This window comes from Mytilus trossulus, chromosome 1 (genome assembly GCF_036588685.1).
Source record: "Mytilus trossulus isolate FHL-02 chromosome 1, PNRI_Mtr1.1.1.hap1, whole genome shotgun sequence".
NCBI classification, from domain to species: domain Eukaryota; kingdom Metazoa; phylum Mollusca; class Bivalvia; order Mytilida; family Mytilidae; genus Mytilus; species Mytilus trossulus.
In genome coordinates this window covers 33,940,560-34,054,043 of record NC_086373.1, presented here as the reverse complement: position 1 = coordinate 34,054,043, position 113,484 = coordinate 33,940,560, and the positions used below count along the sequence as shown (strand labels likewise).

At 31.3% G+C, this 113,484-nt stretch overlaps 1 protein-coding gene and 1 long non-coding RNA gene across 2 annotated transcripts; one reads left to right on the top strand and one right to left on the bottom strand.

The window, feature by feature from the left end:
• Positions 1 to 328: 328 nt before the first annotated feature.
• Positions 329 to 16,715, bottom strand: LOC134707594 (uncharacterized). The gene is made up of 3 exons (XR_010105733.1): positions 16,583 to 16,715; positions 1,275 to 1,393; positions 329 to 930 (listed from the first exon to the last, which is right to left on the bottom strand). It is a non-coding gene; the product is annotated as an uncharacterized LOC134707594 (long non-coding RNA).
• Positions 16,716 to 24,602: 7,887 nt separating this feature from the next.
• On the top strand, positions 24,603 to 79,231 carry LOC134713679 (allatostatin-A receptor-like). Its single transcript, XM_063575002.1, has 6 exons — positions 24,603 to 25,012; positions 64,496 to 64,619; positions 69,284 to 69,504; positions 75,220 to 75,343; positions 76,925 to 77,050; positions 78,584 to 79,231. The coding sequence occupies exons 1-6, from the start codon at positions 24,603 to 24,605 to the stop codon at positions 78,860 to 78,862; spliced, it is 1,284 nt and encodes a 427-aa protein (XP_063431072.1). The 3' UTR covers positions 78,863 to 79,231.
• The last annotated feature ends 34,253 nt before the right edge of the window (positions 79,232 to 113,484 follow it).

Here is a 113,484-nt window from a genome sequence, read left to right as displayed (position 1 = left end):
GGGATTAATATCATTACAATTTATTCTATAAAAAAACATGAGTGTTTGAGTTTTTATATAGGAGTCCAAAGTAAATCTACCTAATTCTGATCTAGCACCTATGTTAGTGGCTGTCTTTTTCAGTCCTAATACTGCTTTACAAAATTTAGAATGAACCTTCTCAAAGGGATGTTTTTCTGTTAATCAAGAGTATCACAAAATGTATTATTTACTGCAGCTCTATTAGATGCTCTATAAGCTGACTGAAAATTATCCATAAATCAAATTTCAGAGTTGTATGTCAAAATAGGTCTTATAAGAGTATCAAATAATTTACATGACAAATTAGTGGGAACAAAATTAAAATTTGACATATATTTTCTCAATAAAAATAAAACTTTAATGCCTTTTTAAGACAGCTCTTCAGTAGTTTTCAAACGCCTGTACCAAGGTAGGAACCTTCTCATTGCTTGTCTCATGTCATGTTAATTGGTGTTTTTTATCGATTGATTGCTGTCGGATACGAATGCGTTTTTTTTTGGTATGGTATTCCTCTATATGGAGCTACATGAATGGTGAAAGCATAAACTTTCTACATGTCCCACAACATGGAAAGGACTATTTCAATGTTTTGTACTTAAATGTTTCATTTGAAACTAAATTTTCTATTTTGAGACTTTATCTGTAATGTTCATACAATAATTTTAATTTAAATTGTATATTATTATGAACGAGCTTCTGGTTTGGAAAATATACACTCATGGCAAGTTATTACAGGTTCTTTCGATCTCTTTAAAAATACACCACTGTATGTCTCTTACAGTTTTGTTTAAATGTTCTTCCCTGCACATAATTACTTATTTGTATGTTATATTCTTGTAGGATGTTGATTCAATGATAAAATCCTGTTAAATAAACCGTATTAGACTCTTGGAATTCTTCATTCTGTTGCTGAAATCTAAATATAAAATTCAGGGTACAATTTTCTTAAATAATCATCAAATACTACGGTAACCTTACCAATCAGGGTTATTATTACGGAATTTGTTCTGCACCAGATGCGCATTTCGACAAAACTTGTCTCTTCAGTGAAGCTCGTGGTCAAAATATTTAAAATCCAAATCGTATATAAAAGATGAAGAGCTATAATAAGTTAACCCTTAAAATTAGATCTATGAATATTTTTTAGTTATTGCTATAACATTGTTTTAATTATCCATAGTTCATGGATGGAGTATGATACATGCACATATATTATTTTTTAAATTCTGTATTTTACTGATAAATATACTCACTTTTATAGTCAACATCACACTTTTACACTAACAGCAGCAACTGCAGGTGAGACACAGAGTTCTGTGGATCCATTTAGAAAATGTTCAATCTATGTATCCCTATGAAGATTTCTTTTTCCCTAGTTTGGTAAAATAATTAAGCTCATTAGTATGCAGAGGAAAACAGTTTTTACAATTTTAGATAAGTAAACGGACAATGATAACGGATAAAAATTTATGAATATAGCAAAGTGGGCTAAAACAAATATGACAACCAATTCTTTTAAATGGATTTTTTTTAAAACTTTACTATAGGCTGATAAGACTTGAAAGAAATTATTTTGCACAACATGCCCAGAGCATGAGGAAAATTAACTCTCTGCAACTTAAAATGCAGGAAGTAAATTGTGTACAAATTAAAATAAACAGCTGCGCCATGAGCGCATGATACGCCTGTCGTCTTGTGTGATAGTTTAATGCAATAATCATAAATAGTTTAATGCAATAATCATAAATATTTTTTGAGAAAGTTTTAAACAATAACCATATATTGTTTTTGAGATACAGAGGGACATATGAACCCAAAAAAACTAAATATCACTAAAATAAAATTTTGAATCAAAACCAAAAAGTATACAGATCTTAAGATTAATGTTACAAAGAAGTATGTAAAGTTTTAAGCAATTATCATAAATTGATTTTGAGATACGGCGTGACATGCATGTAAAAATACCCTCCCCCTTTTTTACAAAATACTAAATAACTGAAAAATGAAATTTTAAATCATCACCAAAAAGTATACAGATCTTCAGATCAATACAACAGAGAAGTGTGTAAAGTTTTAAGCAATAATCATAAATTGATTTTGAGATACGGCGTGACATGTGAAAATACCCTCCCCCTTTTTTTACGAAATACTAAATAACTGAAAAACAAAATTTTAAATCATCACCAAAAAGTATACAGATCTTAAGATTAATATAACAAAAAAGTGTGTAAAGTTTTAAGCAATAACCATAAATCGTTTTTGAGATACGGCGCGACATGTAAAAATCCCCTCCCCCTTTTTTACAAAATACTCAATAACTCAAAAATGAAATTTTGAATCATCACCAAAAAGTATACAGATCTTAAAATTAATATAACTAAGAAGTGTGTAAAGTTTAAAGCAATAATCAAAAAATGATTTTGATATACAGTGCGACATGTGAAAAAACACACCCCTATTTTAGTTACAAAGTGCCGTAACTCAAAACGTTTTAATCTTATTTTGACCGAAAAGTATACAGATCATTTGACTATCACAAGAAACAACTACAATAAGTTTCGTGAAATTTGGATAAGTCGTTCTCAAGTTACGGCCCGACATGTTTACGCCGGACAAACGGACAGACGGACGGACACCGGACATTTGTATAACATAATACGTCCCGTCAAAATTTTGACGGTCGTATAAAAAAGTAATCAAAGCGCTGTATTAAAGCACTGTAGGCAGTTAACCAAAAACCAAGGCAAACATAATTATGAAAACTGTGGCAATATTAATATTGCTTCAATTTTTTTTTAAAGATTTAAAAGAACAAACATTAAACATTCATATATAATTGTACATGTATGTTCATTTAATGAATTAAATTAAATCATTAAGGCAAATAATTCATATTTTATCAAGGTTTTCAATAGCAACATATATATCAAGTATACTTTTTTCATGGTCATGAGTCTTGAGTCAGCAGTGGTACAAATTCGCAATGATTGCAGTTCTTCTAGTTGATCGTAATTGTTGGTATTAGTTGACTGTTAGTAGTTCAAGTTGATTTTAGTTCTTTAGTACGAGCTTGTAGAAGTATGAATGGACTTGCTTCCCTGGAAAGTAAACTGAGTTTGTGTTCTACATTCCAAAAGTTATGAGACACAAATCAGACAAATGTTTACTACTACAGGGGTCAATGGTGAGGTCTGACCGACCTGTCCATAGTAAATGTAAATGACTCCCACCTTCACCCCAAGTCCATTATGTCGAAGTTTGGAATAAAATTACAGGTGTTAGTTCTAACAAAGTGTTATGCATATGTGACGCCTATGATATTGACCTAGTATGTCATTCAATCTTTTTAAAATGACAAACAGGAATGAATAATATGGTTTAGGAGTTGATATCTGAATCTTTTACAGTTTCTCAAAACACACACAAGAGGGTGTGGGGTGACCCTATGGACTACCCCTATTTTTCATTTGATTTTTTATATTGTCCCATACATGAATATATATGGTTTAGGGGTCTGCATCTCGACCGTTATCAAGTTTTCAAACAGGAGGGGTAGGGGACCCAAGTGACTTCCCCTATATTTCATATGATTTGTTATATAGACCAATACTTGAATATATATGGTTGAGGGGTGGAGATCTCATCTGTTTCTAAGTTATCAAACAGGATTGGTAGGACTCTCCCTATATTTCATTTGATTAGTTCTATTGTCCCATACAAGTACATGAAAATATATGGTTTACTTTAAAGGTGGGGATCTCGACTGTTTCCAAGTTCTCAAACAACAGGAGGGATTGGGTGACTGCAGGGACTCCCCCTATTTTTCATTTGATCAGTTATATAGTCCCATATATGAATATATATATGGTTGAGAGGTGGGGATCTCATCAGTTTCAAAGTTATCAAACAGGAGGGGTAGAGTGCCCTAAAGGACTCCACATACATATCATATGATTTGCTTACATTCAGATATCATATAATCTAGTTGCACTCTATGTGTACAATAAGAAACTTACTGCTATTTTAACTGACCCATCAAAATTGAGAAAAAGATACCCATTGAAATTGCAGTAATATTTTTACACTTTAAAAGCATCTAACTTGCTTTACCAACATTCATTACTGTTAAAGAAAATTTATACTGTCACCAGGACCATATACATTGTTAGATATACTGTTCCCAGCTGTCACAAAGACTCACATTGTATTGGATTTTGACATTAATATTTGTCAAAAAGTAATTTTGAGTTTCAGTACAAAATATTTTCTGTTTCTTTCGTTCTTTTACATATATCTTTTGGTTTTCAATTCTAGTGTTTATATTTATTTACCATGCAAAGATGTATTTTGCCATCTGTTTGATTTTTTTAAAATTTCAAAGATCGCCAAAACCCGGAATTACCGATATCCGCTTCCGGAATCGAATCCGGTATTGTAGTTTTCGTCTCCGGTAGCACTCCACAGTAAAAAATTAGCCACAAAATGTTTATAAATCATCTCCTATTCCTGGATTTCTAATACATTAACCTAACTGTTTGTGTTGTACATGTACAGACGTATGTTATCAGTATATTTTATAGATTTGATGTTCAAAAGTTAAAAGAGTGAAAATTAATTCCTTTTATGTTTATCAATGGCAACATTCTGCATTTATTAACCATAAAATATTGCAAAAAGGGGGGTTAACATGTTAAATTTGGATCAAACTAGAATTTCAATGCCGTTGCGTGATACCTTTTTAGAAACTGTTTTCATAAATCTTCCTAATGATCAAATAAAAAATGGGTGACTTTCGCCTCATTTTTTCGTAAAATCCAATCACAAAAAGTTCGTGCAATAATCGCCGGACCAATGTATGGTAGGGCCCTGCAAATACGGACTGTCATACAGAAAACAGCCTATTATTACATAATATCGATGTTCATATAAACCCAATACAAAAATAAAAAAGAAGATGTGGTATGATTGCCAATAAGACAACTATCCACAAAAGACCAAAATGACACAAACATTAATAATTATAGGTCACAGTACGGCCTTCAACAATGAGCAAAGCCCATACCGCATATTGTCAGCTATAAAAGGCCCCGATAAGACAATGTAAATACAAAGGCTATTTTAATACTCAGCTATCCAAAAATGAATTTTATTGCACACTAGCTCTCATATTTGAAAAATTCACGGGCCAAAATGCGAAACTACACACCTAACTGTGGAGTGCTACATTTGTACCTCATATCAGCCATTTTGTTTTCAATGTTGTTTTTGTCAGATACGATTTTACTCGAATTTACACATTATTTGTCGGCGATTTTCTGTATAAAGCTAGCGGTTGAACAAAATGAACATCGCTGTCATGCATATTATAGTAATGCTAAAACAAGTTTTGAGATCGTTTATTAGGAGCCGACTTTGGTAAAAAGGTTTGCAAAGTTATTTTTTTATTTCCTCTCAAGTCGGGAATGTCGAGCATAGCTTAACCAAGTCGAATGTCCGCTAGTGGAAGGCCGCTAATTTGAACCCCTGCCTCCAAATTGAAAAGATACAAAAATTTCGTCTTATAATTTAAAATTGCCGCCAACAGCATGATCAGTCGAACTTATTAAGATTACTGACGTAATTGACTACGTATTGATGACAAACAATATTCCTACGACTTTTGCCATTGAAATCTAAACTACTTGTCGTTAGAGATTTCGGCGATTAAACATTTCATACATTTGTTCTTTGACAGCTTAGTCAAAATCTCAGGGGATAATAAACTACATAAAGATTCCTAATGTGCCCTACTTCCTATGTGCAACTTCAAAACTTTTTGATAAATCTACGATCATTTCAGTTTTTTCTGATCATATTTTTTGTAATCAAGAATTAAAAGTATAAAAAAAAACTGTCCAATTAGTTATAAATAACATAACATCCAGCTAGATAATAACAATGGCACATAATTCAGCATTTATTGGGTAGAACACAAATCTAGGGTGCTCGCATAAGGCAGCTTAACTGCCTAAAAATGAAGCTTTGCTGTAGTGAAATATAAACTTGCGTAGCAACAGATCAAAATAATTAGATCTATTCGTCAACTCCCCCCCCCCCCCCCAAAAAAAAAACCCATCAAATTATTGTCCCTTTAAAACAAAACAACCCTTAAACCCTAACCATGGCAACTATAAAAGAACCATTGTAGTAAAGTTACAGATTGCATAACAATATACCCGGAGACAATTATTAAGTGACACAGTTTTGATGGCGACATCCAGTGGCGGATCCAGTAATTTTTACAAGTGGGGGCCCGCTGACTGCTTAAGAGGGGCCTCACTCCAGTCAAGCTTCGGTGATTCTTTTTATAAGCAAGCAGGGTTTTTTTTCCAAAAAGGGGGACTGTACGCCCCCCCCCCCACCCTTAATCCGCCTCTGACATCATTTCGACAATTCGTAAGAGATTCACTTTTTATCGAGTTTCGAGTTGCCAGGTTGCGAGTTAAGAAAGTCGAGTTGCGAGTATTGAATTGTGAGTAACGAAAGTCGAGTTGCGAGTTACAAAAGTCGAGTTGCGAGTTACAAAAGTCTTGTTGCGAGTTTTGAAAGTTGAGTTGCGAGTTATAATAATAATAATAATAAAAACTCATTAGGATTAAACCAAATTTCAATAAGGCTCTCTACATACAATATCAACTACATGAATGAATAATTTACTAATATACAAATGTAAACAATAGATCTAAACAAACAAAGTATAATGACAACAACAAGGTGCTCCGCAGGGCACATCTTTATACGACCGCAGTGGTCCAACCCTGAACGGTTGGAGCAAATTTGGTCACAATATTCAAGCTTGATACTGTCTGAATTTGGATTGTGATCGAATTTTTGTCATATTAAGGTTTTTGTCACCAAAAAAATGTGGCCAGAGATCTAACAAATCTACTGTACAATACTGTGCAATTGAATTAAATTGAGAATGGAAATGGGGAATGTGTCAAAGAGACAACAACCCGACCAAATAAAAAAACAACAGCAGAAGGTCACCAACAGTTCTTCAATGTAGCGAGAAATTCCCGCACCCGGACGCGTCCTTCAGTTAGCCCCTAAACAAATATATACTAGTTCAGTGATAATGAACGCCATACTAATTTCCAAATTGTACACAAGAAACTAAAATTAAAATAATACAAGACTAACAAAGGCCAGAGGCTCCTGACTTGGGATAGGCGCAAAAATACGGCGGGGTTAAACATGTTCAATTGAAGGCTTCTTCTTGAAACTTTTCAAAATTCGAATTTCGAAAAGTTTGAAAAAAAGGAATCCCTTAAAAAATTTAACCCCCCTAATTTTTTTGTATTGAAACCCCCTTTTTAAGCAATAACCCTTCAACTCAATCCCATCATTTCCCTTGTAGCATGGAACCTTGTGTAAAAATTTCAGAGAGATTCATTCACCTAAACATTTTTTGTTTGGAAACTAGAAACATGCTTCTTTTTTGCCCTTTTTTGGCCCCACTAATTCCTACATATTTGGGCAATTATTCCAAAACTTAATCCTAGCCTCCCCTTTGTTATGTGGAACATTGTGGTACAATTTTAGAGAGGTCAGTACAATTACACACAATTTATTGTCTTCAAACTAGAAAAATGCTTGCTTTTGGTCCCTTTTTGGCCCTTTATTCCTAAATTTTTTACCCATAACCCCGTAAACGAATCCAAACCTTCTACTTGTGGTTTTAAACATTGTGGTACAATTTCAGAGCAAATGAAATACTTATACACAAGTTATTATCCTTAAACTAGAAAAATCCTTGTTTTGGGCTTCTTATTCCAAAACGGTTGGACAACCATCCCCAAAATCGATCCCAACCTTCCTTTTGTGGTATTGACCCTTCTGAAAAAAAATCATTAAGATCTATTTTTTTAAACAAGAGAAACTGTCCGGAAACCAATTGGGCTTCGGACGACGCAGACGACAACGACATCATACCATTATACGATCCAAAAAAATGCTTGAGGTCGTATAAAAAACACCTATAGTATAATACATTGTGGCTTAACTCATACATTTGACACTTAAAACAATATAATGACTTGTAAGAGTATTAGAAAGTAGATATACTTTTTTATTTTTTTTATTTCACTGGATAATGAATTCCACGCTTTTGGGCCACTAAAAGAACCAGATGCTCCGTAGGGCGCAGCTTTATAAGAAAACAAAAACTCCCAAAGTCAATCCCAACCTTCCTTTTGTCGTCATAAACCTTGCGTGAAAATTTCATAGATTTCTATTTTCTTATACTAAAGATATTGTGCAAACACTAAGAAAAATGCTTGTTTTGAGCCGTTTTTGGCCCCTAATTCCTAAACTGTTGGGACGAAAACTCTCAAAATCAATCCCAACCTTCTTTTTGTGGTCATTAACCTTATGTTAAAACTTAATAGAATTCAGTTTACTGAAAGTTCTTGTACGAAAACCAAGTTAAATGCTATTTTGGGCCCTTTTTTGTCCCTAATTCCTAAACTGTTGGGACCAGAACTCCCAAAATCAATCACAACCTTCCTTTTATGGTCATAAACCTTGTGTTTAAATTTCACAGGTTTCTTTTAACTTATACTTAAGTTAAAGTGCGAAAACACCTTGAATGTTTTCGGACGACGACGACGACAACGACGCCAACGTCATACCAATATACGACCGAGATCACAATTGTCTGTTCTTCTTTGCTTTGTTTTTCACGAATATAGTCCCTAGTGTTTATTCGTTTAAACTAATATGATATGTTACTTGTAATTTTTCTTTTCATTTAAAGTACCTAATAAAATACCAAAGAGCTTCCAAAACTTAAAATTACTGGAATTTATTACAGCTTTGTGTTTATTAACTTAATTCTCTGGTTGGTAAGCTCTTTTGCGACCTAATTTCGCCACGACCGCACCACGATTGAATTGAACATGTTCAAAGTTGGCCATGCTCTTCACGATCTTGAAGATCTCACCACAACCGTGGAACGACCTTACTGCGACCTACACGATCATCAAAATTTGCATTTTTTCCACGGTCGTAGTGCGATTGGCTTAGTGGGACTGGGGTATAAGAGAAAACTCAATTCGGAACATCCATAATCACATGGCTAAATCAAATAACAAAACGCATAAAAAAAAGGATAGACATGAATTGTCAATTTCCTAAGTTGGTCTCTGTATGATCTATAAAATATATAAGTTTCTCACTGAATGTATAGAAAGAGGGTAACCAAAGATTTTGCGACGATGCAAATATTAAACTTTACAATATAAATAAATGTCTTTAACCAACGAATTCAAATAGCAAAAGCTATGCAATTAACAAACATATACTTATATAAGCTTCATGTAAATTATTTAACAATGAAATACATTAATTATGAAATTTGAAGTTTTCCCAAGGGCGCTAGTAATTAATTAATAACACTGTCTACCACACAGCATTTCGGGGACACTCCCTCTGGTATCTTTCCTCCCTCTTTTATAGCTGACTATGCGGGTGCTTTTTCTAATTATTGGGGGCATTATGATGACCTATAGTTGCTAATGTTTGTGTCATATAGTCACAGAATCATCCTCATCGCTTCCCTCAATCTTAAACTTTATTCTATTACCAATAGTTTCAACACCTAGTCTGATCAAGTCTTGATCAATAAGGTGCTGAAAAGTGTCATATTCTATCCTATCATCTTTAAACTTTTTAATTTGAAAGATTTGCAGATTAAGTTCTGCAAGAGCACGTTGTACAGCAGACGACATGTTGACAGTATGAAAATAAACCCGAAATATACATGTTTTCGGTTATTTTCGGAAGTCTACCAACACCACATAATAAAAAAAAAAAGCACTGAAAGTAATTGATTAACCACCTATTATAATATGTTTTCAACCAAACATAAAACATTTTGACCACTGATCATAAAGTTGTTTGAACTGATCATAATATTTATTTTACTGAACATAATGATCAGTCTTCAGAACATAATATTTATTTCACTCAACATAATGATAACAGTACTGATAATAAAGTGCTGCGCTTTAGCGCATGATACGCCCGTTGCTCTTTTAACTTGTTTTGAAAGTGTTAGTTATTGTCCCAAAATTGGAAAATCCCCCCTTTTTAGCATAGTTTATATAACAAACCAAAACTATTTGTACTTGACAAATATTTCTCTAAATGAGTGAGAAAATTCAAATAAGGGATAACAGAAAAATTAATACATACATGTAGATAATAATTAATAATTATAGAACATACAGACTTATTTATGAGATTTAAGCCTTGGCTTGTCAAATACGAATAATCTGAGACTACTATAACATGTGTTATAGTAGTCTCAGGAATAATAGATCATTTTGAAGTAAAATGTCGCCATTTAAAAAAAAACAAATTAAAACATGAAATTATATTAGCTTAATCTTCTAAACTCGACTTAAATCTTGCACAATAAAAATATCAAAATCCCTAGTGAAATATTTCAAATATAACAAAATCACTGATTTTACAAAATCTTTAACAAAATGTCCAAAAAGTATCAAAATCAATTTTTTTCCATTTTTCCACTGTGACACAGCTATGGCGTTCCATATTCATTGTCTGTCCTATTATATTTATATATGGTATTTGAAATGGAAATTAGCACAAAACCAGTCATTTTAACAATTAAGATCCTATCAAGGAACCCTTTTAAGGTGACTATATCAGAGACAAAAACAACACAACACAAGACCCAACTATAAAAAAATCAGTTGAATGATCGGATCATCATTTAATACTATCAATGACGATTTCAGATCAGGTGCGGGATCCAAACCACAGAACACCCTGAAATTCCACAAAATAAAAAAAAATCGAAAAACTCAGGCAGACGCAACTTTTGAGTGTGTAATTTAGGTATAAAAAATTGATAACAATACAAAATAACTAACTGAATCAGATATTAAATTGTAACAGAAAAAGAAGAGAAACTCATTCCAGACATGTGTTGCAGCATTGGATTACAGTAGTTTTAATAAATATTTATATGACAGAAGTATCATGGAAAACATAAACTAATCATGAATGTGGCAGAAGAGATAGTACACGGTTTATGTTCTTCTCATATATATTGTTCAGGAAGGCTCAGAGTGATTGTACAGTAAACTTGCAAGCGATTTTACAGTCAATAAAAATATCCGACATGGAGAAAATGAATATATTTGGATTTCTTCTGGAACAATGACTTCAAAACTTTCAGACAGGTACGACTATATATTAGAAAAGGTACATGTGGAAATTCAGGTAGCAAACATTGATTTTTCGATGCTTTTTTTAGACATTTTTCGATGTTTTTTTATACATTTTTGATCGCTGTTGTGTGACAAATTGGATCGTTTCACATGGAGCTCCATCATTCTAAGGAAAACGTTTGGATGCACATAGCTTTCTTATTATTTTATTGGTTCTTTATAAGAATATTTTAGCTACCAAAACTTGAAGCAGAAACGTTACATAGCTATATATAGAAAGTTAGAAACATAAGAGTTCATCAAATTTTCATCAAGCAACTTGTTATTTTGCAAATGTCGGGGCCCCTTTTGACAGTCTCCCGAATGACCAAATTATTGGAAAACCGTACAGTTCCGTTTCCACACTATGGTACTGGTCTCTCCGAATAGAATCACGCTTTTACTACGCTCTCGCTATAATGATACAGCGACCTTTGCGATCTTACCACGACCTTAGTGCGAACTCACTAATACCTGATTCCACCACGATTGCTTTGAACATGTTCAAAGTTGTATACGCTCATCACGAACTTGAAAACCTCACCACGACCGTGATACGACCTTACTGTGATCTTCAAGATCGCACTACGATCGTCAACATTTGCATTTTTTCACAGATCGTGTTGCGATCGTTGCCTAGTGTGACCGCGGAATTAAACTTTATTAGTTCAATAGAGCCACATGAGCTTAACAAAAAAATATTCTACCCTTAGATCATATGTTTACCATTTCCTGGTAACAGGACTCAATTTGGGAAAAAAGAGGGAAAGTGCAGAGTTTATAAATTAACCAAATTATGTTTAATAAAAAGAAATAATATAGATATTCAGACATTTAAAACTTTTTTCAGTTAAAAAAAATAAATAAAAAAAGTGTTCAAAAGTAAACTTTCGTTAAAAAAATATGGATTATTTGATGAAAAAAACCCAACAAATTGCACACATTTAAAGAACATTTTATATATAAAACAGAATTTACAAATAATTTAACATAAAACAGATTATGTTTATCTGTTTATCTTTTAATACAAAAAAGTTATGTATTCCTGTCGACAGGAAAAATATGTCCACAAATCCGAATTTTGAGCGTCCGTCGTCGTTAACTTATAAACAAATTTTCTCCTCTGAAACTACTGGGCCAAATTTAACCAAACTTAGCCACAACCATCATTGGGGTATCTAGTTTAAAAATTGAGTCCGGTGACCCGCCAAACTAACCAAACTAACCAAGATGGCCTCCATGGCTAAAAAAAGAACATAGGGGTTAAATGTATGTTTTGGCTTATCACTCTGAAACCAAAGCATGATGAATCGGACAATGGGTTGTTGGGTTACTGTCCCTGAATTGGTAATTTTAAGGAAATTTTGTCAGTTTTCTGTTATTATCTTGAAAATTATTATAGATAGAGATCAACTGTAAACAGCCATTATGTTTACCAAAGTAAGATCTACAAAAAAATCAACATGACCGAAATGGTAAGTTGATCCCTTAAGGAGTCATTACACTTAATAGTCATTTTTTTTACCAATTTTTCGTAATTTGTTTACAAAAATCTTCTCCTCTGAAACTACTGGACCAAATTCAACCAAACTGAGCCAAAATCATTATTAAAGTATATTTTTATATATCTGCTCTAAAATTTTCATATGAATTGTACAACTGGTTGGTTGGTTGCTGTCCCCCAATTGGTAATTTTTAAAGAAATTTAGCCGTTTTTGGTTATTATCTTGAATGCTTTCATATATAGAGATAAAATGCAAATAGCATTAATGTTCAGCAAATTAAGATCTACATATAAGTCACCATGACCGAAATGGTCAATTGACCCCTTTAGGAGTTATTGCCCTTTATAGTCAACTTTCAATTAACAATTTTCATTAATTTGGTAAATTTGGGTAAGTTTTTACAAAATGTGTTCCTCTGTAACTACAGGGCCAAGTTCATTACAGATAGAGAAAATTGTAAGTAGCAAGAATGATGAGTAAAGTATGATCTACGAACAGATCACAATCACCAAAAAACAATTTTGTCATGAATCCATCGTTTTCCTTTTTTAATACACTCATAAACCAAGGTGCGCAACACAGGCTCTTAAGAGCCTCTAGTTATCCTTCATTGAACTTTTGATGTCGTCCCTTATGCCGTTAGTTTATTTCGTCTTAATTGTTTCACATTTTTAGCTCACCTGACCTGAAAGGTCAAGTGAGCTTTTCTCATCACTTGGCGTCCGTCGTCCGTCGTCCTGCGTCCGTCGTCCTGCGTCCGTCGTCTGTCGTCCGTCGTCCGTAAACTTTTACAAAAATCTTCTCCTCTGAAACTACTGGGCCAAATTTAACCAAACTTGGTCACAATCATCCTTGGGGTATCTAGTTTAAAAAATGTGTCCGGTGACCTGGTCATCCAACCAAGATGGCCGCATGGCTAAAAATAGAACAAAGGGGTAAAATACAGTTTTTGGCTTAGAACTCAAAAACCAAAACATTTAGAGCAATTTGACAAGTGATAAAATTGTTGTTCAGGTCAAGATCTATCTGCCCTGAAATTTTCAGATGAATCTGACAACTCGTTGTTGGGTTGCTGCCCCTGAATTGGTTATTTTAAGGAAATTTTGCAGTTTTTGGTTATTATCTTGAATACTATTATAGATAGAGATAAACTGTAAAAGCAATAATGTTCAGCAAAGAAAGACCTACAAATAAGTCAACATGACCAAAATTGTCAGTCAACCCCTTAAGGAGTTATTGCCCTTTATAGTCAATTTTTAACCACTTTTCGTCATTTTTTGTAACTTGTACAAAAATCTTCTCCTCTGAAACTACTGGGCCAAATTTAACCAAACTTGGTCACAATCATCCTTGGGGTATCTAGTTTAAAAAAATGTGTCCGATAACCCCGCCTTCCAAACAAAATGGCCGACATGGCTAAAATTAGAACATCGTGGTAAAATGCAGTTTTTGATTTATATCTTTGAAACTAAGACATTTAGGGTAAATCCTTCAAGATGTAAATGTCCATCAGAATAAGATCTATTCCCTCACAAATTTTCAGATGAATCTGACAACTTGTTGTTGGGTTGCTGCCCTAAAATTGGTAATTTTAAGGAAATTTTGCAGTTTTTGGTTATTATCTTGAATACTATTATAGATAGAGATAAACTGTAAACAGCAATAATGTTCAGCAAAATAAGATCTACAAATAAGTCAGCGTGATCAAAATTGTTAGAGGACCCCATAAGGAGGTATTGCCCTTTTTAGTCAATATTGAACAACTTTTCGTCATTTTTGTAACTTGTACAAAAATTTCTTTTCTAAAACTATGGGCCATTTTTAACCAAACTTGGCCACAATCATAACTAGGGTATCTATAAAAAAAAAGTGCCTTAAGACCCAACCTACCAACCAAGATGACTGACATCAGTAAATACAGTAACAGGTGAGCCACACAGGCTCTTGAGAGCCTCTAGTTTGTTATTATCTTGAATATTATTATAGATAGAGATAAACTGTAAAGGGAAACAATGTACAGCAAAGTAACACCTAAAAATAAGTCAACATGACCTAAATGGTCAATTGACCCCATAAGGAGTTATTGCCCTTTATAGTCAATTTTTAACAATTTTCATAAAATTTGTAAATTTTAACTAACATTTTCCACTGAAGCTCTTAGGCCAAGTTCAATATAGATAGAATGATTGTAAGCAGCAATAATGTTCAGTAAAGTAAGATATACAAACACATCACCATCACCAAAACACAATTTTGTCATGAATTCAAATGCGTCCTTTGTTTAATATTCACATAGACCAAGGTGAGCGACACAGGCTCTTTGGAGCCTCTAATTTTTGTCGTGGCCTTTTATATAAACTGATATACAGTATGGGTATTTGTCATTTTTTGTCAAAGGCCGCACGGTTGGTTATAATTAATAAAACTACTTCATTGATCTCCAGTTGATAGTTACCAAATTGGCAGTCATACCACATTTCCTTACTTGTTATGATATTGTATACATTTTTCGTGCATGACTTTAAATTTCGCGTCCTGTCTAAACTATATATGAAATATTAGTCGCTTGACGTTAAAAGAAAACAACTAACAATCAATAAATTTAAACTCGTGTAGAAAATCAATTAAATTTTGGGGTTAAAAGGGGGAGGTGGCAGGAGGTCTTTGAATATAAATATGGTGGCCTAGTAAGAGCTGGAATCAATAGGCATGCTTAGCGACAATTTTTTAGACTTAAAAAATAATTAAAAAAAAATCCGCAAAAAATCGTGCTGCCCCATTCCCATCCTTAGAATAACAAACGGTCGTACCCTTACTGTTATTGTCCGTGTGTTTTATTATTTATCCAGCTAGTTGTCCATATAGTGTCCTTCTAAGGAGGCAACTGTTTAATATTCTGGGGGGGGAGCCTTGATAATCACAAAATAAATGGTTTGTTCTGTGGTCGTTTCAAAATACATAACCTGACTTACAATGCATTGAAAATTTACTCTGCAGGTCTATTCGAAAGTATTAGATGGCAACAGATTCTTCATAAAATTCATTTTTTCCCAAAAAAGTCGGGAAACACTTCTGAAAAGTTCATTTAATAAAATTATTAATATTATTTAAAATATACTTGAGATGTCTGAAAAAGGATTTCATTTAACTTGAGCTTTATTGTGTCAGATACACATACCTCACTTTTATTACAGGGCAGTAACTACATTGAGGCAAATTTAATGCTTACGATATAATTTTATATATACTCAAAATTGGAATAAAAAGGAAATATCAATTTAGATATTTCTCATCAGACTCGTTATTTTTCCTTTAATCTTTTATTTATTTATTTATTTCAAAGTCTAATTTTCTATGAACCAATGTATTCGCTGATACTGTTTTTCTCTTTAGCCCTTTCTAGCCTATTTTGCTGCAATATACTAGATACATAATTTTCTAAAGTTGTTATTTTACATTTTTTATGCCTCAATTATGGGCATTATGTTTTCTGGCCTGTGCGTGCACTCCTCCATCTGTCTGTCCCACTTCAGGTAAACGTTTGTGGTCGAGGTAGTTTTTAATGAAGTTGAAGTCCAATCAACTTGAAACTTAGTAAACATGTTCCTTTTGTCTTTGTCTGAGTTGTCTTTTTTAGACGGTCCGAGTTGTCCCCAGACGGACATGTTGGAACCAACTAAAATGCCCCAAGTTTTAACACGTTATTTGATTTCGTGATCACCACCATACTAACCAAATGAAATGTGAACTACTTTGATATATTTCGTAACTTTTTACCTTAAAAAATCCTGGTCCTAAGTAGATTTGGAAGTTGTCGTCAGCAAAAGATAAAACACCGTTCATTGCGGGCTTCCGTTGTCGTTGATTTCTATATTTTATGCAATGTCAATTTCATCATGCAACACTTTCTCCGCAATCAGGGGTTCATTAAGGGATACAAACAGTTTGATATTCATGCTAATAATATATAACAGTTACGATTTAAAAATCAATTTTAATTTAGTTTATCTTTTTTTACAGTAAGAAAAAAAGAATATTAGAACAATGTCATAAAGATATAAACTTTTTAGTATTCTGAATAAAACTGGGGAAAGGAAGGGCGCAGTAAAATATTGCCCTATCCCAGTTTCGCAGTCTCATACATATTTTTTGTATAAGGCTAAGAAACTGGGGAAGGGCGAGGTTCTACCGAGCCCTTCCCCAGTTTTGCGCCAAGCACAAAAAAAGTTTATATTTTTCTGACATTGACCTAATATTGCTTTTATACTGCAACATAAATTAATAAATTGATAGCTATTCAAATCGTAACACAAAAGAAAGACTTATTTTTATCCCTTCATGGACCCCTGATTGTGGAGAAAGTGTGCCATGATGAAATTGACGTCGTACACAATAGAGCTTTGTTACAATATTTTATATAAAATAAATACAACTAGTTGCAGTATAAAAACGTTTTATATTTTTCTGACATTGACCTTATATTGTATGTGTAGAAGCCTTTTAGTACTTAAAGATGACAAAAAGTTTAAGTACTGAAAATGATTTAAATTTTCAGTACTGAAAAATGACTGAAATTTTCAGTACTGAAAAATGACTGAAATTTTCAGTACTGAAAAATGGCTGAAATTTTAAGTACTGAAAAATGGCTGAAATTTTTAGTACTGAAAAATGGCTGAAATTTTCAGTACTGAAAAATGACTGTAATTTTCAGTACTGTTATCAACTTTTTCCCAACATTACTGAAAATGATATAAAAATTAATGTACTGAATAGTGATGTTTCCTAAAAGTACTGTTTATATAGCGGCATTTAATGTACTGATTAGTAATGTTTCCTAAAAGTACTGTTTATATAGCGGCATTTAATGTACTGATTAGTAATGTTTCCTAAAAGTACTGTTTATATAGCGGCATTTAATGTACTGATTAGTAATGTTTCCTAAAAGTACTGTTTATATAGCGGCATTTAATGTACTGATTAGTAATGTTTCCTAGAAGTACTGTTTTTATAGCGGCATTTAATGTACATGTAAACGCTAGTCAAATTGTTGGTAGTGTACTGCTTCTTCTAGGCTATTTATAGATAAAATCTGAAACCCTCATAAATCACATGCATATTGCACTCTGGCTTGTTCTTATAAAGCGCTGTACTTAAACAAATTAGGTAAGCCAGAATAAAAAAAAATGAAAACCAGACGTCTAAATCATGTTTTTAGATCTACCTTCTTGTCAGGAACGACCAAAGCCGAATATTTGAAGGTGTTAATAACCAAGAAGTATGTATAAAATCTCATTTGCTGGAATTATATTATGAATGACAAACATTCAACTTAAAGAAAAAAATGCAAAAGTTGATATTGCTTTGTTTCATAAATAAGAATGCAGACGTAGATACAAGTCTTAGGAAGGGTATAGAAATACTTCTCGGTACTATAAAAAAAGTAAAATCACAAAAATACTGAACTCAGAGGAAAATCAATACGGAAAGTCCATAATCACATGGCAAAATCAAATAACAAAACGCATCAAAAACGAATAGACAAGAACTGTCATATTCCTGACTTGGTACAGGCATTTTCAAATGTAGAAAATGCCTGTACCAAATGAAATAAACACACACTCAATCAGAAATAGCTCATATGTTGTTTTACTTTTGTATTTTACATCTTATCTGCAATTTTTTTTCTGTGCAGCGAGTTTGCTTCGTAGTAAACATGTTATGCAATAATATGTTGCTGTCAATGAAATCATACATCAAATCAGTTTCTTCAGGGAGCAACTGTTAACACTTATTTACTGTATATACATAAATAACGTAGATACTGTTATCAAATATAAGGTTAAACGTCTCTTTTTTTCGACATGATAAACACACCCAGATCAATAAAGCCTAATCAATTTGATGAGAAAAGGTCATTAAAATAATTATTTAGGGAAATGTCGGTGTTGACATGGATATCAATTATGTGGTCATTTTTAGAAATTTCCTGTTTACAAAAATAAGGATTTTCTTATCCCAGGCGTGGATTACATTTGCAGTATTTGGCACTACTTTTTGGAATTTTGGATCCTCAATGCTCTTCACCTTTGTATTTATTTGGTTTATAATTATTTTGATATAAGCGTCACTGATGAGTCTTATGCAGACGAAACGCGCGTCTGGTGTACTAAATTATAATCCTGGTACCTTTGATAACTAAAAACAAAAGAAAATGTATGCGAACATAAAACTCTTATAGGGAATTTTATGAAAAAGGAATGATAATGAGTACTCAATTTTTTTAAAAAATCATGTTTTTTTTTATTGATGAAATCTAAAGGTTGTTATCCTTTGTTACTATCATTTATTTGGGTTTTGTTTAAGAATAAATCGGAAAACATCTTGATTTCTGAATTTCTCGTCAATCTTTACCATTTGTGTCAAATTCTATAAATATAAGAAGATGTGGTTTGAGTGCCAATGAGACAACTCTCAATCCAAGTCACAACTTATAAAGAAGAACCCATTAAAGGTCAAAGTACGGTGTTATGCCGTCTTTAAATGCTATGAGTGTTGTGTCCCTTTGCAATTACTTTGTCATACACATAATTTGATACGAGTTCAATTTCCGTGATATAACCTTTCAAAGGTCTAACGTTCGATGGTTGTTTGAGATATTACAATATGTTCTATACTGACATATTCGTTTAACCGACATTAAAAAATAACGAAAATTCTCTGTATTAACAAATGTCTATTGTTTTCAAGTATTCTCGCGGGAAACGTTTTGTATTTGTATATGTGACGCGATTTTTTCCATTTACAAATATATTTGTCAAACATATACCAGCGATAACCATTTTAGCGCCTCTAAATTCGATTTCTGAAGTTATCAATGATAAAAAAGCCAAATTATACTGTAGAACTCACATGTTTCAAAGTCATACTGAAAATGTATTAGCCGTTATGACTCTGAAGCGGTTTTCTATGTTTTTGACAATCAAATAGATTTGAAAGGGACGATAATATAAGCGTATTTCAATTAAACACCTCAAAATCTAACATGTCGCAATTTATTCATTCTTCGAAATATGATAATGCAGAAAGGTTATAATCGATGTAAAATGATGAATCAAGAACAGTGTCTTTTTTAGATACATTTAATAAATATATTAAACATAAACAATGAAAATCAATGAAGGAATTATAGCACAGTGTAAACTTTAAAACATATTCTAAAGATAAGAAGAAATGCATTTAGGTCAACTCTAGAAAAATCCAGACTGATAAAAAAAATGAGCACAAGTCACGTAAAAGTACTGACATAATTTCCTCGGCTTAGTACGGATATATGTTGGAGATGTTATGCAAATTAAGCTAAGCTTAGCCGTATAAACTTCGAAAATTAATCAAGATAACAATTATTTGGAACCATTTTCAGATAGCAGCAAATGATTAGTAAGTTAAAACCATGGCAACATGCATGCGGATCTTGTTTCTTCTTTGACTATAAAAAAGCAAATGCATGTGATGTGACGTCAAAATGTTTATGTTTATTTTAATAATACAATTTTATCAATTTTGTTTGACCTACATGTCAAGCTATTTGATGTGATGTCAACAAATCTAGTGAGTTTAACACACGAATAAAAAGACAAATTTTACGACCCGACATGACAGCCACGAGTCATTGGATTGTTGGAAGACACAATTTTCTAAAGCTGCAGATAATGAGTATTTTGTGAGCTTCATTTAAGTAGTGAGTATACTTCCCGAATTGTCAAAAGGTAGTAAGAACTTAGTTTAAAATATGTTCATTAAATAATTGATCAACACATCTATGTAAAGTACCATTTTTCCTGTTATTACCATTTGAATAAATCAACGTCAGCGCATTTATAACTTCTATGACTATTTTGCCGCCAATCTATTGTTCAAAATGAATGACTACAACGATTTTTCTCTCCACATTTGGATACTTGAAATGTATATAAAACTATAAGGGAACCAATTACACAATTGATTTACAGAAAGTTTATTTTAATGGCCTGAATGATCCATATAAACCAAAAGTTTTCTTTTTAATCCTGTGATATCGGTAGAAAAAATGAAAATATTCAATGTCAGTATTATTGCAAAAAGGCACAGTTGTTATTTGCTATCTGTCTATGATATTGAGAAACAGAGCATATTCTTTAAATATAATAATATAACAATAATTATTCATGCTATATTTTATTCTTTATATTTAAGAGAAAACTAACAGCGAAACAAACGACACAGATGGTTCCTATTGCACTGTTCAGTGCTAATCTGTTTAGTGCTAGGCTTGGTTTTGCTTGTATGCATTTTATATATGTTTGCTTCTTTAAGATGCATGTGCTTTGTTTCTGTTGTTTTTACATGTTGTATATCATGCTTCTATGAATTATGTTCTGTTCTTTTATATATATATTTACTTTGGATAAATCTGTTGTAGAGTTGTCACTGACTCAGACGTACTTATATAATTATTTTCTGTGACTGTATCTTGCATTAATTTGAAGGATCCTTTACTATGGATAATTGAGCTGATCTGTAACAATAACATCTCCATGCCTTATATACCATCTACTGTTGTACGCTGCTAGATTAAAACTGACGAGGAAAGGTTCCAAACGGCCAACGAAAGCTTTATTATTGTGAAGCCCAGGTGGTTGTGTGGTCTAGTGGGACGGCTGCAGTGCAGGCGATTTGGTGTTACGATATCTCAGTAGCATGGGTTCGAATCCCGCCGAGGGAAAAACAAAAATTTGCGAAAGCAAATTTACAGATCTTACATTGTTGTGTTGATGTTTAGACGAGTTGTATATATACATGTATATATATATATAAGTAAATTATAAAAGCTCTAAGGAGTTCATATTCTATGTAACTCTATTCAAATATAAAACACTCTACTAAAATCTAAAATTGTTACACGATTATGACTGCCGCACCCATATTTTGACTATTTATTTTTTATGTATGTTTAGTTTACGCATCATTGTTAATATAACGGAATTTGATTAGACTGCCAACAAAGTGAGAGGTTTAGCGCTATAAAACCAGGCTTAATCCCCCATTTTCTACATTTGAAAACCCCTGTACCAAGTCAGGAATATGACAGTGCTTGTCCATACGTTTTTGATGTTTTTTTGTCATTTGATTTTGCAATGTGATTAGGGACTTTCCGATTTGATTTTCCTCTGAGTTCGGTATTTTTGTGATTTTACTTTATACTTCCGTATGTACTATGAATATTAAACGATAAATAACTAGATTTCATTACATTATGATAATTTTTAACTAACTGTGCGAAAAAAATACGATGTAAATGTCATTAGTCACAAACAAACTTGATCGGATTTAAAAACGATTTAAACACGAATAACCTAGTTGCATTTCATTATCAAAGGTAACTAGTAATGGGGATATCAAATGTTCAAATACATTTGATTGAGATTTATACAACGATTCTGCCGCAAGGCTGTAAAAAAGTGATGCATTATTGACAGCAAGTAACATTGCGACCAAATGAAATGGATTAAAAAGTCATCGAGTATATAGTTTAAGTTCTACTTGATTACTATATTCCATATTCGTAAACGAATTCATTTATCTTTTAAATCAAGCGTTTGGGCTCATTTTTCTTATAGATAAAACTAATCATGAGTATCCTAAGAACGAAATATCTAATTCAAAAACAACCTCATAGTTAAAGAATAATTCTTAATACTGAAGTATTTTGTTACTCCTTCATTGCTTTATTGATAATTTTAAGCACGTTTCTATCTGTTTGATCAAGTTAATCATTATGATATTTTTTCATTTACAGTTTTGTCGAACCGTTTAGGAATTCAAGAGCGGTCTTTAAATTGCCTGTATATAGTGTATCACCTTTGCGAAAAGATCCGTGTAATCTAAATTAAGTATCAGCATTAGCGTTTTCATTATCTTTCCGTCGCATACCATCCATCTGCAATAAATGATTGAAGATCTAACGAAAGGGTAGATTCAAATATCATAAGTCGGAAAAACATACATCATAATCAATAAAAACAATTATTCAAAATCCAAATTATTTAAGCTCCGAAAAACTTTACCAAATAAAATTAAGATTGACCGCAATCACTCTTAAGGTTTCCAGTTAAAAATTAAATTCAGAAACTCTCATTCATCAACCGACGTGGCTACGATCATTAAAATTAAGCATACGGTTTAAATGAAAATACTTCTCTTATAGCTTGAAAATCATAACTTCATTCCACCATACCATAAAAACCATGCTAGAGGAACACTCTTATGACTGATGAGTATAATATAAACGCAGTTGTTCAGACTGTTTATGTGTGTAAAATGCAACTAAAAAAAGAGAAAATTGGTTATGAAAACTTATGATACACACCTCCATCAGAGACCAAACGACATTCACATTATTTACTATAGGTCGTCGGTCGGCCTCTTACTATGCTTAAAAGGTATAAAAACTAGGAAAACTGTCTGGTTTATGTACAAAATAAAAAATAAATATGATGTACCACTACAAACGACAGGTTCTTGACTTTGGGTGGGTGTAAGTGTACAGAATACAACACTCTACGTTAAAATGAAATTAAGGATGTCTGCTGGTCATGTTTTTGAATTCTTGTCATAATTTCGATTTTCTCAGGTTTTATCCATCCAAATGTATTAATTTTTTTTTTACACGACACCCCACTTTTGTCTTCATAAATCTGTTCAATAGATCATTTAAGATTTAGTATTCCGGCGGCATGAAATCCTAGTTATTTTTTCTTGGTTTAAAGGGTAAAAAACAATTCCAATGTTAACAAATAGTAAAGTCTGAAGAAAGCCCTTTTCCCGCCATTTTCTAAATGTCTCGTATTTTGAAAACTACACACGAGACTAATGATTTTATTACTTTATTTTGTTTAAATATCAAAGTTGTTTTCATTTTAAGCAACCACATGAAATCCTTGTTATTTTAAATTAGAGCAGCAGACATCCTTAAACAATAGTTTTTAATAGGGTCTGTATGTGATCTGATATAATCAATAAAAATGTCGTTTCCAAACTTTTTGTAACAATGAAATTTCCTATTTCTAAATTTTTAATTATTTGCCACAAACAGACTTTTTATTCATAATGTTTCAACATTCTAAAATGTCTGTTTTTTTGTTAGGTTATATATTAATCTCTGTAAACATGTGGTATGAATATTTTCACGTATATCGTAGAGGATCGTTAAACTAAAGTTTGAGGAAATTCTTTTACTATTTTGGAAAACCATATTTAAACGGACACGAACTTTTTAAAGCATTGTTAGTGTTATATGTGCCTTAATACAATCTAATCATGAAATTTATGTGTATCAAAAAAAGTAAACTGTAATTCATTCACCTGTCGTGTGTGAAAATGATATTGAAACAGTGAAATGATTTCTGTTAATTATATTTAATATGTTGTATTTGTTGCTGATTAACGTTAAACTCTTCTTTTGATATATGTCGATCTCAGTATAGAAAATTTATATTGGATATTTCTTAAAAATAACTTTGTTTGCCTGTGAAAATAACTTATACAGGGAATCAATAGGAATCCATCAGTTCTTACTTAGCTGTTCATTGGACAATTTCTGGAACACTGGAATAAGCATCTGTTTTAAGTTAAACATTTATTAAAGCAGATAGGAAATGGATCCATGAAGAAAGAAAGTATGTAACATTTTCAACTCAACTTTAAAATAAAAAAGTTTATTTCAATTGCTATAAGGACTTTACAATAGTTTTAATCAAAAATGGCAAATAATTCATTGATGGATTTTAAATATATCAACTTTTCATCTGACATGTTATTTGAATATGATGGAGACATAGAAAATTTGAGAAAGCCATGGGTACGTAATGCTCATTTTGTACCTACGGTAACTATATACAGTGTAGCTTTCCTTGTCGGATTAATAGGGAATGCATTGGTCATTTTTGCTGTATTTGGAGACAGAAAGTCTAGAAGTGTTACGAAAAACTTCATGGTTAGTTTAGCTGTCGCTGATATACTTTTTCTTTTGGTGTGTGTTCCTTATCAAACGGTGGGGTATACTATAAATAACTGGTCGTTAGGATCCGTTATATGTAAACTTGTTGGATTTGTGGAGATGTTAACAGCCATGGCGTCCATCCTCAATCTATCATCTGTAAGTGTTGAAAGGTAAGTTCGTTTCACTTTTTTTTACTCTAGATTGTATTAAATTTTACGTTTTGTTTAGTTTTAAAGTTCATATTGATATTAAAGTATGTTCGTGTAATCATATTTGATGCAACATGCATAAGATTTAATCAAAGATGATATACGCCCAAAGCTCAGTCATTCAGCACTAATAAATCTAAATGCTTTTACAGTCTGTTCAAATGACTTCAAGTCTATATGTTTGAATGAATGAATGAATATTTTATTGTTTGAATACTATATGCATACGAAATTGATATTAAAAATGCAGATTGTATACAACATATGGTTCAGCTTAAAGTAAATAACAAGTAATGCATGCACTCATTTAATTGTTCGGTCGGTTAACTTGAACACATATTTTTTTCAACTTTACGTGGTCATTTGTACGTGTTTGGTTTTATAAATATTTTGATATGAGCGTCACTGATGAGTCTTATGTTGACGAAACGCGCGTCTAGCGTACTAAATTATAATCCTGGTACCTTTGATAACTTTTGGAGGAGATTTCTGATAGATGAGCTTTTGTAATTATTTATTATTTTGGCTACTTTCTGCTGCCTAAGTATAGTCTCTGAGCATCATTGCTAAGCTTCTTAAGATATACACGCGGAAATGGTAATGGTATTCTCTTATGTTATATAAGGTAGCAGTCCAATGACATTCATTTATTTTATCATTATTGTAATTATAAAAAAAAGGAAACGATCGACCTTCACTACATATGACGTAATATTAATTTCAAGTGTAGGGATACTCCTTTCTGATATCAGACTCGATAATTTCTACAGAAGTATTGTGTTTGAAGTTTACTTTCAGATTCAAAATGTTTGTATTATTATTTTAAAATCGAAGATCTTTTAATGTAAGAATTGATACTGTTTTCAAAATTTATAAAAAATAAAATAGCTTCTGTTTCGGAATTCATACAACATATATATGAAGGTCAAATGGTATCATTAACATGTGTGTATATGCCTCATTAAAAAAGAAACAATCAAGCTACAGTCAAAAGGAATATAAATACTTCATGACCGATAACAATGCATGGACGAAATTGAAATTTGTATTGACACCTCTGCTTAAATGAATAATTCAGATATATAAGCGAGATTAATTGTGTGTGTCTGTAAAAATAAATAATTATATATAAAAATTAAGGATACTTTCGGCTTAAAAACAGAAATTGTAGAAACATTAATTTTCGTGGGATAAAAACGTAGTTGTTTTGTCTCTAAATAAGATTTCATTGGGATCTACTTTCGCGGTTTAAAAATAAAAATAAACTGAAATTATACGAAGGATAAATTTTCGTGAGGTTTTAATTTCGTGGATATATTATTCTTTTTACGAAATAAACGAAATTAAATCCTCCATGAAAATTTTTGATGTTACTTGAGACATTTATGAAGTTACGGTTGATCTATGAATACCATTAATATCATAACCGTGCAGGACTTGAACTTACTAAGGTTTTCCCATAGAGATACTGAGTGTAGGATAGTGTATGTAAATCACTCGAAGTTAATAGTCCAGAGTATCCTTATATTAAGTTTCTTCTTGGAAAAATGTTAACATTAACAGCTTTAGCATATGAGCCCCCGAGGGTTACAGTAGTATGGTATCTGTATACAACATCTTATATAATATACGTTTATCATTAAACAGAAAATAAAAATACAAATAAACGTTTACCATTAAACAGAAAATAAAAATACAAATAAACGTTTATCATTAAACAGAAAATAAAAATATACGTTTATCATTAAACAGAAAATAAAAATATACGTTTATCATTAAACAGAAAATAAAAATATACGTTTATCATTAAACAGAAAATAAAAATACAAAGCAAAGAACATCATTCTTTTCTTTTTTTCTGAAGAAGTTTGAAGATGTTATATAATTCATTGTGTCTATTCAAGTCTAGAGCCTACAATCTAGTAGTTGTCAATAGTTGATGTCTGTCATATTTGATTTTCAATTACTATTTTCTCATAAATCTTTGGTTTTTCTTGTTTGAATTGATTCCCTTTTTGTCATTTTGGAGCCATGTAAAACTGACTATACGTTATTGGCTTTTCTCATTGTTGTATAGTGACGTATAGTATTTTTCTTCCACGTCATTAGTCTCATTGGCATTCATACCACAACTCCTTCTTTTATATATTTTTTTTGGTTTTTACCAAATATAGGAGAATATAATACTGTATAAAAGCTCAAGGGAAACATGTGAAATTTTCAGATTTAGATTTATAATGCATATTTTATATATAAGATACAATTGCCAAAGAATTCTGCATTTACCAATGATTTTCAGCAAATGAATTTAATTCTTTTCCCTAGTTTAAAGATATCACAGAGTACGTAAAACGTAATCTGACTGGTTTCACCTTTTTGTTAAACTTTGAAGCAATATCAGATTAAATATCCATCAAATGACTATCAAGGCATATATCCACTCTAAACAACAATATATGTTAAATTAAAGGAATTTAAGTTAAGTTAAATTTAAGATGAGAATGAAATTGATCATCCTTTTAGAATTAATCCTTAAACATTTCTCTGTCGACAACAAAGGGAGTAATTGAGTAATGGAAGGGAAAGTCAGTTTTACATGGAATATTTTCATATCAAATTAATCCGTGCAGAACTTTAATAACTCTGTCTCAGAAGAATACATATGCATTAAATTAATATATATGATATATGATACATAGCATTATCGTCACGATCTTTGAGGTAGGATTTGGATATAATGATATGGTCTTTTGGACTACTCCTGTCTGCCTGCATGATCAATGCTGAATTGAAGTTCTAGTAGATAAACTAGATATATAAGTATGAATTATCGTGCTGATTCTGATTTTCTCCCATTCCATAGACAATTTACACTTGAAAAAAATAAGAGGAATATGGTCTTCCCGCACATTGTGACGTCGGTCATATTTTCACCTCAAACATTGTGACGTATTCATAGAATGCTAATAATAATTAGCAATATCATGTATCATAATTGATGTCACGGAGAACGATACTTATTTCATCTCAATAGACACTTGAAGTTTAAAGTGCAATTAGTTACAAATATATAGGGCCTTAGAATGGAAGGTTTCATGCTTTATGCAAAATGTGTAGATCACTTGCTTTCATTCGTAAGAATTAAGAAAAAAAACCTACCCAACTTCAAACAATTCAAACATCCATATTGTACCTGATAAAAGCTTGAACATGGTTACAATCTTTGTCAAATTAATACATACAATCAATCCGATTAAAATTAGGTGTTTTTTGCAGGTTGAAACATTTGTATAGGTATCTTATATTACTAAGTCTGGATAAAATTGACAATTCTTTCTTACATACTTTTAATGAAGATTGATAGTTATCAGAGGCACCAGGATTATAATTTAGTACACCAGACGCGCGTTTCGTCTACATAAGACTCATCAGTGACGCTCATATTAAAATATTTATAAAGCCAAACAAGTACAAAGTTGAAGAGCATTGATGATCCAAAATTCCAAAAAATTGGTCCAAATACGGCTAAGGTAATCTATGCCCGGGATAAGAACATCTTTAGTTCTTTGTAAAATTCAAAGTTTTGTAAACAGGAAATTTATAAAAATGACCACATTCTTGATATTCATGTCAACACCGAAGTGCTGACTACTAGGCTGGTGACACCCTCGGGGACGAAACGTCTACCAGCAGTGGCATTAAAACTTACTCTACGTGCTGATTATTCTTTTAAATCAGAACCAACAGTCTTAAGTATATATTAAAGGAACACTCATACACGTATCTTTATTAACATATGTTAGTGTTAACCTACACATTATCGTGAATGTAAGACTTGTTAAAGACTTGTAAGACTTGTTGGAAGAAAGATAAGAAGTTAGCAATATCCTTTAACTCTACTTTCCGCTATATAGATGACGTTCTTTCACTAAACAATTCAAAATTTGGTGACTATGTGGATCGCATCTATCCCATCGAATTGGAGATAAAGGATACTACAGATACAGTTAAGTCGGCTTCATATCTTGACTTACATCTAGAAATTGACAATGAGGGTCGGTTGAAGACAAAACATTACGACAAAAGAGATGATTTCAGCTTTCCAATTGTGAACTTTCCATTTCTAAGTAGCAACATTCCAGCAGCACCTGCATACGGGGTATATATCTCCCAATTGATACGATATTCCCGTGCTTGCATTTCCTATCATGATTTTCTTGATAGAGGGTTACTGCTCACAAGGAAGCTATTAAACCAAGAGTTCCAAATGGTGAAGTTGAAATCATCCCTTCGTAAATTTTACGGACGCCATCACGAGTTGGTTGACCGTTATGGAATAACCGTTTCACAAATGATATCGGATATGTTCCTTACGTCGTAACTACAATCCCCTTCCCTTTCATGAATTTGACCTACCGAATTAGACTATTTACCGGATTTGTAATCACATAAGCAACACGACGGGTGCCGCATGTGGAGCAGGATCTGCTTACCCTTCCGGAGCACCTGAGATCAACCCTAGTTTTTGGTGGGGTTCGTGTTGTTTATTCTTTAGTTTTCTATGTTGTGTCATGTGTACTATTGTTTTTCTGTTTGTCTTTTTCATTTTTAGCCATGGCGTTGTCAGTTTGTTTTAGATTTACGAGTTTGATTGTCCCTTTGGTGTCTTTCGTCCCTCTTTTGTTAAAGAACCAGACAAACCTGAAACAGTTTAAATATTTGCTTTGTAATTGATATTTGAAATGCAAAAAGGGATAACAATGCTTTTTTAAATCTCAAATAATAAGAATGAAATCCTACTTGAATTAAGATTCCCGTGAGCATTAAGTAAAATGCAATCCTTGAATTACTGCTTGGCGCTCACTTGATTTAAAAACGTTTCTGCTAACATGTGGATATTATGTTCAGTATCAATAAACAATTATGTACACGTCGATGAGACAGTAACTCAATAACAAAAGTTCATCAATAGGATAAAAGTCAGCGTTGGTTTGTTAATACAGTTAGAACTAATGTAACTACAACGAGGTCTCTTTTATATTTTTTTTTGCTTCTTGAATTACACAAAGTTCGTTACAAAGGATTGTCCTCGACTAAGTGCTTTAAGAAACATAAAACTTAAGACGGATCCCTTGACAGAAGATTCAAAAGCAAGAACCAGAGTGACAGTCTATCTAAAACCTATTTTATTTCAAGAAGTATTTTCAATTCTCACAATTGTTTTAAAGAAATTTAAGTAGTATTTGAGAAACTAAATCATTAAAATTGTTAAAGTGTGATAGGTCTTGTTATTCATTCGTCACTTTGATCATTGTGACTATATATAATTATGTGTAATATATGTTTACCGGTTACTTGTCTTCATCAACTAGTCTTAGCTAGTTCACGATAAGCTTCATGTAACACGATTCCGTTTATTGCACTTTGACGTCCTTTTAAGGATTTCAAAGTAACGTTTCTTTATTTCTTAATTAACTGTAATGGCAAAAACAACGGGACCTGTAATGAATTTACAATTATATGGACAGATAAATGCTGTATTATTGATATTTTTGTTTCTCTTGTAAACGCAACGAAGTATTGAATTCCTGTCTTTACCAAGCACTACATTCTTTTAATGATGCTATGATTATCCTGAATATCAAGAAGCATTGACTTTCAATTTGAAACGAATCTGATCTTTGCAAAGAAAAAAAGCAAGACATTATTTAGTTAGTTATCATAATTAATTTAACATTTTACTCTTCAATGCCTGTCGCTTGATGATACTTAAGAGCTAAATGCTTTATCTTAATTCTATTTACGACACTTTTCAACTTGTCCTATCAATCCCAAGTTCCTAATCAACATTTTCGTTAAATGTTGATTGATATTCAATATGTATCTGAGACGTTTACAAGCTGTTGATAGTCTATTTGAAATCTTAGACGCTTGCATTTAAGGAATTCGATAAGGAAAAACAAAAATGTCTTTAACCATTATTTAAGACTGTGTAATGGTATTGAAACAAAATCAAAAGAAACCCCATTCACATGTTTTAATATTGTAAATAAAAGAAGACACAAGACACGACGGGACAGTATACACTCATAGTTGTAATCAAAATGGACAACACCAAAAGCGAAATACAAAGAAAAAACAAGAAAATCCACAAAACTCTTCACAGGAAACTAAAGACTGAGCAAAACGAACACCACAAAAACTCTGTAGATGACAACACGTGGTTAAGGTTCATCATAAGGAATTGAAAAATATGGCCGTGTTTACGCCTCAAAAATTACTATGAGTACAGACAAACTGGTACATCCAGGAAAGTTTTAAGGCATGGCAGGAACTAGATATATAAAAGTTATATGAAGTCTACGTTTCAGAAAATTAAAAACTTACCTGCATTTTGATGTGCATTTTTTTCCAGTCTGCAGAAGATAGCAAAATAAACAAACACCCAAGTTTCATTTGATACGGTCCACTCAGTTACACAGTTTAAACCTGTTAAATCACCTATTGTCTACAGGTGTCTATTGTCCATCTATTGTCCATTTAAATCAATACTACTACAACATTGATTATATGAGGGGAGCTTCTCAATTGTTTTCACTAATTAGTTAATTTTTGCACCTTCTGCAGGAACGAAAAAAAATGGATAGCAAAATCTAGAAAAGTTTATAATTTTCTGAAACATAAAATGCATTTAAAATTTATTTATCTAGTTCCTGCCATCCCTCAAAACTGTTCCAGGTGTATAGGTTAGTCTGTGCTCAGAGTAAAATTTGGGGTGTAAATACGGCCATTTTAGCCAAAAGGTTATGATGAACCTTAACTATCATCGTCCGTAATGTTGCTCAGGCAAGTACAAATTCCGTGATACTGATACTTCTTATTCGACTACGTTACAATCGAGGAAAAAAGGAAGGACTTGAGATAAAAACCAATGGAACATATCAATGGTCATCTGTGACACTGAGTATAGTTTTTTATAAATTTTGTTTTCTGAAAATGTCCTGTACCAAGTATATAATAGCTGTTGTCAAATGTCCTTTAATATGTATGTTGATGTTTGTTTTTGTTGCATTTCAGTATTTTTGTTGTACCGTCGTTTCTTCTTATAGTTGATGTGTTAACCTCGGTTTTAGTTTGAAAACCGGACTTGTCTCGTCTAATCGATTAATGACTATTGATCAGAGGTATACAACTGTTGCTTTTATTGTCTACATATCGTCTAAAATCATTTTAAAGAACTGATTCCTATACCGAATATACTGCAAGACGATATTTCGACACCCTACATTTAAATAGTACTCAAACACAGTTGGAAGGCAAACGCCTGAATCTGACAGATAGAGGTCAATTTGTCGACAAAAAAAGAACCCGTATGTAAAATGTTTACGCCCACAAACAGCGCCACCTATAATTTTTTCTACGGCATCTTTGAGAACGATGTCCCAATTTGTAGCAAATTAAAACATTAAATTAACTAAAACATAGAAAAGTAAGTGTAAAACACAAATTGAAAGATATATTTGCAGATGACTGTTTATGCATGATACGCTGGCAATGTGCGCAATGTCCTTTAATCCAAGACTGAAAATTAGTTTGTTTCCTACGTCAAGATGGCGGATTTCAATGTTTACATTTTTTCACCTATTTATAATCTGACACAAATTCGTATCCAATCATTTATTAGCAATTTTATTATTGATCTTTAAATATCATCCAATTACATTTGCCGTTAGAAAGTGGCTACACGTTACCAGCCGTCGTTACAAAGTAGCCATGTGTTTTGTGGGGATACCTTGGGAATGTTGTGTTTTCAAAAGTTACGGTAAAAATCAATGTAATCTTCCTTATATTTCCATGCATACACAATTTATAACAGCAAATCCATTCTTAACAGACCCCATAAGGTAAACGGACATATTTATCTGTCTGATTGAGCAAAAATTCGTGTAAATAAGCCTGATGGGTCGTTTTGAATTCAAGCACAGCAGACAAACACGTGGTAGATTGTTTATGTTTGACAGTATGTTTACCTGAATTACACGTTGATGTTACTATACTTACCAATAACCTTTATCGTGTTATACTTTCAAGAGTTATATAATAAATCTTACCCAAAAAATACGTCTAGGTAGGCGCAGGGACTTCCTTTTCTTGGTCCTTAACTAATGAGAGTGTAATGTTACATTACAGCATTTTTTTGCATTTGATATATTTCATGTACATGTACATTTTATGTACACAAAGAATAATAAAGTAAACGAACGTACATGGGTTTAATGCCCACCCTAGGTATACGTTTTGACTCTCATAACAGGTTGGAACAAACAGAGCAGATAGCAATTGACAATAATGTAATGCTAAAATGCTGATTGATGGGGTCAAATCATCACCATCATTTTTTCTAGTATACATCAACTCCTCTAAGGATTAGTCATACTTTACTAAAAGTCCAGTGGCTAAGTCCTGTCTTTTTTGCCTCTGATATTTACTTATTTATATTTTAATTTCTAATATTCTCTTGTGCATGTACTGTAGTAAGGCAAAAGCTATTGTTACTCTTATTTTCCTCATTTGCCTTAAAACAATGGAATGTATTGATTGTTGATGTATGTAAAGTGACTTGTAATTTAACTGTCACTGCTAAAAGAGACTTGGACTCTGGTGATAAGTTTCCAGACTGTTATCTCATTGGCAACTATATCATAAATGTCAGTTTCCCCTTTATAAGTTTTAAAGAAAAGAATTTAATGATAATATAATAACAAGTTGTAAAAAATATGAAAAGTTTAGCACAAGTGCCAAATCTTATTGGCTTTTCATTCAAGAAAACCTAGAGGCATTGAAAAGTGTTGCAATTTAAAATAAATGGTTTGAACTCAGAAAATTATCAATATATAGAGAACAGATATTGTTTTAATTGGGCCTTTGGGAATATTTGCCTGTTAATTGAAGATATAATTGTTATATGCCTTTTCAAATACATGTGTGGCTCTGAACTGGCTGTGGTTTAAAATCTAAGAATGGAGTTGGTTATCTTCATATTTATCTGATTTATATTAGCATCATTGTAAATCATTATAATACATGTACATTACTTTGCTCTTCATATGCCCTATAACAGTGTTTAATTGGATTAAAATATCTTGTCTTAACCACATTTCTTTATTTTAGTATTGACAGGTTAACTTTTAAAAGCATTTAAAGTCAGTGAGTTGATGACAAGCCGAGTCAATGATTGTAAATCCAGATAATATCATGAGTTTTTTTTATAAAAATAAATAATGTGATTAAACTGGTTATCTCAATTAAAAGAACTGACATTCTGCTTTGATACTATGAGATTATTTCTGATATATCAGAATAATTAATTTCTATTTGTTGTCCTTTTTCAAAAAAAATCTAAACATCCTGTTTTTAAGTCAGTTTTGTTTTTGTCTGAGACTACTATAACATTGGAGGTGACCACAATCTCTATGTTATACATTGAAGTATAGTCTCAGGTTTTTGTAGTCCAATTGACTGCATTTTAGAGCAGGTAAATGTGAATTTGGATTAAATTTGCAGTTATTCAGTATATCTAATGACAACATACCACTATTTTATTTCATCAAAGCATTTTCAGATTTTATTTACTGGTCAGCTTAGGTTATTATCCAATCAATAATTTAATTGAAAGGACTTAACAGTTGGTTGCAGGACTTTTGAATTCAAATGTAAGAAAGAAGAAAAAATATAAAGCAAAACCTCAAATATTACATATAATAGGATTTATGATAACTGCAGGATAGCAGATTGCAATGCAGCTTTTGTTCAGTTATCTTTGTGTTGATTATTATGTTTTAAATCCCTTTCTGGTTCTTTGAATTTGATTTGAATGTTCAGATTTGTTTTCTCTTGATTAAGGCAAGCAACAGAACTTGTACAACTTATGTAGTTTCTTATCTCAGGGTGAATCCAGAAAATTTAAAACATAAGTGGTGGTATTCTCAACCATAATAACAAGGATAAAAAAGGTGGTTCCAACTATATGCATGATCCCATTCAAATGCATTAATCTTCCATAAAAAGATGAGGTTCCAATCACCAGACTCCCTGAGATCTGCAACTGTATCTTAAAGCAGCTATAATAAAACAAAAATTGTACATGTACTTCTGGCCACTGCAGATTGATTTTATTTTCAATATATGGTATTAAATGCTCACAATTTTGAAGACTTTTTCCTTTTTTCCATATTTTTGTTGAAATGTAATCTTCTGCTTCTGCATCTATTGTAACACAGGTTCTTCTGACAAATGACTGATAAACCCATCTTGTATCCTTCTATCTACCAAACGGGTGTTTGAGAATATATATATACAATAAGTTCAAGTATTTTGTCAAGAAAAAGTCAGTCTGTTATACAATGTAGGTAATTGTCTTCTTTGGAAGTGTTCAAAAACCTGTGAGAACTTGAAAAAAAATGTCATATTCAATCTTTCCATGGCTATTTTAATGTTACAACAGTAGAGGAACATAGAATATTGAAAGGTATTCAAGAACTGGTCGAAATAGATCTGCAATCATTAATTTTACTCAAATTTACTGTTGTGAACTTGCAATATCCTACGATGCGCGTACCGAGTTATCTCCCTTTGATCTCCGCTTCGCCACGAATAAACTGACACAATTGCGTATCCGGGGTTTTTGTGATCTGATATTGATATAGTTTGAGCAAAAAATGGTTTTACTTCATATTTTATACCCCCTCAACACGTTACCAAACCTATTTAAGGATTTATTACGGATTTTCCGTGGACCTACGCAAATTTTCAGAAAAAAAGTTTCACTTCACTCGTGAATTTATAACATTTTAACAATACTTTTTTATTATAATTATATAAAATAAGAAAGCTTATTCAATCTAGAATTGAACACCTTGGTTTTTATTAATGTACGAGTACAAATAAGACGATACGAGTCCAAAAACCACGAGGCATGCACGTATACAAAAAAATCGTAAACTCTGACCTTTTATCACGTGACCAATGTTTTGAACTTAGAAGCCATTAAATCGTTTGCCGTTCAACTGAACATACATTTATTCACAAAACTAAGTTAAGTCGTATGTTTCATCCCCTATTATATTTTATCGAACCCGGTATCCCTCAAGCTGTTTCATGTCCCAGGTATGGTTCGACCGACAATCATACATGTGATTTCGCATATGCTTTGCAATTTGTAAAGCGGCAATTGAATTTCGTAATTTATTTCTGTATAAATGAAAAACACGATAGAATAAGCTTGTGTATAGAAAGAAAACAAGAAATTAAATAAAGTGTATTAACCAAAAAAAAAACGAACTGCAAGGAAAAATCCAATCGGAAAGTCCATAATGGCAAAATAAAAAATAGCAACATCACCAAAGGATTGAAAAACAAAAGTGATATCCCTAACTGGTATAGGCATTTCTTATGTAGAGAGTGGTGGATAAAATATTGTTTTATAGTTTACATGTATGACAGTCGTATAACATTGTATTATATATAAATAAATGTATGACAACCATGTGTAAGAAAAACAAACAGACATTACAACTAAAAATTTCAAAAATAGGGGAACATCAGTCATGTTTACTTCCACCCTGCGTATCAACATAACGTTTTCCGTCATGAAAATAGACGTCTAATTGACATAGGATTTATAAGATATACAAGTGTTCCTTATTTTATTCAAAAAATATAGTAATTTGATTTCTTTCTAATTCTTTAATTTTGTTTTCTACTACATTATCCGTGTTAGATTTAAAAATTCCTGAATTGAAATATGGGAAGCTAGTTCACAGACTTATTCTTATTTTTCATAACGGGTAGACTGTTGTTAGTGCTTTATCTTTAGCGACCGCTAGCCTGTTATCTCTGAGTTTTTTTTCTATTGGAACACAGGCTTCCTGAAACATTAAAAAATGGACGTCAAAATTTTATCAAAGTCGCAACAAAAAGATCAAATGTCAGCGAATTTGGGACTTAGCAGGAAATAAATAACTTAAACCAATTTCACTCTAAATAAATTTGAAATTAACAAGATTTTGATTACTTAACACTATTTATGACTCAATATGTATTTGGAATTAGCATGAATATAATAGATTTATTTTGATTTCTTAACCCAATTTGACTCAATATGAGTGAAGGGCTATATAAGAAATATTTCCAAGACCCAACAATCCAACAACACTATAATAAAAATCGCATTTATGTCAACATAATATTTTTTACAATGCAAATGTTTTAATTTGTCAGTATCAAAATGTAAAGAGCTAATTGTTTCCTTATGTCTATCCACTAATAGAAATTAAATTGGATCTTTTCCCATCTTAATGAAAGTTAAATATATTGTGTAAATGGATTGGCATTTGTCATCTTAAAAAAGCGATGACGAATTTTAATTTGATGGGTTTTAGATTACAGTCATTTACTTAATTCCGTATAATAGATTTATTCTGGAACATTGCAATATTTCAGATTTTCATAGCGAACTTCTTTGCTTTAAAAACTCTATTGCAAATGATTTTATTATGGAAATTTTAAATACATACTATGCTGAACATGCCATTAAAGGTTTTTACATGTAACCATTTAAATGACATTAAAAATACTGGAATAGAATTAAAAGCATATAAAACCAAATTGGTATGGGATGGGTATGAGTGGGTTAAGTAATTACATTTTAACTTGATTTCCTGAATAAGTTATACCCTTTAGGATGATTATTTTGTGTGTATTATAGTACTTATTTCAAAGCTTCACTTTACATGCACTATTATTTTCGGGTTACTTATGCAAACATACTTGTGATGAGCTGGACCCCAGGGTTGACTGGCTAATAATAACAGTAGTAACTACTTACTCAGTAGACCACTCGGTCACCGATGCCCTTTCAATTTTGTTGAAAGAGTAGTTTATATTGTAATGCTGAAAAGTTTATCAGTTTACATTTTTTAATAACCGTTATAATTTTAAAGATACATTTTGTTATAAGAAAACAAAACTCGCTTAATTGTTTCAAGTCGTCATTTAAGAACAATACCTCCTTTCTTATTTGTGAAGAACCACACTGATTCTATCGAAAAATATACTGAAGGTGTTATAATCAAAATGCTGTAATTTTAGATCGACAATATATTTGTTGAGTTTGGAGGATTGATATTTCAACAGATAATCAGATTTCTAACGGGTACTAGTTGTGCATCCCTGATGGCCAACTTGGTTTTATATTCGTATGAAGCAGGATTTATTCCAAAACTTAAAAAGACAAACATAAAAAGCTCTTTGCGAAATTATTGAATATAACTTTCAGATATTTCTGATGTGCCTTCACTGAATAACTCATATTTCAGTCAGTAATTACATCCCATATATCGCTGGAACCTGAAATTAATAATACTACTGATATTAGAAGAACTGCTTTAATCTTTTCCCTAAAATTGATACAGATGAATGAATATTTTATTTATAAGTTTTTAGTTAAAATCAGCTATATGCACCGGAATCATTTTGATTATACACAGTGTTGATTATGAAGGTAAACCGCAAAAATACAAATATTTACAACAAAACAAATAAAATTCCAACTTAATATTCTTGTCATGGTAAGATACAAAATTGAATTTCTCCTTTACAAACTCAATCCTGATTTTGTATTCTATTTGTAGAAATTCATCTTTAATAAAACACCACAAAATATGAATTGTCAATGTTTCAAGCAAAGTTACATTTGTGTCCAGTTGAATAGTCATAGAAGGTGCACGTTGTACCAGTATATTCTGCGTTCATTTGTACTGAATTCCTGTCACGTAATGTTGTAATTTTAGCGGTATTTTAATATTGTCAGATAAGCAGGTGGTAAGGCTAGCCACAAAACCAGGTTCATCTTCCGCTATCTATTTATAACGTAATTTATATATATATATTGTCTAGTATATGCATTGCCAACTGTTTATTTAAGACTAATTATTATTTGGATATTTGTTTTAAGTAAGCCTCAAATCAAATATGATAATTTGATTTAAATCGGTGAACATAGTTTTAACAGCTAGTGCCCATTTAAGTTTATAATAAAAAAAAACTTGCTTTTAACCTTAGGGTCGAACTAAATATCCCCTTAACTTGACAGTTGCATGTTATAAATTTTACTATTGATGACCATAAACCAATTCAAGGTCATAAACGTTTATCTTGGGAATTTTAACAATCATTTATTTGTTATTTGTGGTTTCTATAGAATATTTTGGAAACTAACGTTAATTTTTTTTTAATTCAAAACAGAGATGATATCTGTGCAATTTTTTGAAAAATGCAAATTTAACATAAGCTTATAGGGGGGAATCAATGGTGGTTTAACACCTAATATTGGAATTAGTTATCAAAGGTACCAGGATTATAATTTAGTCTGCCATACGCGCGTTTCGTCTACATAAGACTCATCAGTAACGCTCATATCAAAATATTTATAAAGCCAAACAAGTACAAATTTGAAGAGCATTAAGGATCCAAAATTACAAAAAGATGTGCCAAATACGGCTAAGGTAATCTATACCTGGGATAAGAAAATCCTTAGTTTTTCGAAAAATTCAAAGTTTTGTAACAGGAAATTTATAAGAATGACCACATAATTGATATTCATGTCAACACCGAAGTGTTGACTACTGGGCTGGTAATACCCTCGGGGACGAAACGTCCACCAGCAGTTGAAGCTGCACAAAGATCTTTGACCTTGTGAGTACTCTCATTTGTTAGAATTCCTTGCTATTTGAGTGAAGTATTACTAGATTGAGATTGCAAAGGAGATTGTACACAGGTAGACAAGAGGTGTAAATTTGATTGGTAAACTTCCATGTTTTTATGTGAAACACAGATACATTTTGTACCTTTTTTTCGTAAGTGCAAATTTAACAAATTAGACCTTTTATAAATGACCAAATTGTATGTATTTCATCTCGTTGTTACGCTTATATATAAATGGTCTAAATCGCTCATTAGGACTCTGAGTGACACTATTCTCATTGACAATCATACCACATCTCCTTATTATATAGTGTTTATTTTAATTTGTTACTTGAATCTGAATTCTACGGGCTTGATTTTGATAGTCAAATCATAAAAATGATGCAATTTAAAAAAAACATATAAAATTTGTAAAAAAAAAATTGAATCTTAGTTTCCTTGTTCTAAATGAGACACATGTGACATTTAGTAAATTAGAGCTACAACACGCTCCTCGATCTTAATGAAGTTTAATTTGTTTCAGCAGAAGTGTTTGTAACAAGTTTTGTATTCTAAGTATATAGAACATTCTGACCGATTTATTTTTATCTAATATTCCTGAACCCAAACTTTAGTGATTCTCAGATGCATGGAAAATTGTTATTTAAAAGTCATGCTATATCGCGGGTTTCAAGTAATATATCATCATCAAAATTAAAAAGATCATTATTAAAACAACAGACTGCCTTGGGCACACTTTCTTTTCATTTAGTAGTTTTTGTCATTCATAAAGCTTATTATTTCCGAAGCGATATATTTACGTTCTCTCTAATACACACGACAATAATTTCTTCAAGGCTCGGGTGAGTAAAAGATCAAATGACAAATAAATGCCCTTTAGCCATTCAAGATATTTATTCGTTTTTTTTAATGAAATTTCACGAAAAAAAAAGCAAATAATTGTCTGGTCAGGATGATTACTTATAACCAATTAATAACTTCAGACGCAGGCAAGGGCAATGTCACAATTCACAATGTGCTAAACAATTACTTGGTAGTTTCTTATGCAAAAGCCGATGGACGTACAACACTTTCACACGAAACTATATTCACTAACACTTTGAAATTAAATTCTACTCACAAATTATTTCTCGAATACTCAGTTATAAATCCAAATTCTGCTCACTACACACTATGAACCATCAACAAGGAATTTTCCATCACAATATTTAACAAGATTTCCATTTATAAATGTTTAATAAAGTACGCATTTTAAAATATAAAGATACTATTTTAAATGTTATTTCTTTTGTTTTAAATATGTATTGTGCAATTAATTGGTATATCAGATAGGGGACTTAATAGAGCTTTCCATACAATATGGTTCTAACGATGTTATTGTTTAATAGTGTTATATGTAATTACAATAAATTTACTTATTCCTTATATTTACAGTGAAAGAAAGCATACTGTTGTAGAAATCAGAAAGCATATGTTTTGTTAGTATCAAAAGACTGACTTTATATTGCACTAACTTTCATTCACGATTTATCCTGGCAATTTAAAGCTATTGTTGATAGCTATATAGAACTCCAATTAATTTCCCATCGATCAGTATTCTAGACCACAATGACGATTTCCTAAAGCTTAAAACTGATCAATATTAACATTTACAGATTTATTGTAACTGCACATCAGTTTGATCTTAGAATAAAAACTCAACAAATTCGTAGACTAACATAAACCTAGCTAGGAGACTACCTTCTTAATTCTAGCGCTGAAAAGGGTAAGGGGTGATAGGATCTGGATTGATCATTTATCTCTATATGTTGCTACGCATGCTTTTTTTACTTTTTTCTCATTTTTGTCCTCAACTACAATGAACTATTCTGTTTTCATATCGAGTCAAGTGTTGTCATTATTTTCTAGTCTTATAAGACTACAAAAGGGTTTATTCTTTTTTAAATCGAAATCCTTCCCCGAGACCGAAAATCAAATGGTCGAGCTTTGCGTTTTTTGCACTACATGTATAATTCAATGAGAATACAGTAGTTATATGTGATTCCTAAACTTATACATATAAGTATTATTTAGAATATATAATAATAAGGAAAACTAAAATCACAAAATTACTAAACTCACAGGAAACTTCAAAACAGAAAGTCCCTTATCAAATAGCAAAATAAAACTCTCAAACGCATCAAACAAATGAAAATCAACTGTCCTATTCCTGACAAGATACAGGTATTTTCTTTTGTAGAAAATGGTGGATTAATCCTGTATTATAGCTAGCGGAACCTTTCAATTGTATAAAAGTCGCATAAAATTCCATTATATTGACAGAAGGCATATATATATACAAAGCAAAAGATCAAAACAAAAGACAATAATAAAAAAAAATACCATATTACATTAATACAGTGTATGTAAAAGTATTAAGCCACGTCAAATAGATATAACCAAAAATAACTTAAACGTAATACTTTAGAAAGACAAATAAAGGAAAACAATAAGACGTAATCAAGATGATAAACAACGTGAGCACCTATAATCTAAATTTTGAAATCATCTTTATTATTTGTGTTGTGCCTTAGGATTTTTTATCAACAAGGTCTTTTTAACTTCTGATTAATTTGTGTTTGTCTCAGCTTGAATGACCTTGACAGCAGTAAGAATGTTACAAAGAGAACATTAGTTTGCTTTTTTTATATTGTAAATAGCTATCAAAGGTACCAGGATTATAATTTAATTACGCCAGACGCGCGTTTCGTCTACATAAGACTTTTCAGTGACGCTCAGATCAAAACAGTTATGAACCAAACAAGGTAGGGTCATTGTATCAGGGAACAAGGTAATGTCATTGTTACAGGAACAAGATAAGGTCATTGTAACGTAATTATAACAGGAAACTACAAACATATTGTATTAATGTTAATAACAAAAGATGAAGCAAAACAAAAATAATGAATATCGATTAAACTCATGCGACAGTTAATTCCTGCTCAATCAAGACACCTGTCATATTGCGCATGCCAAATGAAGATCCGCTGATAAGTTGCGTTCGTTGATATCTCAATCTAAGCAACAGTTAAGTGATTTAGACTACATTAAGAATCGTTCGACTGTCTAACGATCATGCTCTGTTTTAAATCCGTCAGATTTTCAAAATTAGATAGTATACAATGGATGCATCAATGAAAATCCATGGCAATTATAAGATCAAAGGTAGGAAGAAAATCGTATTTGGTTTTCCTTTATTTGTTCTAGAAGATTTCGAAAAAAGATGAACACTCAAAGTCAAGAAGGACAGAAAAATATCAAAGATAAAACATTTTCAATATTAAAACACCCAACTAGATTCGAAACTTAAAGTAATCTATAACTTATTACTAAACTATAACCCAGAATGGTTTACTTCATAAACCATGAGTAAAACCGTTTTGCATTTTTGTATTTTTTTTAATTTATAATGACAGTAACTATGTTCAAATGTATTTACCGCCGTCGAAATCAATTTTGAAATTATCTGTTCATAACCAGGATTTGAACTTTTACCTTTACTTTTTTGTTGAAATGGATTTTATAGGAAAAAATTACGAAATTTTGATCTTGTTTTTTATTTTGTGACATCTTTTGATTAATTACCAAAAATGATGTTTAAAGAATTTACCATACGTTTGTTTCTTATGATATTCATCGTGTATGATAAGTAAAAGTGTCATTCGTAATTTCTAGGGATGGCAACGAGTACTCGAGTACTCGTGTACTCGCTAGGAAGGTCGAGTACTCGAGTACAATTTTAGTACTCGGATACTCGTTTGCCTTTTATAAATATTGCTTTAACCCGTGGCCTTAGTTTCCTTTGGAATATCCTTCCTAGTACTAATAAGAATAATATATATTCACAATGTAAAAAAATTTCTCCTTTTTGGTATAGTTTCGTCTTAGTTTTATCTATAATCGAAAAACGTGTTTTAGCAGTACCAGCCCGTTGATCGAGAGGAATTTTCGTTCATTTACAGAACTTTTTGTAACAAAATTTTGAAACATCTTTTATCTGTAGATGTCGGTACAAAAACAAATTCAAAGTGCCCTTTGGTGAACCTTATGCAATTAACTGATTAGAGACATTTGTAGCGATGTTTGTACACTTACATGAATTAATAACTCAAAAGCCGTAAACTTAGTTTTATCTATATAATTACAACTTGTCTTTGATCATTAATCAAGACTTCTTTTAAATGTGATCTGTATGAGATCTACATTTAGTGTAATACAGGTTTATTTGTAATTCTATTATTGTTTAATTTATAATTAAATATCGTTTCAAATAAGTAATTTTAAGTCCAATATTGTGTGGACAAATTATGAGACAAGTCTTAATATGAAAAATACTAACTCCACAGGAACAGCATGTACATATTGTCTAACAAGTCGGACAGTATGAACATATTTATGGTTTTGATGGCATGTTTCTGATTTTGTTCGTGAACACACACACAATTATTGCTCTTATGATAAGTGACTTTGTTAGAAACGGTTGTGCGTTTTTCATTGATTTATTTACACAAAAAAGAACTACTGATACATATAACTAAAAATTAAGTTATGTTGTAGTTATTCAGCTTTAGTTTTTGCAACAATATGTGGGTCTTTCGTGGAAATGTCTAGCGATGTCATCATATAATAATTCAGTTTTAGTAAGGTAAAATACAAAATCCCAACAAAAATCAAAACTTTTCGCTGCACTTTAAAGATCCATCAGAGTATTCGCGAGGATCATGACCGAGTACCCGAGTATTATAAATCAGATCTTTCGACATCCCTAGTAATTTCAGTATCTTAAAAGTCGGTAGAATATCGAAATCAAATATTTTATACATATAAAGACACATTTGACATTCCAATAAAATGTCAATATCTTGACATTTCTAAGCCTACCTTGTCAGTAATGTGTTGACAAGAAGCCTCTCGGTCTTGGATCTCGGCCAGTTACGATATTTTCGAGGTCAATATATCAATATGATAAATAAATAGTTTGAGTGCAGATAAACTCGTTGTCGACAACAAGATTACATTTTTGATCGCCATTCGCGGAGTTAAATTTTTTATCACAAAAATAGCAGGACATTTATCTCGTCCAGCTTAAATGCAGCTTTGATTTATTGTCTTCGAGGAAATGAATTTTGATCTATTGATATTAATTGAAGTGATAGTTGATATAGCATAATCAAAATATGAATGACATATTTATAGTATTTTTCCAAGACATTTACGTGACACAGCGATCGTATCTTTTCGACGTATATGTTTTTATTATTGAAGCGTCCTCAATTTGATAGATGTTGTTTGGTGAAACTATATAATTTCAAAACTTTGTCGAGATCATTAGTTACATGACTGAGTCGACTCTTTATTCTGATAGGTAAATTTTCTTTCCTCAACTGATATATGTATCTTTTCAAATTTACTATTAGTAACAGGGTTGAAACTTTATAGGTACATACGATGGCTCTAATATTCGTATGATTAAGCTTAAATATTGAAAATGTTGAAAATAGATTCGTACATTATACTGAAAACGTACCATGGATAAGGCAGCTATCTTTAATCATCAATTTCGACGACTCCATCTTATAAATGATATACAAATCAAGATAGATAAGTGTTGCTTGTTTTTATTTTTCAGCAAAACTTTGACTTTGACCTTGAATGATTTTTTTTTCTACTAAAGTATATTTTCTAAAGAAATAGCGTGAACATGTCTTCTTTGCACTTACGAAAGATAGCACGCTTTTAAGTGCTAGAATTGCAGTTTTCAATCTTACTACGGTGTTGATATTCTATGGGGTAGAACAACCCAAGAGATCCGAATAATTCAACATATATTAAACAGTCACTTGGAAAAATAGTAGTTAGATACTTATATCTCGATATCCAACCTACAGTTGGTATGAGCTGATATGCCCTTTTAGGTATACATACAAGGAAGGTGTAACAATTCTAATGAGATGATTAAAATTAATGGCACATGCAATTTAATTGCTAATATTCCTGTGAGTTTAGTAATTAACAGTTGAACAACCGAAGTGAAATGTATGTAGGGTTTTACGCAATTAAAGGCGAATAATATCAATGATAATGTCGTTCCCATAAGGATTCTCAAAACATTAGTTTTATATCCTATACTAATATTGTGAACTTTAGTTGTTTATATCCTTGTATATTTTTTTTATTGCGAACAGTTAATTTCCTCAATTGCAATCATAGCACATAACTATTTTATATCAAAGATCTACCGAAAACAGCTTTAACATTTTCTGAACTGTTTTACAAGACACAACAATGATGATCCACACGAAACAAGAATTAATACTTATTTAATAATTGGATGCAATTTGCCGTATCAGTAAAATATTGAGTCAGATATGTTTTCTGTTTAAACAAAGAAGTCAGTATGACACTGATATGTATAGTTTCCAAATATTACTATTACTTTGTACTTAATTGGTCTTTAAACTTATATGATTCACCATTGAGACTTGTTTAGAAAAAAATGCGCGTCTGGCATACAACATTATAGGCATGGTACCTTTGATGAATATATGAAACTCCGGTGTCGATGCCACTGCTGGTAGACTATGCCACTAGTCAACCTTTTTGTTTTGACATAGAAAGTTAATGTAAAGATCATTGTAATGAATTGACTGTTTGCGAAACGGACTAATCGGAATGATAAATATTGCTAAAAACTTTGTACTTCAGTTGGTCTTTTAATTTTTCAATTCAAGCGTCAATGATGCATCTTGTGTAGACGACACGCGCAACACAAACTTATACGCCTAGTGCCTTTAAATATCTATAAGACCGTTGTTAATACATAATCAACAATTTTTTGATGAGGAAGTTATTCCTTAATTTAGGACAAATGTCTCTTTAGTAAGACTCGAGGCAAACATATTTCTAGATTCAATTTAATTTCCAAAATTTAAAATAGAAAATCTCAAAAATCACAATTACCGCATTTTCGTGCTAGTATCAAAATATTGGCTAACCGATTTTGTTCTTTTCCCGAATGTGAAATGTTGACTGTATGTACACTCATTATCCTGGTAATGTATACATACTAGGTAAACGATCAACACACCTGGTAGCGATTTTTGTTTGTTTTTTTAATTACATATTTGTATCTTTGTAATAGCTTTGTTAGATTTGAAGTTCGGTGGTTAACCTCTGGTGACTTAAATTATTCATATCATAATATTGAATATATGACGCGATGGTTGTATTATCCTGCCAGTTTTGTAGTAACCATTGATGATTAATTTAGGAAAACATAACAACTTCCTAAATACACTATCTACTAGAATGGTTTTTTCTAAACACTTTCATGTAAAAGGTTAAACAATCTAGTAAGATCTGTGGTAATGGACGACACAAACGTGACAAAATTTCCCAGGAAAGCAAATCAGCCGTACATTATCAACATTGAAATACATTAGTTATAGAAAACCCTTAGGATATAAAACAAATAAATAAAGAGCATACGTAAAATGTAGATTTGATGCAGTTGCCAGAATTTGTAACTATATATAACTCGTCAATGCTGGAATGGTCTAATATGCCATTCACCTCATATACCATTATAGCATACGAGAGTACGTTTAATTTATTTTAAACGTAGTTTCATGCAGACAGAATATTGGCTTTTAACAAATTATCCTAAAAGAAATTATGATATCAAAATAGAAGCAAATTTTAGATTTATATTAAATTCTTACAGAATTAAAGGTAGATATTGTTTTTACAATCTAGGTATTTAAAGGTTATAGACAATACCTGACAAAATCTAATTGATAATTATAAAATCATCAGTTTTCATTTAAATTGAATGCCACATGCGATGCATTATCTGTCAATTATTGTGTCTTTGTCTGCAAAATGATATTGCAACAATTATAGTATCGTCACAGAGAAACAATATCACGGAAAGTTTTGAAATCTTACTTTATACTGGTAACTCAATTACAAGTTATTGTTTTCTTTGAAAGCTTATTTTCAACTCTTTCATTAATTGTTTATTTCATTTGTTACCTGTCAAAACCAAGTCGATACCTAAAATCTCATCAAACATTCCAGGCTTAAAATCTAGTAAGCTTGATGCGTGTTTCGTCTAAATAAAACTCATTAGTTGTGCAAAAATCAAAATATTAACAGGAAATACATTTCAGACGCATAACAGCATAAGTGGTATTATGTCTGGAATAACTGGTCAAATAATTTTCTCACCTTAGTCGATAGTAAATAGACCACTTCAAAAGACAGGACGGATCTTGAACTAGATCTACGATTATCTTAGCAATGTTCTCAAGAGTAGGTAAAACGCAACAAAATAAACGAAGGGTTTACCTAAATATCAATGATAAAAAGTAAATTCAGTATGTTTCAACAATTCATTTTATGATAATAACCATTGTTTAAGCGAGTCATTGCCATAAACCATATAGTTAAATATCATAATAATACTATTTGATAGCAAACATTGTGTTCCTTTACATCAAATTAGATTTCAGCTGTCTTTTTTTAAATACAGGAAAATTTATGAAGGTAACAAAAGCTTGAGTTAATTTTTATTTTGAACATGGGTTTTGTAATTAGTCAAATGTTGATGAGTTCTCAATGTTGAATATCAATAATATTGGATAATATAATTGTAATAGCTTGATTGCAATATATGTCTTAGATTAAAATGAATAAAGAGCATAAGGAATGAAACATAAAGTAATGTTTCAGAATTCGAACCATTTAAACAAACACGTGGTGAATTATGATTATTTGAAAGACTCACAATTATCGCATCAATTGTGTGTTTTATTAGTAATTTTCACCTTAAACAACAAATGTGTTTTCATTAGTATTTTTCACCTTTAACAACAAATAAATAAGGAAAAAAAATCATAGTGCAAACCAACTTTTAACACGACAGAACGATTATGTATAACATGGTAAGGTACACGTCGTTTCTAACGAAATTGTAAATAACAAAAGAACAATCAGTTACCTTTGTGATATCGAAAAGCAAAACAAAAATCACAATAAGTTACACAGAAAACTAAAAAACAAAACAAAACGAACAACACTGAAAACTGAAATGAACTAATGTGCTCCTTGCAGGACTGCACTAGTGACACTCTTAAATATTGGTCACTAATTTGACCGCAGAAATATGTTTCTCTTCACAATAATCGATGTTTTAATCGGTTTGTCAAAACAAGAAGTATACCAGAGGGAAAGGTAAATAGTTTTGTGTCAAGCTATCTGACCACTCTTCGTGTCATGTAATTGAATTTTCGTAATTTACTTTTGTGTATAAGAAGCTCAGGTTGTCTTACATGATGCTTATTATTTAGTAAACAAACAGGTTATTTATGTATACAAAGAGTGTCTTTTCCCCTAAATTTCAACCTTGCACATGAATAATCTTTTTCTACCACCGCTTTAAAGATTTTATAACTATCCATAACACTATATAGTCTCTCATCGGGTAAGAAGATACTATGCAATTTTTGAAAAAACCTAGATGATAGAAAGTGACTTTAAATCAAACAAAGGTGTGTATGGCATTATCAAATCATTTTATTATATGACATGGATATAAAATTCATTTTTTTCTAGTTGGTGACCAATAAAGTCATTAAACAACACAAATCGAGTTTAAAAATATCAATCTGAAATCGACAAAAAACGGTAAAACTAGTCGTCTAGCTGTTGGTTAGTATTTTAAAATATATATTTTCTCAAATGCTTCAACTTAATTTAACTAAAAGTTAAATTTTAGTAACGAAAAACACACATGTGATACAATAGTGTTTGTCCGTCAGATAACAATTATCTAACAAGTTTACCAGACAAAATCTTATTTTTTATTCTGGTGTAATAAAATTAGTGCCGTTAATGATATTGCATGATAACTTTGAGGCCAAAAACTCTCTCAAATAGTTAAAAAGAAATAAAACATTGGTTTTATCATTCTCATGTACGTATTGAATCGCAAATATGACTAATTGCAATAAAAAAGAATCACAACAAAAGGTATCACCTTCATTCCAATCATTAAACGAAGAAAAAATGCAAATTTTTTAACAATTTTTTTAAGAACTCAGAAATAACGATGTGTTGATTTGTAGTCTTATATATAATTACCATTCGATGCAAACACCAAAACAAAAAAATAAACAAAACCAACATAGAAAAACTAAAAACTGAGCGACCCCATTATTGTTGCTTTTTATTATGTATCGTCGATATAAACATCTTAAACAGATGAACCAGAAAGAACTCATTGTAATATCAACAACAATAGCAGATGAACATATATTGACAATACCGAATTAACGTCGTCGATATCATGGATAACGACAATTACACTAGATGCATTTAAAGTGAACACCTCACATTAATTAAGTTATTAAATGTTATGATATCGATATCGTATCAATATCGTCGGTGTAGAAAAACGGAAAGAAGGAACAGATAAAACTAAGATAGTTGAAATCGAATCACCTTCGTTGATATTGAAGATATGAACCATTTTTCAAAAGCCATAGGTAATTGTACGTCTTTTGTGACCCTGTAGCACCATTTGATACAGTGTAGATATAAGAAGTCAGTAAGAAATATAATTCGGTTTTGGATTCTTTGAAATTTGTTTTAAAATTTAGCTCCTAGTTTGGTTGATTTTTTTTTATCAATCCATATTTCACATTTGGATAAATTTGAAATATGTTTTTTTTCAATTAAATCACCGACAGGCAGTATATAAATGTGAAGGTTATTCATTATATTCGTTTCAAATTTCTTATTACCGGGCGCAAACAGACATGAAATGAAAAGTTGGAATCACATAAAGACAATTTTATTTTATAACTAATGACAGGCCTTAGGTGAAACAATAGTCGTTAGATCACATTAATAAAGATTCTTGACACAGTTGTTTTGAGAAGAAATCAATTAGGAAAAAACATTGTTTTTCGAATAAGACAAAACTCTTATATATTTATATTTATGACACTAAAAGAACAGCAACAAGATATCACGGAAAGTTATATGATCTCAGAAATAAATTTAAGCGATGACTGTTAAGACAATTTTAATGGCAGTTAACCAATCAGCTTCCGAGAGAGTTATTTATGATGATGAAAAATTCATAATTCATGGGATACTCGAATTGCTTATCAGTAAATAAAACTGCCATAAAGATGATACTTTAAAAAACAAATGTACACATTTCGTGCAAGAAAAAACCTCACCTCATAATTAAGATTTTGCTAAAGAAATATTAAACATTTCATTTTATTTCTTTAATCAACCCTGAAACACACTACGGTTGTAGCTTTGCTCATTGTTGAAGACTGTACGGTGACCTATAGTTGTGTCATTGGCAATATTACCACGTCTGCTGTTTATGATTATACATGATGTGACCTTAACAGTATTCAAAATATTACCATTCTCTCATAACAAAAATATCTTACTGACTGTCCCTTTGGTATCTTTCTCCCCTTTTTAATTAAAGACGATACGAACACATAGATCGCAATTGTCATAAGAACATGAACAATTCAAATTACAGCAAATACAAAAGATTTAGATCATATAACAAAATATCACACCTAAGATGCAACTACATCTATGTCTTTTCTATATTAAGAAACAGCAACATAATTAAAGATCTACGTCACGAGTCACTTGTTAAGGGACATTATTTTAACGAAAAGGATTAAAGTAATTGAAGTTCGTATAAACATAAGTCATTTGCATCAGAAATGTATTTACCATCGATGTTTATTTTTCTTAATGAAAAGATCAATTTCGCACTGTTAAAGATCCAATCAACACTTTCCCTATGTATGCATAATTTCCTATTGTTGAAATGTAAACAACCTAAGTTATGTCATTTGCATGATGGTACTGAAACAAATGATTTATCACTGTTCATGTTGTGTAAGGGCATTTGATTCTGCCACACACAGTTCAAGTAAAAATCATATCATAATACTGCTTAATTTCCCAGAATGAAATGATTTTATTAATAATTTTACAAGTTACTTGTTTTAAAAAAAACCATGCAAATTATCTGTTAGATTGAAATTTCGCTTGACCACTTAGGAAACGGAGGCAAAATTATTAAATAGTGGATTCTATTGAGAATTAAGATATGTTCATACAAGCGATTCTTTTTTGTCTTCATTCGACGTGTTATTTCGATAAATTTCATTGAGATGTACTTTTCTCCAACTATAAGCAAATTTTGTCTTTATTCTGTTTATGAAAGAAACATTGTTTTCAATCAAGTTATATTGATATCATTTCATTTCACCTAAAGAACAGATAGCTGTTTATTTCTAGTATATTTCAACTAAATGAAGATTTTTACCAAACTGCTCTAGCAGAGTCTAAGTAGTACACGTAGTGGTTGCTCGTGTAGGTTTTACTCCGTGATAATTATAATCCATTCCAAGAAAAATGAACCGGGTAATGATTACGACATCTGTGACGCAAATACTTATAAAAACAATTACTTATAACTAATGCAATGGTTTTTTTTACGAGTTACAAAAAGTAGTAAAAGCAAAATGTAAGACGTAAGGTCAAATATTGTTGTAGCTTAATTATCTTTTTGAAACAATTTCAAAGTAGATTACACATCCATTATTTATTTCTTAAAAACTTAATTTTGGATGTAACGCGTCTTCTGATTGGCTGAAGTAATTTTGTTATGAGCCCATAGACATAATGTGGTCATATGACCGTGACGTCATCAACGTTTTCTCATGTTTTTTTCTACGGTTTGAAATGGAATTTAGAATTGAATTATAAGAAATGACTGTAATATTTTTTCTGTCTATTCGAAATAACACAGAAATTAGGTTCACACTGTTAAATAACCCGCTACGCGCGTTATTCAGTGTGCACCAAGTTTTTTATGTTATTTCGAATAGACAGAAAAAATATTACAGTCATTCCTTTATTGAAGAGCAGATAGATGAAATCGTGTTATGTTTTAGCGAAAATGAAATATTATATCGATTTAAAGTAAACATTTAATGAATTTTCAATAAGTTTATACATGTATTTTACCACTGAGGATACGTTTTCGTCTTGATGATAAATGCAGTTTTCGATCATATTTTTGCAGAAGCATAAAATAAAAGTTTCTCTTTGATTGTTTCTCTTGGACCTATTGCATTTGTGTATCCTATAAATGGATATATTGTAAACAACATTAACAGAAATAAGTATTGAACGAAAAAAAATCAAAAAAATCTTAACTTAAGTCCACATATAAAATAAAGAAGGTTGTTGTAAATTTAAGTTAAGGTTATTCTTAAAGTTCATAGTGTCAGTTAATAAATTCGTGTCCTGATATATTTTCGTATATTTATTGCAGTTTTTTAGACATTGTACACTCCAACATCAAGAATACGTTTTCATCAACGTTGAATCAAACTGTCACAATTTATTCGTGTTGGATAAACTTCAATGAAACAACAATGATTATTAGATTAGTAAAATACGTGACAGAATTTGTTTTTATGATTTGTTTTATTTTCCGTATGTCAGCTCTCAAATAGTTCAAGTATTTACTTATTACCTAACTAATTGGACTTTTGTGGAGAATTGTCTTATTTCGCCAACATATCATATTTTCATATTCAAATAAGAAGTGAATTAAGAACTCGTTTAAATTAGTTAGGTAATAAGTAAATACTTGAACGATTTGAGAGCTGACATACGGAAAATAAAACAAATCATAAAAACAAATTCTGTCACGTATTTTACTAATCTAATAATCATTGTTGTTTCATTTCTTAATTCACTTCTTATTTGAATATGAAAATATGATATGTTGGCGAAATAAGACAATTCTCCACAAAAGTCCAAAATGTTACAGATTTGCGAATATAGGTTAAAGATATTAGCCTGATAATTTTGTATGCAAGAGGATCGTTTCATCTACAAAAAAAAACTCATCAGTGACGCTCGAACCAAAAAGGTTAGAAGGTCAACTCAACTACGAAGTTAAACAGCATTTATGACCGAAAATTCCTAGAGGTTTTGCCAAATTGAGCTGAGGTAATTCATTCTAGGGCTTAATATCGAAATTCGATGAAAATATACAAAGTCATTCAGTCTTGCTCGTTTAAGCAAAATGCAATGTTGTTCATTCAGAAATAAGTATTTTGGTTCATGAATAAGAAATACATATACATCTTTATTTCGAATAATAATTACAATTACATCAACTAAATAGAAGAATTTGAAAGCTTTTTAAGTGCCTACTTGGTTAATTGAGGTTTTATATGGATAAAAAATGAATTGGTTTTACGTCTATATAAACTACGTTTGTGTAGGTTGAATGGGAAATGATGACAACGTTAATTTGATTAAACATGCACTCTTGAAGATACTCATAAATACATGTGCAAAACCGCCAATTACAGTTCAATGCTTTTTGTCTATTTAATGCATTTTAGAAAGTGCAACAATAATTCATTTTCCTTATCGTTCCATAAATCTATGCACTATTATTCGAAAGGTCTGAATTAAGAGAAGAAAACAATTCATTCTAATTGTAGAGGTATATTGTCGGATGTTGAAATTCAGTAGCTTTTAGCATTTCGTAATGTATTTATTTATGAATGAATGTAAGTTCGGTAATGATAATGGTTGAGAGAGGAAGAGATCAAATTCATGGAATCGAATAAGGGCATTCTAAGTAAATAACTAAGACAAACATATTACATTACTGATGTTCAGATTTCATTGGTTATTGCTGCGTAATTTCAATGTCCGGGTTAGCATTGTGTACTTTTCTTTTATGAAGGATCAATAATACAAACAATTGGTTTATAAGTCAATATTAATCTAACCATTTGACTGTCAGGGTAAACATTCGACCCCAGTACTTACAATCTTACAATCCGTTATGAATGGATTTTACATATATAAATAAAATCGTATAATAAAAAAGCAAAAAGAGGTTGTTAAGTTTGATGTATGTCTTTTTGTTCTTCTTTTTGTTTGTCTTAAATTGTCTATATAATGATTAAGATGATAACACAATGTTGACTGCTGTAAAAGATGGACGAAAGAAACCAAAAGGGACAGTCAAACTCGTAAATCTCATTAATATAACCCTATTTGATATTTTTACCTATAATGTCTGTTTGTTTTGTTCACGCATCGTTGTCTTTATAATGAAATTTGATGCGACTGTCATACAATTGAAAGGTTTAGCTAACTATAAATTCAGGTTTAATTCCACATTTTCTACATAAGAACATGCCTGGACCAAATCAGGAAGATGACAGTGTTCTCCATTTGTTTGAACTTGATTTTGCCATTTGATTCGGGATTTTCCTTTTTGAATTTTCCTCAGAGTTCAGTATTTTTCTGATTTTACTTTGATTACAAAACAGTTTATTTTCAATAAGGCGTGGAAAGCTTCGAATCGAATTATACTAACCAAAAAGTCAATTCATAGATTTGCTTTAATATATTAATGAAATAAACATCATAATTTAAACGTTTATATTATTCTCACGTTATACATGCGCACAGAAATTCATTCAGCAACTAAACGGTTAAATTTTATAACTTAATGCATTCAAATTGCATATATTTAATAACAATCAGGATTATGTGTTATAGGGAAATCCTTATCTCTTCTGTTTTTGATTGTGATATTACAAAAACAAACATATTTTCAAATATATATTTGTATGAACATCACAACAGGTACAACATGTGGAAAGGAATTACATCAGCCAACAAGATCACATTTAAACGCCATTTTTTTCTTTTGTGGGGGGTTGTTGTCGCTGAGTTTAGCTATTTTTTGTCTTTTGTCTGTTTTCAACAGTGTTGTTGGTCTCTACTTGACCTACCAGTGTAAATTGTCACTTTGGTAAAACGTGCCTGCTTTTCATTAGGTAGAAGAATAAGAAATATTTGTCCCCTACAAGTTAAGAAAAAAAAAGAACCAAAACAAAGAAATACACAATATTACTTTGTACTCTTTTGATAATAATCTCATTCGTTTTCCGACTGAAAAAAAATGTGCTCCTTCTGTCAAGAAGATTATCTATTTTGAACTTTGTTTTTGAATGGGTTGTCTAACTGTTTTAATCGGAGCACCACTAATGAGACGGATGAAGACAACACGCGCGACTGGTATACACAATAATAAGCATGGTATCTCTGGTGTGTCTTTGCTTCACAATTACATTTACACATACCATCCTTGTATGAGCCATTTTTACAATATATCACTACTTTCATAATATAAAATCGCTTGTAATTGACTATCAACAATGTTCACATAATGTCATTACTTAAGTTGTTGCTGACATCTTTAAAGATTCCAGTTAAAATTATTTGCAAATTTAAGAACCAACCAGCAGTCAATGATTATGAAAGTGACAGAATGTGATCATGATCATGAAAGTGATAGGTTGGCGTCATTTTCATTTCTTTATGTCAGGTACAATCATACATTGGATGAAAAAATAGAAATCGTACAACAATCTACTAGATGTAAGATAACATGTCTTAGGAACATTTATAGTTTAAATTTTTTGGATGTAAATCATATACCTAATGTAAAAAGGTTGATTCCAAAAGAAAATTCCGTGCAAAAAAGACGAAGACTTCAACTTTTAATATCGGTTGCAAATTCTAAAACGATGTACTATTGAATGAGTGTTTGTATGAATTGACTTATAAGAACTTAAGTTGTGCTCCGCTGCCAATACAACAACTATATTTATTATAATGAAACATTTGATACTCTGTTATACGCATGAATGAATCAATGTTGTTTAATTATTTCATAGTTGGGAATTAAACTCATGCGTAAAATTCATTTATTTTATAACAAAAATCTCACTTTATCATTGGAAAAAAAGCATATCTATTTTCATACTGAAATGCTCAATTGTTTAATTACAAATCTAATGATAAAACTTAAAATGAAATGAATTGTAAACGGCATTTATAACTATTCATTCAAACAGCAGCAGGATTTGAGTGATGGAACCAAAAACCTTCTATTTTCATGGTAACATAGCTGACAGCAAATAAATAATTTGCCATGCTTCCCTGGCATAGGCATATAAACAGTGCAAAATTTCAAATAAATATAAATTGGTTCAGATTATGTAAGGAGATTGCTGACAGCAATTCACTTTGCATGATTTTCAAAATAAAATCAATGGAGCATAGTTAAAGGGCTCTGGCTTTATTCATTTGGAAATTGTAATCATTTTGATGAAAATATTTAATTCATTGAATTTCCTAAAGCATAAGAAATGTATGCCAACAATGTTAATCACAAGTGCTTTTCATCTGTTTTTGTGAAGATACAATTTCACGCTATGTTAAAGATTCATTTAAAATTGCTGAGATGTGCATCTGTTTCCGGTGGGGAAACGTTGTTTAGTCTTTAAATGTCTGTTTTGTGTTTTTTTGTACTGCTTTTATTGTTCTTATTTTTGCGATTGCAATCTTAGATATTGTATGACTTATTAGTTGAAATATCATTTTAGTATCATTGAGTTTGAAGTTTATTAAATCGCCGTTTCAGAGTCTAATGCATCCTGGGTAATATTTTCAAAAGTGTACACCAAAACGTCCTGATTGATAAAAAATGTCATAAACAATGGAAATTTAACCAATGGCGTGACGTTATTTTCATTTTGGGGTAAGAACAATGAAATTTACCATGATGATTTAGATTCTGAAACGGCTTAATGTGGAGCATGATCTGTTAAAACTTCCGATGCCGCAGAGTTCCTCCGGTTTTTGACACGGTTTAAGTTTTTCATTCTAAAGTTATCTTAGTTGTGTTTTGTGTACTATTGTTTGTTGTGTTTTGTGTACTATTGTTTGTTGTCATTTAAGTACTATTGTTTGTTGTGTTTTGTGTACTAATGATTGTCTTTTTTAAATTTTTTACCCTAGCGTTGTTGTTTTACTTTTGAATCTATGGTTTGAATTTTCTTTTAGTATCTTTTCGGCTCTCTCCTCAAACGTTAGGTAAATGATAGTAGATTTTGTTTAGTCCCAACTAACATCATTTTATTTGACTGACAAACAATAAAAAGTCTGACTTATGCATAGGATAATAACCTTTGTTTAACAATATGGTTCTTGAAAAGTGTTTAGTTCATGAAGCATAATGTTTGTGTATCCTATTACAAATGGTCAAGTTCATGTATTATTATAGTTGTCAATCAAATAATTATACATGATCAGTTGAAATAAAAAATATTCAAGGAATTACGTCACTTGAAATGTTAATGGAATAATTGCGCAAATGATTGTCACCTATTCTTTACATAATCTTAAGTGAAGTCGACATATAGATTATACGGAGATTTTAAAGCCGTTCCTATTTTAAAATCCATTATGTCAGTTTATATATTCGTATTCGGATACTTTTATGCAAACAACCATGCATTTGACGCAAACAAAATGCGTAGTTATTATCATCAAACGTCCTGACTAATAATTTACCATCATTTAGTCAAAGAGCGCCACTGTCTTTCCGTTTGTAGTATACTTGATGAAAATTTAATGAATATTAAGATGATCAAGTATCAGCTTAAGTTCGTATATTTTTCAAGTTGTTCAAGAGTCAAAAGTACTCCTAGTATCTGAAGTTATTTAGAAAACAGCATATAAGAGTTAAACATAGCACAACGTCTACTTTATCTGGCAAACAAATAAAAAGAAACGTTGAGAAACAACACCAATTTGAATTGGTAAACGAAAAAAGAGAGATTGAAAAAACTATTTACAAGATTCCTGACTAACAAATGATGAGTTGTTAACTTCAGGGCAGAATAAATTACAAGATGAAGATTGAATATTGCTACCTATTATTAAACAGTAAGTTTCAGAGAAAACAATTTGGACGTTTATTACAAAAAATATTTGTTGTGACTATTTCATTAAGGTTTATGGATTGAGAGTATTTTCGAAAGGACCTATTGCTACCTATATTTTTCGGTTCTGGCTGCAAGACCTAAATGTAAGAATGATCGTCAAGTTGGATTGAATTTTCTTGATATTCCGCATCTTTTAATACAATTATCTATAATGAACGTTCAAATAATTTGATCTACAGACAGTTCAAATTCAGAGCAAATGTAAACAAAACATGTAATGAATAAATGTTATGAAAAAAATAGAAAGGTATGCCTTTGGAGAAAAGGTTTTCGAATTTAAGGTATGCAAATGTAATTCAGCCTATGTATATTTTGACACTTAGGATATTTTATCCAGTAGTGAAGATTTATTCATAATAAAATTTAATTGGTCCTAGCATTGTTTCAGTATGTTTTCTTTAGTAAGTGTCATTTTTGGTAAATTTTGAGTCATTAGTCAGTACATAAAAATAAAGCCAATGTAGTTTATCGATGTTCAAACCTCGTTAGTCGATTATAAAGAGATAACTCATGGAAACAAACAAGAATGATCCCCAAAAGGAGCGATTTAGGTTGTATCAAAATTGTAGCCCCACTAGACATGAATTACACGGTCATGTGAATTCACTGTCAAAATGTCACAATAGGTTTAATTACAAATCAGACAACAGAAAACTGAAGATCTAAGATGGAAAATAATTTAGGGAGCTGATACACTGACTAGAAGTACAGGAATCAACATGTGTTCATGACTGATACATGATTTCAGTCGTTCTTCTTCATAACTCTATCACAGCAGTTTTCGGTGTTTAAATATCAAACACATGTAAATGAAATCCGTAAAGTGCTAACATGCATGCATGTGTATAAACTGAGGCCAGGATATAAACACTGCTGTACAATGGAGCAGGGCATATGTTACTGCTGAAAAATGTGAATTTTACAGGCTCGCTGGGATATAGGAGTTAAAAGTGTTCATTAAAGTGGGCTATATAGTGACCGAAAATCATCAATATAAATAAAATCCCAATTGAAAAAAATGGTTGAAGTGTTAATGTCAAACATAATCAGATTTATATGATTATATAGTACTAGTGAAGCATTCAACCATATACAGAAGTAAAAATTAATTTGCTTATTGTTTTTAAGAACCTCAGTTATTTATCATTATTATTTTATATAATGTTATTTGCAAAAATGTATTGTTTGGGTCTTTGACCTTAACATATGTTTCTTGATGTTCGAATATACCTTTGTTGTGTCAATAAAGTGCTTATAAAGCTGTATTTTTTGGGGGGTAATTTCACTTTATATCAATTATCAGTTATTATCAAATTATAATATCAATCATATATTGACATCACTTGCGATAAGGTCAAAAAGTCTTATTATAGACAGATAGACAAACCAAACCTAAGATTATATTATTTCAATGAGTGTTCTAGTTCTTATACTATTGATAAATATCATATTTGTATACGACTGAATATCGGTATTTTACCGTACAAAAAACTAAATGTGAAATATAAGCGTGTTGTGCGCATTGCTGAATATTGGGTAATAAGATGACGAAGAACCTGGACGGCAAATAAGAGGGCTATCCATGATACGATTCAACCCACCATTTATTCTTAAAATGTCATGTACCGAGTCAGATATATGACGGTGTTATATAATAGGTTTTTGTATGTTGGTGTTTGGTTTTTTGTTGCAGTTCAGTGTGTCTTTTGTTTTGATATTTTCTTCAAAAAGTGGATGTGTTTCCCTCTGTTTTATTTTGTAACAAAGATTTCTTTCTTTCAATCAACTATGGCTATTGAACAGCAGTTTCCAAATGTTGAGGTTGAAATTATCTGTTATTTAATTTTACAGACGCCATCACGAGTTGGCTGACCGTTATGGAATAACTGTTTCCCATATGATATCGGAAATGTTCCTTACGTCGTAACTACAATCCCCTTTCCTTTCATGAATATGATCTACCGAATTAGAATATTTACCGGATTTGTTATCTCACAAACAAGACGACGGGTGCTACATGTGGAGCAGTATCTGCTTACCCTTCCGGAGCACCTGAGATAACCCCTAGTTTTCGGTGGGGGTCGTGTTGTTTATTCTTTAGTTTTCTATGTTGTGTTATGTGTTCTATTGTTTGTCTGTTTGTCTGTTTGTCCTTTTCATTTTTGCCATGACGTTGTCAGTGTATTTTCGATTTATGAGTTTGACTGTCCCTCTGATATCTCTTGTCCTTTTTTTTAAAAAGATTATAACCAAATCTCAACTTTTTTTGTTATTTTCTTGCCAAAAAAAAAGCATTTTAATTCTAAACGTATAGAAAGTTTATTGACATGTGCTTAAACAATGTCAGGAAATAAGAAAAAAAAATCTGTGTGGCGTAAATAATGAATGCATTTACACTTAAACTACTTCCTACAATGAATAGAAATTATATGTATATCCTTAAATAAATTCCTTCTAATATTTTTCACAGGTGGTATTTTTTCGCATAAAAATACGCTTTATATGACCTTACATTTTGATACCTCTAGAATCTTCTGAAAGAAATTATATCCTTCGAAATGTTAAGTGAATATTATTCATACATGAAGGCGTTCATCTTGCATTATACATTATTTAAGAGACAGAAGCTCTATATTGTACATGGATTAATTCATAAAAGTATGACATAATGGCATTTAAAAATGTGCAACTGTTTCGTGTTGCAAACATGAAATGCTGCTAAGAAATATAGACACATAACATGATTGGTTCATACATAACATACAAAACTGTGCTTGATAAACGAGACAGCTGTGAAATTATTTGGTAATTACAATGATCATTATTGGGTTGTAGCAATGATCAAACTAGTAAATCGAAGGAGGAGTTATGATTAGAGTCCTTCAAATTGAAAATACAGTGATTTTTCTCAATAGTGTTCAAATTATATTTATTTAAGTAGTGGGATGATATAATCAAGATACTGTAAAAACAGTTGAGATGTCGCATTCATTGCCTAAATATGATAAAATGGATGAGGGTTTTTTGCCCAATATTAGCATATTTATATAATATTTTCATGAAACGTCTCTTAAGGAAATACATTTCTGACTGAAGTTAGGGAACAAGTCTGAATTATTAGATACGAAGAATTGGACTATTTTGACAAAAGGTATTTGTAAGAAGGTGATAGTACCATATGGGGTGCATAGAACAATTGAAAACTTACACAAGGCCATGTTTTAAGAGCATGACAAACACATGGAAACATCAGTTCGCTTCATTTATATATATAATTAGTTGAAAGTCAAAGTATTCTTTCCCATTTCATTGGGGGCATATGGTATAAAATATCAATACATTAATTTGTTCATGTCTGTCCTTGTAACAGACACTTGTCTAAATTGAAACCTTGGACTTAGCCCTCAATATGTCATGGTATTCTGAGAGGAAACTGTCCATGTAGGAGCTAGGCACTTTATCATGTGACACATTTAGTACCGGGCAACAATTATCAAAAAAGTGCTCATGTTGACCGTAAAAGTAAAATACAAGGAGAATACATCATAAGTGTTTTAATAGTCATAATTGAGGTAACCACTAGTCATCAACTTCTAGGATAGTACTTATGAATGAGACTGAGAAGGTTTTTAGATATTAAACATCAGATTTAATATAAACTGATACGTGTGTGGATGCAACTAAATTGATTCAATATTCACAATAACACTCATTGAAGGTCGTATATCATTTAACTGAAACACGTTTTTGTTAAAAAGAGAAAATGAGATTCAACAACATTAACTGTCTTTTGCTATAATTACTGCAAATTCATAAAAAAGACTCATTATATCTCCAATACATTTCCTTTCCTTGAATTAATGAATTGAAAGCACACTCAATTCGTTTCTATAATAAAGGTTAAGTTGGTTGTCACTTAAACTACAAGATGATTTCAACAAGTACTACACTGATCTGTCATTACTGCTCTGATGTAAATTCGTTAATTACGCATTTAACTTGGAATAATTGTAAAGACTACATGTTTTTATTTTAGTACATCACAAATGAAACCAATGCTTGATTCGTGCATTTTGACAAGAATTGATAAAAGGTTGAAAATGGCTCTTGGTTTCTTGAATGAAATAAAACTAAAAATGTAACAAACAGTTTGTAATTAAATTTTTTATTGAAAACATTTGATTTTATGAAGACCTGTGTGTCCAGACTGTACCATATAATGAAGGTGCGCTTTATAAGTTGCGTACTAAATTATAATACTGGTACCTTTGATAACTATTACGGCAACATGTGCGGGTTTTAATATTTCACGAGTATAACTTTTTTTCTGTAAAATATTCATATATTGAGATAAACGAAAAGTATCCCTTTCTCAAAAAGATCTACGAAATGTAAACACTGCTTCTTCTTAACAAACCTTATTCCGTACTGATCCTTTGTAGCTATGTCACTGCAGAAATCATAGGAGCAATCCCATATAAATGGATATCGATTTTTAAGAATACACCTTGAAACTTAAATATATATCACAGTAGAGGATAATTAAGTTGTATCTTTCATTGGGTAACGCAATATAAATATCATTGTTGTATAGTTCTGATTCAACTTCTAAGTAATGGATGATAATTTTTTTTAGACCCAACAACTATATAATGTATATACAGGGAAGTTTTCAACTCTTCATTTACATCTCAGCTTATCTAAGAGCGTTTGAAAGTCTAAACCAGAAATAAAAGATAGCTTGAATCTTATAACAATAATTTATTCAATCACAAAATTTGACAAGTTGAACATTTCTTAAGGTAAAATTAGGAAAATTAATGGATATGTGGTATAAAACTCGATTTAAAAAGAAACATTAATTAAGTGCACAGATTTGTGTACACCATTGCATTGATTTAAAGTTTTATTGTATTTTCGGTTTAAAAATTCGTTTTTATTGAACATTTTCCGTGCATTTAAGGCTTAAGCACTACCATGTCATGTTAAGCGAGAGGTTGCAAAAAAAATATATGATGATTTGTTGCAGAAAAAAATTCACAAAATAAGTTCTAATAATGGATAATCTTAACATTCATAATTCACTACATCAATTCAGAGACAATCGGAAAGCGAACGTTAGACGATCACACTTTAACCAGTTATATAAGAGAATTCAATCTTTTTGTATGTGTTAGTTGCTAAAAAGCTCGAAGAACTTCATCTGTTGATATGAAATAAAGTTGTCCACAAGTCTGATAATGGTCGATGTCCCAAAAGAACAAATCGTTCACGAGCACCAAAATTAGAACCGAAAAATACGATCTCGTTTGAATATATTGTTCACCTGCAATAATTTACTTTGTTTATTATTTTAGTATTAATCACAGAGTTCCGTTTTTCTTTGTTCCTCGTCCGTTTTATTCATCAGACTTTTATATCTCTTTGAACAGTATGGATTATTGTCATTGTTGAAGGCTGTAAGTCAATATGTACATCGTAGGAGGAAGCATAATTTATGAGTTGATAAATACCAAATATTTTAAGAAAAAAAAATCTTATGTTTCATACCCACTCATTCGTTAAATTTTTTTATTGCCGTTTTTATTCTTCATACTCAAAAGACTATCCTAATGGTATCATTCATCAAGATTAATGTCTAGTTTTTATGTTCTGAACTTTTTAATCCAAACGTATATATCTATTGCAGATTCATAGTCATTGTATTACCTATGAAATCTCGTCGATGGTGTACAGTCGGGAATACTAAAAAGATTCTAATAGCTGTGTGGGTTGTTGCAGTAGCATTGTCGTCACCAACTTTTAAATTAATGGTAAGTGTAACTTATGTTTGTCTTTGTATGACATTTATATCTAAACAAACAATTATCAAACGAAAAACAAAGACGAATAATGAAATGTCATTTCGTAATTTCAAACCACTATGATATTGGTCTCATTATAGAGATAGTTGATAACGACATTAACATATGAATGCATTTTTTCTGGGATTTTGCTTTATATTGAGATCATAAACTTAGGCAAATTACCAAAGGCAGAAAACAAATATTACAAAATCATGATAGCATACGAAAATTTATAACACTATTATAAACAAATACTACACAAACTTAACCAAAAACTAGGGTCGATATCAGGGGCTCTGGAAAGGTAAGTGTATGTTGCATATATAAGCGGGATGTTTGGTTAGTCATGCAACCAGGTTCAACTCAACATTTCTTCTTTTAAATGTACTGTACCAAAAAAGGAATATGGCTGGTTTGATCAAATAGTTCTTTTAAATATATGTTGCTCTTTCGTTTCAATTTCTGTTGTTCCTTTGATTTCCCCTTATAGTTGATGTGTTTCCCTCGTTTGAGATTGTAACCCTAATATGTTTACTCTCAATCGATTTTTGAACACCGGCATACTACTGTTACCTGTATTTGAATTGGCCTGTTATTCATAATAAGTACTAGTAAATATTTGGTTTTAAGTCTGATTCCTTGATGTTACAATCGAACATGCAGAATGGCTACTAGTGGTTACCTGTGAAAAAATAAAGTATACTATATAGAATACACAGGTGACAGGCTAGTTATTAAAAAAGACGACTTGAGTATCCCTTACAAAAAACGATCAACAATTTGGCCAAGTACAGTATTAACTTAAACGCTTCCTTAATGGAAAACCCTTGATTCTTTTTGTTCCAAAGAATCCACCCAAATTGAAATTTCTCGGGCAAATGTTATAATAAGAATTCGTATACATTTTCTAAAACAAATAGTTTAAAATTACTTGTATCTCAACTTTTGTAATTTTTTCATGCGACCAATATACATCTTGATCTTTTCCTAGCAAAATTGTGATAAATATTTCAATTTATCTGACTTTTAATATTAAGCTTGATTTTAACGTTATGTGCTTGTATTTAAAAAAAATTGCGCTGTAAATTCTATATAATTAAACATCTGTTTTTGTAAAAAAGGAAACCGCAAGATACCAACAGGACTTTCTTACTCATAAGTCGAAAATAAACTAACAACGCGATGGCTAATAAATATTATAGAAAACTAAGAACTAAGCAACACAAACCCCATCACAAACTGGTTATGATCTCAGGCGATCATGAAGGGTAGTGAGATCCTGCTCCGAAGTTCCAAATTTCATAAACCTTCGCTCATGTACAACATCACTTTAACTATTTAAGCTAACCTGACCGTGTTCATTAAAAAAATCTGGAAAGCATATAGCAGTTTTCTGGTATCAAATTAAGTGCTATTTTTGTCAATGGAATGATACATTGATATAATCGGAGGTATATCGATAAATGATTTGTACATTAAGATCGTTATTACTGTTAGGAGTCTGCCAATTATGAATAACAAAACAATTCAATCAATCAATCAATTAAAATCAAACAAGGCTGCACATCAAAATCAGCTTTACCATGAACTAAAACCTTCCGACTTCAAGACATTGTTTGTCCATTTTGATAAATAGCTGTATGACTGATTCAATATCGAATTAATCTGTTGACCAGAAAATAACAATAGCAATACCAAGATGATAGACGGGTGCTTTTATTACGTCATGTTAATGATTAAAAGATAGATGTAAATAACAAAGATACGACTTACAGGGTCTAGACAACTTCAATGAAAATCAAATCATCGTCAGTGTTTTTATTATATGATTTTGTAGTTTGCCCTTTAATTACATTATGTTGTTTGCAACTGTGGCCCACAATACATGACAAGGTCTCCTGGTTTTCTATTTGTTCATATTTCCTGCATTATCCTGAGTCGAAAAAGTTTCAAAAACAGTTTTTTCTTTTGTTTTCAAAGAATCTATTCCATGTTAACTTAATTAAAAGTAGTGGGCTAAATTTGGCTCCTTTTCCTCGATTTATAAACAATCTACCTTAAGAAGTTGCTCTTATGTCTCCAAAAAGTAGGGTTTTTTTTGCCACAAAAAAACATCCTTTAATTATCATGTTATTTTTTCATTTAAGCTAAATATTTATTAATGTGTTAGATTGAATAGGAAGCTAAGATTATTTAAAGGGTATAAAAAAAATGATTCCCCCAATTATCAATCTTACTCACCTTCTCTATAAAATTGCCGAAGATTGACATTTGTTATCTGCAACCACCTGACCTGCAAACTTAACATGTATTAACAACATTTTAAAGAAACTCTTTCAGAATTTAAAAAAATTAAGTGTTCGCTATACACACCTGGTTTCAGTGAATACGGTGCCTTTTTCCCCCTGTATTAAAAAAAGGTCACCTTCATTCTAATTTTACAGTTTTAATTGCATCACGTCGTGTTCAAATCAATCCATAAGAATAACAGTTTTTATAGAGTTTTTATAAAAAAGAAGAAGAAAAAACATGTAAGAGAATGTTGATAAAAACAATCACCAATCGTTTATTATGATTAGATCTTAAGTACTTGATTATTTTTCTTACATTACATTTATATTAAATTGTCGATTGTTTTTCAAATGAAGATAATCTGCTAATTTTCAAATGCATTTGCTTTTGTACTGTTATTAGTCAACAAAGGTTTCATTCTTTAAACGAAGCGTAAGATAAATAAATTATTTCCATTCTTTCAACAATTAAAACTGTTCTATTAAGATTCAATGTCTTCATTATCAGAAGTCAAACAATTTTAGTTATACAGAAAGCAACTTCTGTTTCAGTTGCTAAAATTGGATTCAAAATCAATGGCTTTATTTATACTATAAACTATGACAAAAATAAAAAATCACCAAAATACTGAACTCCGAGGGAAATTCAAAAAGGAAAGTTCATAATCAAAGGAGAAATCAAAAGCTCAAACGCACCTGTCATATTCCTGACTTGGTGCAGGCATTTTCTTATGTAGAAAATGGTTTATTAAACGTGGTTTTATAGCTTGCTAAACCTCTCACTTGTATAACAGTCGCTTTAAATTCAATTATGTTTATAACCATGCGTGAACAAAACAAACAGACATAATACATGTAAATTGTAAAAATGTAAAAAAAAAAAAGACACGTAAACCGTTTTGAGGACATGTTTTTCATTCGACAATCGAATTGAATTGAGAACAAATGGGGCCCCTCTTTTTACTGACTTGTTAAAGAGAGTTTGAAAATAAGGAAGATTGGTATAATAGTCAATGACACAACTTTCCTCAAGAGACCAAAAAGGACACGAAGGTAAACAGCTACAAGTCACTGTACAACCATCAACAATGTGCTTAACTCATACCGTAAAATAAGACATGAAAAAGCTAGGCGTGGTCAAATGTAATAAATTCAAAACATATTTGTCGGTATAAAGTCGCCTGAATATTTTTCAAAAAGGATGAACCAGTATGAATTTCCGGTAAAATAGATAATTTCATTTAATTCTAATATTTTAACGCAGACCTATTCGTCTATTTGTCCTGCATTTAGCCGTCACGACGTTACTTCTCCTTAGAGTTTTTTGATTAGTTTTGTTTTCACGTTATTCAATATTCCAAATAATTATTTGAGGGCCAACCTTTAAGTCTTTATCAAAAATAAACTAATATTTAAGTTGCAATAACCTACTATTTCTAGTATTAGTTTGTGGGACCGCAACTCGATGAATAGCAATTACTTGAACATTTAACAAAGATATTATTTACATGCATTCTATATATCTATTTCAAGTATTTTTAATATTAGTACATATCACCTTATTTAAATCTAAACATCAAAGAACTCCGCTAGATCGCCCAGTTGCCTAGTTGAAATAGAATTGCACTCATATCAACAAGCCGAAAGTTTTCTGTAAACCGATAAATGTCTGAACAACTTGTACCACTAATGTCATCATATAATCATGTCGTGCTCGTTAAGCGTGACTTCATATCGAAAGGTCCTTTGAGCTATCATTTCTTATCCTAGGAATAGATAACCTTTGCCGTGTTTGGCACAACCTTTTGGAATTTTGGATCCTCAATGCTCTTCAACTTCGTAATTGTTTAGCTTGATACATATTTTGATATGAGCGTCACTGATGAGTCTTATGTAGGCGAACTAAACTATAATCCTGGTATCTTTGATAACTATTACACCACTGGGTCGATGCCACTGCTTGTGGACGTTTCGTCCCCGAGGGTATCACCATCCAAGAGGTCAGCATTTTGGTGTTGACATGAATATCAATTATGTGGTCATTTTTATAAATTTCCTGTTTACAAAACTTTGAATTTATCGAAAAACTAAGGATTTTCTTATCCCAGAAATATATCGTCTTAGCCGTGTTTGGCACAGCTTTTTGGCATTTTGAATCCTCAATGCTCTTCAACCTCGTAATGTTTCGCTGGATGAATATTTCTATATGAGCGTCACTGATGAGTCTTATGTAGACGAAAAGTGCGTTTGGCGTACTAAATTATAATCCTGGTACCTTTGATAACTAATTACATTCATATAGTAAGCTGAAATAATTTTTATTTCATTTTCTTCTTTCAGGATACAGAACATACTTTATTTCATAAGAATGGAACCATTGTACCAATAAGTATGTGTGCATGTGTAACAGAACTTGAATCATCAAAACTGACTTTTTCTGTATACAAATTAATAATCATGTTTGCACTCCCTACACAGATCATGATTATATGTTACAGCGCGGTTATATATTCATTATGGATTAGTTCAAAACAATTAACACAGCTTGTTCCAAGTCAAAGGTAAGAATTAAAATGCTTTGGCAACACATTCCATAGTCTATGTTTTGTTTTGTTTTTAGTTATTGCCATAACATCATCAGCCGCCTTCGAGTTTTAATATTTTTTGATAACTTTCGCCTCTTTTTGCTAAAGCATATCGAAATGATTTAAGCCAATAGCTGTGGTTCGTACTGACAAAATCTGTAATGTTCTGGTACCAAAAACTATATTTTGTATTTGATCATTTATACTGCACTTTTTGTAGGTTTTTTCTGAATGGCACATTACAAAAAGCCTACACGGTCATAATACGCTCGTGGAAACTTAATTTTACATTGTTGGTAGTTTTGGTCCTAATCCAAAAAGTTACCTTCTGATTTTTTGGTTTTCACAGCATTTCAATTCTCATTTTATTTTAGCCTTCCAAATGCGTCAATTTGAGCACCCCTTATGAGTCTCATATTGCGGAAAGACGCATCTAGTGAAATTAATTACAAGCATAAATAAACTCAGCATAAGTACCAGGATAAAAATAATTATTATCGTCAGACGCGCGTTTCGTATTCAAAAGACTCATCAGTGACGCTCGAATCCAAAAAAGTTAAAAAGGTCAAGTAAAGTACGAAGTTGAAGAGCATTGAGGACCAAAATTCCTACAAGTTTTTCCAAATAGTATCTTTCATGAGTTTTTTTTTGTCCTTTTTTCTTAACCTGTGCAGGAATGTTAAGTGTACACAAATCAATACAAATATGTTTTCTTTTTTTGTATTTTGACAAAATGTGTATATTAAAGATTGTTAAACTGCCTACCCTTGCAGTGTTCACCTATTTTGCTACGATTTGTAATTATTTAGGATTGTCTCCATTGTACTTAATGTGCCAAATATTCAATGTTGACATCATAAGTCATCTTAAAAAAACCTAGGAAACAGATTGAGAATATTAGTAATTTTTATGCGATTGTTCATTAAATATAGATATAGATCATAGAGCTTTAGAAATCTGTATTCCTTATTAAAAACGATTAATGCTTCATCTGGATAAATCAGAATTACAAGTAGTAATTGGGATACGGCAAAAGAAAACATTTATATGGACTCGTCTTTTAATTACAATGAAGTTAAGTTGATAAAACTGTCAAGGACCCGGCAACACAACATCATTGTAAAATGTTTTTCCTTTCTGATGAATAATTATTTTAACGTCTTTGTAGTTAATGTTCACAATTGACCGCTTTTCTGAATGGAAGTTCTTAAGTAGCATATATTGGCTGAAATTTATTGTATATTTCCTGATGTTTTATAGCACAGCTATGAAGAACAAACATAACATTGAGGTTATTGAGCTCCATATATGATTGGAATAAGACTTTTTATATAATAACCGTCATTTTCATCATGGTTTAGCGGAAACATAATCTATACTTCGCACATTTTGTTATATATATAGTGGTGATATAAACCCGAATGGACAGGGATCTATCAAATAAAGTGATACAATTGAAGTGAATCAGTGCAACATAAACGTTAAGAATAATTCCCGACGAAAATAAGATCAGAGTTACAAACATATGTATAACATTAATATTGATGCAATTTAAAACTTTCATGCAATGTTATTTTCCATGTTAAATGATACCTTAGGCATAGTATTGATCGTGATGCACGTTAAATGTTTCTTAATACATTCCAAAATTTTTTCACTGCATATTATTATTTTTTATATTTTCTAGCTTTGTTAGTAAGAATTATTATGATCTTTTCTACTCCACTAAAATTAAAAAGTAAAATCACAAAAAGTAACTCCCAGGAAAACTCAAAACAGAAAGTCCCTAATCAAACGGCAAAATCAAAAGTTCAAACACATGAAACGAATGCACAACAAGTGTAATTCCTGACTTGTGAACATCTTTTTATTTTATATTTAGTGTTCATCAAACTGTTGATCTTTGAATGCTGTTCGTTCATATTCTCACATATCTTATTTAACCCAATTTGACTGAATCAGACAAAGGCATATTCGTCAGTCCTTTTGTCAGATAGGTGGCGCATTTTTTAATTGTTTTGTCATTTGTACATGTTCGTAATATGGTTATGAATATGCAGAGTACTAACATACATAGTGAATAGTTCATACCCATTTTTCTCTTAGTGTTTGATGTGAAGGAATCTTTATTCGATAATTGTTTGAATCAAAAGCATTTTACCTCTTGCTGGATAATATGCTTGGTTTATTATACCCTATCAGTGAGGAAATTTTAAAGGTGTTGTCAAAATATCATATTTTGTGTAAAAAATAAAGAACTAAATAGTTTTTTTTTCGCAAAACCTCGATGGTAAATTCAAAACTTGTGTAAGAATAAATATGGAACAAATAACACAAACAGTATGCAAGTGTTGACGAATTGAAATGAAATTACACATCGGTTGTCAGTTCGATTTAAAACCACTTTCTGATGTTGCGTGAAGCAGAATGTAATAACATGTTTATGATAAGTACTAACAAAGCACCACCCCAACACACACAACTACCGTGGTCGCTTTCACAAACCATTAAACATTTACCTAATCATATAGATGTTAAAAAAAGGATTAAAAAATATATGGCTCCATGACCTTCAAATCAAGGTTAGAAGATTAAATATAAACAATAAAAAGTGGTTACAAGAAATCAATAAAATACCGTTATAGCATCTGACTGAAACGCTAATTAATTGATACATAAAAATGTTCAGTTGATGAAGTTATATTTATTTCTTAAAACGTTTTCTATCTTAAAACATCACGGACGTATACTGTTACGGAACTGTTAATGTTTATTGCTAACATTCAACCATTAGTCATGGAACCTATACAGTTGCAAACGTTTGTGCATGTGTAATAAAATTGAGAATGGAAATGGGGAATGTATCAAAGAGACAACAACCCGAACAAAGAAAAAAAAAACAGCAGATGGTCACCAACAGGTCTTCAATGTAGCGAGAAACTCCCGCACCCGGACGCGTCCTTCAGCTGGTCCCTAAAAAATATATATAATAGTTCAGTGATAATGAATGCCATACTAATTTCCAAATTGTACACAAGAAACTAAAATTAAAATAATACAAGATTAACAAAGACCAGAGGCTCCTGACTTGGGACAGGCGCAAAAATGCAAAATGTAAACATACAAGAATTGTTGTCAATATCAGATTTATGATTGAAGAACCACGTAGCTACGGTTAAACACATATTTTATATGAACGATTTAATTTGTTATCAATGTAAGAATTTTATTTAGTAATAATAATTTCTTAACACTAACAATGTTAATGTTCTTATCTGTCACATGTTCAATAGTTCTTTGACAATATGAAACTAGAAACTTTACACTCTTATTCAAGCTGCGTTTTTTCTCCTTACTAATTAGATAAAAGGTATCAATTTTAGTATATATGCCTTCCTTCAACCATAGACATTAATTTACTTGTGTAAAATGTGAAAGCTGATTTTTGGTGCATTGTTTTTGAACCAATAGGGAAACATTATGAATATTATCAGTTTCTATTTTGATATTAGATGGAAGATAATTTATATCAAGATGTTAAAGAGTGACTTTTATGATTTTCATAATCAATTTTTAGATAGATTGCTATATAAATCATGTCTTTTGTCGAAAAAGTATCGAAATTATTTTGAGAAATAAAGTTCCGGATGACACTAAATTTAATTATCAATATAAACCTTTTCACACACGATCATATACAGAATGAAAACCCAAAACGAATGCACAAAGAAACCAAATCATGTAACGATAAGTAAGTGTTTTGTTTACTGAATAACCAATTCGAGAGGACAGTACGAAAATAAGTAGATTAGACACTATGAGTTATCAAATGAAAGCATAGACATGATTACAAAAATAGCTTATACTTCCAGCGTTAACTGTATTCATTACATTCGTATAGCGAATTGTTTAGTCATTTGTTTGAGAGAAAAAAATCTGTTGACAACATTACGATATTGAAAATATAACTATTATGATTTTGACTGATGTAAAATGATTAACAGTTATTTCAAATTCTTCTACATTTTTTAACTGAAATCTAGTAGCAAACATTTTCAACTTTGTACTTGTTTGGCTTTTTAACTGTTTTCATATGAGCGTCACTGATGAGTCTTATGAAGACGAAACGCGCGTCTGGCGTATTAAATTATAATCCTGGTACCTTTGATAACTATTTCATATTTTTTATACTTTTATTAGAAGGTACAATTGCAGTTGTACAGACAATTTGAAATTCTATTCAGTAATGTTCATTAGTTTTTCAGTTTGTTGATGATGTTTTACAGGTCAATAATAAGTACTGAATAGTCTGAAAAAATGTAAAATCACAAACATACTAAACCCCAAGTAAAATTCAAAACGGAAAGTCCCTAAATAAAATGTAAAAATCAAAAGTCAAATCTTACGAATGGATAACAACAAATATATTGAAATAGGCTTAGTAGATGTCAATCCACATCAAGCCATTGATCTAACAGTTCTGAATTAATCGCAGTGGATAAGTCTGTAAATTTATTGTAACTTTTAATTGATAAAATGTTGTTCAGAATTTTAAGAGCTGTAAAGATCTAAAAGACTGTTTTAGACTAATGCCTTTATCAGAAACGCACAACGAAAGAATGAGCTTTTTTTACAAAATAGAACCAAGAAAAAAGGTATAAGCGTTTTCCAGTCACATGCTCAGGTTTTCATTTTACAAATATCGTTTCGTTGTAGTCTACATACTACTGGGTGTTTGTTTTAATTTAAAACATGCATTTTCATTAGAAATAAATAAGTTATTCAATTCTTAATGTTAACATGTATTTTCATATGGCTTTTCAGTACATATAGCTTTTAAATTTTAATTTAAGCGTATTTAGTAAAAGTATGTAAGGCTTGTATTCCGGATAATGGACATCGTATGCTATGAAAAAATAAACCCAAAGCTATAATTAACTTTCTCCTTAAATAAGAAGACTTTTGCTTTGATTGTGATTCAAAAATAAACTAATCAACTTAAATACAAAAACAAATTTTTTGTAACTTCGATTTGTGAAAATGACATTTTGTGAAAAATATCCTTGATATTCTGATATAAGTTTATTTTGAGAACAAAAGTTAATTTGATCTTAAAAAATATGCTCTTATCAGTCTGAAGGCAATTTATTTTGATATTTTTTTCGGATTTAAATTTGTTTTACTTTAATTTGATGATGACACAGTCCAACTGTTTATAAAACAATATTTCCTTGCAATATGCACCCAATATCCTTATTTAAGAAAAGATAGTCGGTCGCCATTGATCTAACATCAAAACTTCAAGGAAGCTTTTTGAAAACAATATTATAACATGTAAAACTATAAATTGGAGAACAATAAGTCCTTATTTGATGCATTACAGAAAACCTTTACTGAGGTCAACATAGGGCACCAATGAAATCTCCTTTCCGTTTTAATGTTTACCAGAGTTATATTCATAAAAAAAAGTGTTGACATTTCCTTATAATTTAGATACATTGTTATATATTTCTTTTCGAATCCAACCTCCAAAAATATCTAAATGGTCCAAATATAACAGACTTGATATTTCCTTGTTTCGTATAATATTACAAAACAATTTACCAGACCGATTTTATTTTAGATCATGTTTTGATTGTTCAAACTGGGTGACATTTATCCGTATTGTATGAATATTTTGTTCTATTTCAGATCGACGAATCAATCAATAGAACGAATAGCAATGCGTCAAACATATCATGGGGTGAATTCAGTGGTACGGAAGTGCAACGTTCTTCACAAGAGCAACAACGATATTCTAAGGGCAAGAAAACAGGTAAATGTAAAAATTAAACACAGCATTTTTGAAAAAGGCATAGTAAAAAATACGTGGTATATCCATCTACTTTCGGACTAAAATATTAACAGTTTGAAACATATGGTAGCATATGTTCCGCAATACTGCACTTACTATTGAGTGTAGTGTTACAAAGTATTGAACGGAACGGATATGATCTCTACGTCGGAGATTGTAAAATGATATGTTGAGTTTACGTCATTGATACACCAGTTTATCGACAAAAAAAGACATCTGTAAAACATACTAAGCTCTAATGCGTTCCGGGTGGATACCCTTGTGAATAAAGTTAACAAAAACAATGATTAATCTGCCATCATACCCCAGTTTTCAGAATAATGAAAAACAAAAACAGTGTCATTAAAATCATGAATATTTTTCATGTGATACTTTCGGGGTCGAAACAGAAACAACAAAGGATATGTACACAAAATCAGTACAGCAAAGAATCACACAATAGTCAATTAGCGTTTTCAATATAAGCGTCATGTGACTAATAGGAAAAAAACAAAAGTCGTCACTTATATGGACCATTAAGCTTGAAAATGTTAAACTTCTTTCAAAATTAAAACGTTTTGCTGATGTTTCAGAGTTATCTCCCTGTAGTGTTACGTACCACCTTAAACTGACTATTTCACATAATTATAATGACACTTTCAATTTCGGGTTGACCTAATTCACTTCTAAGTTGGAAGATTGAATTTACGAAATTGTTAAATGGAACATGAAATTTCAAAATAGACTTATTTTACCAGGTTTCGTTACTATAAATATTTTAAGAGATTGTGCCAGAAAACGACAATGAGATGTCGTTGTATATGTTCCATTCTATCAAAAGGTAAAAAAAGAAAAATGGTATACATGTACATGTTTCATATTTGTCTGATGTTGTATTTACGTAGCATTTCGGATATTATTTTTACACTTTATCAAATATTTTGTCATCATGCGATTTCTTGTAGCAACATAATATTATTAACTAATGAATAGCGATAAAAGAAATAAAAGAGGAAGATAACATGTTATTACAACCCTTTATTTCTTTTGATTCACATATATCTTTAACTATATAAATTGTAAACTACAAGAGTGCATTGATTTTTTTCACAAAATTGGTTTCATTTTGATAAAAGCAGGGATTTTTACGGTGAATTATGTACGAAAAGAAAATATGACAGCTCAGACTTAAAAATGACATTTGACAGTATATATCCTGATTTTATTTCTGCCTTTGAATATCATGTCATTGTTATGTGATTTCAATGCCAAAAACTGTATCTATAACGACATACTTTAAATTGACAACTAATCGATAGCTTTATGAAGTTATATATAAATTGCCCATAACTCTTATAAATACGAATCGTTAAGATAAGCCTTTATTTCTAGAAGAGACTTTTGTTTAAATAAACTCGTTATAGAAAACAATATTTTTGCGCAAAAAGCGAGTTCTTACTACAAAATACTCATCAATGACGCTATAATCAAATGACGCTTTTGATGTGTTATTAACATTGAAATATTCGAATTTCATTACCCGGAATATGCTTAATTTTATAGGTAATCAAAATATTAGCTGCAGTAGTGGTTGTGTTTCTCATAGCATGGGGACCAAAGCTGATTATACAGGTTATGCAGGATATGAAGCTTGATATAATATACACCCAAGCAGCATTTTCAACACAGGTTTGTATACTTACTTGTGCCTGTCCCAAGTCAGGATCAGGAGCCTGTATTTCAGTGGTTGTCGTTTGTTTATGTGTTACATATTTGTTTTTCGTTCATTTTTTTTTACATAAATAATGCCGTTAGTTTTCTCGTTTGAATTGTTTTACATTGTCTTATCGATGCCTTTTATAGCTGACTATGCGGTATTGGCTTTGCTTATTGTTGAAGGCCGTACGGTTACCTACAGTTGTTAATGTTTGTGTCATTTTGGTCTTTTGTGGATAGTCGTCTCATTGGCAATCATACCACATCTTCTATTTTATATTTACTGTGAATTCATTTTAATTAGAAGATTTTGAAAGAGGGGAAATAATGAATTCATGTAGTCGAAGAAACAAAATTGGCATGGAGCATGTGTCCCATTTCAATATTTTGTGTTATAGCAGGCGATTATTCAAGTTTTTAAAATTTCTATTAATCCCGACATAAGATTGCAATCAAACAAAAAAGTCAGTATAAATGGATAGCTTAGTGTTCCTCTTAGTTTCTGTTTGTTATAATGGTTTTACAGAAACATTTTCTCTACCATAGTCTAACGAACTAAATTTCACTACCCGACAATTTTGAAAAAGCAATATAAAAATAGATAGAGTGGGTTTAGTTCATTTGTAAATGTCAATGAAAATTTCTAAAAGATGACATAGAAGTGAACATTTAGAGGTCAATGTAAGATTTCAACTATGAGCAAAAATACCATTCTGCACAATCATCTATAACAAGTCTACGACATGACAAATGTAAAACCGAAACAATGAACAAATCTTTTTTTTTATATACAGCAATAGACAACAACAACTTAATCACAGCCTTTAAACAATAATCCATTTTTGACTATTCTTCTCAAGAATTCACGTTTGGCCTCTGTTGTCAATATCTTATGAGAAATCTCTTTTGAATATTGATGTGTAATATTTATCTTCCTAAACAGAAAATAGTTTGACAAATACACTATCGACTAACGTTTTTTTGGAATTATGGATACATTATATAACGTTTCCGTTTAAACGTCAATAATTTCACTGTCTCATATGCAGTGAACAAACTACAGATTTTTACCCAAAATGAAGCATTATGATAATGACATCACACTTCATAAGATCAGAAGAATATAAAACGGGAGATTTTTAAAATCAAAATCATTACACATCAACATGACTTCTTTAAAAAAAATATTGAACGTTATTTGTTCAAACGATGCATTTTTTATATAATACTTTTTTTTTCATTCTTTCCTTTAGTTTACAAAATAAACCTAATTCGAAATATGTTATAACATTTACGAAATATTATGATCAACCTGATTCTGTAGGTGTTGATTTTTGATCTGGTTTTTTTTTCTAAATTGAGCATGCATGTCCTAACACACCATCCTACCATAATGCAAAAGCTGACTTTGTTTAATCTTGTTTGTGTAAATATGATAAGTTTACTCCGTTGATTGAAGGATTTTGTTTATGAACAAATACAAATAGATTTTTTTTTTGTTTGCAGGTTGTTTTCAATTGTCTGCCATATATACAGTCTTGTCTTAATCCAATCATATATGGATTTATGTCAAAGAACTTTAGAAGAAGTATGAGTTTAGCTTGTAGACGATACTGTATCCTGTGCAGACTATTTAGGTGCTTCAGACACAAAAAGAAAAATAATTTCAATGACCTTGAAAATGATTCAAAGTACAGTAATGGCTTGACAGTGCAAACAAGGATCGTATGTAAGACCAATGGTTCGTCTGACGAAGACAAATGTGACTCCACCTATATTGCATAAAGAGAAACCCATTTGTTTGGGTTAATCATAACCGACCGTGCGAGGGCTGTATAGCCCGCCAAGGTCATTAATAACTTCCATTTGTAACGTGAAATGCAGATGTGCATATGTCTCAAGACGTCAGTACCTGATCTATCCATTTAATGGTCAATGGGATATAGACTTAAAATATTGGTGAACGTCATATACCAATGTAATTAACGATACAGTAAAGGTTATCTAATGGATTTTACTTGTAAGCAGTCGCTTTTTGATTAACCATCAACATAGAGTAAAATATTACAAATCGGAATTTAATGATGATGATTCTTCCTATCTTTGATCTTTTAACCTCAAGCTGCAGGATAGAATATAGTGAAAGTCATTTTAACATTTCTTTAATTATTTGATGTAATTTAATGATATATTAAACATATAAAAAAATGTCTGTCTGACTTGACAAAAAAGCAACAACAATTTTTTGAACAATATTGAATGAACATATTGATAAGATAAGAGATTTGCTTTACTTTTTTGATTATCTTCATATATGTATATAAAAAAACAGTTTCCATAAATAACTTTGGAATTGTTTAAACCTTCCGATTTAAAATAAGACTTTTAACTTTTCATTGTGAGATATATTTCATTAATGCAGTAAATTTGTTTTTTGACATTATCATTAGTTACTCTTCCGTTAATCTGTTGATTAGAAAATGAGGACGTGTGGTATGTTCGCCAATGAGCAATGAACATGATCAGAATTTTAGGTCTTCTAATCCATTTACGAAAAGAAAAGAAAAAAATAATCATTTACCTTCAAAGGGAATTGTTAAAGATAATTAGTATTACCTCAAGCGACAATGTTTAATATTTCTTTTAAGAATAAATCAGCTAAGAAATGCCAACATGGTTTGCTTCTGATATCGTTTTCTTTGACATTTGTTTCTTTGGTAAATTGGTTTTCCTCAGGCATCAACATTTGCCACACATTTCTTTTATTCATAGCTAATTATTTAAGCTGATAATGTTTCTTTTTTCAAATGTAATGATTGCTTTAGTTTGTTTTGATATTGTATGTTACCCTTATTCTTGAATTTATATTCAGAGAAATGTTAACCATAACATAGCATTTTTTGGTAAAATAGTTTAATCTAAACCTTCGATCGACTACTTCTGTTGCGATAATGAACACTAATTAAAACATAACAGTAATGCAGTTGAAAAGTTTCCACCGTCAATTGGAAATTTAACGATTGCAAATGCAGTTTAACTGGCAATGCGAAGCCTGTTTGGTCATTCCTACGTTTTTAACTGTTTTTGAACGCATCATTTGGGCTTGTATGCTGGCCATTTATTAACAGGTAAAAGCAGTAACATGACCATTGGCGGGTTTTATAGAATTTTGCGTCAGACCGATAAATTTTCAACTTGTGGTGAAAAATTAGCACCAAAGAACATGTCATTCACATTTTATTTACAAAATGTATTATTTAAAACATTATCAACCGTTTCGTTTTAAAGCGACATTGATACTGCCTCTTTCTGAGTTAATAAGTAACTAGTGATGCACTAATTGCTTTCGCTGAAATCTCTAAATTCGCCACAGTCATGGGAATTGCGAACAAGTTAGAAAAAATTCTGAAGTTGAATTGGAGAATTCTTAATTATTTAACGAGAAAAGATAATCAAGGTAACGGAATGTGTTGTCGAATTTACTGAGTTTAGCCATAAGCTGTGATTCATGACAACTTGGGAATACGCCTACTTTTTTAAAAGCGCAATTGGTGCCAATGAGAAAGATTAAAACTTACACAGATTTGTTCACGAAGAAATATATAGATTGTTATTTTCTTAAAAGGAACTGTCAGTTTCTTGTAAAAACATTCAAGCAGTCAGTATATATCCTGGTAATTTTGATGACTATTCATACCACTGGGCCGATACCACTGCTGGTGGTCATTTTGTCCCCGAGGCTATCACCAGCCAAGTAGTCAGCACTTCGGTGTTGACATGAATATCAATTATGTGGTCAAATTGCTGTTAACAAAACTTTCAATTTTTCACATAACTTAGGATTTTCTTGTCACAGGAATAGATAACCTTAGCCGTATTTGGCATAACTTTTTGGAATTTTGGATCATCAATGTTCTTAAACTTTGTGCTTGTTTGGCTTTATAAACATTTTGATATGAGCGTCACTGAGGAGTCTTATGTAGACGAAACGCGCGTCTGGTGTACTAAATTATAATCCTAGTACTTTTGATGACTATTCAATAACCATACCTTGTAGTTTTCCGATTAACAATTTCTAAATAGACATCGTTGTCAATAAAATGTAATTGTATGCCACTGACAAACAAGTGAGAGGTGTAACTAGCTATAAACAAGGTTATATCCACCATTTTTTAAATACGTAATGCTGGTACCAAGTCTGGATTATGACAGTTGTGATCCATTTTGATGCGTTTGAGCTTTTGATTTTTCTCTTTGCTTAGGGACTTTCCTTGTTTTTTGCTTTACATTTTACAGCTTGCAAATAACAAACACAACTAGGGTCCGAAAAGTAAAATTGAAGTCATAACTGGAAAGTTTTTCAAGCGATGTCCTGATGAGGTTCTTTAATAAAGAAAAACTATGCCGCTGATGGTCACGGACATATTCCACTTTCCTTGGCGTCATACCTTTCATCTTAACTAGATGGTGCCACCAGTGAATTCGACTTATAATCGAATTTATACTCAAAATGAGAATCATAAATGCAAAACAGAAGCGAAATATAGTAATGGGATACGAAACTGACAGATAAAAAACAAACGGACAAAAACATGAAAAAATATAAAATAAACTACGAAAAGACATAAAACAGTTCACAAAAGACAATACAGAAAACTTAAGTCGGAGCAACACGCGGGAGATCCCTGGCCTTGCGGTCATAAAAACTTTCGAGCACGATTTTTGTACTCATACTCAAGAATCAACCAATCAAAATACAGGATTTTGTGTTTCGAGCACTTATTTTGTACTCGGCATACTGAGTAAAGTTTTATGACCGAGAGCCTAGGTGCTTCTGAACATAGCAACCAGTAAAGCAGAGACTGTTGTTTACCTTTGGGTGATCCTGATAAAATAATTCCAGTACCTCGTGTCCTGAGCATATCAATTGGTAGTGAACGTGAAGGGATTATTTAAAATGTTTGTCTACCATAAAGAAGTTCAGGGCAACAATGTTTGTTATAATATGCAACAAGTATTGATAATTTATTGAAAATATTTACTCTCGGTATAATTTGATTGGCATGACACAAAAGTGTCAGACAATACAGCTGATTGCAGAACTTAAGTTAGTATGGGTCCTAGTTAATCTGCGTGAACAAGTGAATTAGCTGTCGAATATATTTGATACTTTTAGGAAAATAAATATGAGAGAAACTCGGTACTTTTGTTAATTTACATTTTAAGTAAATTTTTGTTGAACTAACTTATAAAAACTGTCGAATCACATATAAATATTATATCAATAACAAGAATATGAACAGTTCTTTCATGTTCATATATCCAAAAATTCTACTAAAAAATTTAAGAAGGACAGTCTCTAATGAAATGGCAAAATCAAACGCTCAAACACACAGCTGTCATATTCTTGACTTAGAACAGACATTTGCTTATGTAGAAAATGGTAGATAAAACCTGGTTTTAAAGCTCGCTAAATCTCTTACTTGTACATTTGTATGACAGACGCAACAAATTCCATTATATTGACAACGATAGGTTAATAAAACAAACAAAACCGGTAAAATGTCAGAAAAGGGGTACAGCAGTCAACATGGTCTTTATCACTATAAAAACACACAAATATGTAACAAAGAAGCACAAAATGGCATATTGACCAAGCAATTAACAAAGAATAAAAAAAGGACAGAGCCACGTCATATATGTAGCAAAAGAAACATATAAAAGCATATAGACAAAGCACATAAGCAAAAATGAAAGACAGGAATACTAAAATGTAAGGCAATAGTACAATAATGGGATTTTAAGAACAAAGGTAGATAGTAATGAGGAGCGAGACGTAGGAGACTGGTTTTGTTTTAAAATTCCTCTTCTGAACATAACATAGCGGTTTGACGACTATGAGTATTTGTTTTATTTCAATATACTTATCTTGTCTTAATATAATTCTAAATAATTAAACGTCTTTGTGAGGGATACACATACTTAAACATAGCTCTGCAAATTTCGCGGAATTCGAATAACCAGAAACACGTCTTTATAAAATCTATACCAAGACATGTCATGCCATTATCCAGGTGAACTGTACGTGCTTTTCTACGTTGAAAGCGTTTCTATTGAAAGTAGCCAAGCGTATGGAGTCTAACTCGATGATAAAATTATTGAAAAAACATGTTTTATGTTTTATAGAAATTATTGCATATTCAATTGAAAAGGGCAAAAAAAAAGCTATAGCTCAAACCAGGGAATTTGAAACCCACAATTTATAAAAATATACACTTTTTGGGCCAATGACGGATTTTTAGGCTTTTTGCCTTCACTAACATAGGATTTTGTAGATTTTCCTAGATGTTTGTATTCAAATGTTGTGTTCTATCCGGGAATATTCTATCAAGCCTATCATTGGCATATATGTTATTGTTTGCCGAGTAAAATAGTGTTTGGCTTCGTTGTTCATTTATAGTTGTGATAATTACCCATGCTACTCTAAGAACGCTTCGATTTAGAGTTTATGCACTTTCACTTTCATATTTGCTTGTTTAAAGTCTTGTGGTCTGTTAAGCAACAGTAGCCTTTCGGTGTTCAAAATAACTCAACTGATCTAAGATTTAGCTGGAAAAAACGTTTGATAAAATATAGATCCTGGCATATATTGTATTTGCAGACAAACAACAAGGTTAAAGTAAACTTACTCTATAGTCTGTAGAGAGACTTGGATAATAATACTCATTAACTAACACTCTTGGCATTTGGAATTTATTAATTTCATTATACTCATTAACTAACACACTTGGCATATGGAATTTAACAAATTCAATGAAAAACTTTTAATTTAGACATGCATCAAAGTATATGATATTTTTTTTCTCTCGAAAAGATGTGTTTGTTCATTATAGAATACATTTTAGTGTATTGCAAATAACAAAGACATCTCAAACATGAACATGAATTACCAAGGATTTTGTTTTATCAAATTATATTCAGTTCATTAGTTTTTGAAAACGTTTTTGTTGGATTAACATTTAGTTAATCAAATAATCTTTGATTGAAAAGTAAAAAGTTCCAGTCATTTGTCACTTATCAGTTCATCTTTACTAGAAACTTTATTTTAACATGCTACTATCTCTCAATAATGACGACTTCAGTATGTATATTAATGAAATTTATCCTGCTGAACTTACTTTAAATAAAGCTAATACTAACAATGATCACTGCCCTTTCATCGATCTTGATATCTATATCACTAACGGAAAGCTGAATACTAAAATTTATGATAAAGGGGATGATTTTTCATTTCCTATCGTTAATTATCCGTTTTTAGATGGTGACGTTCCCTTGTCATCATCTTACGGTGTTTATATATCTCAACTTGTACGATTCGCTCGTGTATGTAACAATGTTTAAGATTTTAACGAGAGAAATTTATGTAGTACTGAAAAATTATTACACCAGGGTTTTCGATATCACAAACTAGTCAAAAAATTTAATAAATTTTATCATCGGTATAAAGACATCATTCGTAAATATATCTCAACATGCAGACTTCTTATACGTTCAGGTTATTCACATCCAATTTTTTATGGAAATATTCTTTATAAAGCACAAAGTTGTCAGTATTCACCTCAGAAACTTACAAATCCTTTGAATAGACTTATTAAGAAGGGATATAATTACGATACTGTTGTCAAGTCATTAAAGATTGCATATGTTGGCGTTAATATTGAGTCACTGATAAGGTCTTTGCGTCGGAACTAAACACATTTATTCTAAAAACAGTTGTTGGCATGACACGGGTTATGTTCTTCTCATATATGTTATGATGGTATGATACTAAACCCCTAACGGGAACGATTGTGCCTGATGTTCATATGATGAAATCATAATCTTTCAGTCAGTTTAATTGAAGCCTGGAGCTGGCATGTCAGCTAACTGCTAGTAGTCTGTTGTTATTTATGTATTATTGTCATTTTGTTTATTTTCTTTGGTTACATCTTCTGACATCAGACTCGGACTTCTCTTGAACTGAATTTTAATGTGCGTATTGTTATGCGTTTACTTTTCTACATTGGTTAGAGGTATAGGGGGAGGGTTGAGATCTCACAAACATGTTTAACCCCGCCGCATTTTGCGCCTGTCCTAAGTCAGGAGCCTCTGGCCTTTGTTAGTCTTGTATTATTTTAATTTTAGTTTCTTGTGTACTATTTGGAAATTAGTATGGCGTCATTATCACTGAACTAGTATATATTTGTTTAGGGGTCAGCTGAAGGACGCCTCCGGGTGCGGGAATTCTCGCTACATTGAAGACCTGTTGGTGACCTTCTGCTGTTGTGTTTTTTATTTGGTCGGGTTGTTTTCTCTTTGACACATTCCCCATTTCCATTCTCAATTATACCTCTGTAGGGAGTCATTATATTTTAAAAAAATATAAAAATGATCAAATTAATTTTGTATGATTGACAATGACAGGACTATCCACCAGAGTCCAACAAACGTGGATGTAATCAAAACGTTTTCTTGTTTTGAATTTTTATTTCATATTTAAATGTACTTCATTCCAATATTAGAATTTCCGTACATCAAAATCATTCACTATTAAAAGATAATAATACTTAAACATGTCTAAAAAGATTCTATTAATGGTTTCAGTCATATCAACATCTTCAAGATTTTATATTGCTATTTATTAATTTTTTTCAGTTTATCTGTGTAGAGGTTTCAAGGTGATGCTTGATATTAGTTTTTATTTAAAATCAATTTTTGTAGATCAATAGCTCATTTCTGATAAGAAGTCGGTAAAAAGTAAATGGAAATTCAGAAAAAACGAACTCCAAGGAAAATTCAGTACGAAAATAACCTTAACAAATAGCAAACCATAAACCCACCAAACAAATTGTTTAACTTGTGTCAATTGATTAACAGTCAGGAAAATGTAACCATTTAACTGTCAACTTTACGATATTCCCGTGCTTGCATTTCCTATCATGATTTTCTTAATAGAGGGTTACTGCTTACAAGGAAGCTATTAAACCAAGAGTTCCAAATGGTGAAGTTGAAATCATCCCTTCGTAAATTTTACGGACGCCATCACGAGTTGGTTGACCGTTATGGAATAACCGTTTCACAAATGATATCGGATATGTTCCTTACGTCGTAACTACAATCTCCTTCCCTTTCATGAATTTGTCCTACCGAGTTAGACTATTTACTGGATTTGTATTCACATAAGCAACACGACGGGTGCCGCATGTGGAGCAGGATCTGCTTACCCTTCCGGAGCACCTGAGATCACCCCCAGTATTTGGTGGGGTTCGTGTTGTTTATTCTTTAGTTTCCTATGTTGTGTCATGTGTACTATAGTTTTTCTGTTTGTCTTTTTCATTTTTAGCCATGGCGTTGTCAGTTTGTTTTAGATTTACGAGTTTGACTGTCCCTTTGGTATCTTTCGTCCCTCTTTTAAAAGCACATCCAATAACTACCAAGTTAACAACGATAAACACTTTCAAAAAGTCTTTACCATGGAAATGTTCGCCCTTTTGCAAATTACATGAAACATTATTATACTAGATGAAAATATTATGTTTGAAATTAATAACGAAAAAAAATTACCCTGTATAAGACTTATGGTCCTTGTTCAACAAAATAGTTTTGTTTATTTATTTTAATAATAAATCCTACTATATTGGTGATATAAAGGGTACACTGAACGTATCAAACGAGCTTGGAAACTTAAGATCCACAACAATGCCAATTTAACTGAAACCATTTGAATTCAGGTAATGCCTGTACCAAAAAGTGAAATCACAAAAATACTGATCTTCAAGGAAAATCAATTTGGAAAGTCCATAATCACATGGCAAAATCAAATAACATAACGTATCAAAAACGAATGGACAAGAACTGTCATGATTCTGAGTTGGTACAGGCATTTTCAAATGTAGAAAATGTGGGATTTAACCTGGTTCTATAGCGCTAACCCTCTCACTTTCATGACAGTCTCCTCAAATTCCGTTATATTTACATTGATGCGTTGAATAAACAGACACCAGTCAGGGTTACGACAGTTGTATTCCATTTGTTTGGTGAATTTATGGTTTGTTTTTTGTTAAGGGTCTTTTCGTATTGAATTTTACTTGGAGCATTACTTTGTACAGACCTCTTATCAGAAATGTGCTTTTTATCTATAGAAATGGATCACTACAAAAATGATATTAGATATAAATTAATATCAAGCATCACCATGAAACCAGTATACAGATAAACTGAGAAAAAAAATTAATAATTAGCAATATAAAATCTTGAAGATGTTGATATGACTGAAACCATTAATAGAATCTTTTAGGACATGTTTAAATATTATCATTTTTTAATTGTGGTTGAATTTGATGTACGAAAATATTCAAGGTGATGCATATACATGTAAATATGAAATGAAAAGGGACAATATTCATGGAAACATGATTTTGTATTTGATAAAAATTCTGTTCTAGTAGCTTTATCATACTTGTATATCAACTTTTTTCTAGTAATATTAAGCAGACAACCCCTTAATCGTGACAAGACTGCACATAAAGTAGAATTTGAATTGTTTTTATTTCAATAATTTGTATTATTTTATGATGTTTTTAGAATTAAATTATTAGCCTTAAATCGCGAAACATTTAACGATTAAGTTTGTCTATTGCCATAATCCATTATTCAGACTAATACTAAATTGAGCAGGTCAAACTATCATAAACGCACAATCTATACAAATGTAAATATAAATGAAATATTCATTGACCCTTTATAAGAGTTATTTTTTTCTTAAATAGTTGTTTGTCGTCAAAAGACTTAGAGATACCAGGATTATTGTAACCCAGATATGCGTTTCGTCTGCAAAAGACACATTAAGGACGATCGAATAAAAAAAGTTAATAAGGCCAAATAAATACGAAGTTTAAAAAGAGGTATCCTAAGACGACATTCAAAATGAATGAAAAACACATGATATCATCTCAGAGTATCGAAAGATAGTTTAAAACCAAAACTTATTGATAAAGCTGTGTAGTATTTGTCATTTGATGTTTATATTTTTGTTGTCTTATTTTGATTGATCCTTTGTATGTCCACCTATTTATAACAGCATTTGTTCGAATGCCATTTTTGTAGATGTATACTTACGATAAAACTGACATTGACGATATCAATACATGAAATGAAAATATACCAACTCCTTAACTTTTGATGTCTAATATGTTTTCAACCTGGAAAATATGCTTCATTTTTTAACATAACTAAGACCGTTAGTTTTCTCGGTTAAATTGTTTTACATTGTCTTATTGGGGCCTTTTATAGCTGACTATATGCGGTATGGGCTTTGCTCATTGTTGAAGGCCGTACGGTGACCTATAATTGTAAATGTTTGTGTCATTTTGGTGTTTTGTGGATAGTTGTCTCATTGGCAATCAAACCACATCTTCTTTTTTATATTAATACCAGAACGTTAATGCCAGACTAAGGAGATATTTTTGTCAGACTTGTCATAATTATCTGCCATATTCTTATTGTTTTCAGATTACAATTGACGTTTGATTTATATTATTATTCCAACAGTCTGATCAAATTAAGCTTCAAGTTATAACGCGTTTGATATTAATTTTGTTTTAATCCTTATATTTTATTTGTATCTAAATTCCATGTATAAGCTGGTGAATATGACAATGACGATAACAATCATTAAAAAGTAATCACTATTTAAATAGTATCGAGCATGATTCTGAAACTATTCCTTCAGACAAAATTTCCATTCATGATATCTAGCATGCAATGGACCTTGTTCAAAGAAGACAGGCATACTATTTATTATTCAATTCATAATAGTCCTGCATTACGTGTTAAGGTTTCATAATTCAATCTGAAACGACATATTAAAAACGTGTAAAGTACAAGCTATAATGGATGTTAAAATCCAACAAGATTAAAGGTTAGAAATTTGCTTCAGTATGCAGACATGTTATTAATAACCGATTGATGCGGAAATATTTATCATGCTTTTTTTATCAATAGTTAATGTAATTTTCGTCATGGTATTAAACTAACAAAATGTGAAATAACAAAATACCGACCTCCTGTCATATTCCTGACTTGGTACAGGCATTTACTTATGTAGAAAATGGTAGATTAAATCTTCTTTTATAGCTAGGTAAACCTCTCACATGTATGACAGTCGCATCAAATTCAAATATATTGACAACGGTACACAAAACAAACAGACAAAACGGTGCATCAGTCAGCATTTTGTTTAATATTAATCACAACAAATTAACAATGATATATGATAAGGAAACAAATGTATCTCTATATTTAGGAGACGTTTATTCATGCATGTACCAATTCCAAAACATTACGCTTATATTACGTAGTATCAGTACAAATAAGTTTTAAAATCTATTCGAGCATACTTCACTAATCGAATTCCGTGAAAATCAGTAGCAGTGTATAACAGGATGTAAACTGATTCAGGGAAAGATGTCAATTTCCGATTTTGTATTAGAGGAATTTTACATTTAATTCTTTCTCGCAAGGGTGAAGAGGTCTTTAGTTAAACAAATAGATCATACACGTAACAGTACATTATTCATTTTAAGTATTAATTTACTGTTATATACATGTATCTGTCCTAAATAAAGGCAACAGTAGTATTCACATTTTGTTAGTTTAATACCATGACGAGAATTACACAAACTATTGATAAAAAAACCATGATAACTATTTCCTCATCAAGTCTGGAATCTGATGTACAGTAGTTGTCGTTTGTTTATGTAATTTATACGTGTTTCTCGTTTCTTGTTATATATATAGAGATTAGACCGTTGGTTTTCCCGTTTGAATGGTTTTACACTGGGTTTTTTGGAGCCCTTTAAAGCTTGTTGTTCGGTATGAGCCATGGCTCCGTGTTGAAGGCCGTACATTGACCTATAATGGTTTACTTTTATAAATTGTTACATGGATGGAGAATTGTCTCATTGGCACTTATACCACATCTTCCTATATCTATCATTTCAACTTCGTACTATATTTGGCCTTTTCAACTTTTTTGGATCCGAGCGCCACCGATGAGTCTTTTGTAGACGAAACGTCGTCTGGTGTAAATACAAAATTTAATATTGGTATCTTTGATGAGTTCAATCACTTCATGAAAAGTATTTTATTGTTTGTCAACATTCTATATATACAGTGCAATCATGACAAAAAAAATATTATACTTGTGATAGATGAAAAGTGTCGTAATCTTTTAAATTCCTGTATCAACATTTTGCTGAAAACCACAGACACTGACTGATCATCTAAAGGATTTTTCTCTTTCTTTGAAAACTGTCCTTTTCCGGTATAGGAAAATAATAAACTAACACGGAACACGATTATTAAATCTCTTTTAAAATTTGTTACGATATGAACGAATGTAGAAAGTTTTATTGATGGGAAGTCTGGATGATAAATGCTTTTTCTGATATCTATCATTTTTACTCCGTCTAGATAAACTATTCTTATGTAAGCAATTTAATGTTACAATTCAGTAGTACAAGTTATGTAGCGTAAGAGAAAAACTCTAAATTGATGAAGTGTTCCTGTGCTTGCATTTCCTATCATGATTTTCTTTATAGAGGGTTGCTGCTCACAAGGAAGCTATTAAACCAAGAGTTCCAAGTGGTGAAGTTGAAATCATCCCTTCGTAAATATTACGGACGTCATCACGAGTTGGTTGACCGTTATGGAATAACCGTTTCACAAATTATATCGGATATATTCTTATGTTGTAACTACAATCCCCTTCCCTTGCTTGAATGTGACCTACCGAATTAGACTATTTACCGGATTTGTAATCGCATAAGCAACACGACGGGTGCCACATGAGGAGCAGGATCTGCTTACCCTTTCGGAGCACCTGAGATCACCCCTGGTTTTTGGTGGGGTTCGTGTTGTTTATCTTTAGTTGTCTATGTTGTGTCATGTGTACTATTGTTTTTCTGTTTGTCTTTTTCATTTTTAGCCATGGCGTTGTCAATTTGTTTTAGAATTATGAGTTTGACTGTCCCTTTGGTATCTTTCGTCCCTCTTCTCTTCCACCATTCGAAATTTAGATGAACGCATTTGTACTTACCAATTATAATTAAAGGCGCCAATTTTTCGACAAAAAGCGAATCTAAAAAAAAGACGATTTTGCATCCTGTTAGCATTTTAATGTATCTAGCTCCCTTGTTTAAATAATTTCGTATTAATGTTGTATCGCAGATAAAATTGATTCGGTTGATAATGTATGTTCACTGTTTTTTTTTTAAATATGCCTTTTTATTTAGTTAAGTCAATTTAATTGGTACTTTATACGTTAGTCGTATTCGGCACAACTTCTTTGAATTTTGGGTCATCAATGCTCTTCAACTTTGAACTTGTCTGTATAACTATTTTGATCTGAGCGGCACGGATGTGTCTTATGTAGACGAAACGCGTGTTTGGCGCAGTAAATTATAATCATGGTAACTTTGATAACTCATTATAGTGGTCTTTTTTATGTTGGAATGTTACACTATTGTTTCCAGCAATTTTTTCACAAATCGACTGGACTAGTTAGGTTGAATGTTGGAGCATATAAACAAGTTTTAAACCGATGCATTTGTTTTCATCTGTCCTAATACCGGAAATTCAGGGGTGGTCAATTGCTGATATGGTTCATAAGTTTTGTTCGTGTTTTCTTTTTGTACTATACTGATTTATTTTTACAATTGAATTGTGATTTGGGTGATGAGTTGTCTCATTGGCACTCATTGCACTACTTTTCATATCTACATTAATTGTTTGTGACAACACATTTTTCATATATCAGATACTAGTAACATGTTTTTATATAGAAGATGTTGTATGATTGCCAATAAGTCAACTCCTGAGTTGCCAAACATGTAAACTTTTTTTTAGTTTTTTAAGATTCTCATACAAGTGAGAGGTTTAACTAGCTATAAAAACCAGGGTTTAACTACCATTTTCCACATAATACAAATTCCTATACCAAGTCAAGAATATAACAGTTGTTATCCATTCGTTGGTATGTTTGAGCTTTTAATTTTGCCATTTGATTACGGACTCTCCGTTTTTTATTTTTCTAAGAATTCGGTATTTTTGTGATTTTATTTTTCTGTCTATTTAGAGTTTACGTATTTTCAGTTTCATATTTGATTGTTTGGAACATTGGGTTATTATTAAGCAACATCAGATTATCGAGGTTAAAAAAAACCCAGATATTTATATTGACCTATCACTGTTAATATTCATATTTTATCATAATTAATATTTTTTTTCTCATTCGTTTGAGAGACGTTTACGTGAGTTTGGTAATTTTGTTACTTTTCCCATCTTATTTGTCCTCTATTCTGTTTCGTAAGAGACATTATCAAAAATCACATAATTTATTCATACGAATGTCCAGGATAGTATGATATTTAACTCAACAATATCTTTACCTCATATATTCTATTAACATTTTGTTGACTTCCTGACCGATTCCAGACGAAGTCCCATAAAACCGGTGTTAATTTTCTTCTAAAATCATAAAATGTGTGTCTTTGTTGTACGTGTATCTGTAAGGAGCATTTCATTAGACTGGGTAAATACATAAAAGCAACCAGATCATCAAAATTAAAATATGAGAAATATTGACTAACAGAAATGCAATTTCCTTTTAATTGGTTTAAATACAACCAGATAATACTTGTTCTATAAATTGATGTAGTCCCCCGTACTCAACTCAATATATACCTTTTATGAATTCTTGTTCAATTCACATATAGATGTTGGTAAGAAAACAAAGGTCAAACTCACTTAGGCAAATTTTACTTCATCTAGATTCGGCTGTTCTTCTTCGGTACCCTTCGATCATACAACTGTTCCAGTTTACAAGTTTATATACATCCTTGACTTTCGCGTGATTTGATTTAAGGACAATTGGTCAAGGTTTATCAGGAACAGTAAAAAGGACGTTTAAAAAAACCAAAAGTGTAATTTCCATTTTGTGACAAGGTACTGCAAAGATTTCAGTTAATTTCTGATTACAAATTAGCTACAGGATTAAAATGACAAGTGCAGTGCTGTATAAGCACTTTTGATGCAGGTTTCCTTTTTTTTGTATTCCTACAACTGGTTTACTACCATTGCTGATTGACTACAACGGCAAAAGATCTTTAACATATGTTGGTATTTTTACTGTCCACTATCATTTTCACAATAGGACTTACAGCTGACAACCGGATGTTTAAGTATTCCTAAGCTTTTCCGTTGTTTTTCTCCATTAAATTGCCCTCAAACTTTCGAACATTTTATAAACTGAATATTTAAATCAACTGATGAGGAATGAATGTTCGAAACGTGTGAGTGATGAATAAAATTCTATTAAACATCTTGTCATTTTGTGAAATCCAACTAAAGAAAATGCATTTGTATTTTGAGAAAGACCACACTTGTTATTATACATGCGTACGAGGTCAACAGTTTCTTCGGACAATGCATCAATGAGAAAACAACTTTCGACTATATATACAATATATACCAGTTAACAATATATATCAGTGCAAAATACGAAACTGTCAAATGTACAGTTTCTACATAAGTTTTACTTTAAGTGCTAACTGCTACTCTTTCCGCTGTATCGGAGATATTAATGTTTAAAAGAACATGAAACTGAATTCCTTTAATTGATTGTTTCTTATCAAACATTTTAAGATGTATGCTTGAGAGTCAAATCTGCTGTTACTGTTATTCATTGCTGACAATTATATCTCAAATTATCAAGGATGTTTAGTATTTTTTGTGATTTTACTTTTTTTTCTCATGGATACTTTATCTTTTCATTAAATTCAATTTGAATTTTGACATAACCTCATAAAAATCAACTGGAATTTACTAGCTTTAGTTGATAATGTTCTTCTTTTCATTAAACAAATAAAAAAGGGATTTTCAACCGCAACCAATTAGTTTTCTTGAATTGAACTCTAAAGAAACACTATAAAAGTGAACATAATTCATAACCATTAGTAATTTTATAGAAGATTCTGTGCCCAAAGCAAAAATAATAAGACACAGGAAATTATCTTATTATCTGTTCACTTTTTCTTGTTTTCAAGGACAATTTGTTTCGTAGCATTCATTCTATTGACAGTATTTTCAGGTGAACAGTTTATAAATAACGAATTACAGCAGTCAATTCATGTGTTCATTTATAATCCATTGTTCTGGTTAAAGGGTACAAAATTGTTAGACAGACTGCCATTTATACATCAAAAACTTATTCTCCTGTTATAAATCAAGAAAGATGGTAATTGAGAATATAAATGGAGAATCTGTCAACGATACCACAACCCGACAAAAGAGCAGAAAACAGGCCAAGGACAACATTTGCAATGTGTCCAGATCTTCATCACATCGAGGAAATCCTTTACTAACAGGCAGGCTTCAGTACAACTAAAATGGAAGACACACTTAACTTCGAAACATATAAATGAACAAAATTTATATAAAAAAGCATACAAGACTAACAAAAGCTCTAGGTTCCTGAAAGGCAAAAAGATGCGGCGGAGTAAACAATGTTTAGTGAGATTTCGACACTTTCCTATACCTATTTAATGAAGAGAAAAACAAACAATCAGCAATACACACAGTTTAAAAGAAGTCTAACTTACATACACGAGCGAATAAAACAAATTGATATACCTAAACACCATATGATGGTTAAAAGGGAACGTCACAATATAAAAATGTATAATAAGAAAATGAAAAGAAAAATCTTCTCTTATATCGTAACTTTTGGAATTAAGCTTCCCGTTAAAGATATACATACCGAAATTTAGGAAAGGGCAGTATTCATTGTTAATATTAGCTATATTTAAAGACTAAAAGTGTTTGGATATTTTTGTATCAGATGATACCATGGATCTTTGCTGATTTTAGTAATAAACTGTAACTCATAACAAACTTGTGTGATCATTTTTGTTGATACATTGTTTTCAATCATTCTCTGGATCACTTTGACATAACATGTAGGTCATTGAGTGCAGAAGGCAGACATTTGATAATTTATATATTATAAATACTTTTTGTCAATCCTCTTGTTTCTGACTTCTGCCTTTCTACGTAGTACTTATTGCCTATTTGTCTTTTTGCTTTTGGTCACAGTGTTGTCCGTTTTTCTCCTTTTTTGTGTTACCACCTAAGTATCTTCTCCGTCTTTGTACTAAATAACTTGGCTGTACTCTTTTCGACTCTGCGATAGACATTTTAATTGTTTTGACATTCATTTGTTGATGAAACCGTACGTTGATCTCTCTGTGCTAATCATTGCATAAACTGATAAGCCTAGTCTAGCGTACTGCACTGCAAAATTTGCGTGCAAATCGGAAACAGGTTTGTCACATAGAATAAATTAATCCAAGGAAAAGCCGTTATAAGAAAAGTATTAGTTAGTTAGAGTTTTATATGGTAAGTTAAATGTCAATTTCCCATTACTATATTAGTGTCATTTGCAACTTAATTCTTTTTGATAAGGGTCAAAATGTCTTCAAGAAAGCAATTGTAGCTGACAGGTTACTATGTTTACACTGTAGTACAAGTATCATTTTTAACAATGAAATGTATTTCATTATTAGTGTTAAAGACTGCACGTGTTATGTAAAGAGAATATTAGAATGTGCATTACTCTTGCAATTTTTAAACATTGCACAAGATCGTAACAATAATCATATTGCTGAAAACCGGCGTTTCTTTCTATTTTGCGATGTTACACTATTGTTTTAGATAATGGTGAAGGTTTGGTACCAATGAAACGTCAAAAATCGCTGCAATTGTTTGCACCTGTCCTAAGTCAGGAATCCGATGTTCAGAATTTCTCGTTTGTTTATGTGGTTTATAAGTGTTTCCGTTTCTCGTTTTTTTTTATGTAGATTAGACCGTTTGATTTTCCGTTTAAATGGGTTTAGTATACATAAAAATGTTGGGATTCTTTATAGCTTGCTGTGCGGTGTGAGTCAAGGATCCGTGTGGAAGACCGTACTTTGTCTTTTGAAGGTTTACTTTTATAAATTGTGACTTGGATGGCGAATTGTTTCATTGGCACTCATACCAAATCTTCTACCTAATGTCATTTTAAATACTTGCCGGTATTTACCCGATCGTTTAAATCGATTTCTTCTTGTCAGTTGTATACTATCATATACTAGTAGAGGAAAGTAAAAGAGAAATCATCTTATCAAATAGCTTTTCCTTTATTTTTTATTTTGGACATGTTTCTTTTTTGTACACGTACCTTAATATTGCAGTATATACCAGGGTCATCTACTGCCGAGTTGACTTAACTAATCAAATTAATGTTTCAGTAGTGAGATTGTATTTTGTACTTCAATGACAACCACGACGGGTGCCACATGTGGTGCAAATTCGGCTTACCCTTTGGGAGCATCAACAAATGTCTGTAAGAACTCTGACTCATATGGAAGTAAGAAGAGGTAAGCAAGAAATGAGGTACAATCTTTTCCTGGTTCTCAACAGATGAGAGACCCGGCATAAGAGAGAAGACTTCTAGGTCAATATGAGTATTCATTTTATGCGAGCGGTACTAGTAGCATTGTCTTCAATTCCTCTCTCTTTTTGTGGCGTTTGGCATGCCATTAAACCAGGTTCAACCAACCATTTTTTTTTTCTTAAAATGCCCTTGTATCAATTCAGGAATATCGTATATTTTCAAGATGTTAAGAATCACATTATTGCACTAAGTCAATCTGATGGTAATGAATTCAGCAGATAAACTGTAAACATTTTCAATGTTAGCATACGCTCAGCACCAGCTGTTGTACTATATATATAGGAATGAAACTGGATTTTCCTTCAGGTAGTTATGATAGTCCAGCGGATATCAGAATAATTGATCACTTTATGGTCAAAGCATTAATCTTGGCAAAGTGAAAGATTAAAGGGTATAGACAAAATTCAGATATGGAGCCACAAAAAATATTCCAATATGGCCACCAAGTTCAAGATGACCGACATAAGTATAATATTATTCATTTGATGAAGTCTTCCAATTTAAAATAGTTCAGAAGATGTCACCAACTGAAGAAAATATAATTAAGATATATCAATTATTATTTTTTAAAACCTTATAATACAGAAATCATCAAAATGGCTTCCAAATTCAAAATGGCGCCTCAAAATGTCTAACTTTGACAGTGTTCGTATGTATACACCATCATTGTGTGATAGAAAGTTACCAAAGCCGTGAAACTGATCATTTTATATCGACTAACACTGAGCAAAGTTTCGTGCTTTTACCATAAAGTGATCAATTGTCCAAAAAAAAAATTGGACTTAGCTGCTGGACTATGATAAGTCTACTTGATTTCAACAAATTACCACCCGCAACTCATTAATTCTTGGTTTCTTCATATCTTATAACTCTTAAATGACACGAATGCACTGATGAAATATAACTACTTCAGTAATTGATAGTCATTAGTGATTTTATAGTGATTTCATAGAAAATTATATAGCAAACAAAATAATCACCGGAAACTATCATAATTATAATGAACGTTTTCCCTATTTCAAGGACATTCTCAGTCGTAGCAGTCATATTAATGGCAATTCTTCTTATCCTGCATTACTTTTGTGGTGAACAGTGTTTACACAAAGAATAACACCAATCAAAGCGGTCTAAACTTATCATTAAGAATGTGTTGTTCAGGTCAAAAAGTTCGATATGGATAAACACATTGATGACTACATCGAAACTGATTTTTTCTTGAAATATGAAATAGGAAGACTACATGGTCAACGGTAATAGAAGGGCCAATATAACTTCAAGCTAACTTTGAAACGGAGTCATGCATCAAATGTTGTACATTCATCTGTTATTGTTGACATTTAATTCGGAATGATCCACTTAAATCTCTTTTCTGTTCTGTTTACATTGGACGTTCTAAGCGTTCTTTGTAGCCTTTTTCTTATTACTGTTCCAGTAAAAAGGGGGAAGAATCAATGCTGAGTTAATTAACGGAACCAATTTGTTTCATTCGTCTATCTCGAATCGGGAACCTTGTCTGTGGTTGTCGTGAATCATATCTTAATGTTTTGTCCGTAAGAGCATTTAGTGAAGAAAGCAGATCTTAGAAAGTTCATTGTTGATTATTCCAAATTACGTTTAGTTAACACTCATTAAAGTTTGTCCTAATGTTGTTCTGGTAAACAGCTGCCATAAATATACATAGGAAAAGGGGAATGGGTGGATTAAATACCTGGCTTTAGTTTTCTCGCTTTCTATGAGGTCTGACTTTTGCTTATTATTGTAGACCGTAAAGTGACCAACAATTGCTCATTTCTACGACATTATGGTCTTTTATTGATAGATGTCTCGTTATCAGTCACTTTTTATTTCCATACACATTAATAAGTTTCATACATATGCATGTATTGGTTCAATATTCTTCTTTAACATTAGAATTACGAGGAAACTTATTTCAAAATTACATTTAAATAAAGCACTGATTTGCGATTAAGTTTGTCTAAATGAATTAAAATCTTGAATATGTATTCCCAGCAGAGAATTTATACTTTGATTCTGAGTAGTGAACAAACTTTAAAGGCAAAAACCACTAGGATATTTCGAAAAGTCTTTAACATTGAAATGTGATCTGATAATTTGATATTTTCCTGTTCTCCATTTTTATTTGTTATTTTTTTAGAACTTTGAAGGTCCTTTCAACTTATTTCGTACGTAGACAATATGATTTATGTGCTTACATTTAAGCGATATCAATTGCATAAATTAATTCTAAACAATTGCATGTCTATTAAAAGTTTAAGAGACTGAAATTTTATTTTATAAATTTTCCTAACTAATCCAATGAAGTGATTGAAATGTTACACAAATTAGTTTTCTGTAATGGAATTATGTCTGCTGACTTGAATGAAATTAAACGACTAGCTATTCAATGTCATGTTACAATGTATGACCTAGTTTATAAGTAATTGGAAGAAAGAGAGTTTTTCAATCTTTGTGCACGTATTTGTATTCCCTCAGCATCACACTACCCAGAACAACACTGCATGGCGAAAACCATTAGTCAAAATATTTGTCTTGTTACGATTTAATAACATTTTTTTGTATATAAGAATTTCTTGTATGTGTTGTTTACATATAATAAGACTTACAATTTGCTTGTTTGTTTTTTCTCGAGGGATTTCTCGTTGGTTGTTTTCTTAAAATTGTTTTAATAAGAGAGGTCATTTTGGCATTTTAATGCAGTATTGTGAAATCAAGGTGACCTTATTTTTGAGTTTACATTTAATTACCAGAAAGTTTAAATGAATAATACATCTTGAAAAAAGCCAAATCTAAAGCATTGGCTTATGGATATTTTTAATATGACAAATGACAATTTAAGAACTTCAGGAGTTCAACTGATAACAAATTCTTACATCTACCAGTCTTTGAAAATTTAAAAGCTACAAAAAATACCCGGTTTCTCTTGAACAAACACGGTAATCTTTATATCTTTTTTCTTTTCTTTAAGGATATATACAGATCTAAAAAAAATATATAATCACAAAAAGACAATTAATTGTGGAACGGTAAGTTCAGCATTAATACATCCTTATGGGATTTATTAAGCGTCTGTTAAGTAAACATATGTTCAGACTGGTCAACAATTCGCAGTAAGATCAGGATGCAATTCAAGATATCTTGTAATGATGTGGTATAAAACGTTCCATACAAAAGTAGAATTATAGCTCTTAATGGATTTATTTTACATAAATCAAGTGCAACAGTACTCCGTTTTCGAAAATAAATAAATATTGGCTTTACGTTCCTCAAATGGTGTAAATACAAGTGGACAATATGGTCTCCTGTATGTTTTCCATGTTGTGTTCATGCTCATCATTAAGTATGTAATCATCATATTTCTAATCATTTAAAACTCCTTGTTTGCTGCTCGTCCATATGGAAATGCTGTTTTTAATTTGTTAAAGACGGTGTGTGTGAAAGTTTACAGGCGGGGCCAGATTTGTTTTGGTGTTTTAAAATTTTAACTTATTTTCACATATTTAATCTGTTCTTGCTCTTGTTCAAGATATATATGCTTCTCCTGTATTCTTATTTTAAGCGGGCCGCAACAATAAATTCTACTTTTATTATAATATCGTATAGATAAATAAAATAAATAAATGTATATTTTTATATAAAATGTATTAGTTATATAATTCATTGTATCATGTAAAATGAATTTTAAACTGTTGAAAATTGGAAATTGCTATAAAAAAACTACTAGCAGAAAACGAGTTTGTACTTAAAATACGTATGACAGAATTGAACTAAGGGAATCTTCAGGAAACATTTGCAATGAATACTAATAGAAACGTATACCTTTGTTAAAAACATTTACATAGATTGTACTTAGAAAATAAACTGTGCTTTCTTGATTGTTTGAAAGTCACTTTGGTAATTGAGGATAGGATCGTCTTTTCAAGTTCATTAGCGTACAACGATGTCATTCATTTTTATACATATAAGTGTTTTAATCAATCAAGTTAAGATATACCTCATTGCATTTTCGAATTACGTAACACAAAAAAAATTTCATCGAATTTTGAAGGTTCTAAAATTTCATTATAAACTTCAGTAATAAGTTTAAAGTTGTTATGTTAGAAATTTTGCAGGGTAAAGACCCGTTTATCATTGAAGCTCTTGGTAAATGTAAATTAGTACAATGTTGTCTTTAAGGATCATCAAATGAGATAAAAGCATATACTAGTTAGTTAATGTCACTGCTCATGACAATTTGTTGTGTAATTTTAAATTAAAGTAGTTGCGATGTCGAAACAAAAAAAACTCTACTTTATTATTTATCAAACCGGAAATTTGTCAGAAAAACTCGCTTTTGTTTGGTTTGGTTCCGTTTTGTCGAAAACATAGTCTTAAAACATAACAGATGCGTTATGTTCTAGCAAAATAAAAATCAACCTCTTTCGGGTTTGTATGCATGATAACTTTGATTTGAAACTAAGTTTGACGTATGTTGATCAGTATGTTATGTCATCTATGCAAAAAGTAAAATCACAAAAAAACTTACCTCCAAGAAAATTTAAAACGGAGAGAACTTCCTTTTTGAATTTTCCTCTGATTTCAGTAGTTTTGTGGTTTTACTCTCCCTGATCAAATGTCAAAATGCAAACAGGCAATAGAACAGAAAAAAAAACATAATCCAATGAGGAAACCAAGCAGCTAACATAAAGACCAAGTTCCTTTACTGAGTCGGTCAGCAAACAAAATTTGTTATATCTGCAGGTGACAGGATTTGATTTTAAACATATTTTATTCATTAAGATATGAAAAGGATTGAGCAACAGGCACAGCCTATAAAAGCTCTCTACATAATACATGTACAAGGTATGATTCAATTACAACAACTGTATTTAAAATAATGCAATTTAGTGGAACATGCATGCTACTTGTGAGCACACACGAGAAAAATATGTTAACAGTGTTACTTAATAAATGCAAAGTATAAATAAATATATAGGCAATTAATCATCAGTTATTTAAATTACCTTGAAACATGCAAATATCCTTTATAAGTCATTAGAAATATATATATGGCTTGAAGGAGACACTTAGCTTGCCTAGTGGAATAAATGAATTAACGTTGGAGTGTAGAAAAAAATAAAAAATAAAAAATAAAACTAGATGAAACAAAAATTAAGTAAGTTTCAAACAAAACGTTGAGTGTCACTGATATATTTCTGAACAGATTTAAAAATAGCAATATTCATATCATATGATAATAATCTGTTTCCAAAAAGTAGTAATTCAATATTTATGTCAACATTATCAACAATGGAGTAAATGGAATCAAGAAGGATCTGTCTTACATCATTATACTTAGGGCAAATAAAAAAGAAATGTTTGTTATCCTCAACAGGATGGTTACAGTTTGTGCAAAAAGTGTTCTCAGATAAGAACTGATTAAATAAATGAGATTTAAGGTTGCTAGCATTATTTCTGAGTTGACAATGACTTATATTAAGTTTCCTTATCCCATAGTTGAAAGGTTTAAATATATCATCAGTCCTATAAAACTTATCCAGTCCACTTCGAAATATACCCAAACTTGGTGACTTTTGTAAACTCAAAGGAAGACTATTCCAAAGTCTTATAGTGGAAGGAATGAAACTATTAAAATAAGAGCTAGTTCTAGCAAGAGGCGGGTGAAAAGTGTTATTTTCATTCCTCAAAGTATAAGGGGTTTGTCTGGGAAGATATGGCTGGATTAACTCATATAAGTATGCAGGTGTCATCCCATTTAATATTTTATAGAATAGTATAAGCTTATGTTTATTACGTCTATTCTCCAGAGTTTCTAAACCTAATTCAATATAAAGTTTTTGTCTGGAGGAATTACGTCGTAATCCTGTAATAATTCTAGCAGCTTCTATCTGAATATTTTCAAGGAGCTCAGTCTCATGCTGGGAACAATTGACCCAAATAACATCACCATATTCTAATATAGGTCTAATAAAAGCATAATAAATACGGATAAGTGAACTCCTATCTAATAAGTGCTTAACTTGGCGAAGCACAGAAAGACGAGAGCATGCTTTTTTATAAATAATATCAATATGTGTATGCCATGAAGCTGATGACTGAAATGTTATCCCAAGATGACAGTGAATATTTATTTTCTCAACCTCTTCACCATTTATCCCAAAAAATACAGGTGGATGCTCCCTTTCCCTTCTAGTAAATACAATATTTTTAGTTTTCTTAGAGTTAAATTGAACAGTCCATGATTTTGCCCAATTTGAGATAACATCTAAGTCATTAGTTAAAGAAGTGGCTGCTACATCATGATCATAATCTACTATGACAAATAAAGAGGTGTCATCTGCAAAAAGTCTAATATCATTAGCAATGTCATTAACTATATCATTTATATAAATAAGAAACAGAAAGGGTCCCAAAACTGATCCCTGGGGGACACCTGCATGTACACTTCTTAGAGTTGACGAAAAGCCTTCTGAAACTACCTTTTGTTGACGATCCGAAAGATAACTTTCTATCCAAGATAAGAGCTGGTCATTTAAGCCAGATTGTTTCAGTTTAAATAAAAGTCCTTTATGCCAAACTTTATCGAAAGCTCTAGATACATCACAAAATACAAACCTTACATCCCAACCACTATCCATATTACTAATAATTTTATGATATATTTCGATTAACTGATTAACAGTAGAATCACCTGGTTGGAATCCAGATTGAAACTTTGACAAAAGGTTATTACTCCTCATATAATTATACAAATGTTTAAATAAAACTTTTTCCATAATCTTACAAACAATACTAGTAACAGATATTGGACGATAGTTTAGAGCTGAATGTGGACTACCTTTTCCTTTAAAGATAGGATTAACATGTGCAATTTTCCATAACAGTGGAACCTGTTTAACTGATAGAGACATATTAAATAACTTAGTCAATGGTTTAGAAATAAAGCTAGCAATCTCTTTTAAAATTCTAGGACTGATACCATCAGGTCCAGCTGGTTTATTAACATTCAAAATTTTTAACTGGTCTAAAATTTCTTTCTCAGTGATGACAAATTTGTTTAAACGACATGGAGGAGGCTCATTATTATCAGGAATTTCTGGTTCTATATCAATATTAGCTATATCAGCAACATGATTGTTCAGGATCTCTGACTTGTCCAATGAATGAATAAAAATTTGGCCATCATGTTCCAAAAAAGGGGGGGGGAATCTCTATTTTTTGTAAAATTTGATATAGACTTGGCAATGCGCCACCATTTACCAGGAGGAATATTTTTGTCAATAAGTTGTGATGTCAGTTTGCACTTATAATCATCTTTTGCCTTTCTAACTAAACTGATAATTTCATTACGAATTTCTCTAAATTTTTTCCAGTGATCTGGGTTATTTGAAGTTTTCGCTTTGTGGTGAATTCTATTACGATGTCTTATCTTGTTTCTTATCAAGTTGTTCATAAATGGTTTATCATTTGGTCTAACTGTAATAGTTTTAGTAGGTATATATCTATTGACAGTACTTTCGAATGTTTTGACAAAGCTCGTATAAACATCATTTATATTATTTGAATTAAAAACAACATCATCCCAGTCAGTATCATTCAACTGGTTTTTAAGACCTTCATAATCTGCCCGCTTAAAGTCTCGAATTTGTCTTTTAAACGAGTGTTGTTTAAAAGTTTTAAATGAAATTTCGACTGAAACAGGAGAATGAGAACTGCATATAGGTGTAAGTACTGTTACTGATTTAATTAAGTTTTTGCGATTAGTCACACATAAATCAATACAAGTTCCAGTTTGGGTTGTAAAGTTGGTAGACTCCCAAACAACATTTTCCAAGTTTAACCGGTTAAGTAACTTTTTAAAAGAGTTACTTGAGTTTGACATCATATCACAATTGAAATCACCACAAAGGAAAATTGGCAAATTACAATCAAGTGCTTTATCAACTGACTCACTAAATAAGACCCATATATTAGAATTTGAGTTTGGGGGACGGTATAAAACACCAACTAAAAATTTTTCATTACTACAATTCCTCACTTCAACCCAAAGTAATTCAAGATTGCTTACAGATATGTCATTCCGTATAATAAAATGTAAGCTATTTTTTATATAAATGGTCACACCTCCGCCATGTCTATTTCTATCTAACCTAATAGGTTTATGAAAGCCATTTAATTTAATTTGGTCATCAGTAATTGACTTGTCGAGATGAGATTCTGATATACAAATAATGTCATACTCATGTAGTTCATTGTTAATGAGATCTAACTTAGGAAGTAAACTACACACATTATTGTGTACTATTTTCAAATTTTTTTTGTTACTCTGATCTGGACCTGGATTTTGCTCAATTCCAGCAACCAGTAATAAAAACTGTATTATACTACTGAGGATAAAAGCATTTTTTATGATTATAGGGAGGATTTTGTTATGAATAATAATATAGTTTACAAATTTACAGATTAATGTTAAAAACATTGATCAGTCAAAACTATCAAAACTTATAATGAATATATAGTGAAACATAAGCACATGATGTACACTTTGGACAGATCTTTGAAACCGAAAGCTGACGTATACATTGATTAACAGGACACTCAAACATAGACAAGATAAAGTACAAAACAAAACATACATGTACAAAACATATATACAAAAGGGAAACATAAATAAATAACAGATGTTGAAGATATCAGATATCACTTATCTTGTGATACTGTAATACTATTGAAAAAAATAGCAAGGTCTGTGTTCATGCAATAATCTGTTTTTGAATTACAAAGATGTATGGCAGTTAAATCTGTAATGTGGAATGTAGAAAACAAAACAAAAGCAAAATAAATAAACAAAAGTAGGACAACAATTGGCCTGAATTTCAGATAAAAATTGAGTAAGGCGTTGTAAAAAGGACTAGACTAATCTATAGAATATGCTTGACAGGAGTTTATAAGCTTGACTTAATTTTCAATTTACGAGTGCAGACAGAAGTGAGAATCACAATTTGTCAAATGATTCGGATTATCTATGTTTTAGATTATGGTAATACAATATATCAAGGGATATTGATGTATGTGACATCCTTCGCTATTGCAACCATTATCCAGTTGCTTGATTAAATATCTCATGTGTAAAAACGAATTAACTGTGGAAGTAAATAATTAAATTTGTATGTTTACAGGTGACAGGATGATAAAAACATTTAGCTGTAAAAATAAGACGCATAGCATCTTCAATTATTATATAGGGATCGACCATCTGACTTCAAAAAGAGGGGGGTATAAATATTTCTCAAAAAATATTCTGATCACCAACTTGATGAAAAAAATATTTTGGTCAAGCAAATTACAAAAAATATTAAAAAATAATTCTGAATCTAGATTTCCCTTCTCTTATAGTGTTGATTTAAAAAAAATATAATTTGATTTTATAGCGTCTAAAAACTAAAAAAGATGAATGATTGCTCCCTTACTGAATACCTAAAAACTCAATAGATTTGATATTTAAATCATGGCTCACCAGACTTATGTTTCAATTAATACAATGAAAGTGAGTGTAAAACATAATAACTAACCAGCCCGAAAGAAGAACAAATGTGTGCAGATGCCAAAATGAAGTATAAACATGATAAAGATAAAGGCCTTAAAGTATTCATAACTGTATATAGCAATACACATTTTGTTTTTCTTTGAACACTCAATCAATGTTAGTACTGTAAGAATAATTTTTGCTTCTCATATACCATAGAGTTAACCACTGTTTATCTGAAACTATTTTGTCATACATTTTAACAATATGAAGGAATCATCATACTCCTTCAATCTTGTCACTTGTTATTTAAGTCGCAGAAATGGCTTGCTTGAAAAGCTTAGAGGGGAGTTTTCGACTTACAAAAAAACCCACAAAAAACAAAAACATAAGTGACGACTTGTTAACGCGCGCACTTTCTTATCCTTTTTAAATGTTTGAATGATAAAATAATGAGTCGAATTCGGTACATGTGGGATCTAAATCTGATTTTATTACGATTTAACTAGCCGAGAGAAAAATGATTGTACTTTGACGAAAAAAGACCAGTGGGCGAATCATGTTTTTATTGTGTTGATCTGGGTATTTTCATTTATTTCGTTACATTTAGAAAGTATCTGATTTCAACGAATTGTTTTCTCTCTCTCTTTCTCGATCACGATTGTGACAAGGGAACGTCACCATACAAAAATTGTTAATTAACAATAAGAAATTGTAAAAACATAATAACCAACCAATGTTTTTCGTAAAAAAAATCCTCTCGTGTATCGTAAGTTTTGTTATTAAGCTTGAATTAAAGATATGCATATCAAGACGTAGGAAAATGTAGTGTTCAGTGTTAGTATTTAACGTCATTTCGGCATGATAAATCTCTTTATTGTTCATACTGAAGTCATCATTAATAAGAGCCAATATATCATCCAAATATCTAAAACTGTTATTACGTTTAGAATCAGATGTTGTTTCGAATGGTCTTTGCTGGCTCTGGTCATACATTGTAACTCATAACAATAATGAAACAGGTCCGATATAAGTAGTGCACAGTTAATCCACATAAGAATTCCGAAGAAACATGTACGGAATCTACATAGCGAACAATGTTATGTTGTTAAAATTCAAGGGCAGTAATAGTATCAAAGCAGGTCCAATTGGCATTGTACTTGTGTTTGTTGTTGCCAAGAAAATTACCTCAAAGTTTGAACATGTATATTCGCATTCTGAAATTTTAAATGCCCATTTAATCAGATATGTGTATGTTTCCCCTAAAAAGATCATGAAGCAAAGTGGGTTATAGTGTTAATAAAAACAAATCTCTGAACAGATTCGAAATCAACAATATAATCATTCAATTTATCAAGGACTTCAAACGAAATTTTTACACTCCAAAAGTAATTTATTCCATTATTTTGCAGGCCTCGTTTGAACAATTCATTACCTTATTTGAACAATTCATTACCTTATTTGAACAATTCATTACCTTATTTGAACAATTCATTACCAAGTGGTTGCTGCTCACAAGGAAACTATTCAACCAAGAGTTCCAAATAGTGAAGTTTAGATCATCCCTTCGTAAATTTTAAGGACGCCATCACGAATTTGTTGACCGTTATGGAATAAACGTCTCACAGATGATATCGGATATGTTTCTTACGTCGTAACTACAATCTCCCTCCCTTTTTCATGAATTTGAATTTCAATTTATCAAGAACTTCAAACGAATTTCATGAATTACCTACCGAATGAGACGATTTACCGGGTGTGAAATAATATTAGCTACAAAACAGGTGTCACATGTGGAGCAGGATCTGCTTACCCTTCCGGAGCACCTGAGATCACCCCCAGTGTTTGATGGGGTTCGTATTGCTCAGTCTTTAGTTTTCAATGTTATTTCTCGAGGACTATTATTTGTTTGTTTGTCTTTTTCATTTTAGCCATGGCATTGTCAGTTTATTTTCGACTTTGCTCCCCTTTTTATTGTACCAAGTATACTAGTATGTAGAAAAGAAAGTTCAGTAGTTTTATCGTTTCAAAATAATCCACATCTCCTTAATTGTGTATGATAATATTTCCTTGATACTTATGCTTAACTTCTTTCCCGATAGAGATGGGTTTACATTTAACCAGCTTAAAAGAAAGCTTTGTCTTCGTCTTGTTAAGGTCATAAAACTTACTTATTGAAAGCAAATCAATTAAAAATAATACAAACTTGAAAAAAATCATAAATAACATGTTTTAGCTAAATCCTGTGACAATTATTTTTCAATTTAAATGTCATATAGGGAACGAAAAAATGGAGTGAGCAAAAACAAATTTACGATGTTTATATGGGGACGAAGTCCCCAATTACGGTAGAAAAATCAATGAAAAAAAAAATTAAAAAAAATCTGGGAAAATTTCCCGAATTTTTCATTGTACTAATGACTCAAAATCGTTAACTTTTTTTTTCAGATCTAGTTCCTGTTCCGGTTTTCCCGCATTTGCGCAGAAATCTGTCTTGTTTGCATGAGACTTTGATTTTTTTTTTATATTTATCAGTCTAGTAAAACATAAGATTGGATCTCAATACAAATTCAATTTTAATAATTGTTTGATATGAAAAAAACCGTTACGTTACCTGATGAAAGCGTTTCTTTTGTTTACATCGAATATGACGTCATAACTTAAAGAACGTCACACAGAACCAAAATCGGGAACGTTACGTACGGTATTTCGGTTTCTTTTATCAACATGATTGAATTAAGAAAATAATACATACAGACTTCGTCCCCATTCACAGGTTATGCCTGCCTCATATTACTTCTTACCTTAAAGTAAGTCCCTACCATACTCGTATATTTTGATCTTATTCACTGGGGATATTATATAATGTTATCTTTTATTATTTTCACCTTGGAATGCTACAATTGCATGTTTCTATCACGTTTTTGTACGCTGAAGATAAAATAAATAGTTTTTATGTGAAAACTGATCATTCAATTATGACACAAAATCCCTACACCAATTTAACCGAACCTGAAATTAATATTACGTGTTTTTTTCATTTATTTTGCAAAATAACTGAACTTAAGTTTCTGTTCTCCTTTCAAAATGAAACCAGATATTCAACATGGAACAAAAAAATCCAGATCAGGACGATCCTGAGTACAGTTTGAGCAAACATTCTCAACTTTATTTTGATAATTCGACAATATAGTATTAAGGCATATATATGAGGGTAATTTCAATCTATAAGAACACTACTAACACAAATTTCAAGTGCTGTCAAAGTAAAAATTACGTACGGTTTCTGTTAAAATAGACTTACTTCTGAATTATTTTAATTCTATTGAACTTTCGTTTGTTGTCTTAAATGCAAGAATATCTTATGTGTGTATCATAAAATGGCAGTGTTTACGACGGTGTGTGTATGGCGTATATACATGTTTCTCTAATTCTTCGTCAATTTATCCCTTTGTGCACCCATTGTATAAAAATAATTTAATCAACGTGTGGCTAGTTTGATCTCATTGGTTAAAATTCGACTATGACGTCGAATTTTCTTGCTTCTCCTGAATTTCCTATTGTGACGGCATGTAAAAAGCGACCATGTCTGATGACGTCACATAAAAAGGACACATCTTTTTGCAGATCATTTGAAAAGAAGGATAATATATTTGCCTGCAGATTCCACCACCAAATCTCGTGTAATACGACATTTATCAACTCTCGACAGTAAAATTTTAAATATTTAGAACGCTCGGCGAGCCTCGCGTTTGACAGGATTACAATTTTTACAATTCCAGTTTTAGAGTCATATATAAAACGATTTATTAAAAACAAGACATGTTTTCTTTTGAACTTTAGAGTTATTCCCTAACGGGCTCTGACATTTTGGTCGTATGCACAGAGGACGCGATCTTATGTTATCGTTTTTTTTTTCATCACACAATACAACAATTGCATGTTTCTAACCACTGTTTTTGTACCGTGAAATGACAATTACCTCTAGATAAATGAGCAAATGTTTGCATGATTTTTTTCATTTTCAAATTCTAAACAACGTGCTGTGTATGTTTACATAAAAGGCAAGCTTTTAAATAACTGTAACGAAACTTTTTTTGTTTTATCAATCAAAAAGATGAATGTGTGGTATAAAATGTATGTTTCCAATTGTATTTTTGTCCATATCATGAGTTAACCCTTTTCAACTGATTTTTTATGGTTCTTTCTTATTTTGGTCTGTTATACCAGTCCCTGGTTAGGGGGAGGGTTGGTATCCCGATAACATGTCTAACCTCGCCACATGATGTATTATGTGCCTGTCCCAAGTCAGTGGTTGTCGTTTGTTTATGTGTTACACATTTGTTTTTCGTTCATTTTTTTTTTTTTATAGATAAGGCCGTTTGTTTTACCGTTTGACCTGTTTTACATTGTCGTTTTGGGGGCCTTTTATAGCTGGTTATGTGGTTTGGGCTTTGCTCTTTATTGAAGGTTGTACGTTGACCTATAGTTGTCAATTTCTGTGTTATTTTGTTCTCTTGTGTAGAGGTGTCTCATTGGCACTCATACCACATTTTCTTTTTATATTTATATATATTTATGTTTCTTGTTGGTTCTTAAAAGCTGGATATATTTGTATGTTAAAATTTCTGAATAAAGCTTATTCTATTGTTACAGTTATCAATTTCTCATTGTAAAAATACTCACAGAAGTAGTAGAACAAATATTTAAAGACAACCATTGAATATATAAAGGTATTTTTAAATAACGGGGCAATATGAATTAATGTATTAATATGGCAATAATTCGTATTTACTACATAACAATTTGTTGATATACATTTAGATCGGGAAGCATTTTTACTAAAACTGGGCGTACGATCAATGCGTTTACAACCCTATAAAATTACAGTAAGAAGCATTCAATTCTTATAATTACATTAATATCCAAAAGTTATGATATTAACACTAATTTCAAGCTTTTTGGTGGATTCTCCCATTGTCATGACGTTGTCACAGGAAGCAGATAAAGTCATCAATGTTGATTTATTTTGGAGAACTGTAAATTACGTGTCGAAGTGGCTTGCGTTTAAACAATATGAACGGATTTTTTTGAAACATGCATGCAGTGTTCTTTATTCTTATTTAGATACAATGAATATTATTTAAAACTAATTAGCGCTTACTTTAGATATGCAACAATTTTCTAGACTGGCATGTGATGTAGCTGAATACGTATTGGTTTTTGTAGGTGTCATAGATATAGGAAGATGTGGTGTGAGTGCCAATGAGACAACTCTCCATCCAAGTAACAATTTAAAAAGTAAACCATTATAGGTTAAAGTACGGCCTTCAACACGGAGCCTTGGCTCACACCGAACAACAAGCTATAAAGGGCCCCAAAATTACTAGTGTAAAACCATCCAAAGGGGAAATTAAGTTGAGATTATAACACAAAAAAATTGAAATGTGTTTTTATAAGCTAGATATAAGAAGATGCAATGTGGTGTGAGTACCAATGAAAAAACTCTCCAACCAAGTTATGAGGAGGAGAGATAAGAAATGACACTACGTACATTTTATGGACACCCTCACGATTGGTTGATCCATACAATGTGTCTTTGTCTAAACTAACGAAGGACATATTTTCCACGTCTTATGTTGTGGTTGCTATTCACGTCATCTGGTCTTTTAAGTACCGAACATGACCTATCCCCGAATATGACTGTGTTGATGAGTGTAAATTTGCATTGATATACGCCGTGTCTAGGTTTGGTTTTTCTTTCCAGCGTTCAGGTATTTAGTTACAACGTTTAATTTGTATTCAGATCGGATATATTTTTGTGTCTTATTGTTTGTTTTTTTTATTTTCTATTCGTTTGTAAAAGCAAAGATAATTAATTTGTTATCTAATATATAAAAAAAGAAAGAAGATGTGGTATGATTGCCAATGAGACAACTCTCCCCACGAGACCAAAATAACACAGAAATTAACAACAATAGGTCAATGTACGGCCTTCAACAATGAGCAAAGCCCATACCGCATAGTCAGCTTTAAAAGGCCCCGAAATGACAATTCAAACGATAAAACTAACGGCCTCGTTAATAGGTCGTTTTTATGTATGTTACATTGTCGTTTATTTTGTTGAACTTCAGTGTTCTGTTGTTTCGTTGTATATCTCTTAAAGTTGATGTGTTTCCCTCCGTTTGAGTGTGTAAACCGGATTTATTTTCTTTCAGTCGATTTACGACTTTTGAACAGTGGTATTCTATTGTTGCCTTTATAGGTCAAATTAAGGTCTTCAATACGGAGCCTTGACTGTTTTTTTAAAATAGATTTTTTTTAAAGTCATTTGTTTCGCTTGCATGACAGATAATTTTTGGTTATGACATTGATAAGGAATTGTATAACTTTCAAGTCATGTGATTAGCTACAAGAGTGAAGTTTTTTATAGGCTAATTATTGTGGCCTATGATGCATGATTGAATATTTCAGTAAATTGACTGATTTTAAATAAGGATGCCAAACTGTTATATCTCCACTTAAAATATCAACTTCAATTTGATTCAATAAATATAAACATAAAAGTGTGGGAATTAATTATCAAAAACTAGATCTTGTTCAGTTTTTAGCACGATGAACCCTTGACGAAGATCCTTCATGCAGATTGTTAATTATTTTGCGGTTCATGTGGGTGTGGAAACATGCAAGTTTGAATAAAGTTTTGATTGCCGGAATCAGATTGTTGTTTTAATTAGGCCAACATTAAAATACTTCTACCGAGATTAGTAACGAATTCGTTGCATCTCAAGCTTAGATGAAAATAATTAAAGCTGTCCAGAATTTTACAAGATTTTTGTTCTGTTTAAATAACCATGATTCTATATTTATGTAAGCATATACGTATAAGTGAATTTTTATATGCGCGACACGACAGAAAAATAACGATGGACATTATTGCTTTGTTTGGTTATAAATAACAAGACAATTAATTCTGATTTGGGGAAATATCGACCATATATTTATCATATCTATAAAACGAATTCAGATAATTTATAGCCACTTCTAAAATTTACTAGGGATTTGAAGCTGGTGTAAAGATGATAACATTTTACAAATGCTCTGTTTTCTTTTACAAATTGTGACTTGGTTGAAGAGTTGTCTAATAAGCACTAATATCACATCTTCTTATATCTATTAAAATATTGCAGGTAAATATTTTTCTTTCAAATTCGAGTAAAATTAATGAATCTATGGTATTTACACAATACTGAGTCTTAAATGAAAGCT

Bases quoted from the DNA above. Each gene is read 5' to 3' on its own strand.
- LOC134713679 (XM_063575002.1), top strand. From the start codon at position 24,603: ATGGCAAATAATTCATTGATGGATTTTAAATATATCAACTTTTCATCT. The intron at 69,505-75,219 runs GTAAGAATTAAA...GTTCTATTTCAG, and splicing joins CAGCTTGTTCCAAGTCAAAG to ATCGACGAATCAATCAATAG. The intron at 75,344-76,924 runs GTAAATGTAAAA...TTAATTTTATAG, and splicing joins TTCTAAGGGCAAGAAAACAG to GTAATCAAAATATTAGCTGC.